Raw genomic sequence first — 144,179 nt, forward strand, 5'->3', positions numbered from 1 at the left:
TTAATCACATTATTTAAAAAATTTAATTAGATTTTATTTTTCTTAACTTTACAAGTTCAATTTATACGAAAACTTTATTAAAGATGTTGCTATTAACTCACTTATTTTTTGTGGTAACTTTTGTGATAAAAAAAATTAAAACAATTAAACGTGATGTTTCTTGTGATCATCTAATGACATAAAACACATTATGACTACTTAAGAATTTTTCAAAAAACATTTAAGGTCTTATAATAATCATAACTAGCTGTATCAATTTACATAAAAACGAACGAAGCCTAAATGTGTTTCGTCTTCAAACTTTTAACATTTTTTTTTTTTATGGTACATTGCAAATCTGTTTTATATTGGAACAGTGATTAAGATAAAAAAAAGAACATAAAAAATTAGCAAAATTTTGCAAAACTAATGATATAAATATTTATTGGCATGTAAACGATTTTAAAATGCTTTATTCAAGGTGATACATATTTATTAGAAAAATAACGAAAGTTATAGATTGCACGTTATTAGTTAAATTGAAAAAGAACATGTAAGCGTAGAAAATAAAAAAATGTTTTATAGCAAGTAATATTTTATTTTTCAAGAAAGAGAATTTTTTAAAGTATTAAAATTAGTTCAAAAATCTTAATAAAAATATAGCAGAGTTTTCAAACTACAATACCATTGTATTACACAATATATCAGAAAAATTTATGATGACTGTGTTACTCATTAATAGTTTTACAAATTAAAAACTTTTATTACTTTAAACATATACTTAATATATATAAAATATTTGAATCATTTAGCATACCACTACTAAGAAATTTAGAATCAAGGATACAAAATCTAAACTTCTCGAAGCAAACTAATTGATAACGTTACACTATAGACAAAACACACATTTTTTTTAAATTATAAAAATATTTTTGACTCAATGGGGATTAATACCAACCATGTAAGGCCTCAACAAAAATAAACGAAAAATATTCTCGCAGCACTTATTAAAAAATTCTGCTTATTTTTAAAATGTGTAAACCTGTTAATCTTTATCATAAATTAACTTTTATTGTGCAATTAGTCGGTAGCATTTTTTATACATTCTACTTAAAATTAATTGTTAACTCTGCATTGCTAAAACACATGGTCATTATCAAAATTTACATCATATTTTTTAAATATGTCATAACTTTTTAAACACTAAAACGTAATCATAGAAAATGAAGTACTGCAATAGGAAAATCAAGCAAGTATACAAATGCTAAGAAAAAAATGATCAAATAAGTTAGATAGTATACAAAGCTGACAAATATTTTAAACGAAGGAAAAGTAGCTTCATAGCTACAAAATAATTTTTAGTAAATACATGAGTGGAAAATGTTCAGATGTTTTATTGGATCTTTTCAAAGTTGTTCCAAATTTGCAATGCAAGTTTTTAAAGTGTTTACCATCGCCTGCAAAAATAAAACTAATTAGTGTTACAATTCTATACAAGTAAAAAACGAAAACAACTACGCAATTTTTGTTTGAATTCCTTACACTTATCTAAAATAGTTAAAACAACTTCAGCCGCAATACATCTTGTGAAAACAAAACTTTTAAAAATCAAAATTTTACCAATCAAATTTTTTTTTTAACTACTTATAGTAGCTATCTTTTATAATATAAAAAACTTGGAACGATTTTGTTTGTTTCACTTAAGTATACTTAGTTAAAAAACGTATGCAGAAGTCAAACTTAGTAAAATTGTAAGTGCTATTATAATTGTTTTACAAAAACTACGAAGTTCCTTGCTGTATCAATACAAAAATATTGTTTTACAAAGACAAGCTTTAAGTTGACAAAATAACTAAAACTAGTTTAGGCTAGGTTGATCAACTTACTCAATAATAAAACATTAAATTAGCTTTACATTTCCCACCATTGGAGATAAACACAAACCTTTGAATGCTTGATCTGTAGTTCTCCAAATTCCAGCAGATTTTTCCTGAAAGCTTGAACTCTCCTGGATTTAAACTGTATCAGTTCCTCCTTACCAACTTCGCTCAGCTTCTCAAACTTGCTCCTTGCAGCTTTCTGTGCGTCCACAGCCTTAAAAAATATTAAATATATTGAAATAAGGTAGCTTTAGCACAACTTCATACAGTAGGATGTTGAAAATTATTCACTAGTATAAGTGTAATAGATTTGCTTGAGAACAAATGAGTTTTACCATCAATTTTCAGACATAATTTATCATTAATAAAGTAGATTAAACGTTTTATCTAATTTTATCTAGTGAATAACAACTAGATGCACTTAATATTATGTAAATATTTCGAAAAATTAAAGTGAAACTTATTTTTGGCAAACTTAAACTTTTTTGCTGAATTTCTTTGTGCTAGTGAACTGGGAAGTTATTAAGAATTCAACAAAATTTTAACTTACTTGCTGCACGTTCTTCCCTTTAGCTCTCGCGTTGTCCAAATCCTTGTTTGATTTCTCGTACTGCGCCAACACCTTGCTCCTCCGGTACAGCAGGTCCTTGCAAGCTTGCGAGTCACGCGAGTAGTACCTCAGCAAGTCGCTCAGCTTCAAATCAGCGTCGCAACACATCCTGCCCTCAGTTTTCTGCAAGTCAACAATTAGATTCTCAAATGCAATTTCATTAAATACTTCTGGAAACTTTCGCACGTCGTGGTATATATGATTTATAACAACAAACAGTTACACGTTTTGTAAAAGTAAACAACTTTAATTTAGTTGTTCTAATAGTACTTATTTTTAGCACGAAAAATTTATATGGTTTTGATACAAGGTCTTTTAATTAACTATCTAGATTATTTGCTTAGACTTTTATTAAATATAAACTATTAATGAAGGTAGCCTAAAAATAAATAAGAAATACTTTTTATTACTATAGGTCAATTGTGTAAAAATAAATGTTTTTATAACACTCTTATCTAAAATTAATAAATTAGTACAATTTATCGTTAACTTGGTTCTAAATATGTTTAAACAATTTAATATTCTATCAACTTTGTATTACTGAAAATGAAAAAAAATCTAAAAATTATTTCCTAAACAACTATTTTTTTGTAATAAAAATCTTGACAGCATATAATTCAAAAACTTACTCTTGCTTTTTCTAATGTATCATGAACTTGCAGCAAAGTCCTGTTTGTAATAAAAATTTTGTGAAAAAAAGAGAAACGAAATTTTTAAAAAATATCGAAAATAAATATTTTAACTAAATATCTATCAATTAAATATACTTGTCGATTTTTACTTTTTAATATTTTTAAATAATTCATTTTATGAAATTTATATATCTTTTTACATAAAAAGTAACGACAAAATAATTAGATGTAGTATGGCTAAAAATATTATTATACTAAAACTTTCCACATCTGAATTATGATTATTAGCATTTTATGGTTTTTCTCTAACAACTAATAGATACACAAAACAACAAACTTATCGAATCCGACTTCTTTGCAAGCAGGTACAGATGTCTCAATAGTGGATAATCCTTGCAAACAACTCGTTATTTTCAGAAGATCAGACAAGCACTCTGTAACATTTTCACTTGATAAACAAAACAAACTTGAACTTTAGTTTATTAACTACTGGAAAACTTATATTCAAAGTGACAAAAAAACACAATCACCTTTTTATTAAAGTATAGTTCAGGGTTCGTGCGCGAATTTTTTTTTATTTAGCCTGACTGAGACCTATTTAGCCTGACATTTTTTCAACATAAGGAAAATCCCCTTTAGAAGTTTTTTTAGGTATTGGGGGGTCTTGATTAGTACTATTGTAGTCTCCGACTTCAACCAGCTTTATCTTAAAAATATTTTGAGCTTTAAAAATATTCAAAAAGCAACTCATAGCTTAATTACAACTCAATAAATTAAGACTAAATTTTAAAAAGGGTGAAAATCCCCCTATGCCCTTAACATAACAAATTCATTGATAAGTTTAAAAATAAGTGTTATATCTAATCTAATACTAGTGTAAAAATTTATATTATATATTACTAAACACAATTATTCAATTTAATTAAGCACTAAGTAAAAACACTATAACCAGAAGATTTATAATAAAACAATGTGCACTGTCGTGTTTTATTAAAATTTAAAATGAAATGCTTACACGCGTATTAAAACAAGTAAAAAATGTTTGTTATAGTATTTTGCTAATACTTAAAATTGATACATAATTATTAATCCTAAACTCTAAATAAATACAGTGATTGTTGATGTCATATCAGATTTAAAAAGCTTCACTTAAATTTAAATAAAAAACCTTGAATATTTTGTTCTTGTAAAGAAAAATTAATTGTACCTAAAATTTGTACTCCGACAAAACTTAGTACTTATATCTTATAGCTAAGTTTTAGTGTTGGGAATATCTCTAATAACTTTAAACAAACAGTAAAATATCTGAATAAACTGCTAAGATACTTAATCTAAAAATTATTTGGTATAAAGCCTTTAAATTGGAAATTAAAACAGTTCAACCAAGTAAACTCTGAGAAAAATAGCTGATGTAAACAAATTCAAACAAACAGCTAAGTTGTTGAACTACACTGTAATGTTTAAAGTGTATTTTTTTATGAAATTTCATAATTATGACGTATATAACCTACTCAAAACAAAATAATGAAGATTCTTAAAAATTTTTATAGATTCAACAAAATGTTTCAAGCATTTATTTTTACAAATACTGACTGAATTTGTCTTTAATAACTATATCTTTATTTAGAATTAATTCACATCTCAATTTCATCTTAAAAAGATTTCTCAATTCTTTAAATCAAAAATTTTCAAACATTTGAACAGAGAAAAACTGTGTTCTCAAGTTTTTAAATACAAAAACTGATTTAGCCTGACGTTTTTCAACTTTTTTCAAAAAAACTGATTTGGCCTGACTTAGCCTGATTTAGCCTGACGCGCACGAACCCTGATAGTTACTTTAAGTATCTAAACAGGAGACTTACGTTTGTGAGTTTTCGTTATTCTGTCACTCTTAGAAGTTGCATCTTTAATTTTACTATTGTAGTCATTCATGAAAAGCTTTTCATGTTCAAAAAACTCATCGCTGTCCTAAGAATTTTACATTTAAAACTTTTAACAATTGTAATAAATTTAACAGACAAACCACAGCTAAATAAATTTTTATAAACAAAAAAACGTAAAATTGATATAAAATAAGCACTTTAGAATTTTTTAATATACAAAAATTGAGACTAAGTAGTAAGGGCAAAGGGTATAATTTAATGAAGAAACATCAATTATTTGTTATTTTGTTCTAAAATTGAAAAAACCTAAAATAAGGTCACTTAAATGAAAACAAAAGTATTTTAAGTAGTTTATGTAGCATGACTTAATCTTATGTGCCTGCATATTAAACAGTAGAATGAAACAACATTTAAAAAGCTAAACTATTGGGTACACATAATTTCTTATTCTAACAGTTCAAATTAGACTTTTTCAATTTTGACGCTTAAAAATTCAAAAACTTTAGAATTTTAGTTGTCGACATTGAATTGTTGTAATTTGAATTGGCATAAAACCAGTAGTTTAATGTCAATGTACAACTACTAAATTTTGAAATACTTCTGTCAAAAACATGTTTGAGTAATGTAATGAACTTCAACAATCATAGAATTAATTTTAAAAAACAAAATTTCAGAATACCTTGTTAAACTTTAATTTGAAATTATCTTGAAAGTAAAATAGTATACTTAATAAATAAAACACATTAACAAACTACAGAAAATATTTTTTTAATTAATATTTGCATTCTTCTTATCTTTAGTTGTTTTTAGAGTTAAAATATTTTGGTGCTACAATTGAAAAATTTAGTACTTATAGAAAGAAATAAGAGCTAAAAAAAACGATTAAGAAAAATATTGATGTACGATAGATAATATCTAAAATCCATACAAAAATTAAGTATACAACTATAAGATGTAACGTTAAAAGGCGTTAAATCCTGGAGATCCTGATAAGCTAAGCTTATCGGAACATATACCACATATGTTTTTATGTCAAAACTTTATTCCGACTAACGGCGTTTCACTGCTCTCAAATAAATTTAAGAACAGATCTACGGAGTCTATAAAATATTAACACGAAAAAAAGCATGTATAATTATGTATAGTGTTTATGTGAGTAGTAACTATAAACGAATTTTATGGTTTAAAAACAAAGTTTGTAATAAAAACATCTGTGGTATACAACTATATATATATGAACTAGTATGTACTCATTTAATTTTTGCTTTCTTATTAAAAGCAAAAAGCAGTGTATGCAAAAAAAAGATAATTGAACTGTATAGATATAAAAAAACCTAGACTTACTTAATCAAAGTTTATTGTAATTCAATTATTTTGCTTGTTTAAAAAATAGATATAGTTGTATAGAAACTTTTTGCATCTTAACTATTAAAAAAACTATTTTATGGCTAAAATTGTGTTTAAATATAGTTTTTAGCTTCACAATTTGTTCGAACTAACTTAAATTAAGAGTTACTTACATATATATATTTGCTACTAAAATCTGAATTTACATTAAAGCATTTAATTTAACATTTTATTAAAGCTACTTATATACTTTGTTAAATATAATAATAAAAATTAGCTTGCAACAACTAACTTTCTGATTGCTTAGCAGCAAGGCTTCATCGGCTGTTTTAGTCACTTTTCTAAACAATCCAGTCAATTTCTCTTTTTTGTTTTTACCACGCACGCCCAACTATATTGATATAATTAAATTAACTTGGTTTGAATAAGAAAACAGCTATAGTTTAGAACTTATAATTTAGAAAAAAACAAACAACTTAATTGGTTATTGGACTCAAGCTTGCTTAAAAAAATTTAAATGTAAGATTTAGGTTAAATAAATTTGAAATCTACTTTATTGATAAGTTTAAGCAATTACATACAAAAAAAAATTCAAATTTCTAAATTTTTAAATCATGGATGGTATGCACCTTACTATCGTAACAGTTAACTAAAATGAAATATTTAACAATATATTAACCTAAAGAAACCATTTAAAAAAAATTAATAAAAATAATGTTTTTTGCATAAATCTAAGCAAACAATGACAATAGAGTATACAGAAAGTAAATATAAAACTTTATACCAAGTTGGAAATTCAGAATAATTATAGTTATTAGACACAAATCAAAAAAGTCCAAAAGTATAAAGTATTATTTATATTTAATACATTTTTAAATTTCTAAGAATAATATGAGAGACAAATCATTTTATTGCATTTCATTTATATTCAAAACCTTGTTCAATTGTCTTAAAACAACACTCACAATTTTACACAGTAAAATTTATATGGTTTTAATTAAATTCTTCTTTTCTTTTGGTTTGTGTAATCTAGTATTTAAAATAGATAAAAATTATTACATTTTATTTTACTATAAGCTATGAAATAACACAATTATGTATTATATTATGAAAAATAAAGTTGTCTAAACTAGAATATTTTTTAGATACATAAAAGTACTTAAATTTGCACAACAAGCTAAAAAAAATAACTGGTTTAATTATTTTCAATAAGCAGAAATCCTACAAGCAATGAGATCTAAAAAATTTCGAAACACTATTTAATCATCTATTATTAATGTTGAGCAAAAATTAAGTACTTTTAGTTTATATCAGTATAACAGCGTAATTTAAGAAAAATTTCTTGTAACTATTTTTTAGTTTGTGAGAACTACTTATTATAGCACGCATTCACAAGTAAAACTAAATAACATCAGAAAGTTTACTATTTGCGACTAAATTTAAACAAGCCTTTACTCTTAAGTACCAAATATATGTTTGAAAAAATATCCTAATTATTTTTAAAGCAAATAAAGTATAAAATAAACAACCTCTTTCTCAAATTCAAGGAAAACTCTGAAGTTGTGATTAGTTTTTAACTGGGTGTGTTGTGTCAATCTTTGAAGAAATATTTCATGCATAGCAACAGTTTTTTTGAAAATAGCCAAGTATTCACTGGAAAAAAAAATTAAATTAGTAGCTGTATAATACACCTTAACAACATAACTAAATTCAATATAATTGCTTAATTAATGTTTGGTATGTACAAATTATATATTAGTTTATTATTACAATAATAAACATGCAACAAATTTATATCTTAGTTATAATTTAAAAGATACAAAAGTATGCTAAACGATAACATATGCAAAAACGAGAAATACAAAACCAAACTCAAAAGTAAACTGATTAGATAAGACATTCTAGAGATATTTCAATAATGATTTTTTGTATTTAATTATTTTTTGAAATAAAAAAAAATCACAACAAAAAATTATTCATATACTTAGAAATAATTTTTATAAATTGACGAAACTATTTAGTTATTTAAGTCATATTTGTAGATTTGTCCTCAAATAAAAGCATTAATATTGTTTGTTTGTTAAACACCTTTACTACAGAGTATTTAAATAAATATTATTTTATAGGATCCAAACATTTAAATTAAGAAGATTTTAAAATTTGTAAACTGAATAAAAGCTTATATTCAATTAACATGTAGAAGATTATTGAAATCATATTGTTAACTATAAAATCAATGATTATCAAATTATTTTTCTTTTATTTGTTTAATTACCAATTACAGTATAAGTTTTGAAATATCGTCGTATTTAAGTCAAACATCAATACAATTTTAAAACTTAATGCAATCTCAAATCATACTTTTCTATATAAATGTACCTTTAACAAATTTTACAATTATATTTCCATAATTGATACTCAAAATAAACTCTTTCTTAAACTAACGCTTCTAGTTCAGCCTTCATTCTGGTGAATTCTTCTTTTGTCATTGATCCTTCGCCCTCACTCAACTTTGCAAGCTTTTCCCGCGAAGCGTCAAAGTCGGGTTTCAAAGGGGGTGGTGGTATCTGTTTGGTGGTATATTGTTTATTTTTTAAAAGTTTATTTAGTGTTTATTTATATACCTAATAATATTTAAGAAAAATCTCTAATAAGTTAGTAAAAAGTTGTTAGTAAAAATACCTTTCTAGCTGCAAATTTTTTTAACTGTTTACCGAGTGAAACTTAAAATAGAGACTTTTTCACTTATAATAATTAAATTAATACTATCTGCAATTGGTTTACTTTTTCCTAACTTTTTTATTTATATTCAGATATCAATTCTAGCTCTGTTTTTCTATTGTTCTATAAGGAAATAAACAGCCAAAATACTTAAGGAGACTATCCAAAGATGTCAGTAATTAAAATAATTATATTTTATGTAAAATTCAATGTCATACAAAATTTTCTATATATAGTTTCAGATATAAAAATTACATTAAAATAAAAAACGTCCAGATATTTTGCTAAAAAAAAAGGTTTATACTTTTAAATTAGTTTCAAAATAACTGTTCAAAATATAGGTTTAATCGTTTGCTAACAAAAGATCCTAGTGAAATAACTTTACTGGAATATAATTAAAAACAAATTATACAGTAACCTTCCTTTATTGTACCAACATATATTTCTGTGTGTTAACGAATCAGCACACTTCAACTGGGTTCTGTAAGAAAAATAATTTTTGTAATGAAAGAATAGAAGCATAGAATAAAGTGGGTGTATACATGTTTTTCATTAAAATAAAATAATTTCTACAGATAATAGTTAATAATAAAAATACTTAATATGAAATCCGACTGTTATAAAACTATATAATATTGGTAATTATTAAGTCTAAAACAAGTAAAGTAAACTAAAATACACAACAAAACAACAAATCATAATATAAACAAAGCACTCACGTTAAATGGGAAGAATAACTGATTCAAATTTACTGTTGTTAATCAATGAACGAAATACATTCATTACATCTAATAATTACGTCACATTATAAATGAGGTTATTTCAACAGTTTAATTTGTATTGCAAAGTTTGTTAATTTAGTTTTTATGTTTGTAATCTATTTTGAACAAAAATAATACATCAACCATTAGTTAGTGAACTTTTGATTTAATCTTTACAAGCTTTTGATATATAATAAACATGTTACATTGAGTTTCTGTGACTTTTATTGTCTTTGCCGTTGTTAAGTTTTATTAAATTTTATTGATTCACTAACTAATGGTTGATGTATTATTTTTGTTCAAAATAGATTACAAACATAAAAACTAAATTAATAAACTTTGCAATACAAATTAAACAGTTGAAATAACCTCATTTATATTGTGACGTAATTATTAGATGTAATGAATGTATTTCGTTCATTGATTAACAACAGTAAATTTGAATCAGTTATTCTTCCCATTTAACGTGAGTTCTTTGTTTATATTATGATTTGTTGTTTTGTTGTGTATTTTAGTTTACTTTACTTGTTTTAGACTTGATAATTACAAATATTATATAGTTTTATAACAGTCGGATTTAATACTAAGTATTTTACCTATTATTAACTATTATCTGTAGAAATTATTTTATTTTAATGAAAAACATGTATACACCCACTTTATTCTATGCTTCTATTCTTTCATTACAAAAATTATTTTTCTTACAGAACCCAGTTGAAGTGTGCTGATTCGTTAACACACAGAAACATATGTTGGTACAATAAAGGAAGATTACTGTACAACTTGTTTTTATTTAAAACAAAATATTTATCAAAAGTACTTACTAAAAGTTTACCTAGTAATAACAAATAAAATTTAACTTTTCTAAAGTAGACTAATATCTGTCTTAATACAAAAAGTCTAAAGATCAAGTTCATTCTAAAGTTTTTATAGAGAAACAGATTTTAAAGATTTTTTAAAGAAAAAAATGTGAAGAAAAATGTTGTTATTAATAATACTATAAGCAACTAAAAAATTGAATATAACTTTTTATAACTTTTTTTTTTCAATAAAAATTATAATATTTTGAAACCTACCTAGTTAATATTACTCTTTAAGTAATAAAAATTGGAGCTTTTAATCTTTATCTTGGTAGATATTATAAGATCTAGGTGTTAGTTAATTAAAAATTATGATAAAAATAGCTGTTAATATTTAACTTAAGCTAATTCTAAATAATTATACTAAAATTGTTTAAATACATGTTAAGACATTTTTTAATTCAATTATCAGATATATTTTTTTATTACTTATTACTAATTCTTAAAAAACTAATAAACAAAAAATTACCAATAATCCAGCATATCTTTCATCTTCAACAAGTGAGTTATGTAACCAAATAAACTCTTCATGTTGGCGAACTACCGAAAATTCATTTCCTTTAAACTCCTTCATTGTTGTCTATAATAATAAAATAATTCATAGCTATTCTGTACCACTTTAATCACAACAAATTGCTATTACAAATAAATCTTATATTCAGTAATTGTTATTCACTTTTTTAAAATTGGAAGTTTAAAAAAAAAGTACATATCACTTGAAAGTACAATTTACTGCTATTTTTATCAAAAACTTAACATAATTTACTTAAAACTTTATGAAACAAAAGATAACATAGATTATAATAATATTTAAACTTAAAATACCATATTAAAAAACATGATGAAAACTTTATTAGTTGTTTTAACTTTTAGTAACTTTTTATAAATAAATATTTGCAGTACCACATAAGAGTTTAAAAAATACTAAAATAGTGTACAAAAACTTAAAGCTTATTATCTTTTTTTAAATATTTAACAAAACTTACTTTAGTATGTACTGTAAATTTGACTTTGTCTTTTTCACTTAAAGCATCAGATATGTCAACTTTTAAAGAATTATCTGTGAGATCAACAGAAACTGATCTCAGGTTACGCTGCATAATTGCAGGATCATTATCCATACCATCCTATAAATTATTTCAATAAAAACCACAACATAAACATTAAACTTCTATCTAAATGTTTTATTACAGTACAGTTACTATTTAAATCAGGGTTTCCAAAACTTTTTTTTCAGAAGTCCCCCTTTGAAGAAATTAAAAAAGCTATGACCCCCTCTAACAAGATTACTCAAAAAACTATCATTAAAAAAACACCTAAATCCTCTTACTTTTTTGATGTTTATCTGCAACTCCAGAATATCTAGTGTAAATTAAAATTATGACCTTATGGCCCCCTTGTGGAACCTTTACTGCTGATGGCCCCATGAATATATGTCATGGCCCCCAAGGGGGCATTTAGCCCACTTTGGGGAACCCTGACTAAAATTTTGTTAGTTTAAGTTTTTAAACATTATTTTGTTTTAAAAGGTATGATTTTACTGTGGTAGAAATTAAACAAAAAAAAACTAAACTTATTCAAACAAAGAGACTATAACATAGTTTAACAACATAATTTTAGTATTTAAAAATAATTATATTTTCAATATTAAAACACTAAGTTTAATTACTTAACTATTTAAAGTTTAAACTTTCCATATATTTAAATTTTAATTTGTAAGGTTGATTTAACAAAAATTTAAAAATGTAGTATGAGGAAGACAGTTGGTAAATTTTAGAAGACCACTAATCAAAAAACAAAAAACTACCCTAATTTATAAAAAGGTTCAGTTGATATTTATATTTAGAGATGAAAACAGATAAGTTTATACAAAACATACTTATAATTATATTAATTATTTCTAATACTTACTAATTATATATAATTTGTTTATTCTTAAACATTGTTTGTAGAAAAATAAAAGCTTTAATCAAATCTAAGCATTACATTAGAAAAAGAGCATAAAAACAGTTAATAACTTACCATCATTTTAATGCTTAAGTTTATTTTTTAGCTGAAAAATATATACAACTTTTTAAATGATAATAACATTAAAAAAAGACAAACTTATTTTTTAAAAATTAGGTATTGAATTTATATGTTAAAAGAACATATATGATTAAAGAACAGCCAGAGGAAGATTCCTCCAAAAACAGGCCAAAAACAACAAATAATTTTGTACAAGTTTATCATAGATTCAAGTCTATAGTTAAACTTAGTACTTTTCACAGCAAAAAAAAAGAAATAAAGAGGTTCTTTAGAAACTTTATTGGGATATACAAACAAATTATTATAAACAACAAGAATTGATTTTTTTTTTGAAGTTTTTTTAGTGTATTTAGTATGTGATAAAACAAGTTATTTTAAAATATTTTCTCAAAAGTTTAATTTAAGGAAATTTCCTCTAAAATATTTGCATTTCCAAGCCTTATACTTTCATTTATACTTAAGAAATAATTCTGTTTTAATATTATTTACTTATAATAATGATGTTTTTAGGAAAATATAAATTAAATTTTTGAAAAAAATAAACCATCCAAACTTGCTATCATTGATTTATTTTGACTATTAAAGTATAAAATTTGTTTGAATGTGCTCAAAATAATAACTGTTTTGAATTTCTACAACAAAAATGCATTAAGGGCATAGGGGGTCCAACATTTTTTTTTACTAAAAATAAAATTGGATCTTATAAGAAAGCTAAAAGTACAAACTAAAAGCCAGTTTTTATAGAACTAAAAAATATTTATTAACTTTTGAGATATTTTAATTTTCATAAAAAGTTTCTGATACTAACGTATGGACCGCAAGTTTTTCGAGGTCAATTTTCTCTGAAATTTAAAAAATCACTAAAAACCTATCTTCTCCTTCATTTTTTGAGATAGAGACCTCAAATTTTCAGGAAATGGTCCTTTTATAGTTTAAAAGACTTTGAGTGTTGGAATTTTAAAAATATTTTAAAAAAAAATTTAGATAAAAAAAACAGAAAAAAGTAGGTGGTTTTTTTTTTTTTTTTTTCAAAATTAAAAAATTCCTGCATTCAATCTTTTTAAAATTTAATAATACACTTTTTGTGAAAATTTGAGGAAGATTGCTTAAAAAATGAAGAAGGAGATAGATTTTTAGTGAAATGGTCTTTTTTTTGCGTTTTTAGTTTGCGCCTTCCATTAGGAACCTATTGAGGTCACCGACTTTGAATGCTCATATCTCAATAAATTACTTTGAATTTTTTTAAGCGGTTAAAAATGTCTGATAGCTCAGGTAAAACTCTATTAAATAAAATAAACTTGTAAAAACCAAGGTGGACCCCCCCTATGCCCTTAAATTTAGTTTTTTGAATTTAAATACTTATTTAGTGCTTAAGCACTTATCTTTTGATGATACTTTCAGATATTAAAATAAATAACATGTAATACATAATTCTTCTCCTAAACTTAAATGTAAATTTGTAAAAATATGAGAGCCTGCAAAGTTGTCAAAGAGCAAAATTCTGTTATTTTACTACTTTTAATTAGATAAACAAACTCAAAGTTTTATTTCAGGGTTGCCACTCTTGAACTACTCTGAGTTTATAAAAAATTGCAAAAAAAATAGTATGCACCAAAAGCTGGATGAAAAAACACTATCAAGATTTAATATACTGAAAATTTTATAATTATTAGAAAAAAATCTTAACAATAATAACAAAACATAATTTAAAAGAAAATAAAAATATTTAAAGTGATAAAAACTAGACTTAGATTTAAGATTTCAAATAAAAATCAAACAAGTCTGAGTTATTCTTATCACTTTAAACTATATAGTACAAGTCTGATTCATCAGGAGTAGTCTGAGAAGGTGGAAAGCCTGCCTGAGTTTATGCAAAAATTGTAAAAAAAATTTAGCATGAGAAAAAATAACGTTACTGTAGATTGAAATCCTTTAAATATCAAAAAATATATAAAATGCTTAGATACCTCAAGAAAAACACAACTTCTTATAAGAAAAAAAAAATATAAATAACAATAAAACCTAGATTTAAGAAAAGTATCTAATACAGCAAGAGTTTTAAACTTAAAAGAAATTAAACAAACCTAGTTCAGGCTAAATTTAAAAAGAAGCTTAAACTATCCTGATTTAGTTTGAGTTTTCCAAATATTTTAAACTAGTCTGAGTTTTTTTATGGCAGATAAGTATTAGATTGACAAGAGTCAGCTAAAGTGTCTGGTCATTCTTTAAAACAAAATAACTAGATTTAGTGACTAAAAACTAGCCCTAAATTGATATGAAAACTGAAAAATGGTAAGATTCAAAGCATTTTAATGTTATACTTGAAATAAAGAGTTAATACTTTAAAAATTTATAATAATAAACAAAGACTCAAAGAAGTTATGAAGAAAAAAAATTTAAAAAAAAGTTTATTTAAATGCCAAAATACTTATTCTGAAATTTAAGGAAAGAATCCGAACTAATTTGAATTCTGCAGCACAAATTTAAGATTTGCCAGAGTTTTTAGATCATTTGAAAATTTTCAAACTTACAGAAGTTTGTCAGAAACTTTAAACTTAAGTGTGCAGCAAATCTGTAAACATCAATAAAACTGTTGTTGAATAACAGAAAAAATTGCTCAAAATAATTGGTCCTATGACCTGGTGCACAAAGAACCTTTCGGTTATTGAGTTGCACAACACAGATACCTTTTAAAGTCTTGTCTAGGACAGATTTTCTATGATGTTATATTTAATATGTAAATTAAGTTTAAAGTCAGTAAGATTGCTTAACAGACATAGAATACAATTACATATAAAAATTAAAAAAACTAAATGTTTTACAGGTTAAAAACTGGGTAGGTTTTGTTTTTATAAAATAATTTCACAATGTTTGATCAAATAATTATTAATTCTTTAATTTTGACACTGGTTGAACTGTGAGCATTAAAACACTTTAATCAATTTGGACAGTGATATTATTGAAAGTATTAAAATCTTTCTACCTTAGTTTACATAAAACTTTAAGTTATGTAAGTATTTCTTTATTTCATCTTATTTCTAATGGTTTGAAAAAAAAGAATAATTATAAAATTTTGAAGTTAAACTTTTCTAAAAGTTTTTAATAATTTTTTTTAAATAAATTAATTTTTTTTTATTATATACTATTAGTTCTAAAAGTTTAAGGTATAAAAAAAAGTTTTAGAAAAAAGCATTCTATAAATAAGATTCTTAAACAAAAAAAAGAATTATACTTAAAGTTTTATTCAGTTTTTTAAGCTTATTCTTAACACAAATTGAATAATTAATATTTTACTGTTTTTTTAAGTAACAACTAATTACACAAACCTTTGTGTTATAAATTAATTAGATAGTTCAAATGCTATCTACAAGTTAACACAAATAAATTATAACTACTTTTAACGCATCCTTATTCTTCGGAACAACTAGAGATTTGTAAATATTGTAGACGTAAAATAAAATATTTAATAAATATATAATTTTAATGTGTCAATTTAAAGTGCGAAAAGTTAATATATATGCTTTTTACTGTACTAACAGGAAATTTTTGTTAAATATACATTGTTGTTTATTGAACGACAAAAAAAGTGCTCAAAATATTTAGTCCTAGGACCTAATATACAAAAAACTTTTTGGTTATCGAGTCGCACAGAACTTAGATACCTTTTAACGCCTTGTCCAGCACAAAACTTTTTTTTTTGATAAATAGACTTTGTTATAAAATATATAAATGTTATTAAAATCATAAACTAGTAGTACTTAATTTTAGAACTTTTCTCTAATAGTATTTTTCATTTATATTAAGAATATAGTTTAAGCCTTTGTTTTTGTGTGAAGCTTTAGTTTTTAGTACTTAGTTTTAGGTATTTTTCAAAAGTTAATACTACATTTGGTATAACTTTAGCTTTTTTAAACTTATATAATTTATTGAAGGACATAAAAGAAGCTCAAAATGTTTGATCCTAGTCCTAGGTCCTGTTCTTGCTTACGAAAAACCTTTCGTTTGTCGTTATCGTTAAACTCAACGGTCATAAATGCTTTTGTATCTTACACTTAGATTATCATGTTCCTTACCTAGTCTGACAAACTAAGCAGAAAAATAATTTAGACAGGCTAAATATATAGAATTTTGAAAACAAGTTAAACTGTGAATTGTGATAAACATTGTGTGTCAAAAATGGCAAGTTTAAAGTTCTAAATATTAGAAATCTTACTTCAATCTATTGTTGCCAGATTATTATTAAAAAATCTCAACAAAATTATACAAGCATTACACTTTAAATAAAAAACAAACAAACGTTTGTGCAGTATTTAGAACTATTTATTTATGTAAATTTGGTGACCCTGCTTTAGTCACTAATTCTACTAACTGGTACTTTTATTTACAGCATAATTGAATTTTGATAGATTTGTAGGTGAGCTTATTATTAAATTAAAATTGTAATGAATGAATCTTAAGTAGTCTAACAGTCGTATCGTAAAATTAAAAGCATTTTTATTTCATTTGACAAGACTAGACATATATCTTTTTTGTCGTCAATCATCACCATTAAAGTGTTAGAAACTACAGCTTTTTCTGCATCTAGTAAATATTACCGTGTACAACAGTTAGGGTAGACCAGAGGTCTGCAAACTGCGGACTATGAAAGGTAAAGTCTGCATCCCGCAAAAAGAAAAAATTGAAACTCACACTAGATATTCTAAAGCAAGCAAAGTGAAAACCCCAAAAAAAAGTCTACTTAGGTACATTTAGCATATATTTTAAACATGATTATTCGGGTTTTTATAGAGAGTTTTAAAAAACTACAACTGCGGCCAGCGAATGTTTGTATTTTTTAGTTTTGGCCCGCGAACACAGAATACCTGCTGACCCCTAAATAGCATGTTTTCTTTGAATATAGCAGATTATCAAATATCTTGCGGCTAGATATTATTTTGCTATTTCAACAAGTTTGTTCAAATAGTATGCAAAAATTAGACCAACAGCATGCTGAAAAATACTTTCACTGTTTAGCATACACTACACTGTTGTTCAAGCTCCACATACTTTTAAATAATCTTCCACTTATATCAGTTAATTAATAAAAAAGTAAAGGTTGGCAAGCTTGTAAAAACTTTCCACATTACGTCATTACTGCCATTTGATTATAATATTAAACGTGTTAATACTTAAAGAAAAAATCAAATTTAAGTTGTCTCAATTGATATAGTTTCTTAAATGGTATATAAAAAAAAAGAAAATGAAAAATAGAGTAAAAATAAATTTTCACACTTTATACTAACTAAAGAATTATGTGCATAGCATTAAAATTTCTATTATCTATGCTGAAGAAGGTAAACACTAGATTCTAGACCAGAATTTCCCAAACTTTTTTCATAAGGCATAAATCAAAAAAGCTATGGCCTACAAAAACTACAAAAATTTCTCTTAAGTACACCTAAAACCTTTTTTTGGCTCTTCATCATTAATTCCAGAATACTTGTTGTATTCTATTTTTATTTACTATAGTGTTTAATCATTGAGTTTGGAAGTTACATTAGGAATACTTCGTTACTTTAAGAAAATGTAAGGGTGTTGTATAATGACAGAATAACTTGATGTAGTATAAAATTTATAAGTTTAGCTGAAAAGTACTTAATGAAAATTTAAACTAAGATAAACAGTAAGTGTGTTACTATTTACAGTACAGCTTAATCAAACAAATGTAATTTCAGTGCAGTATCAGCAAGTAAGATTCGTAATTTTAGTTAATGTTTTAAGAAAATAATACTATTTTTTACATGCATATTTCATATGTTTTATTATTATAAACTTAACTACCAGTATTAATTATTGCATATCTTATATCATTACTTTTAAATACTTATAGTTTAAAATATATGTCGATATGTTAGGTAAACGTGGATATCTAACATTAAAGTAATTATTTTAAGTAAAAATTTTACCACAAGCGGTATAAGGGGGAACCACAAGGCTATAGTTTGAAACTTACACTAGATATTCTGGAGTTGATGATGAAAAAAAAGGTTCTAGGCAATTTTAATGATAATTTTTTTAAGAAATTTTGCTGGAGGGGGCCACAGCTTTTTTAATTTCTTTTAAGGGAGCCTTTTGAAAAAAAAAATAGGAAAACCCTGCTCTAGTCTCTACTCTACTACAGAAGTAACATTAATTAATTCAATTGATGTTAAACGCTCATATTTAACATATTTAAAAACAAGTTTAAATTAGTTTTATGTTTTTATTATATGTTAACGTCTATCTATAGTAAATCAATAAAACATGAAGAAAACAAAGTAAGTTAGTTTAAGATATCTAACCAGTAGAAAAAACTAACAATATTTTTGAATTTTAATTTTGAAGCTTAAAATAGCTAAAAAATTAAACTATATTGATTAATATTTTTAATAATTATTATTAAACAAGTAAGTGAACTAGTTTTAAAAGTAACAACATACTATGTTAGCTGTACTTTTTGTCATTATTGTAGGTTAAAACAATCATATGAATACTAAAAAACTTTAACGACTAGAATTGTTGCCTCTTGTTGATTCTGCTAGACTCGGTAAAAAGCACTGTGTTAATTGTTAAAAGTTTCATAGCAGTAGTATTTAAATCATTACTTTAGTTAGTTTAAAACCTACTGCCGGGGATTCATTAGCACTAAACACAATGCTTTTTACCAAGTCTTCTTTGCGCAGCATAAACCCCAGATTTCTATAAAAAAATCGCCACAAAATTAGTATAATTTTTTTTAAACGTTTATTCAGTATTGTAAATTCTTTATTTTTCGAATTCTGTAAACTCTGATATGCAGCACAGCATATATGAATTATGAGATGTAATTTAAAATTAAAAGCCTATTTTCCGATGTACTTTACAGAACAAACGAGTTTTTATATGTTTCAGAAGTTTTTTCTAACTTCTTTGAAAAGAATAATGAACCTTATACTTTTAGATATAAATAAAACAAAAATTTACTACGCTTGACCAAATAGCTACAATTAGTGAAAACTTATTTATAGCAAGTGTGGAAGTTACTAAGCTTAACCTGAGTAGTAATTTAAATTTACATTCCACATATTGATCTAAAAACACCTTTTCTGAAAAAAATTTTAAAAGTTTATATTTGAAGTTATGATGTACAAACACTTTTTATAAACTAAAAACTAGAAAGTTAAATGATAATATGATTATTTGATCAATTGTTTATCAGTTATATAACTTTACAAGTTATGTATAAAATATTTTTAAATAAAACATTACTTAAATAATTTCGGATAAGATAAATTGTGCTGGTGCCACTAAAAATAGAAGCTGGCTTTTTTTTTTCCAAAATATCATTAATATTTATTTTGTTCATTTATTATTTTGCCAATTGTTTTGTTTAAATTCTATAACTTACTAATTATTGTTATATTTTATTTTTATGTCTAACATATTGTGTTTTAATTATGTTTTAGACTTATGAATTAAATTGTTTTATAAAAAAAAGTTAGATACCCTGAGTGTTGAATTGCTTCTTTACTGGGCTAGTTGGAAACTTACCAGAAGCTTTTCTTAATTATTTTTGTTTTAGTGACAGTTGATAAAATAATAAGGATTTTGAATAATTAATATTTAAAAAAATACTTTCAATACAGTGTTTAAATTAAAGTGACATGTCACAAATGAATTTGTTTTTAGTTAAATAAATAGTTAATTCTTTTATTTTAAGTTTTTCGGTTAGTCTAGTTTTAATTCTATAAGGGGAGGTAGAATTGCAGGTCATGACAAATTGCTTGCTTGACCTTCAAAAAATGTTTATTGTTGTAGAGGGAAGAGTAAGTCTGATGTTTTTATACCATAAAAAAATTGAAAGATATAATTTTGAATCACAAGGAGTATGAAATTATGAATGCATTTAAATCTAAGTTTTTGATCTCAATTAATTAGTCAGTTTTGAGTTCTTGTACTTGTAATAATACATTTGCAGTAAATACAAATTAATAAAGCTTAAAATTTGTATAAAACATAGTTTTTATCAGAAAAATTATAAATTACTTGGGTGTACTTTTAAAAACACAGCATTATGACTCATTTATACGATTCTGATGAAGAATTAGAAAAATTTGAAGTCACAAGTGATGACTTAATGAATGAACTTAACCCAGACAGACTTCAGTTTAAGCAAACTAAAGATGATGCTGTTTATGGTATATGGGCAGATCCAGAAAAGAGTGGCTACAGGTTAGTTTTTATTGCTTTCAATTTTCAAAAAATATTTTAACCGGTTTTGCATAATCTTAAATCTAAATCACTCCCATAGTCAAATGTAATTTTATTTGATTATTTTTAATGTAATTATTTCTTATGCCGTTTTGTTGTTATAGATGTTGGGTTTAAATTTGTATTGAAGTACAGGGTTTTAAAACATAAGTCAATGTAAGAGAATTTTAACTACTTGAAAACCTTTTAAATCTACTAAGGAAATCCAAAAGAAAAATTTAAAAAAGTTAGGAATATAAAATAGATCTGTATAATTTAAGTATTTTTTTAAAATTATGTATAACTAGGAATAAAAGGCATAGGGGTAGAATACCTTTCTCAAGTCTTGTTTTTTACATAAATACATAAATTACCAGTTATTATTTACTGTTTGTTGAAATTTAAATATTTTTTTTAGATAAAAGTGTCATAGTTTAAAATTTTCATTAGTTTTCAATAGAAGGGCAAGTACAAAGGTTAAAAAGACATCCTAGAGTTTTTAAGCCCTCTTAAAAAACCCCCTTAGTTTTATCTTTGAAATGTTTAAAAAAGTTTGTCTTTCTTTTCTTATTAATTTTTTTTTTTAATGTTTTTCAGTTTAGTTATTGATCTTCTGAATAAGTTCTCTAAATGTTTTAAGAAAAACTTTCTTAAAGTGTCAGGTCTCTAGCTTTAAAAAAAAAAGTTTTTTTTGTTAAATTTTAAGTTTACTAGAAAATTTGAAGGTAAAAAAGTTGCACTCTATACTTTTTACAAAGATAAATATATCCACAAGTTAATTAAAGCATTTATTTTTATAAAATCTTACCTATAGTTTATACTAGCTTTTGTTAGTACTCATGTTAACTTTTGTAAAAAAAAAATCCGTATGCCTATAATGCTTTTGTTATAAGCTTTTTTAAATATCTAAATCTGAAGAATTGTTTGAGGGTGTACACACAAGGTACACTAGCATCTATTAATTTTAAGTTATGTTACTAAATGTAGAATAAACTGTAGATTATTACCTACTACTACACTTTATATTATAAATTAAATGATTACGAACTATTTTTACAATTTTTTTGTAAATATTGAGTTTAAGTTTTGTATGTTAGTTGATTAGTTAGATGTTGTCAAAAATTAGTTGTTTCATTATTTAGATGGTAGATCGATTTTTGTACTGAATACTAGTAATGTACAATATTACGTCATACTGTTTTTTGTTTTTTTGCATAACTTTTGTATCTTTGTTTAGTACAGTGCTTTTTATTTTGAATTTAACTGGCTAATGATTAAAGCTTTATGAAAAATTAAAGCTTTATGAAACATATGTACCAGAATTTTTAAAATCGCCATTTCAATAAATTATTTAAAAGCCCTTCAAGTGGGCTCAGTAGAAGGTGTTTAAGTTTGAACATTAACCTTATTTTATGATATTATAATATATATATAATATTATTAATTTATGTAAATATTATAATAATATAAATATTTATGTAAATGTTATCCAACCAGGGTTTAAAAACACAGAGTGGAACTACTTTAAAGCATTTAGTTTAGAATATTTTTTTTTCATATAAACAAGTATTAAGTTAAAAGAACTTATATAATTATAAATAAATAAATGTATATACCCATTAAAGAGTGTAGGAATTAAAAAAGTAAACACTCTTTTTTATCAAATTACTAGAAATATTGTTATTACAACATTATACATTTTTTATAAATAAGCCTTATTTGTAAGTACTATTTAAAAATTAAGGCTGTACTTTACAAATATTTGTAAGTTTACCTTACTAAAGTAATGAAACATTACTATGTAAACATGTCTTATAGCAAGCTGAAAGCAAAAAAACATGGAAAGTATCAGTCTAATGTCAACTTTGTTGGTGGAGAAAAAATAAACATATCTGATGATAAAGAGGAAAAACAAGAAGCGTTAGTTGAAACATTAAGCTAATGTTTTGAGCTTAAGTTTTAAATATTACTTTTTAGAATTATAGTTTTTTTTTAAGCTTAAGTAAACTGTTTCTAATTATTATCAAAATTTTTAATTGTTGTTTAAGGCTGTAGGGGGGAGGGGCAAAGTTGGTCCAAAACTGGAAATAGTAACAAAAAAATTTGGACTTTTCAAATCTTCATAAAACTTTATTTAAATTTTCTTGAATTATGCTCAGTGTTTTTATGTGATAATTGGCCACATGTAAAAAAAAAAACTCAGCTAAAAACTCTAAGGTCAAATTTTTTGGGTCCCCTACAGTTTGCATTGGGGTGGGTTTTACAAAATCTAAAATAGCTTCTATAATCTTTTTTTAAATCAGCTAAAATTTTTCAAAGGGTGGTTTTTTTTGTATATACCAAGAGTAAAAAAAAGTTATCTGAAAACTCCAAGGTTGCTGTATAAAGGGTTATAGTTCGAATTATAAAAATATGTAAAAATGACTTATAGCTTAGAACTCTATCAAATAAGTGATGTACCCCTTGTAATCTTAACATATAAAGATAAAAGTTTACTAAATTAATTTATGGTATAACTTTTACAAAAATTTTTGTACAATCGTTTTTTTAACTAGTTAAATCGCTTGTTAGTAAAGTTAAGATATATTTTTTCATAATAAAACAACTAATTGAATTCTTTTTAAATGTATTAAAAAAAAATTCTAACTACTTATGTACATTTATTTAAAAATTTAAAAATAGTTAAATTTACTTGGGTCTCTAAATTAGTATTTAAAATAAGCTGTTTATGTAAAAATAAACTTTAACTTTTATGTAACTCAACTGAACTGTATTACTACAGCACTATTACCACGGTTGGACAAATGAGAGGTTACAGTATATCTACCAAAAAAGAAAAAGTTGATGGCAACTTTGCCAGTTTTGAAAGGTACACCAAAGGAGTTGGTTAGTTTGACTATATTACTGGGATTTATAGCTGTTAAGCTTAGTTATCAATCTAGTATATCTATTATAGTTTTTATTAGAGTGGTATAAATGTTTAGAATAAATCAATAAGTAGTTTATTTTATGTCTGTTTTTAAAACTTCAAGTACTAATTATTAAGTTTAAAAACTAAATTTGTAGTTAGATATGTAAGTTAAAATTAGTTAAATTAAATTAATTACTTGAAAATTTTCATTTACAAAAATTAACATATTATAAAGCTTAGAGTATGTACCATAAAATATTTTTTCTTCAACTAACTTTTGTGATACAACAAGTTTTGTAAAAAATTCCAATACAACAGTATGGAATTGAAAATTTTTAAGGGGAATTTTATTGGAATTTAAAAAAAAAACACTAAAAGTTTATCTCCTTTATTTTTAAAGCAATTTTATTCAAATTTTCAAGAAATGTACTTATAAAAATTACAAACAATTTGTAGGAGGTGGGTTTTTGAAATCATTAAAACAAATTTACCAAAATTTTTTTTAAATAATATTTTTTTTTTGTTCATTTTTTATTATTTTTTTTACAAGAATTAAAAAATCTGTTTTCTACAAGTTTGAAATTTATTTAAGATTACTCTGAAAAAGTTTTAAACAATTGTTCAAAAACTGAAGAAGAGATAGATTTTTAGTGAAATAGTCTATTTTTGCTCTCTTAGTTTGCACCTCTTATAAGGAGCCTATTGAATGGTATAACTTTGATCGCTTGTATCTCAAAAGTTACTTTGAATTTTAACAAGCGGTAAAAAATAGGAAGTAGCTTATCTAATTATGTAAAAATAAGACAAAGTTTTATTAAAAAAGTGTTTTACCCTTCAAAGAAAGTAAAGAATACTTTTTTACTTTATAATTTTGTTTCTCTACAAAAAATATAACGTAATTAAGTTTATAACACTTTTTTTTACAGGCTTTAATAAATATAAAATACATTAATACTTCAATTGACATTGGACAAGTATGGTCTATAGCAATTGTTGTATAATGTCTAAAATTACTAAGAAAAAAGAGCATTTAATTTTTTACGACCTACTGCTTCTAAGCATTGTATTTTTTATTTAAAGTTTGTAGTTAAGTTTAATTACATAGGTAAAGAAGTACTATACAAAAGCATATACTTTAATCTTTATTTATTGATTATGTTTTTTATATACTTAGATGACCTTTTATCCATAGATTTATTGATAGTTTGAAAACGTTTTAACAGCTAATAACTATTTGAAACTAATTTTCATATTATTTCTATCTATTTTTATACCTACTAAATTTGAAAATATTCCACGTAGAGATATTACATTCAAAAAAATTTTTGAAATATTTTTTTTATTTGCACTCTAAAGACCACCAATGAAATTAAACATCTTAAACTGTTTTTTTTTAATTTACATTTTTAACAAACAGGTTCATCAATCATGAGAAAAATGGGGTTCAAGTTTGGCGAGGGTCTCGGAAAGAACAGGCAGGGTATAGTGAACCCAATAGAAGCACACAAAAGAGTTCGGAAAGTTGGGCTGGGCGCTGCTGGCACTGAAAGAACTAAACAGTCCCGAATTCATTTTCCTACTGAAAATGATAAGAAAGAAGTGGAAGATGACCAAACTGTTAGTTTTTTCAGTTTTATTTTTAAAATTTATGTTTTGTTAAGAGATATCAAACAAGGAGACATCATATTATTAATTTTTATGAGTTTTCTATAGAATTTTTTTGTTAATATTAATTAATCTAATATAAAAAACTAGCTAATAACACAAAAAATGCTTGGTATAAAATAAGGTTACAGAAAAAAACTCAAGTTTTGTAGTCTTAACTATAACTAGTAATAAATTTAAACATTTATCTATTTAAATAGTAATTATTTTAGAAGGTTAGTAATTGAAAGTTGATAAAATACTAATGGTAGAAGCAAAAAAAAAACTGACAATTATTATATTGGAATACTATGCAGTGTCTTGTAAACAAAATAATTTATTAGGAATTGACATTCTATTTTCATTTGTTACGTTTTATTTTGTAGACATAATGTTTATAACTTTAATATCAAAGAAAAAATAAACTGTATACTTAAATAGCAAATAATATTTAAATCAACAATTATCTGGTTTATTTTATCTTATAGTTTAGGTTACAAAGTTAATGAAAATTATTACTAATTCAACTAGTTTTTGAAAAATACTGTTTTCATTTTAAATGTTTTAATTTTTTATTACCACATTAGTTTGTCACTAGTTCTTATTTATTGAAAGTTTTTAGTAGTTATTAATTCAAGAAGAATTACTACAAATTTATGTTCAAAACTTTACTATAAAAAAAGTTGGTGTGTTTATTGTTGTAAATAAATGTCCATATGTGAAAACTATTCTAGAATAATAACGTTTAAGTCATAACTATTTTATCCTTGTATTCCAATTAGTTAAAAATTTTACAGTAATATTTATGAACTATTTATTTTGTTCTGTTTTTTGAATTTATTGTTCTTGTTATTTTCATTGTTTTTTAAAGCTGAATACTTATTTACTAGAACAAAATTAGCTTTCTTAAAAACAAAACTTTATTTTATAATTTTTTTTTTTCGTTTTACCCAGCATGGGAGTTTTATAAAAAGTACTTATTTTTCAGGAGAAAGCAGGAAAACAGTGGAGAAGAGACGAGGCGTCGAGCGGTAAGAAGAAGCTGAAATATAAGTTCCGCACCATTGACGATCTCAAAAAAACTGGAAAGACTTCCAATCGAAGTTACAGTAGAGCCGGAAGTAAAATTGAAAATTTAGCTACTCAGAGCGATTTAAATTATAATAAAGTTAAAGTAATCGACATGACAAGTAAACAGACAAAAGTTTTTTCGGGGTTGGTTCTCACGATAAGTCAGATTGATTAGTAAAAATAAACTTTTTTTAAGTGATAACGTCTAATTTTTTCATTCTATAAGTAAAAACTTCGATAAAAAAATCCATTATTTTTTCATGTTGATTTTAAACAAGTTTATTTTTAAATAAAAAATTCCTTTAATTTGAAAATAATATTGAAAACTCTACAGGTATCACGCGATTGCTGGTAGAGGTTTAAAATATGACGATGCAGAGTTTGAATCTGATGACGAAAATATGAACGACGACAATCCTGAAGCTTTTCATTGTCACCAATTGTTATACAACATACAAGAACTCATTGATGATACTGAAAAGAACATTATTTCTGTAAGATCTTGACTGATTTTTCATTGAATAATAATCTAGCTAGTTAATAGCAATGTTATACAGTCAAAATAATAATTAATTTAAGGTATATTCATTAATATCACTGAGAAAATGCAAAACACATTGGAAAATAGATAATGATATATTTAACAAAAATATATAGAAAATCATTAGCCTTTCCAAGAATTAAGCTGAAAAACTAAAATATGTACATTCATGAGTTGATAATTTCTTTTAGAATAATTTTAGGCTGAACTAATTGAAAATAAGCTTAATTTTATCTTAAATAAATGTAATACTATTTCTACTATTTTTTCATTTAAAGACTGATAGTTTTTATTAAATATTTAAATATGAGTAAAAAAGATAGTAGTAGAATCTTATGTAAACTAGAACTGTTATAAAAATAGAACTGTCAATTTAAATAATATAACTTATCTCTTTTTATAAAGTTACTTCCTTTTGAAATACACATTACAAATAAAAATGGAATACGAATAGTTTTTGCTATGTATTCTATAATTTTGTGTATATACATAATATTTTAAAGAAACACTTATACAAATTACCGCTGTTTTAGTATTTAACAGTAATAATTTCTATACTTCACTTAACAGGTTGACAAGCAAAAAAGGTATGAAAGTGATCGACTAGTTTCTATTAATCATGAAGAAGCTACTTTACAAAATGAACTTAAAAGACAAGAAGATGAAATTTCACGAATTAAAGTAATTCAAGCAAATAAATAAACTTAGAAATTGTTATATGGCAACATGTATTCAAAATTATAAAGTATAGCTAATAAAAAAATAGTTAAAAATAAAGTAATAATTATTTTACATTTTTTGTTACAGAGTAATAATATAAACAAAATCAACAAAACTTTTATTAAAAATATTTTTTCAGGTTGTTTTTAGTGCAATAAACCAATGTGATGATTTTGTCAATTCTGAAGCAAGCTGTCAAGATAAGTTGGATGGTATAGCCGAAATGCTAGCTTTGTTTCAAGTAAGTAAAGCTTCAATAAGCGATTTTTATAAATTTTTAAATGTTGAGGAATATGTCTTTTGTTTATTACGATATCCAATGAGTTTAAACTATTTGCTTAGAAATGAAGTGTTCTATCGATGACAATGTAACTGTTTTTATACAAACATTTTTTAATCTATAACTTTGTTTTATAAAAACTTAAGTTGACAGACTTTTATTATTTGTAGAATAAATAAGATAACTAATTTTTAAGTCTTTAGTTTGTTGAGCCAACACGTTTTTAATGCTCAAATATAATATTATTCCAATAATTTATAATACTTGTTCGTTAGCACCTAGATTAATGATTAAAAAAAACTCTAACAAATTTTAAGCACTGTACTGTAATTTTTTACTTCTTTGTAGTGTAATTAGTTGCTCATTAGTTTGTATTTTCATTACCATTAACTTCCAAAATTTCTTTATTTTTTGCTTAATTTAAAACAAAGATCTATTTATAAACTCTCTAACTGTAAATAGAAAGACTACTTTGCTGAATACAAATTGTTCGAATTGCAAGACATTGGCACATCGGCCGTTCAGAAACAGCTTCAAACTTATTTTGCCAGGTAAGTTGTCGTTTTTTATAGCATTGTTATTTGTTAAACAACTAAATTATCTACTAACAAATATGTGTATATTAATTTTTTTTGTCATGAAATTAAATGAAATTAATAATTTTTTTTTGTAGTTGGAAGCCATTGAGCGATGACCCTCAATTTGGTGTTAATGAAATGCAACGGTGGAAAAAGTTATTAGAGTTAGATGTTTCTGCTTTGTCATTGCAACAAGTTTGTGTTTACAGATTTATTGCATTTTTTGTTTTTAAATACCTGCTTTTCATGAAAAGCTTCTGTAGCTTAGTGTTTTTATTTTAACAAAAATTTCTTCTAATGAAAAAAAAAACAGTATACAAAAGTTAAAATATAAAATATCTTGTAATAGGATTCTGTCAACAACCTGTTTACTAGCCATAATTTAGCTATTTTATGTAAGCTTTTAACCTATGTTTTTAAACAACAAACACTTTATTTTTTTGAAATAAAATTATAAATTAAACTGCTCTCAATTTCAAGAGTCAGTTGACATATCCTGTTAACTATACAAAAATGTTGTGTTTCAAACATTTTTTACCCACCAACAGAACAATGAAACCGACCAAACCGACGTGTACCAGCACCTGGTGTGGAACGTGTGCATGCCTAAGATCCGCGCATCAGTCATGACGTGGCAGCCCCGCCATTGTGACGTCATGCTCACCCTGATCGAGGCGTGGCTGCCCATCCTGCCCGGGTGGATATTGCAAAATATACTCGCGCAATTGGTCGGTTTGTCGAGTTCGATTTATTTATTTAGTGCAAAGGGCATTCTGGTGTTTTGTTGAAACTTTTTTTTAGCAAAGCGTAAAATTGTCATGTACATTGTACAGGGTTAACAAAAAACCTGTAATCCTAGAAAAAACCTGGAATTTTACAATTTATGCAAAAAAAACTGGAATTTTGAACAAAATTGCTAAAAAAAACTCATATACCTGGAATTTTAAGCTATTTTTACATGCAATGTAATAAAATTTCATAAAATACGAAAAGTTTATCATAAAGATAATTTTTTTTTGTATCATTTAAATATTTGTTGATTAAAAAAAACATTTAAAGTAGATTTACAGTATCTTTTCAATGTTGTTATACTAATGAACCTAGATTTTTTAACTTAAGTTTAATTTTATAGTAAAAATGAACAAAAAAACTTGTTTAAAAAAAAATTAAGGTCTGATCATACCAATTCGATCATCAGTCGCTAAACCATTTTTAGAAATTTTAGAATTGAAAATTGAAACAAATTTTAAATGAACTTTGCCTTTTTGTAAAAGTTTTTAATACAAGAAAGTTTTTATTAAATTGGTAAATATTAAATGAAAATTAGATTTTTTAATTATTTATAGTATGTTTTAAATAATTTTAATCTATCATTAAAGATTTTAAAATATAACAATTGAAAATAAGTTAGCAATTTTGAACTTTTTATACTCGAGGAAAATTTTTAATACCATTTTTTCAAATTCTACTCTATTTTATTGAAAATTTTTATTATTAGAAACATTAAATTTAAAAAATGTTGCTATTTAAAAAGAGTTTTATTTTACTTAAATTAAATTCACAGGTCAAACCTCGCATACAAACAGAGGTAGAAAAATGGGATCCACTAAGAGATTCTGTTCCTCTTCACTCGTGGATTCATCCTTGGTTGAGTCTTCAATCAATGTCAGAGCTGCTTGAACCATTGTAAGTACATGCTTTAAAGGAGTGTTTAAAGTCTTGTTTTCCTATTGTTTTAAAGTTATACAAGATCATAGGTCTATTTAAAAACTATAATATTTTATGTCTCTCTTAGTAAATGTTCGAAAAGTACAATTAAAGTTAGCTTCACCACCTGTTTCAGTAAAAGTTTACACTTAAGAGTTTTGACTAATATTTTATAGTTTTTATTATGACTTCATAGACGATGGAGTTTTTTTTTATTATGTAGTTATTTTTTATTATACTTACGTCGAAACTATAAATTAGAAGACTATAGTAACTTGATAACTAGGTACACACTTTGAACACAACACAAAAGTGCGTACTTAGGAAACTTTTGTCTTTAATTACTTACATTAAACCTAATACAAACATGTTTAAAACCACATTATTAATGCTTTTAATTATTTGTGTTTATTCTAAAACGCTAGTTTAGGATTTTGAAATAAAAAATAGCAACATAAAATGTCTGCTAAATCCAAACAACACGCAACACTAACAGAAATATTTTCAAAAGCATCTATTTCTAAATAAATCTCAGTTGCAATGTTCTTTTATTTCATTAATATCGCTTTTTTTATACGATTTCTACGTTTATTTTTCAATCGTTGGGTATGTCAATTGCAATGTTTTGTATTATGGCTTATAAACTTTTTAAGTTTATGATACAATCATTGGGTATGTAAACCTTTATTTCACTGTTTATTATTTTCGTTTATATAAATTTAGAGTAACTTTTTAAGTATTTTTATTTATATGTTATAATCATGGGATACTAAAATTTAAATTATACTGTTCGTTATTTTCTTTAAATTAATAAACTGTAACATGTTTGCTTTAAATATTGGATTTGATATACATTTTGTATATTCACAACTTATTTTTTAGGTCTTTTAGTTTGAAATTATTTTAATTTAATGCAGTACAACTTAATCTTAAATACAATGCGTTTGTATCACTACTTAAAGGTTTAAAATAGTTAAAAGTTGCGTTTTAAACACAGCGTTTTTCGGCTAAAAAGTGCGTACTATACCGGCAGTTCGTACATAGCAAGTGCGTACCTAGTTGGCAAGTTACTGTACTTTGTAATTTGAAATGTCAAATGTTTTATGGATCTGAATAAAACTGTAAAAATACTTAAAAAATCTTTATGAAGCACTTGATTAAAAACCTCAAGTTAATTTTCAAATCCAGTAATTGTATTATTTTAAAACTATTGTTTTGAAAAATTTGCAGACATATTTAGGTTGCAAAAGTGTGAGTTAACTAGCAGTAAGTTGAAAGTAGTTAAGCCTACCTTATTATCAAACTCGTTGTCAAAACAACAAATTTTTAAGCCAATGTAAAACAATCAAATTTTACCCATAGGTACGCCACTATACAGATGAAGCTGGCGAAGGCGCTGCAGCAGTGGCACGCTCGTGATAGTTCGGCCAGGGTCATACTGAAGCCGTGGTTCAATGTTTGGAACAGGGGTAGCTGGAACGCCTTCATGATAAACACCATCATCCCTAAATTAGGTACGTTTGATTGTATTAGCTTGACATGATGTTTAAATTGAAAGTGAAAAAAGAGCTTTAAACCATTTAATGCTGAAAAAATTAAAGTTTTTATGATTTTAGAAGCAGTATTTGTTATAATATTAATTTCGCTATTGATTATTTTAAAAATGTTTGAAGAAAACTTAGTTTTTAAGTGTACCTCAATTTAAATGCTTTAAAATTATTAATGTCTAAACTCTATAATTAATAAAAGTAAAAATTTTATTTTTAAATTAAACCAAGTATAAACAAAACATAAACTTAGTGCAAAACTATTTTTATGTAAAGTAAGTTATTCTATAGATTAATCTATTCTATAGAATAATTAATTTTATAGATCACTTAAATCCGAAAATCTACGTTGAACTTAATTAAGCCTTCAATAAAATCAAATTGTAAAACAACAAATATTACCTCCCATATGATCTAAATGTGTTATTGATAATAGTTTGTTTGATAGTTTTATATTCTTCTTTATATTTTCTAAAACAAAGAATTTGGAAACAAAACCACTTAATACTTGTACTTAAATAAGCTTCGTAAGAAGTTATTACTAAAAAATTTAATAAGTAATACTGATAGTTAGTTTTTTATTAAAAGTAAACAAGAAAAGATTTTTTTAAGACTACTGTCTGAACAGCATGCTTTGTCAGTCAGTCCAAACTACCATGGTCTTTATTAAATATTTCAAATGTTTGTTTTTCTATGACTAGATACCTATGTTACTGGTGATGTCTAAGGTTAATGGTTCGATTTATTAAGGTTACAAGTTCTTGTTTATGCTTTAAAGTGCTTTATTTTCATGTAAATATTTTTTTTTTTCTGATTCTACCATAGGAAATTTAATCGCTATATATATCATAAATTTTATTTATGTTGTAAAATTGTTTACTCATATGTTTTTTTTTTATTTGTCAGAATACTGTCTGTATAATATCTTGAGAGTAGTGCATCTTTTTAACAAGCCTACTTAGCGACAAGTTCGTTTGTTTTTTGAATTGTTAAAGCTATTCAAAATCAACACAATCTTTTCTTGTTTTTTATTTAAGCTAAGTATTTATTTTAAATTTAAAAAGCTTTATATTTTAAATCTTAGCTCTACGACATTGTCATTAGAACGGTACATAAAGTATAAGAGTTTCTACAGGCACAAGTAAAAATCCTACATGGTGCTACTGGTCACAGTGAGTTACACATCTATCACTAGTAAAGACGCCAAATTTTGTTTGTTCTTATAACAACTCCCTAATACTATCAACTCAAAGCATGAATAACACTGACCTACGAGTCAACGTTAACAAAATTCGCTTGTAATCTTGTTGATATTAGTAATTATAACAAGATGAAAATGTAAGATGCATTTGCTTTAGGAATTATCGATGTTAGTGAAGTCTAGTGAAGTAAATTTTATTCTGTCATCGCACAGTGCATAACTAAAACTTAAAAAATAGTTTGTTAGATGTAAGATTTTTTAACTAGTGCAACAAAGGCCAACATTAAGCCTTTGGCAGTTTCTTATAAGCTTTTCCATTAAAATTTTTGAAGAAAACAGTTAAATTGAAGCAGGTTTTGAGATAATTTTTAAGTGTTGTAAAAATTAAAAGCACCAATTGTAACTAACTCAAACATACAATTAAAGCATTTTATAACATTTTTTTCCCTAGCCTGTTTGAAAAAATTTACTTAACTAGTATGTAGTATTATTGCAATTCATAGTTGAGTTTAATATTGTAATTGTCAAGCTGATAGGAGATTATACGGATGTTGTCTAAGCTTTTTTTTGACGAATTCTTGACTATTTTTAAGTTGTCACTTACAAAAAAAACAATTCAAGTAATGTAAAAAAGAAGGTTAGAAAGGGCATACAACAAATATTTATCAGCTAACTGTGAATCACGAAATGTTTAAGTTTTTTTTTAACTATTTTAATATTTTTTAAATCTGTTTGTTAGTTTTTTTTTTATTACAGAAACTTTGATGCAAGAATTCATAGTTGATCCTTCTAATCAAAAAACACTTGATTTCGAAACAATACTTTCTTGGCAGGTTAATTATTATATTTTTACTAGGTCAAAAATTTTTTTTTCTATTTTCAGGCAAATATTTTACGCTTAAATAACATTTTAAATTTTAATTTTTTACCGTAGGCAATATAACATAGCTTTTTATTGTAGATAGTTTTCATTAAACTTGTTTATGTATAATAACATGTCAATTGGTATTTTTAACTATCTAAATAAGTGTTTTTATTGTTTTTTTTTTCCAAAATTTATGTGACATTTATTATAAAATATTTAACACTTAATTTAAATTCCTGATGTTTAAAGTTTAATAACTACAGGAGCTTATTCCGCTACAGAGTTTAGTAACTATATTGGACAATTATTTTTTCCCTAAATGGTTGTCTGCTCTGAGTAATTGGCTTAACCAATCTCCAAACCTTAAGGAAGTAATGCGATGGTATAATAATTGGAAATCTTTATTTCCCCCTAAATTTCAAGATGATGCATTTATAAAGGTTTGTTTATTTAAAAAAATTTAAAAGTTTAACATATTTATGTCATATAAATGTAAAAATTGTTTAAAATCAGAAGTATCTAGCAAACGATATATATATATATATATATATATATATATATATATATATATGAAAGGTTTTATATAAAAGTTCTGGTCGATAGTGCTCGACAAATTAAATTTGAGCTAAGTATTTATCTATTTATATAAAAACTATAATTCAACAACTGTTTCACACATGAAATGTAAAATTTCATGTGATCGTCAGTAAGTTACAGTTTATTATAATAGTGAACAGAAATTTCGATTTTCAAATTTTTATAATAATTGTGACGTAGTAATGGTATAGTTTATTGTACGAATAGCTGAATTTGAAATAATACGCTGTTAATGTTAATCTATGCTTTTAAGGAAAGTTTAAAAAGGTTATTTTGGAAAAATGTTTTAAGCTACAAAAAAAAAACTTTTAGACTGTTGGGAAATATGTTCTAAAATACTCGTGTTTGCCGCTTCGATTTTGTTTTGTTTTAATATTTAGTTGGTTTTAATTTTGTTAAAAAAGTATTTTTGATAATGGATGCATATGTTTTGTCTTTCGCTTTTCTTGTTTAGTGTTACGTTCTTATCTGATTTTTCGATTTCTATTTTTTCTAAGTTACAAAGTTTACTGCCGAATTTAGTATTGAATTTTGATTTTGTCCTGTTTAATATTTCCCATTTAATTTTGTAGTCTGTATTGTTATCTTTTAAGTTCCATATGTAGTTCGCTAGTTCTGTTGTGTGTCTTTTGTTAATATTGTTGAATGATGATTTGTGGTTTCTGTATCTTTGTTTGAAGGTATTTCCTGTGGATCCTTTATACTGCTTTGGTGTTTTATTTGATGTTACTGTTGCTTTATAATATTATCTGTATATATTTATAATATTTCTTTATAATATCTTTATAATAATATCTGTGTCAAATATAATTTATAAAGCAACAGTAACATCAAATAAAACACCAAAGCAGTATATAGGATCCACAGGACATACCTTCAAACAAAGATACAGAAACCACAAATCATCATTCAACAATATTAACAAAAGTCACACAACAGAACTAGCGAACTACATATGGAACTTAAAAGATAACAATACCAGGGTTGCCACTCGGTCAGGAAATCAGGAAAAGTCAGGAAAAATTTAAAAAAATATTGCAGACAAAAGTCAGGAAAAAATGGGGGGTTTTGAAAAAAAGTCAGGAAAAGTCAGGAAATTTGATAAAATTAAAAAAAAAAGTCAGATTGTGTGGCAGTTTGGTCGAAACATTTACCAGAAATTAAAGTTTTTAAAGATTTAGGAATTTATATTTCCAAAGATTTGAAATGGAATGAACATATCAACTATTTATATAAGATTGCAAAAACTACATGTTATCAAATATTGAAAAGTTTTAAAACTAATTCTGCTTCAATTCTGACAAAACTATTTAAAACATACGTTCGCCCTAAACTTGAGTTTAGTACCCAAATTTGGTCACCCCATTTAAAAAAGGATATTAACAAAATTGAATCTGTGCAAAGGAGTTTTACCCGTCATATTTGTAATCGTTGCAACATATCTTACACGTCATATAATGATAGAATGATTAAATTTGGATTGAAATCACTGGAATATAGAAGATGGGAATTTGATTTATTAATTCTTTACAAAATTATCAATGGCAAATATAAAAGTTTTTTTGACCAGTTTTTTAATTTTTCCCAAAATAAATATCAACTAAGAGGAAATAATTTGAAAATAAAATGTAAACATGATTTTCAAAACAGTCAGTGGCAAGGCGCATTTTTTCACAGAGCAAAAGCTATGTGGAACAGACTACCTCAGGATATAGTATCTTGTGAGAGGGTAGAACAATTTCGTTTAAAGCTAAAAAGATTTGACTTAAATACGATAAATACCAGTAAAATTAACTAATTTTCCACTGTAACAAAAGGAAAAATATTCGTTTCCCTACGCCTCCCCCCTACAAACTATTAGTTTACTTATATATTTTGTAGTTATGAATATTGTTTTATAAGCCATGATTTTAGACAAACTTTTTTACTGTGTGTACTAAGTAATATATAAATTTGAATTTTTTGAACTGAATTTTCAATTTAGTTCATTTGTTTATCATATTGTGTTTAACTTTGTGTTTCCTTTTAAATTATGTTTGTATATATATATATGTATAATTTATCTTAAAGTTTTGAATATAAGTTTATTTTCTTTTTCTCTTTTTGTGTGTCCTGTTTAAGTGGCTCAGGTTTTGATGCCTGAGTCCAACATTGCACAATAAACAATATAATAACAATATAATAATAAGATTTTGTCAGTTAAAATTTACAAAGTTCCTTGTTTTACAAAGCCTTCAAATGGTAAAAATTAGTTAAAAGTCATTTAAAGTCAGAAAAAAATTCCAAAATTTTCCTATAAATTACAACAATGTTTAATTTTATTTCCAATGCCTTTATCTGGTATAGATTAGTAAAATATCCTTTATAAAACTGCAAAAATTTTCTATTAACATATTGAACAAGTACCCTACTTGAACAAGCAGATTTTGTAAGCTTTTTAGTATTGATGATCTGTAGCAAGGACTTTTCCATAGTGAAACTGTGGTATATACACAAAAGTTTATCTAGCATAATTTTAGAATCAAAGTGTTTTATCAAAGTACATACATTAAAAAAAAACAGTATTTGATTAAGTTCTTTATTGTTTTAAGGTTATAATTGTAAAAAACCGTTATTGTTTTAAGGTTTTAGTTGTGAAAGTTCATTATTGATTTAAGGTTTTAAATGTAAAAGTTCCTTATATGTCGTTTTGTTATCTAGATAAATTTATGCTAGGAAATTCTAAAAAATTGTGTTCTTTATTATTGTTTTAAGGTTTCAAATGTAAAAATTTGTTATTGTTTTAAGATTTTAGTAGTGAAAATTCGTTATTAATTCAAGGTTTAATTGTAAAAGTTTCTTATATGTCCTTTGTTTATCTAGATACATTTATGCTAGGAAATGCTAAAAAGTTGTGTCCTTTTTCAGACAAGCATTGTTTATAAAGTAATAATACAAGTATTTTGCTGATAGAGCTGTTTATTACAAACATCAATCATACACAGATGGTTTAAGTGATGTACTGGAAGTTTGATGACAGAATTCAGCAAAAAATGCCTTGTACTAAAATTAGAGTGAAAGCTTTATATAGTTTTAAGTGTTAGATTATGTATTTTAAAATAAGTTTATTTTAAGAGTTTGTTTTCGAAAAGTCATGAAAATTTTGTTATAAAGTCAGGAAAAAGTCAGGAAATTTTTCTCAGCTTGATCAGTGGCAACCATGCAATACAGACTAAAAAATTAAATGGGAAATATTAAACAGGACAAAATCAAAATTCATTACTAAATTCGGCTGCAAACTTTGTAATTTAGAAAAAATAGAAATCGAAAAATCAGATAAGAACGTAACACTAAACAAGAAAAGCAAAAGACAAAACATATGCATCCATTATCAAAAATACTTTTTTAACAAAATTAAAACCAACTAAATATTAAAACAAAATAAAATCGAAGCGGCAAACACGAGTATTTTAGAACATTTTTCGCAACAGTCTAAAAGATTTTTTTTTGTAGCTTAAAACATTTTTCCAAAATAACCTTTCTAAACTTTCCTTAAAAGCATAGATTAACATTCACAGCGTATTATTTCAAATTCAGCTAATCGTACAATAAACTGTACCATAACTACGTCACTATTATTATAAAAATTTGAAAATCGAAATTTTTGTTCACTATTATAATAAACTGTAACTTACTGACGATCACATGAAATTTTACATTTCATGCGTGAAACAGCTGTTGAATTATAGTTTTTATATAACTAGATAAATATATATATATATATATATTTATGCAAAAAATTTTTTACCTTCATTAGTGATTTTGTTTTGTGCTTTATTTTAAACTTGTTTTGAAGCTGATGAGTGAGTAATCACGAAACTTGAGTTCTTCGAGTTTTGCATCTTTGAATAAACCTTTTTATTAACAAAGCCCTCAAGGTGGGCTCAGTGTGAAAAATTTAATTTATTAAGTTAAATAACTTAATTCTATATATATATATATATATATATATATAACCAACTATAAACTTGAGTACTTAAAATCATGTAAATGTTTACAAGAAAAAAGTTTAAAAAGTAACCAGGTTTAAACATTAAGAATAATGTTTAAATGCATTATTAACACTAAATATAAAAACTATAATTTATAAAGGATTAAGTCTGTGCAATTAAAAAAATAATCTTAATGTAGTGCCACCATATGAATGCATCTGAAATAAAGTAAAAATATTATTGATGATAAAATTAAGTCTATTATTTAAAATAAATTTATTTGTTCCACCTTTTTATCCTTTTGAACTAAAGTTTTATAACTGTATACCTTAATTAGTAAATTTTCTTTGTTTGTTTAATATTGTTTACTTAATTAATTTAGCTTTAAAAGTTTTGGTTAAATTCAATATGAAATTGATAAACACCACTTCTGTATTATTAAAAATTTAATCGAGCTTGTTTGTTTTGTAAAAAATATTTTATATATTATGTGGGTAACTACTTAAAATAAATACACCATTATTTTAATATTAACTTACAAACTTTTGCTTGATAGGATCGTTTCAATTGCGCGACGACGGAAATAAGAAGAGCAATGAACCGCCCGGTAGGTGGGGCTAACAAGCAGCAACAGTCTTTACCTCGCGACTACCAGAGAGGTGGCAGATACCAGCCCCCTCTGCCGCCGCCACCCCCCACTACAAGACCTCCTTCACCCCCAAAAGTAAATTATTTTATATTCCTGTTTTATACATCTAATAATTCTGTTTTAGGCTCTTCATAGAGCGCATAGAAAATAGTATTTTAACTTAACACAATTTTGTTTTAATCTACTGTTCAAATTAGTTCAAATTAAAAAAATTTAAGAATAACAAATTAATTTTTATTATTTTTTAGTATTTAATTGCTGATCTGAATAATTATAACAAACATCTCACATAATAACAGATGTATCCGGCCACTGCGCCCAGATGCCAACTCATCAGCTTGTTGAAGTTGCAGGCGGATAAGCGAGGAATCATTTTCATGCCGATAACCGCCAACAACCATCAGAACAACAAGCTTTACAAAGTCGGCGAAGACATCATAGTAAAAATCGACAACGATGTCTTGTACCGCAAAATCGGCAACAATTATATTCCTATTTCTATGCACGAACTGTTTGGTTGATATTTTAATTTTGAATGTGGTTGAATTGTCTAAAAAATGTCTTTTAGTTGTAAAGTTTTTATTATGTAAATAAAACTGAGTTTTGTCTTTTGTTCAATTTTTATGTTTCTAGCTAAATTTTATTATAAATAATAGTCCAGTGATTCCGTATTTCTGATATTTTTATTATTTTTAAATTTCTTTTAGTAAATTTTATTTGTATAAAATAAATTTCATCAATAAAACTTTATCAAAAACAAGAGGTTTTTATATAATGAAAAACAGATAACAATCAGCAAGTTTTTTATGTAATAAACTAAAAAAGAAGGATTCAGTGTAAAATATATCTTTTTATTTTTTTTTAACTAAATTGTTTCCAGCAATGTTATTTAAAAATAAGAATTAAGTATCTTCTAGATCAGTGTTCTTTACGGAGTGCACATTAGTGTGCACGAAGTTGATTTTGGAATGCATGAGAATTTGAGCTTGCAAGAAATTCATTTAGAAACCTACATTAGATGATCCGAAGTTTATGATAAAGAGCAAAAAAAAGTCTCAAGCAAATTTTAGATAAGTTTGAAAACTTACCCTAGATATTCTGGCAAATTTTACACTAGATATTACGGGTTTATGATGAATAGCAAAAAAAACTCCGGTATATTTAACAGGAGTTTTAAAGCTTACACACTAAATTACAAAGGGAATATTTTGAAAAAATCTACATTTTTAGAAAGATTTGACCTTAGGGTGCAGATAATTCTTTTACTCTACTTGAGTTTGTAGTGATTTCAATTACTTCGGGTTCATACGCGTTAAGCTAAATATATTTTATGCAAAATGTTAGTTTAAATGCTTAAAATTTCAATTCAAATCCTTGAAAACTTGAGAGTTTATTTTTGAGTAAACAATTAAGTTATGAATTATTTTTTAGTGCGCATTTAGTTTTTGTATTCTTAAAAATTTAAATTTACAACAACTTAAGTAACATTAAGGCAATATTAGAAATTGTCAGTTTTTTTTATTTAAAATTTTTTGAATTTCTAGAGAAAAATTGAGACAATGTTTTTTACAGTACATTATTGATTTTATTTATAACTAAACAATTGGATTTTTTAAGCAATACGTCAGTATAGAATATAGATGCTTGAAAGTTTCTGAACTTCATTAAAAAAATTAAGATTTTTTTGTTGTGAGTATTACTAGGCTACGCAGTCCAAATTAATCTAATAGATTACTTCGTTTCATCTGGTTATAAACCCAACTAGGTGCATACTAAGAAAGGTTAGGAAAAATATCAGTCTGAATATGTAAAATGTCAGTCTAAAGTGCAACAATTTGCATACGAACCGTGAAAATAACTGTTCCAGATTGAGTACAATACAAAAGTTTTAGGTAGATTATTTTCAAAGTAGTTTAAATTGCATTCAGTTTACTTCATAAAGGTTAACAATAAAGTTTTAGACTAAGCATTATTTTGTATTTAAGTTATGTTTAGTTTATAAATAAATTCCAATGATTAAATATTAGTTTTTAGTTTATTTTAGAAAATAAATAAGGATAAAACTTCAAATTGTAACTTGTTATGAAATTATCTACGATTAATAAAGCATAACTTCTTTATACATTGTTTATTGAACGACAAAAAAAAAACGCTCAAAATATTTGGTCTTGGACCTAGTGCAGTTAAAATAAATATTTCAAACAATAAAGAATAAGCTTTAACTTGTTTAACTGTACAACTATATCAAGACTCTAGTTGGAATACACATACTTAACTGTAATGGAAGCAAACAATATATAATGTTTGCACGTATAAGAAAAGTTTTCAGGGTAGCCACTTTACGTGAAAAAAACTCGAAAACCTGGAATTTGACAATTTAGGCAAAAAAAACCTGGAATTTGAGAAATTTTGAAACAAAAACCTGGAGTTTTGAACAAAAATCACTAAAAAAACTGGAAAAATCTTGAATTTTTAACAATTTCAACATGTTCAGCAGTAAAATTTCGATTTGACATAAAATTCCATCATAGAGACAAGCATTTTTTTATTAAAAACAAATTTAAAGTAGGTTTACAGTACCTTTCCAATGTTTTTATACTACTTAACACAGTTTTTTATCTTAAACTTAACTTTAACTAAAAATAGACTTTAAATGTGAACTTTTAAAAATCTGGAGGAAATTTTGAAGACCTGGAGAAAATTTCGAAAAACCGAGCGGCAATCCTGAGTTTTTGTGTACGTTTTGTTTACAGTTTTCAAAGTAAATATACTACTTAGAACTTTGATTTATTTTTTGTTTTCTTTTTTTTTGATTAAAGACTAAGTTTTGAAAATCTTTTTTTATTAGGTCGTATTATATTTTAAAAGCATGTGGTGTACGACTTAATAACAAAAAGAATTTTTCGTTCACAAGGTGTTTAGACCAAATTTTTCAACTTTTTTTATTGTTTGATAAGCAACAATATAAAGCAAGGTTTGTATTTACTCAAGGCTTGCATCAAAATATTTATGCGTGCAACAATTTCTAAATGTAATAAAAGAAGTTTACCAAATTTTTATTGCTGAGTAAAGAACAAAAAACATTGTGCAGCTACTTATAACAAAAAGAAAAAGGTATCTAAGTTTTATTGTTTTGAAAAGCACATATACAGTAAGTGCAACAATTTTTAAATGTAATAAAACAACTTAATCGAATTAAAAAAAAAACGTTATGTGTGCATAAACTTGTAGAGATAGTAAAACAAGTTAATCAAAGTTAATAGCTTCCTATTTAGTTATATTTTGTGGTCCTTTTTTAAGTACTTTTTTTCAATATTATCTAAACTTTTTAAAATTATATTTTTTTTTTAATTATATAAAAAACTAAAAGAGCATATCAGTCCAAATTGTTGTTAAACAATCTTATATAGCTAAGCTTCAACTTAACAATCATATTTAAGGAAATTGTTTCGAATTTTTTAGGTTTAGTTTTTGACAAAATATTTAAATATTTTAGAAATGATCAGACTTGAAAATTCTTTAACATTTTAAAAATCTTAATTTTTTGAAAACAAAAAAAATTTAATTAAACTCATTTATTAAAAACCATTTTGTGTTAATTTAAAATTTACTTTTCTTAATTAAACTTGTGTTTAATATTTGATTAGTTTTAGTAACATAGTTGTTTCGTTACATCTTGTACCGCTTCAATTAGATTTTTTCCTGACAAAAATTAATAAAATATATTTATAAAATAAATTTAAGTTGTTCATTTATTTAGTAAAAACAAAAAGGTCTGAAGTTTAAACTTATGATTAATTTTATACAATTTCGTTTTTTAGAGTTTCATTTCTTTAAAATATTTGCATTCTTTTTTTTTTTACTGATTGTAAAAGTTTTATTTAATAGAGTTCTATTACAGGTTTGATTAAAATTCAATTAAATAAAACTTATTTATTTTTTGTTATTATTTAGTTTTGATCTATTACACGATTTTTTAATTTATTTGACGATAAAGTTTTAATTTATTTAAAATATCAAACGTAGTTAAAATGTCACAAGAACTTACAGTTTTTTATCGTTGCTTAAGGAGCTTGTGTTTGTCTCTGATAACACCTGTAAAATTTTAAAAATATTTAGCATTAAATAGGTTTCCTAAAAACAATATTAGATATAAAAGATAAATGTTTGTGCTCTTGGTAGTAAAAAAATAAATACTGCGTACCTTAGGCGGGTGCGTACATCTTAAAGTTTGTATGTTTTTGATGTTTCTACTGTATTTAGTAGCACACTGTTGAATTTTAGGCTATACACATGAACAACATTCTAAAGTGTTCTATAATATTTTTCAATTCCTAAACTTAAAACTTAAGACATTCCTAAACTTAAAACATTACATTTAGTCTTTAATTCTTTGTTTATGAGCAATGTTAGATATGGTTTGTTGTTGTGCTAAGGAAGAGCAAATAAAAAATGTATAAATGATATCAATGTTCGTATAAACTGAGCACTTAGGTGCATACATTATAAGAAATATGATGATAGTGTTAGAAAATTAAAAACAGAAGAAAAAAATGGCTAAATGTATGTGTCTTTACGAATTAGGTCTTTTTATTTTTAAATTTAACAAAAATTTTTACCAGCTAGCTTTAATGATTACTTTGAAAGTGTCAAAAATATCCTTAATTATCATACGAGGTATTCAAAAACAAATTTTTTCCTACCTAGTTTCAACAACAAGAGTGGTCTCAAATTGCTAGCTTACCAAGGTAGTGAATTATGGGCTGAGCTACCATGATGTTTAAAAAATCCAAGTCATTTAGGAAATTTCCAGATGGACTTAAAAGCTATTTATTAAATAGTAATTATTGAGGTCATAAGTGATCATTGCTCCTTATTTATTTACTTTTGTTTAGAAGTTAATAGCAATTGTCATCTAATACCCAAAAACTTTAGTTCAAAAGTTGGTATGTTTGGTTACAATAACAGTGGCTCAGTCTAAATTGCAGCATTTTCTATCTGACTAAGATTATTTATTAAGATTGTTATTTTGAGCTTACTTCAGAATTTTTGCAAACTTCTTTGTATATATTTATTTCTCTAGTACGGCCATATAAAATTATAGTTATAGGTGTACTTTTTAACAGAAAGTTAAGCTTATAAATAAATGGTAAGCTGAGATTACTGTCTCACGTTAATTTATGATAAATTATTCTTATTTTCAGAGGAAACCTAAAATGATTATTTTATTTTTTATGTTTGCAAATATTGTTTGCTTCTTTGTAGTGACATTTTTGGGGTTAGAAAACAATTTAAAAAAAAAATAATTAAAAAAGAAAGTTTTTTGTTACAACTATTCATTGTTTTTTCTCTCATTAAGTGCATAGTGTGTAAATGTTACAGTTCTTATTTTTATAGTATTATTTTTTAAAGTTAGTTTGAGTTTATGATTAAATTCATTTTTTAAAAAGTAATGAAGTTTATATATATGTTTTTTTATTCAAATACAATTTGTTTAAGTAGTTCAATTAGTTATTAAAAAAAAAGTCAAACTTTTAACATAAAATACTGATAAAGTTCAACGTAAAAATATTTTAGCTGATTACAATTTTACCTTTTTAAAAAAAGTTGTGACCTATATTTCAAGTAGTTTTATGTCTGCTATGAGTATTGCTTATCTCATTTTATAAACTAACTTAAATTTAGAGTCTAAAAATGTTTTTTACTTCTATTTTTATTTTTTAAGTTTTAGACTTAGGATTGTACTTTTATTTTTATCTTATTAGACAAATTTTTGAATACATTATGAACAAAAAATTTTTATGTAAACATATAACTTAGTTTGTTTTCGTTCAGTTTTCCTTTCTTTAATTTATTGTTTTATTTCTTAAAGTTTAAAAGTTTAGATTAAAAAATATATTTTTTTAGCTTGTAAGAAATTGTAAAAACATGTGGTGTACATCTCGATAACAGAAAGGTTTTTCGTACACCATGTCCTTAGACCAAACTTTTTAAGCACTTTTTTATCGTTTAAACAAGAATATATACTACTTCTAGTTCAGAGTTTAATAGGAATTTGGTTGTCAAGAACTAATTTTTCAAATCAAAATAAATTGTGTGCCTTTGTTGTAGTTTTCAATTTTCATAATAAATCAGAAATGTCTAGTGTAATTTTCAATTTTTCGTAAACTGTATTTAAGACCTTTTTTTCTTTTGATGTTCATTTCAGCCCCCATAATACGTAGTAAAAATTTAGAAACGCAGTTTTACCTTTATGGCAAGCATCGCATATAAAATAAAAAATTTCTTGCGGGCTGCAGTTTGCCGGTTCCTCTTTTAGATTTTAGAAATCCAGTGTATATAAAGTGAAAAAGTAAAATAATAGATGATTGGACCGTGTAGTTGGTAGAAATATAAGAAGATATTTTTAACAAACCAGCTTATTTTTAAGACTTTTCTTGTTTATGTGCTTTTTTTCTGTTGTTATTTTCAGTATTTTAGTCAAGTGTTATCTTTAAAAGTTTTCTAGTTTTTTATGCTCATATATATATATATTTGTAATAAAAAACATTTAACTAAATAGTATTAATACACAAAAAATTAAAACAAAATAGTGCTCTAATGACTTAGTAATTAGTTAAAAATACCATAAATATTTACACTTTTAAACTTTAGGTTTCAAATTTAAATTAAAAAATGAACAAAAGGAGTTCAAAAAGTACTAAAATTTCATCAGACGTAACTTTGTATGGTAGCTGTGATACAAAGAAAATAAAAACTAGAGACGTCCAAAGTTGTCTACGCAGTAGTATTTTTTTTTCGCACAGCTAATAAAGTAAATGATTTTTTCTTAACAACAATAGAAAACATTGTCGAAAAATTTACTCTCTCAAGACGAGGTAAAATATATCTTAATCAATTGGCTTTGATATTATTATTTCGTTTTTTACTAAATTAGCTAAAATTAATAAAAAAATATATTACTATATTAAAACCAATTAGTACTTTAAATAAAATACAAAGTTTGTTAATTTTTTGATCAAAAAATCGTTTTTTTTCCAATGATAGCTGGATCTCCTAACTTTTTACAGTTAGACTTCACCACTCTTGTTAAAATATAAGCAAGTTCAGAGTTGTTTGTTGATTCAGAACTGCAGGTGTTTAATTCAGCAGACAAATGGTTGAATCATAATATAATTAAACGTATCAAATACGCAAAAAAATGTCTGCTTAAGATTTGTCAGACATTGTTGTCATTGCCTACTTTAAACTACATTTTGAATAAAGAAACGTTGTTTAACAAAAGTGATAAGTGTTCTGATCTTAAAAAAAAAGTTTTAAGAAGTGAAAAAGTATCATTTCAAGCAACTCAAGAATTTTTAGTAGGTACTGCAATGAAAACTTTTGTAACATATACTTTTTTAATTAATTTTTCAGAACAGATAAAATTGTTAGTAATGTATTCAACAGTAGAGCTAAGAAATTAAAAACTGTCAGTTTGTTGGCAAAGCTTAAAGGAAAAAGATGTTTTTCACGTTACAACGTATTCCGCATAAAAGGTAAATATTACGTAGTTGGTGGTAGTGATCACAACAAAAATCCGATAATGTCTGTTGATAAGTATTCAACCTTAACTAAAACTTGGAAAACTAACTGAAATGTTAGATGGTCGTAAAGGATATTGTGCGTGTTCGTTCATTGATAATATATTTGTTATAGGGGGAGTTTGCGTTTAGGAGTCTTTCTGGGTTCATGTGTTGAGTTTAGAACAAAAAATAAAGTGTGGAGTGTTAAAGCTAGATTGAACGCAGCAAGATATCGCCCTTCATGCAGCGTATTTGAGGGAAGAATTGTTGTTTCTGGAGGTTTTTACGACAACATGGATTTAAAAGCTGTCGAGGCTTATGATCATGTAGATGATTCATGGTCAAACATGCCCGGTATGATTGAAAGTAGAAAGCTTGGAATTTACTTGCATTAAATTGAACAACATTTAAAAGATGAAGAATTATATTTGAAGTAAACTATAAACTATTTTTTGAAATTTTTATGCTTGTTATATATAAGCTGTTAATAATAAATTGTTTATTGAAAGACAAAAAAGCGCTCAAAAAGTTTTGACCAAGGATCTGGTGTATAAAAAAACCTTTATGTTACCAAGTCATATACCACTGACACAGTATAATTTTTTATGCATGATAAAGGTTAATGTCTTTTCCTTGGAATAAATATACATACTATTTAAAACATTATTTTTGTTTATAAAAAACTAAAACGAACTTAAATAAAAACTAGTTGAAAAAATTCAAGTTATAAAACAGAAAATAACATCAGCTCTGCACTATAAAATCGTTAAGCATCAGTCAATAAAAATAAATGAAAGCAAAATTAAGGTTTAAATACTAGTTAAACTCTAGATATCATAGACAAAAAATATTTTAAGTAAAACACTTATTATAAACAGAATTTAAAAAAAAAACAGTTTGTAAATGCAAAATTGTAGACTTTTAAAGGCTGAGGAAAAATATTTTAAAGTTTACCTCAAAGATCTGAACTTTATGATAAAAATTTTGTAAACATTCAATAATCTAATAAATTACATTTTGAATTATTTTAAGTTTTACTTTAAACTTTTTTATGAGTTTTGTTTATAAAATAATCAAAAACTAAAAAGTGATTTAATAAGATTTAAAATGATATAAAAAGAAAATAAAAATTATTGTTTTCTAAAAATTAGTAGAAAGACAATTATTTTGAAATATTATTTTGGTTTCTTAACTAAGAGTATTTGTTATAAAAAACAAAAAAAATTTTTACAAAAGCCAAAATAACTAAGTTAAGACTATATTGGGGGCAGAATTTTCTACAAAAAAAAATATTTTAATATCCTTTAAAAGCTTTAACGATATAAAACTATCAGGGATGCTACAAACCTAATGTTGTTATGTTAAACACTGAATAAACCGGTAGCTGTCAAACTTGCACGAGCGTACAAAATTGCACAAGAGGACAACATTGCACGAAGGCACAAAATTGGACAAGGGGACAAAATTGCACGAAACACTCTTCCATGAAGACATTTTTCACGGAATACATATTTTTTTTAACATTTTAATTAATTTTAAATGAATTTTTTTTTAGGTTAGTTTTTTTTTTATTATTATTGTTACCCCTAATCCCTCCCTCGGTCGGTAAATTATTATTTTTTTTTTTATTAATTCATGTTTATTTGTTCTTTTTTTTTTATTAGTTTTTTTTTACTATCACTGTTACCCCTAACCCTTACCCTCGGTCGGTAACTTATTTTTTTTTTTTATCAATTTATCTTTTTTTTTTCCTTTTTTTTTTACTCTTGTGCAAAAATGAACTTCCGCGCAAAGTTGTAAATCGTGCAAAATTTACCCTTGGTGCAAAATTGTCTTCGTGCAATTTTGTCCCCTCATGCAAGTTTGTTCCCTCGTGCAATTTTATGTTCGTGCATGTTAGTCCCCTCGTGCAGTTTAGTAGCCTCGTGCGATTTTGTCTTCGTTCAATTTTGACCCGTTCCCTAATAAACATAAGCTGGTTATGACTAAAGTTGTTATGCTCGAGTTATTGTGTAGCGATTCGTTCATAGAAATTTGACAACTATGTTCTATCTACTATCTATCTACTATATGAAATAATAATGTACATGAGCTATGGGTTTAATTGTAAAAAACAAATAGTTTAAGCGACTTAAACAAAAGACTGTTTAGTAAAAATTTATTATTTTCAAGTCGTTTTTTTTAATGCCAATTAAATTTAAAACTTATGAAAACGTTTTTCGATAGTATTTTTTCTTAATTCTCTACATTTTCTTTTAGGTGTTATATAAGCTAGGATTCTAAATTTTTTAGTAACTTTTACTAAAATGATTTTACAATTTTTGACACGATTTGCGGGGTTTTTACTTGTGTTTAAAATAACACACTTTTATTCAAAAATTGTTCCTAGATTGTCTATCAGTACATTTTTTATGTATTTTTCATGTTAAAGACACACAAATCTAATTTTGTTTTTATATAAAATCTTTGATAGTAATGAAAAGAACTAGTCTTCGTTAAAGTTAAATATAGTTACAACAGTTTTTTATAAATGCCTATTAATTCAAAGCATGTAAACTACAGTTTATTTTTAAGAATAGCTCTTTTAATTTATCTTAAATTTAGTTACAATAGTTTTTTATAACTGCCTATTAAATCAAAAGAGCGGTTCTTAAAAATAAACTGCAGTTTACGTGCTTCAAATAGTTTATTGAACGATAAAAAGCGCTCAAAAAGTTTGATCTAAGGACCTGGTGTACAAAATAACCTTTCAGTTATCGAGATAAAAGCTTAATTAATATGAAAATTAAGCAGCTCGACTTAGTTAAAATTGCTTTTTATTTTAGCTCCAATTTCAAATGCTTAATTACTTTTTTGAAATGTTATTATTTTAAAGTCAAACTTTTTTCTATTTTCCTATGTTATAGGAGATATTTTGCATACTGTTTTCAGCTTATAAATAGTGTTTAATAAAACGAAGTTAGCCAAAACCTTTTTTTTCATTTTGAAAGATCTAAAATATATTAACTAATTCAACGATTTTTTGTTAAAAAATAAATATGTAAAATAAGTTATTTGCATTTTTTAATTTTTATAGTAAAAACTGAATTATGTTATTCATCTTTTTTTTAAAGCATTGCTAAAAATATAAGGTATTGTTTAAATTTTTTTTTTAGTTATAAGCTGTTTTATAATTGTAATGAAAAATTGTTTACTTGTTAATTTTTTTAGTTTTAAAACATACAATAATTACGATGTTGTTTAACAATTAAATTGAGATTAAGTAATCGATCAATGGCTCACAAACCACTATTAATCAGATCACCTATTTGGACTGAATACAAGAGCTACAAAAACAGAATATTAAATTTTATATAAATGAGTCATAAATCATACATTTATAAAATCTAAAATACGTGACAAAAGTTAGCTAAGGAAAAATTTATTTCAAAAGTAAACATACAGTTTTTAAAACATTACAGGCTTAAACAAAATCAACCAAATGAATAATGAAAGTATATGGAACAGGAATTAAGGTACGATCATGTAGAAAGAAAATTAATTGAAAAAACCTAAGTCAAGTTCAAACGAAAAGTAATCGTATGGTCTACAGAAAATTTACCACATCAAAGATGTTACCAAAAATAAAATTTTTTCAAACCTGAAATTGGCACGCATTATGTATTACCTATTTATCTGCATGACTTAAGCGTTAATAAAGTTAAATTAAACAAAATATATAAGGAAAAGTTGTTTTTAAAATATCATTATTTCAATATGAAGCTTAAAAACAAATATGGTATTTATTTTACGAAATCAATGAGCATTTGTATGATTGTATAAAAAAACTTTTTGTTTAGTCTTTAATTTTTAAGAATCTAAGTTTGTTAAGATTGTTCACTTAATAATTTAATTTTTTTCTTTTAGCTATAGTTTTATTGTTTTTTTTAGTCGCTTATTTATCTCTGTTGTTTTATAAGCTAATTTAATTGCTTTGTTTAAATTACTTATTTAAGTATTTACGGTCACTTTAGGCACTATACTACGTCATATTTATGTATAAGTTTTTTATGAACTTTACTTAGTCTCTTGAAAAAGTAGCTAACTTTTTTTTCTAGAACTTTTATGATAAAATCTTTTATTTTTTCTAAATTTCTGTTATAAGTACAAGAGCTTACACAAGTGGCAAGTTTATAACAAAAATTATCAGCTTTTTAAATTAACAATGCTCACAAGGTTCCCATCGGATCACCTTGCAATTGTGAGCTCACGGGTTTTTCCCCTGAAAAAGTCGGAGTTCTGGCGAAACTCAACTCGTTGGACTCCAAAAAAAAGTTACTCGACTTTTTAAGGTGGCTCGGTTGGGAGGAGTTAAAATTTAGGTTCAATGGGGGCGAAGTTGTCCTGCCAAACCTGGGCGGCGAGGTCGTGGACCTGGTCGAGCTCAGCGACGCCATGTGGTCACCGAAATCGTGGTCGCTAGTGGGCGACGGAGACTTGTTGTACAAGTTGTTTTTGGGCGCTTTGAACTGGTGGTAGCTGCTCATGCCAGTGAGTGCGGCTGAAGGTTTTGAAGAAATCTCAGGAATTTCGTTATCCATTGAAGCTGTAAAAACATGTGTAATGAAGTCAAAGAAAATACTTCTTAGATTATTTTTTTTATAGAGGTGTAAATAGTCAAAGAGTAAATGAAAATTATCTGTCTTATTTAAACGGTGTTTTTCGCTTTCTAATTAGTTTGAAATCAATACTTTAAGTCTATCATTTCGATTTTACAACTTAAAAACTTGGTTTATACATTAAAATTTAGTTTTTTTTTGCTAGAATTAGCAACTAGAAACTTACTTTGATAAGTTACGTATCTATATGTAAAAATGTACAAAAAACATTGTTCAAATATTTTAAAACATAGTTCAAAATTATTATTGTCGAAAATGTTATTGTATGAAAATTTTTAACTTAAATTCTTTAAGTAAATTAAACTCTACTGCATCGATAAAATATAATTAAAAAAACACAACTGAAAACTTTCTAAAAGCACCTAAAAATGTTTTACCAACTTTATTTTTGGTGACTTATTTTATTGATTTGAAGTTCAATAACTTTTAAGTAATTTCGATATAAGCTAAATTCATAAACATTTAACAAAAAGTTAATGCAAAAGTATTGTGAGGTAAAACATGCTAAAGTAAAAGGTTACTTAAAAATTATAATGCTTTATAAAGTTACTATTAAAATCGCTAAAGTAATACAAAATTGTGTATACTTTTACCGTATATAACTTACAACTGTTAGTCGTGTTTGACGAGTTAATGTTTGCTGAGTTGAGCCACCAAGAAACTTTTTCATTGAGAATACTTGAAAGATCCAGTCTTCCGGTGTCTTGAGAAGTAGAACGCGTGGCTGAGTGTTCTAGAGATTTGTGTGACGAACTCATAATGTCGTTAAAAGTGTCTTCTCTTGACTCTAAAACAACAAATATTCATAAGATACTTCACTATAACGTTGTTATCAACTTGTAATATAAACTAGTAAATTAACAAAGAAAACAAAATAAAAGCAACGATAAAAAACAATTTTTAAACTATACATTCAATAAAAACTTGTCAAGTACAAAACCACAAAATATATATTTGTTACTCTTTGTGTATAATATAATTTAAATTTTTACCTAAAGTAAAAAGATAGTTACCTGTACTAATCGGTAAAATATTGAAGATCTTTATTGACCAACTGTAATCTTCAGACAAAACCAACTTATTATTTCTTGCTGCAGCTATTGCCCATGGAAAGTGTAAATTATCATATTCTGTAAAAATTGTTTCACTATAGTATTATCTCATAAATATATTACTTCAACTGCTTTTACAATTGTAAAAAAAAAATTACCAATTTTCTAAAATACTTATAAAAAGTAGACATTTTTAAACTGATATTTAAATCATAATTATCTAAACTGACTCGTTGCAATGTGCCGGATAAAGCAACCATCCGGTGTAAAAACATCAACTCTGTGGTTCCAACAATCAGACACGAGTATGTTGTCGAACTTGTCCGTACAAAGTCCTCTTGGCCCCGCAAACTGTCCCTTTTCCGGTCCTTCAGATCCAAAACTTAACAGGAACTCACCCTATTAATGTTTCAAGTTATATGCTGTAATTATTTTGTAAGTGAAATGTAAAATAAAATTTAACAGTCTATTTTACCTAGTTCTTCAAATGCTTTAATCTAAGTTGTGTTTTGTTAAAATTGTTTTTAAATCAAACTGCAATTTAATAAATGTATAGATATAAGTATTTCAAAAAAATTATAAAGCTCAACCTTTTTTACCGATTAACTTTAACTTTTTTAACTCTTAGGCTTTAAAATATCTAAGGTGAATTTTAAAACCGAAATATTTCTATAAGCTAATATAAAACTACTCTTTAATTTATCGTGATTTGTCTTGCATTATATCTAAAAACTTTTAAAACAGTTAGTTGAAGTTTAAATTATAACTTTTTACATAAAGTTTTATAAAAGCTATTGGAATTTTTGTAAACTTGTACATAAACCTAAACCAAAAGCTTAAGATCTTTCAGAAAGCAACAAAAAATAACAATGAAAAGAAAACAAACTTGCTTGTAAGAAATACAGCCAAAATTAGACCTATGCTAACTTAAATTACAAAACTATACATGTGATCATTAGTAAAAGTTTAAAAAAAACAAGTTTTAATTAAATATTTTCTTATTAAGAGTCGTTTATTAAATAAAAATAAAGCAAACTATAACTGACCCGATGATCGAACTTCTTTATACTGCAGTCTCCACTATCCGATACTATAATGTTGTTTTGTGAATCGCATGTAATGTATCTCGGCTCTATCAGTTTGCTTTCTGCCTTTCCTTGCGAACCGAACTTGTACAGGACTGTACCGTTTTCACTGTATTAAACAAAGTATTTTTTTGAAAATAACAAAAGTATGCGCATAAAAAACTTTTTATCAAAAAGCTAACGTACGCTAGCCGGCAAACTAAAGTGAAATTTCTTTGTTTTTATACTTTCTTAATTTACACCGAATTTTAACGAACGTGTGCACGTAGATGCAGTGCTTCGCCTGATCCGCCACCAGGATGTGGTTCATGAGGTCCACGCATACGCAAGTGCAGTTGACGAGGTAGGAGCTGCCGAACATGGTCACGTTCTTCCCCTCGTGGGTCCAAACGCACACTGACGTCTCGCAACACACAACGATGTCATCGTTTCTCAGCAACGCCACTCCCGTCGGCTTGTATATCTTCTGGTCCATCTGTTTTGTTTTAATGTTTAAATAGGCATTTTGCTCAAAAATGTTTAAAACGCTTCAAGTTGTGGAATTGAAATATCTTGGAAGCTAGTTTGTAGATGTTGCTTACTCAAGTAAGTAAAATGGTTGATTTATTAATTTTATTTGTATGTTTAGTACTGTACATAAACTCTATATAGCATCATTATACATCATTGTTTAAATCTAATTAAGTTGTTAGGATTAAAATAACAACAAAATTATCAAAATCGATTATTTTGTTTTGAAGTAAAATGCAGAATTTTATTTACCCAAGAATAAAATAGTGATTTATATAAACTAAACTTTAAAATAATGTAAACTAAATAAAAGTGTGTGATAGCAAATTAAAACTGTAAAGTTACTTCTGTTATGAAGGAGTCTTTAAATGTTGCATCCGGATGGAATATTTGTATCTTGGTTCCTTCGTAATCAGAGGTGATTATTTCATTTGCAGAATTGATCACAATATTAGGAGTCGATTCAAATTCTCCATCTCCCATTCCTTGCTTGCCTACTTGCTGCTTAAAATTGTTTTTAACATTCAAAAAATATATTTAGATAGATTTAGAACAATTATTATGTAAACATTCACTATAAAACAAAGTGATGAGAAAAAAAAATGTAAGCCCTTTAACCTGATAGAAAGGAATACTTTAAAAATGTTGATTTTCACTTTAAAACAAACTTTTTTAATAGTTTTTCAGTATGTGTCAAATAAATCTGTTTAAAATTTATTTTTTACTTTTTCTTTTTTAATTTTAAAACTATAATGATTTTAAACAAGATTAATAAATAAAATATCAAGTAATCGATTTTGTTTCAAAGTATAAAGTAATTACGTTTTTTAAACTTTATTATTTTTATTTTTTGTATTTTTTAGACATTTTTATGTAGACAACGTTAAAGCTAATTCTTATAACATTTTTTTTATTCGATTTTAGAATATATAGAAGTATTTGTGTTTAAAAAATTTTATGTTAGTACTGATGAGTTCATTGAGCGGAATTTTGTTTCCTGATAAAAAAATTATACTTAGAATACTATATTTTATGAGTTTTAATTAAAATTATAGTAAATAAGTTCCCTTAACAAATTCATTTTCTGTCTATGTTTTGCTTTTTTGAAAGTTTAATAACATAAGTAATGAGTTGTAAAATAACTTTTTTTTGGTTATATACACTTAATAGATATTTTTTTAATTATATGTTTTTTTTAACTTTTATATTAAACTAAAAAACTGTAACAATTTTCAAAGTATTTTTTTTAATTCTATAAATTATTATTTGATGCGGAGTTTATCAGTCAAATATTCTTACAAACCTGATGAAAAATTCTCATTTCGACTGTTTCTTTACGCTTTTTGTTTTCAGTATTTTCAATTCTACTTGGTTCTTCCTTAATATTTTCTTGATTGTTTTGCACACAAAATTTATTAAGTTCGAGAAGAACCTGTTTGGAGAACATTTTTTTTTGAATGAAGGATAATAGGTACTGTTTAATTTCAAATATTTTTTTATAAACTACATTGTTTTACTCATGCTATAAACATAATTATTTTATATAGTAAGTTTTTAGTAATAACAAGTAATTTAGAGTTTTCTCAAGAGTTAATATGATAAAGTGTATATTTTCTAAGTTGGTGCAGAGTAGTACTAAAGTGCTTATACGCATAAAAATTAAAAATTTTCTATAGAAATCACATGTTTTTAACTAAGGAACTAAATATTGAAGTTAAAAAGTAAGCCAACATGTTTCTTAAAACATGCACCTGTATTGTATAGCTGTTTGTAAAAATAAAATGTTAATTTTGTTATTTAACATGTTTTCTTTGTGTTTTTTATCACGTTTTAGTATAGTACATAAATAAAGTATTTTCTAGTATGTATAGTGAAAGCTTTTCTACATTTACCAGTTTTATATTATTTTATCTTTAAAACTTAATAATATACTAGCAGACTTATTCAGTTCTGTTTTAACTTTTGTTATCGTTTTTAAAATGATTATAAAACTACTAAAATAAAATTATACAACATTAATAATAAATAAGGTAAATTTAATTATATATTTTAATTAAAACTACTTAACAACAAACTCATCTTAAAACTACTAAACTGATCACTAGGTTTGGATTTTTTTTATTTAGTGTAAAAGATATTTATTTGAGTTGAAAAAAAACTGTAAAAACGAAGTACACAAGTAAAAACATAAATTAAAAAAATATTTTGTATACTGTTACCCATTGGCGTGGAAGATTAGTAGTTTAATTATTTTTAAACAGCTGATTTTGAATTATTCTTTTAACATAAAGTATAGCAAGTTAAGTTTAGTGAAAGGTTATTATAAATACTAAGAGTTTCAGTAAAACTGAGTTTAAATCTACATTCAATAAACAGCTTTGATTTTTTTTTTCTGTGTACAATTTTGTTCTTTAATTAAATAACATGATATTATTATATTGATATAACTTTTTTTTCTTAAATAATGATTGATGATAGGGTCCTACTTTTGAAGAACAAGAAAACTACCTACTACGCATAATACTATAATAAACTTAGATTAAGTTTTCACACTGCAAAGCGTTTATAGTAGTACTATACTTTAATGTATAAAAAAAGCAAACTTACTGTCTTAAGTGATTCATCTACTAAACTAGGCTTTTTTGTTATTCTACCAAGTGAACCTTGAACAACATTCGAATAAGAACTTTTTTCAGACTCGAAGTGCAAGTTTTCTGTATAATTTAAATTATTTTGGTATGAACTTGCTGGATGAGTATCAATCAGTTGTTTTAACATTTGGAGCATTCTCTTGTTCAATTCTAAAACTTCTTTAGGAGTTCCAAACTCAAGAACCTGTTTTATGTCAGTATATTTATTTTATAAAAAAAAGTCTTTTAAATTAGATATTCCTACAGTTAATGTTAAGTGCTTCTTTAGATCGCGAGACTAAGCTTATACATTATACATGACAGGGTAAAAAAAACATATTTAACAAATTTACTTTCTTTTACAAATACCTAACTCCAACTATAATAGATCTTAATTAAGTGTAAATCTTAAGATTATTTTTTATAATTGAAGTATGTAATAGGCTTCAAATACAATATTTATACAACAACTTTATATATTCTAATAGTTAGTTAACAATTAATTTGCTTTTGTTTTGTTTTTTAGTTGTATAAACTTACTGAGATGTTATTCAAATAAATATTTTAGTATAAGTTAAGTATTATTAATTTTTTTTTTTTTCAATATTATTTTTTTAATTATTATCAGAAAAAACTATAAATTTTTAGCTCGGCCAATAAGAAGTATTCGGTAAAAAATTATTTAAAAATTTTAGTCTCAGTTTTTCTATGTTTCTTAAGTAGTTAAAAAAAATTGTTTATTTTGATTAATCAACATTTTTATTTTTAAAAATATTTATTCATTTAATTTGCTTATACAAAACTGTTAGGTCATATAAAGTCAGCAAGGAAAACAAAACCCAAAAATAACTAAAAATTAGAAAGTTTGAAGTATAATAATAAGTTTTGTTTGTTATATCAAAGCCATGCACCTAAATACTTTAAACTAACTTTAAATATATAAAGTACAAATTAATTAATTTCTAATGAATCTAGTGTTGTCGATAGCAAACTTTAATGTATGATTTACATACTAGACAAAAATACAAGTATGACTTCAGCCGGCTTATTCATACGTTTTTTACACAGATATGTTTAAACAAATATTTTCAAATACGATTATACTTAAATTATTTTAAGAAATTTGTTTTAAAAATTTTGTATAAGAATAAAAACAAAAACATTCTTTGATATGTATTCGCAAAAGAACTGTTTTAATTACAGTTTGTAAAGGTATCAATAAATACTAAATTAAACGTAAAAACATTATAAAATGTTCTATAACTTATATCATAACTTTTCCTCTGTTTTTTTAGATTATCTTAGTTTACGTTATGGGTATCCTTGAAAGCGGAAAGATAGTAGACAATAACTTTAGTAATTATGTACAACACGGCTTTGTTATGTTCTCGGTCTACAAGATGCGAAAAGAATAAATAAAATTATCAATGTTCTGTTGAATTTCGCATCAGTAGACAAATTAATAGCTTTTTTATTTTGATTTTTTGAAAAATAAATGGAGCACATATCTAATTTTAAAATTCTATAAAAGAAAGTAATGAGTGAAGTTTCTTAAAAATTTTCAAGCTACTACTGTTATTTTTAAAAATATTTAGTTTCTCATAACAACTCATAAAAAATACAGAAATTGACCTTAACTAACCCAATATACTCAAAACAAAATACAAACCATTAACTCGTTTTAAAGAAATTTGAGCCCATTAGAAAACGATTTAATCGTAATAAAATACATATTTTATACCTTTGTAGTACTAGAATTTTCATCGCATTTTCAAGGTTACTTTTAGTTTATTACTCTTATTATGTTGTTAAACTAAAAACGAAAAAAAAGACTTTATATTTGCACATAGACTGTTTAAACTTTTGGACTTTCAAAGTTATGTATAACTTAACTGATTTTTTTTAATTTACTAAAACCTTCTTTCACCTAGTATTACTGAAAACAGTATAAAAAACTACAAACCAAAACTAATTAAAAAATATGATTGATTATTTTTACAACATTAACTTCTTCGGTTTCGATTTATTTAGGTTTTCAAAAACTACGATTTTATTTAAATTCAAAAATTCATTTAGTTTTATTAATGCATTTTACTTAACATTTAAATATTTTTTTAAATGCTTTAAGTAGAGTTATGTAAAATTTTAAGTGAAATATCCCGTATAAAATACTTATAATTTTTTTATTTTTCCGTTTTATTTTTAGTTTATAACGATTATTTGTTTTGTTAGTTAAACTATCAAAAATATATTTGTAAAATATTATATAAAAGATTACAAATAAAAATTGTAAAAAAAAGTAAAAAAAAACTCAAAAAAACTCATACAGTATACTTACAATATGTAAACATATTAAGCTAAACAAACATACGTAAAATTTAGTTTTATCAACCTTGATTTTTTTATTACAGTGTAATGGTATTAAAGAAGCAATATGTATAACAAATATGAAACATTTACCTTCTGTGTGAACTCACTGCAACTGACGAGTGAGCTGAGCTGCATCGAAACGCTGTCTTCATCTGCGTTTATCTTCTTTATTTCCGACTCATAAATGTTATCCAGTTCTTCTATAAGCTGCTGTTTCCTCTGTTTATCAAGTTTTTGTACATTTTTAAATGTTGTATAAACAGTCGTCTTAAAAAAAATATTAAAAATATGTTTTATTTATAAAATCAATTATTACAAAAATAAAAAATATAAAGAGCTATAAATCTTTTAGTAATTTTAAAGTGTTGAATATATTTTCATTTACGGAAATATTTATTGATAAGGCTTTAAACAAATTTTTAAAACAACCAGACTATTTTATATTTATTAAGTTTTTAAAGCTTGTACCATTTACAGAAGTCCAAAAATTTCGTTTTCAAATTTATTACATTTATTGCTTAAAAACTTTTTTTCATTAATAATCAAACAAACTTTAAGAATTGATCGAATGAAATTTTCACTCGACTTTTCTAACATTTCCTCTACATTTTTCTTGTTTTTTCTTTTACTTTCTATAAGATTTTTCATTCCCGCTTGAAAATTACGAAGTATTGTTGCTTTATTAGATGACTTATCCAAAAGGTTTTCGACCTGTCAAGAGTATAAAGGTTTTTATAAAAGTTAACTTTTTTTTATAAAACATGTTTTTCATTAATTTTTTCATAATTTTTCTAGTATCAATTCGTTGTTTAGACTGTTTTATCAAAAGTTTTCAATAAGATTTTTTGTATTCACCTCTTTTACTTGATTGCTGACTTCTTCTTTTAATGGAATAACCTTGCATTTTATGTGTTCTGAGTTTTGACATTCGTTGCAAATAGCTTTTTTGCAGTTTAAGCAGAACAGTTTAGCAACTTCTCCGTCATGAATCTAACAAAATATTTTTTTATTTTTTTAAGAAAACTTAGATATTACTTACTCGTTGTTTTGTTTCAATTAAATATTTTTTATAGTGATATCACCAAACTTTACCAACATTTTTTTCTAAATTCAAATTTAAATAGCCTTTAAATTTGCATCAATTTTCTCACCGTAGTGCATAAAAAAACTTTAGTTGTGCGTAGACTTTTTGAATTTTTTTAATGACAATAAAACTAGCTTTTAATTTGTTTATACAATTATGTTCTATTATTTTGAAACGTTTAGCATAACTAATAATGTAAACGTAGCAATTTTTTTAGCTTTAGTTTAATAAAAACCATTACTGGTGTTTTTGTTTATAAAGATTTAAAATTTTACCTCAGAAATTTCTAAAATGATTCAATATAAATACGTTTTAAACAAGTTTAAAGAGCTTGTTATTTTACTTATTTTGTGGAAAGTTTGTATTTCAAAAGAAAAAAATTTGAATTTTTACATTTTGATTTATAAATATATAGCAAAAACATATTTTTTGAAACTTACAAAACACTTAATGTTTAAATTATGAATAACTCATTGTTTTAGAAAATTATAGCATAATAATATTTTATACTAATCTTATAGGTTAAAGTTATGTTTCTTGTATATATTGTTTAAAATTATAGATAAAATTTTAAAGACCAACAAAATTAAGTTAAACAAAAAAAAGTTGTAATTTAAACTTTTATAAGTTCAAAACTGATCTACATCTTACTTATGAAAAATTACTGTATAATGAAAACTACTGTCTATTAAGAAAAGGTAGTAGTTACTTGCTTCATAATAAAAAACTTTAGCAAAAACTTCTCTAACTTCAAAGTTAAAATCAAAACGTCACCAACCGGACAATAAATTTTAGCGCGGTGCTTCAATTCAGCGTTATGGAGTCCCTTTTCCAGCTCGCTCAGCGGCACCACCTTGTGGTTCTTGGTCAGCTTGGTCCGCACGTGCCAGGTGGCGCACTCCTGACACAAGAAGTCTGTGCAGTCCAGGCACCTGGCGCGCGCCTTTCTCCTGCTGCCCGGGTCGCAAGTTTCGCAATGCATCGACGTCGTGACGTCATCATTACGTATCTCCTTCACGGTCTTAAGCATGTCGGCCATGGAGGATATGAAGAAGTTGTCTTTCAAGCCGTGCACGCGATCGCTCGTCAGCGGGTGCACACATCTGGAAGGGATAAAAGGTTACTTTTGCAACAATTTTTTTTTTTAAGTAAAAAATGTTTATGATCCAAAAGTAAACCGTTAATGTCTTGTATTTTAAATCTATTATCTAAAGTATTATTTTACAAAATAAAAAATCAAAAGCTAACTAATAACTTATAACTTTTCTTTTTAGATTAATTAGCGTTTTAGCTAAATTTTAAACTTTATATTTTTGAATAACTTTTATTTGTTTACTTCTAAAGTTTTTCTTAAGACAGACTGTTTTTTTATCTGTATATTTTTACATAAAGTATGCAAGCTATTTTAATTAAGTTTACATTACGCTTAAATTATAGCTTTATAAAAATAACTTTATGCTTTTTTTAATTTTAGCTCTAGCTTTTTGTGTTCAAAGTTTGTTTTTTTATATATATTTAATATTAACTTTAAATTAAAAAAAATTTTTGAACAATAACGTAAATATTTTAGTAGCAATATTTTTTTATGTTAAGTAATTCTTATTCAAACTTCTTATAATCAGCTCTTATAGTACTAAAAACTCTTAATAAAAAGTTCTAAACACTGTTTAGCATGATTACAATTTTTTTTACTTTATTACAAATTACCTTTAAAAACATATGTTACTATTTTTCAAAGAACCTTACGATTTTAAAAGCATAATAACAAACAACCACAATCGTTTTACTTTTCAAGGTATTCTTGAATTTGTTTTATAAAACAAATTGGATGAATGTAATATAGCTAGCATGCCTTTTTTGGATAAAAAATCGGACAGCTTTCAATTTAATAAATAAAAATTCATTAAAAGACCGTTGAAAATAACTTTCTCGATTCTTTAAAATAAAAACACTAAGCAAAACATCGTCGTTTATTAAGAAGTATTTTAAATTTTTATTCAAATAGAGCCTATAGAATTAAATACTAAACTTTTTTGACTAACCGGCAGGTGGGGCAAGTGATGGAGGCGCTGTTGGCGGGCAAGTATTCTTCCAAGCACTTCTCACAGAAGGTGTGCTGGCAGTTCAGACTCTTAGGCCTCGTATAGTTTTCGAAGCAAATCTGACAGGTCAGAAATTCTTCGTTTATTTTTGTTAACAAGTCAGCTGAGCTGGTAGTCGCCATTTTGACTCGTGTTTTAAACGCAAGTATGCTTTTTAACTTCTTTTTTAAAGTTTTACAAAGTTTTTATTTTACCGTATAATGCAATATGTTGTTTAAAAATTGTCTTTTTTTATGGTATTGAGATAAAAGTTTGCGTTATAGTTTTATAATATTAATTTCTTAAAAAAAAAACGTGTTTTTTATTTTGTTTAAACGTATTTTATTAATAATTTTAAGAATTTTATAAAAACTAAAATGGATAATGTCGTTCAATTGGTTCTTAAAGAAACTACGACAATTATAAATACTACTGTGCACTACGTCTAATATTCCTTACTGTATACCTGTTACGTTTTTAAAACAGATTTCTTTTTTCACACAGCAAAATATTTCAAAAATTCTTATACAACTAATTGTAAGTTTTTGAAAATAACATCAACAATACATTTAATTACGCAGTCGTCAGCATACCTTAAATTTCTTCACTAAGATTAAGTTAGAGCTATATTGCACCGCACGGTTATAACCACCAATTTTTACACCGAACTACGACCCTGGTTTCGATCTTTCAAAACAAGGGTCGTAGTTTGTTGCGGCAACTGATGTTGGTGGTCGTGCGATAACATCTAGCGCTATAATCATCATTAAAGTTTAAAAATATGTCTTTACAAGATATAACTTATTTCTAAAAAAAAATTGTTTTATGTTACGCATATTAAATAGTTAATAGTAAGTTGCACAACACTGATTTTTTTTGTATAAAACCTACTTAACTCATTTAATTTGATTGGAACAAACCAAATTTAGGTCTTCACTTTTACAGTGCAAAAGTGGCAAAAGTGCATAAACTAGCATACGGTAGCCTGATGAGTCATTTTAAACGAAACACAGTCTCAAGTTTAGCTCTAACAAAGTTTTTCTAATTAATCTTTTCAACTTAATTGGCTAATACTGGTTTTTAATTTTAAGTTAAGACAAAAAAAGAACTTAGATATACCATTACTCAATCATATGTAATACAATAAAAGGTAAAGAAATAAAAAGCTTTATTGAAAATTTTTATTACGTAATTTTTTTAGGTATAGTTTTTTTTATTTTTATGCTATTAATAACTAATAATTAAATTATTAAAAAAATTACATTAAAAGATTAAATTTGTTGTAAATTTTTCATTGCCTGTTGCTTTTATTTCGATCAAACTTTTTTTTAATGAATAAATTCTAACGTTTTAGTTTGCTTGCTAAACTTCAGTATTAAAGCTATTTGTAAACTATGAACTAATTATAGTCCTTATTTTTTATATAAACATGCTAAAAACTGAAAGTATACTTCTGAAGTATTTGCACACCTAAAACATCCTAAAATGAATTTTCTGCATATTTGAGAACAATAAAATTGTTGTTTTAAAACTCTGATGTAGTAACTTCCTTTTACGCCTAAATATATAGCCTTAAGGGCTCTGATGATAACTTCACACAACGCTACCAATACAGTGTATTATTTAATGGTAGATTTAAATGAAGTTGAACAAAAACATGACGCAAATAAAACTATATACGTATAAATTATTTAAATAACCAACATCGTGTCTTAAAAACTTTTACTATTTATAAATTGTACGGACTATAAAAAAGAGAACGTGAAAAAAATATTGCAATGAATTGTTTAAGTCGTTTTTTTATTCTTTTAGATTATCTTCACAGAGTCGACATTTGTCGGAAAACAATTTTCAACACAATTAAAACAATATTTTTTTGTGTTTATGTTTTTTTTTCAACACAAAATTCTTAACAATATCTCATTAAATTTAAACACAACAAATGAGTAAATTACTAAAAATTCGGTCTGATAGCTTAAAGTTTTTTATTTTGTTACACTTTGATTTTGGATAAGTTAAAAAAAAGACTAAAAACTATTTTATACACTATATTGAGTTCACAGAGTTTATTGCAATAAAAAGTTTGTCTAAGGGAGTTTGTTACAACAAAATTATAATCAAAAAGAAGTTCTATAAAAAATATCGTTTGTAACTGCCAAATCATTTGAGTCAAACACTTTATGTCATTGAAATATCCTTACAAAAATTGGTGTACTTATACTTATTTTATTTTATAATGTTTAAATACATTACTTCGAAAAACAATATTCTTTTAAAATTGCTAAAAACGTTTTGTTATTAGTCTATTTTTAAGTTGGTAAAACTTTATAAATTTATTGCATTTAAACTGTTTCAAAATACTTTTAACTACATTCCCAAGCTAAAATCTTATACGTATCGATATTTTTATCCTCAGCAATTATGTTTTATGAACAGTTATAGTTGTAAATAAATAATTTAACTATAATTTAATAAAAAAACTATAAAGTACAACAATATTAGTTTAAAACATTATAAAGCAAGACAGCTATATCTATCAAAACAGAAAATAAGAGTATTTAAAAAAAAAACATTAACATCTCAACTCTTTTAACTAATAACGATTTATTTACAAACATTGCTACATATCAGCTACCATCTTAAAGTACTTTTTATTTAATGAACTAATGTTTACTAAGTTAAGAAATACCAGTTTACTTATAACTTACATATAGATTAAACAATAATTAGTCTTTTTTTATTGAATATCTAATTTAAAACTTTTTATTCAAACATCTAAAGTGGTTTTAGAAATGAACAATATCGTTTTATATGCAGACTTTACCTTAAGTTTATATACATTAGTTACTTATTACTGAAAGTTGAAATGAAAACCGATAAACAAAATATATACTAACTTACTAAAAAACATTTACTTTTTTATAATTAATACCTCAAAGCAATAAGTATTTAATGCTGTTTGTTGTATAATAAATGTTGATAAACTATTCTTTAGTTTAGAATATTATTTTTTCTAATAACTGAAAAAATTAAAGTTTTCTGAATACAAACTTTTTTTAAAGAAAAAAATAACCTTCGAAAACAAACTATAACAAATAATAAATACAAAAGAGTCTTTGAACATCTAAAGCTCCGCCCACCTACTTTCTAACTATCAATGCTGCTACAAATATTTTACAGCTCAGTAAGAAACGCATTTTAAATTTTCTTCTTAAATCATCTAAGTTATGGCTGAGTGAACAAGCGTCACGTGACGATTTTTATTTACTGCAAAACACTTAAGCAGGTTTTTAGTTTTTATCTTTTTGTAGTTATCAAAAAATATGCTTTGTTTACACTTGGAATAAAATTTGCTTACCCTAAAACAACCTACAACTTGACTTTCTTAATTTTTATTTTTTCAAGTATGCAGCAGACGCTTTACGATTAATAATTTTTTTATAAATTCTAGGTAATAATAAATACATCTTGGTTAGTATTTTTTAACACAAAAAAATAGATTCAAAGTAGTAAGTTCATATAGACAATTTGTTTAGTATTTTAAAAAGTTTTAACTAATATAGTCTATCGAATATTAAAACGCGCTTATGTAGAAATATTAATCTGTCTATTATCAGTAAAGTTTGTACAATCTACAAACAAACCTTTTTCAAGCCTTCAGGTGCGATTCGTTGCTTCAAAAGTTTTACTCAAAAACAACAGCTCAGTTTTTTTCAAGATGTATTCTCTTGCTGTGTCTATCCTAAAGTCGCTGTTTAGTTTAAATTTCATGCAAATACTAGACTAAGAAGTGATGTTTCCTTACCATGTGCTTTACGTAAAACCATTGAAGCATGTTTTACAGTAGAAACAATACTCAATTGTAAATATATTGCTTGTTTTCGAGCGCACAGTCAGGTGAAAAATATTTTAGTATGCAGACACCTTCTATTTCGTCACCAGCTAATCAAAAGGATACTTTATTGAATTAAACAATGCGCAAAGTGTTTGTTTGTAACTTACGTTGAAGGCTTTAACGATAAACTATCTAAAATATTTTATATTAAATTTTTTTTACAAAGGATAAAAGTTTTAAGTTTTTGGTTTAACTACTATAACTAGTAGTTTTAAAAACATAAATGATACCTTTCTTTAAATATAAAGCATTCTTAAATACAAAAACTTGTTTAATTTTTCTAAAGATTTTATATTAGATTTTTTTGCATTACAATCGAAAATAAACACTTGTAAATACTATTTGAAAATAGTTATTTTATTATTAAAAAATTTTATAAATTTTGACACAAAAAGTTAAGATGGCTTATATATTCTAAAAATATAAAAATGCATTTAAGTTAACAATAAATTAAATGAGTTCAACTTTTGAATAAACTTATTAAAAATTGTTTAAAATTACATATCAAAAGTAATAACTTGAACAATTTTAAACTTTTTTGTGAAATTTTTTATGCAAAATTTATTGTTTTTGGTATGATATTTTTATATCTTGCTACTTTAGTATATATATTTTTTACACAGTTAATAAAAATGTTTGGTGCTTTTAGAGTCACGTATTTTGTTGCTAAGAGCGAGATAAAAAAAAATAGTTTTTGTATTACTGTCATTATAGAGTTTACAGCTTGATATACTTATTAAAAAAAATATTGTTTTAAAGTTTTTGTAATACTTTTAGAAAAACACCAAAATGAAGTGTCTTAAAAAAAAGTTACTTCATTAATTGTTGAAAAAATCAATCTAATAACGTAGAAATGTAGTTGAGAAAGTTAAACATTCCGCTTAAATAGCGTAAAATAGTTTTTTCACGTTTAACTTGTACGTTATGTTTTACGTAAATATTTATACTAGATATTCTATTTTATTTACATCTACGTTTGTGTTGAATGAATTTTTACATTAAGTTAAAAATAGCAGCATTCGTTTTGATTATTTTTTAACGAATTATAAACATAACGATTAACTTGTAAATTTATGTGAAGCATTGTTGAAAGCGTTTTGATCTACACAGCGTGGCTAATGAAAACTATACTTACGTTTTTAGTATCATTATAAAACATTTAATGTACTTAACAATAAATAATACGTAGATATTATATTTTACATAAGATAATAGTGTTGTATTAGTTTTTTGTTAGTCAATTCAAAACTATACTTCAAAACATAAAATAAAAACCTTTAAAGTTTTAGCATAATTTAACGAATAAAAGTTTTTTATTTCAACTATTGTTTTTAGTAATAATGAAGTCGTACAACAAAAAGGTAAAATTAAAAAATAAGAATTTAGTTTTATATTACTTTTCTTTTAGTAAAAATATCTTTATTATCAAGTGTAATACTCAAAAAGAAGGTGAGCAGAATTTTGAGCTTTTACATGTAAATTTATAACTTTTTAAAGTAAATTTTTTTTAAATGTATTCAAAATTTGCTTTAGCGTCAATATTTTAAAAGATAAAAGTTAAGACTTAGTAAATTATTCAAATACTTTTAAAAGCTAGCTTAGTTTAACTTGTTTATAGACTATATTTAAATATTCTTATCTAATACATTGAAGTCTAGGGAACGAGTCAAAAATGCACATAGAGACTTTTTTATGGCGTCATTTTGGACGCTTTTGTCATCTAAAACAAATTTCAGTTAAACTTTATTTTACTTATAAACAATATAAGTTTTATTCAACAAGCTGTAAACTTTCTTTTTAAAACTTAGTTTTAGGTTAATTTTTGTCTTTTTTAGTTTAGGTTGTATGTAAATATATTTAATTTTTTTATAATCTAAGTTTTAATCTAGTTTTAAATCAACTTTTTATTATCAGCTTAAAAGCTACAAAAAAAGTTTGAAAAAAATACTAAGCTAAAAAAATATTAAATTTACACTTTAAAAATAATATACCTCAATATCTAATGATCTAAACAATTTTTTTTTAATGAAAATATTATTAGTTTTGTTCGAACATTTTTTAATGGTGTAATTACTACGATAAAGAAATTGACACTTGATTTATAGAAAACATCACTGTTTCGAGTTTAATTTGACTATGTGTTCAATGTAAAATAACGGCATTTAAACTTAAAAAAATTGCTTACAATAATAACTTTGAGCGTATTAGGTTGTTAAAATTATAAAAAAATTGTATTATCTATTTTAGGCTAGTGTAATTTTTAAACTGTAGATTTATTCTACATCTTTAGATTTAATCATGATGAAATAAAAAATGTAAATAGACAAAAAAGCAATTTTTAACGTGTAATTAATAAACAACTTTGTAAGAAGAAAATAAATTTTAAAGTTAGTTAAAATACTACCAATTTTACAATTTAAAACTAACTTGAAACGTTTAACTTTTAAATTTTTCTAATAACAGTTATATCAAAAACTTGGTAAGTTTCCTTATCTAAAAGAAATGTTAACTAAACTACTATATTTATTATAAAGTCTAACTAAAGTATAGAAGAAATTGCTACACTGTAGACTAGGTGATAGTCATTAGTTAACTAATGTTAAAATACAGGTAAGAACTATCCTTAGAATTAGATATAAATTAGCCAAACTAAAGCTAATACTTCTAAACTAACACATATTAAAATTATAACGTCGTTTATACTTCGTTGACTATTTAAAGTTGTAGCTTGTAATACTTCTTTTTTTGAAAATCATGAATTTTTAGGACATTATTATTATTTTTTAATTATATTATTATGTAAAAACATATTAATCTTTAATTAAATATATATATAACAACAATTATAAAAATAAAAGAACTGTTTTTCATTTAAAAATACTTACTAGTGGAAACTAAAAGTCTTGTTTTTTGTGATTGTGAAGAACAAGAATTCTTTAAAACACCATTATAGAAAACACTGTATTTTTTATTGTAGTAAAAGTTATACTATTTTGGTACAATTTTACAAATACAAAACTTTGTGGTGTAACATTTCTAAAATTTACTTGCAACTACATTAAGTAACTAAAACTTTAAACAGTATTTTAAGTTAGACTTTTTTAAACTGTAGTCTTTAACGACATATCAACTGAATCATATTATGTTTAGAAGTTTTAACTCTAAATTCTAAAACATCAAAAAAAAATTGTGCAGTTTGAGACATTGAATTTACTCAAACTAAAAAAGTATTTAAACTAGTGTGCAGCGGAAAGTAGAAACTTATAAAAATGTATTTAATTTTTTTTTATACTACGTCGTAGTAAACAAGCTAAAACTGCTATAAATGTTTATAAAATAATACATAGCTCTAATATAGTTCTTATAATAATGAAGTAGTCCTGGACAAGACATTAAAAGGTATCCATGGTGTGCGACTCAATAACCAAAAGGTTCTTTGTACATCAGGTCCTGGGACCAAATATTTTGAGCGTCTTATTTTTGTCGTTCAATAAACTATAACAATTAAAACTAATTTAAATGATCACGTTTTTAGACTAATGACTACAAAGAATAAGAAATAAACTAAAAATGGCTGACACACAATTATAGTCAAAAATTTCTTTTATTAACATACCGATCACAAAAGTTTAAAAAAACATTCATTTAAGTATAACTTTCTAACAATTTAAAATAACAAAACTTGTATACACAAATAGTTGTTAAACAGACACATTTTATAAGCTAAAGATAATTATACTAACTAAGTATAAGTGAAAAAATAAGCTATATTCGTTAGTAAAAACTATTGAAAAACAAAACTAAAATCTAAAATTTATTATTAAGGAATTAAGTATGATTATAAAATTATTATTTTTGCTAAGTTGACATTACTTAGATATTATTAACAATGTATAGCACTTTAAGAAATTAGTTTAATAATTTTCTTAAAGTATATTCGAAATCATTGTGAACATAAATTAATTTTCAAAGAAGATGATACTAATAAAAAAAATATCATTAACAAAAACTAAAGTAAAATATCAATTAAAAGTTAATATTGAATAGTAATTGAAATGATCTTGAAAAACCATTACAAGATTTATTAAATAAATTAACAACTTCTTAGTTTAAGAAAAGTTTTATAAAACAAAAATTAAACTTCAATGATAAAAGTTTTAAAGTTTTACTAAAAGTGTTTTAGTTTAAGTCAAAAAGTTTCTCAAAGTAAACAATATTACCAGTGTCGGAAAAAAATTAAAGCATAACTAAATTCTTAATCAAAATCAATAGTTTTATAAAATTTGCAATAGAAATTATCATTATGTTTAAAAATAACTTAGTATGACTAATTTATATTTTTATTAATACATGTAAAGGTTGCCAGAAAAAAAAAACCACATACTAAAAAATACTTGTTTGACTTAACTTAAACTGTCATGATTTAGGATTTTTGTTGTTCAGATGGATTTAAATTGGCAACTATAGTTTATTTTACAGTGTATCTTTGGTGACTATCTGTTAAAAATTAAGTATTATGTGAACATTTTAAATTTCATAAGAAATTCAGGAATAAATAAAAAAATTAACCCACTACAGTAATAAAATAGAGTAAGTTGATAATTTGTCAAATATTAGATTGATTTTGGTAAAAAAATGTCTTAAACTCTTTCCTTTGTAATGGTAAACGTATTTTAAAAATAGTTTAAAACCTTTTTCAGAGATGTTTCACGTGTATAAATATTAAATTACTGTTAAATTTATTGTACTTTAAAAAATTAAGAAACAATGTAGTTTAACATTACATTTTTACTTACATGCATTTTTTGATATCATTATTTATTGAACGACAAAAACAAAGCGCTCAAAGTATTTAGTCCTAGATCTTGGTGTACAATAAACCTTCTGGTTATCGAGTCGCACACCACTTAGATACCTTTTAATGTCTTGTCCTGGTTAAATATACTTTTGATAAACATAGGTTCCGGATTTCTATCAGCCAGGGGTCAGCAGGTCGAAAAAAGAAACAACTTTAATATACTTAAAAAAAATATTAATATTTTTTTTTTTCAAACAAAAACAATTAGGCGATAGGATTATCTTTTAATTTTCCTGGACAAGACATTAAACTATGATGGTGTATGATTCGATAACCAAAAGGTTTTTTCGTTAACCAGGGCCTTGGACAAAATTTTTGAGCGCTTTTTTTTCGTTCAATACACAATATATAATGATAAAACTTAAGTTTTAAATGTTTTTTTTTTAAAACAAAATATTACTAATTAGTTGCAGATTTTATAAAGTTTTTAAATATTGATTTTTTTTATAACATTTAGTTTTTTTGTCATTTTATTGATACTAAAACTTTGTACAAATCTATGAATTAAAATTTTATACCTCTTATATTTTGGAGACAAAATGGATTTTTTGTTAAATTCATTTTGAAAATAAGTAATTATTAGTTGAGCTTATTTCAGAAAATATTCTACCACCATAAAAAAGTGAGAATTCCTGTTTCACATCAGTAAGTTTATAGTTATTCAATTAATTTTGTATTTTGCTCCAATATACTTCATTGTTGATAATTAAAATTTATTTTTTATCTTGAATTCTTATTAAAATATTTTTCCTATCTAAATAAGGTATATATAAAAGTCAACTGCAGATGCTTTATATAATTTTTACTTTTGAGCATATGTTTGGGATATAATGTCTACAGTTTTAAATATCAAAAGTTGAAGTTTACTTTATTTAGTTTTATTAAATTAGATACCACATTTGCTTGTTAATGAAATTTTTTAGCACTTGTTGGCTTTCATTCTTATTGTTCTTAATAAATTAATCATTGTTTTTTTACTATTAACATTGCACTATACAAAGCATTATATAAGTGACATTTAATCACTTTTTAGAAGATAAAATAGACTAAAAAAAAATGGTTGCTGTAACTTGAAGCTGCAGCAATTCTTAACTAAAATTAGTTTTCACATGATTTTTTAGTTTTGTACTATTTTCTACTATACCAGCGCTAAAAAAGAAAGTTCTTTTTGTAACTAATTATGTCTATTTAACTGTGATTCTTGTTGTCATTTCAACTTTTGCACAGTTTTAATATTTTTAATTTATGGTATTTTTTTTTTAAAATCTGTTACAAAATTTTAATTTTCAAATTTTGTTATATCAGATTTACCCCCAATGCCCTTAATTGTAAATAAAACTTATTTGTAGTGTTACACAATCTTAACAAATTTAACTATAAACAAGTGCAAAGTCTAATGTTTAAGTTTGAAATGTCAATTAAATATTATTTAATTTTTAAAAGTTTTTTTGGTAATTTCCTAGGATGATGTTGCACCAATATCAAAGTGAAAATATTTTACACTTTCAATTTTACACTTTGATAAGATAATATAAAGTTCAAATATAAGGTAATGATTACTCAAAATTCGGACATAAACTTTTCTTTTTCAAAATTTATTATTATTTTTTTTTATATTATCACTGTTACCCCTTACCCTTGATCGGTAGCTTTGTTTTTGTCTACTAATTAATTTATCTTACAGTTTTCTTTTTTATCCTGGATATAGTCCTGGTTATGATGATAAACTGTTCTGGTGTATGACTCGATAACCGAAAGGTTTTTTTGTGCACCAGGTCCTTGGACCAAACTTTTTGAGGGTTTTTTTGTTGATTTTAATAATTTTTATTAGTTGTTTTATTATTATTACTAGCACTGTTATCCCTAACCCTTTCCTTCAAACAGTAGCTTTTTTTTTAATCAAAATTTGTTTTATTTACCTTGTGGTCTCTATGATTTAGATTTAGTTTATTTTTAGAGCTTTTCAACTCTATACTTATCTTATCAGAATGTAAAATTGAAAGTGTAAACTATTTTCACTTTGATATTGTTGCGACAACATCCTAGGAAATTACTTTTTTTTGTCAAACCAAGTTTCCCTCAAAGAGCTCATCATTGCTTAAAATAAACTAGTTTTTTTTTTGATCAATTATAATAGTTAATAACAAAAAGATTTGACTAGTAAACCTAATTGTATTAGTTACATGTTGAACATTACACTACTAGAAATGACCAGATCCGTGTATTTTAATTAAAACACTTTATGTTAAACTCATGGTTGCCAAAAAAACCTGGAATAACCTAAAATTTGACAATTTCAGCACAAAAAACCTGGAATTTGAGAATTTCTGTGGAATAACTTAGAAAAACTTAAAACAAAATTCACTAATAAATCTGAAATTTTATACATTTTTTGATTAAAAAAATATATTATTTGTAAAGATAGATGTTGTATTAATAATAATTTTATGTTTTATATTATAACACACGTTTAAAGTATTTTACACTATCTATTCTAATTTATTATCTTATGTAACAAACCACTTAAGTTTAAATTTAACTTGATACAAAAAGCTATAACTTTCGAAAATCTGGAAGAAATTAAAAAATATATTTGGCAACCCTGATAAAAGTTTCATAGCAATTTTTATACTTCTCAGTACCACAAACTCTGCTAATTCAGACTATTTTTTTAATCTTAAAATCTATTCAAAGTCTAACAAAAAACCTTGGAATACTCAGAAAAGTTGATAATTAAAAAACAAGCGTATTTATCAAAATTAAGTTGGAATAATGTGAAATATAGATAAGATAAGAACAAACTATACTATATAGTGAAAATAGATATTCAGGATTAAGTTTAAAATAAACATTACTTAAAGTGACATCCTAGTAATTTTTACTAATTTATACCATTAAGTTCAATTACCTTCAATTTAATTTTCTACCAAAAAACATGTTTTTTTTAATTAAAAATGTTTTTTTGGCTACACTGGTTTTAAATTTTTGCAAACTTGAATTATTTTTACTTTTTATTTTTTTCAAAACAAGTCTTTTAAATTTTATTTAGGTGTTTATTTAGGTTATTTAGTATTAATAATTTAATACTTTTTTTCTTCAAAATATGTATCATTTAATTAAAGACTACAAGATAAATATTTTATTTAATTCCCTTACCCAGTAAGTTTAGCAATTTTTTATTGTCAACACAAATAATTAAAGAAAACACAATAAAAAACTGCTAAACTTAAATTTTCTATATTATTCTTGCAAACACTCAAAAATTCTAGATAAAAGTTTTTAAATTTTCAGAAGTTACAATTAAGCTCTCTATTTTTATCAACAAAGTTTGTTAAACTACATTGTTTATCTACTTATTAAAAAAGTGGTTATTATTATTTTGTTGTCTATCTATTCATATAATCATTAGAATATTTCCAACAAATTTTAAGTTACTATCTGGTTCTAAAAATTGTGGATCGGTAAAAGTTTTAGTTGCTGCATTACTTGATAAAATTCATCACTTTTTATTTTTGATGTTGTTTTTATAAAGTGGAATGTGACTGCACAATAATTCAAATCTGACACTTAAAGTTCTAATAGTTTCAAAGTTATTGTGAGTTGTAATTTAGTATTAAAAAGAAAGAATTAACACTAAGTAATCTTAAAACACTTTTTTCACAATTTGATCTTATTATTTTATATAGTTTTTACCAAGCTACAAGATGCATTTTACAGATTTGTAAAATTCAAAATATTTTTGAGATGTAGCCAGTCAAAGGCAACAATAGGTTCCTTATGGGAGGCGCATACTAAAACGGAAAATAACTAGAAATCACTAAAAATCTGTCTCCTAGTTTTTTGAGAGAACTACCTCAAGTTTTCAGGAAATGCTCCTTGCAATATTTAGAAAATTCTGTTCAAACAAAATTAAAAAAAAATTAAAAAATAAAAATTTTATAAAAACAAAACAAAAAAAAACTTTATTGTTTATTTTTTATATAAAAAAGATATTTTTCAATTTTTTCTAAATTTTTTCCAACAACATTAAGAAATTAACTAGTAAAAGTATTTTTTGGTACATTTTATATTAGCTGTATGTATATTCGTAATGAAAATTATTAATTATAATGAAAGTTGAATAATTTTTAATGTATTAGTAAACAATTTGATCTAGAATTTAAAAGTGTTAACCACAAAACAGGCTTTGATATATTTAATTCATAATAGTTTCAAAATGGACTCAAAAGGAGATAGTGCAAGGTTTAAGCATTGGAAACACAAAGGCAGAGATGCTGAGGTAAATCGAATTAAATAATTTTTAATCTTAGATCTTGAGCTAGTATTTAATTTTAGTGATATATATGTATTGGATTAAATAGTTTATTATAAAATGGTTTATTATTTTTTTTCTCTAATCTGAAAAGAATTTCTAAAAAAACTTGTAATTACTGATATAAATAGTAAGTTATAGAGAAAAACTTATGACTTATTAAAAAAATGTTGAAGAATTTAATATCAAAAAATAATAATAACTTAACTATTTGAAAAAAATGTTGATTAAAATTTTCTGGTAATTCTGATACTGAAGTAATAAAACAATTTTATTATAAGTAAATTATTAATATTTGATAATGTCAAATCAGATTGATAAATTTTTTAAATAGTAAATAGTTGAGTTTTTAAAACAAAAAGAATAAATATTTTTTTGAAATGCAAGCAGACCCAAATCTAAGTACTCTTTGCTTTATAAGTAACAAGTTTAGAAAAGTCTATTAATTTCTTAAAATTATTTAATGTTAAACTACTAAGAAGCTTCCTAAACAATAGCAAGTTAACCAAGAACTATATAGTTTTTTGTAACAATTTTTATATGTAAATTTGGATAAAAATTAATAGGAAAATTGAAATCAGTAATGTAATTTTAAAATTAAAGCTAGAATTAAAGATAAGTAAATCAAGCTCTAATAACTTTTTATAGTTTCAACAATCTTTTATAAGCTTTTTTTAATGTTTTAAGTATTAAAGTTAATGTTGATGTTTAACCCAGCACTAACTAAAGTTAAATCACCCAACTAAATTTTATAACAATGATTTTTCTAAACCTGGAAAAACCTTGAATTTGACACTCTAGGCTAAAAAACCTGGAAAAATCTGGAATTTTAAATATTTTTCACATGTTAAGTAGTTAAATTTCAATTTGACACAAAAAATCTTTTGTATAGATAAACATTTTTGTCATCAAAATTTTTTATTTATTACAAAACACATTTAAAGAAGGTTTACAGTATCTTTTATTTTTTTATACTATTTGACACAGTTTTTTACCTTGAACTTAATTTTAAACTTGAAATAGAACAAAAAAAGTCTATTTTCAAGAACCCGGAAAAAAATTCTCAAAACAAATGGCCACCCTGAATAAATGCTATTTATGAAAAAAAATCTTCATTTACAATTTATACAGACACTACTTGAAAGTTCACAAACTTAAAAACAAATTTAAACTGGGTTTAATTTTTAAAATTTATTTGAATAGTTTTTGAGCATATTTAAAAGTTATTGAAGAAAAAAGTTAAGATATATAACTCAAGTTTATAGCAGTAGTCAGCAGCCTTTTATTATATTGAGTCTGATATTAAATAACTAACTGTCTTAAGGTCTGCTTTGTTTTTCTAAAATTTAACTTGAAACACATAAACAGATAAGTTTTCTACCTTTTCTAACTTAAATAAAATCATGAAAAATAGGTATGTACCATCATTTAATAATGTTAATATAGCAAAAGTTGTTAATTCTAAATGATAAGCTGCCAGCCAGAGCTTATTGACATTCTAAATGTTATGATATAATAGAGTAAACTTGTAAAATTTTACCATTACTTATAATGTTTATTTTGGTAGGTGTTGTCAGAGATGCTTGTTTGTTAATATTGTGTAATGTTAACTAAAATTTTAAAGTAAGTTTCTTATTTAATATGCTAATTAATAAGTTGTTAATTTTCATAACCAGACCATGCGAAGAGCAAGAAATGATATGTCTGTAGAAATTAGGAAACAAAAGCGTGATGATAAAATGTTAAAAAGGAGAAATGTTCCTCAGTTGGATGCCAATGAGGATTCTGATGGAGAAGGAAAAAATGTTAGTTTAAAATTTGTTTACACAACTAAATTAATTTTGAAACTTTTAAATCCTATGCTAAAACTTAGATTTTTGATTTTTTTTTATGAAATGAAAAAGCTTAAACTTTAATTCAATTATTTGGTTAAGTCTTGAATATTATTTGAAAATTTTTTAAAGTTTTTTGTAAAGAATATCAGTAAAAGCTTAAAAAACTGACTTGTTATATTTGTAGGAAATTAAAAGTTTTATAAAAAGATTTGAGTTCAGTACAGTGTATGTATTTAAAATAAAGTTACGTAGAAATAAAAGTTTCTACTAGAAATATAAAACATAAATGTACATTAAACGTAAAATTTTATACAATTAAAAAAATATTTTTTTAAATACACAGGCACCATTGACCTTGTCATTGAGTGAAATTGTGGAGCAGTCTCAGAATGCGGACGATGCTCAAAAATTGATTGCGGTGCAACAAGCTCGCAAACTGCTGTCCAGCGACCGCAATCCCCCCATTGATGACTTGATCAGATCTGGTTAGTTAGCTTTGAAGAAATATTAATCATAACTTAAATATCAGTCATATATTTGAATCAAATTAGTGTGATTTTGTCTAAACAACAAACAAAGAAGTAGTTAGACTTCATCATTATAAAAAAGGATCTAATAGTTTTAAGTAAGGTTGTAGTTTAAAATTTATTTTAAACATCACTTAAGAAGAAAAAAAGTTCGACAATAACAAAAATAGCTGAGTGATTATAATAAAACGAGTTAATTCAGGCATTTTTTAAGATGTTGGGTTATTTAGATTTTCCAAGCACTAATATTTACTCCTTGGAAAAAAAAATCCTAAAATAACTTGCTAGGCTTAAATTTATTTTTAACTTTTATTTAAAAATAAATAGCAGATGAACATTTAGTTACCAATAAACTATCATAAAGAAATTTTTATTGTATTTAAGTTCTGAAAAAGTATAATTTTTAATCAAAAATCCTCAGCTAAGAATATAATGTTTTAGATTAAAAGAGTTTGAATTAAATTATTTCAATTAAATAAAAATTGATTTATTTCAAAAATATATTCATCCTTTAAAAGCTGGAACTTAATTATAAAAGAAAAAAAATTCTAGGGGTAAGAATGAGCTTTCAGTTAATGTAAAAACAAATAAGAGAGAAATTATTGTAATTTTTAAAAATATTTTCCTTCACACTCTAATGTCAACAATAACTGTTGTATTGACTGTTTGTAACTCAAACTTGCAACAATAACTAAGATCATTTACCCTGAAAAACAGCTTTAAAATACAAAGTTTTGATGAGTACAATTTAATTATTTTTGAGGATTTTGTTAAACATTTTTGATTATGTTTGTCTGAGTTAAATTGTAAAGACAAAAACAACATTAAAAAAAAAAAAAACAATAGTCTAAATAATTTAAGTAATATAAAAAAATCTTTGAAATTTATTAATCTAATGAGGGTCTATAAGTGATAAGTAACTAAAAAATTCTATGATCAGTTCAACCAGAGAAATTAATAGATATTGCATTATCTGGACGCGTTAACTAGAAATTAATGCTTGATGAAGTCAGTCCTAAATTTTAGATATTAAACACTGTAGATATCAGTAAATTTCTGTTTCCTAAAGATAATAAAATATTATGATAATATATTGTACACTGTTAATTTTATTTAATAAAGCTTTGGTTTTTTGTTTAAATAAATGACAACTTATTAATTTGGTTGTTTAATGGGTTTTAATGATATGTAATTTTAATAAATCTCGTTTTAAACATTAGTTTTAAAATAAAATTTTAATAGGCATCATGCCAATCCTGGTCGAATGTTTGAAGCGCGAAGATTACTCATCTTTGCAATTTGAGGCTGCTTGGGCTCTCACCAACATCGCATCCGGAACTTCTCAACAGACCCAAGCGGTTGTTGATGCAGGTAATTTTAGTTAACACCCATTGTTAAGTTGAATAGTAACAATTACGAAAAAATAGTTTTGTTAGATCAGGTTTTTAAAAATCTGATTTGGTAAAACAATTTAGTTTCAAATATATATTACAGCCACCACCCGCGATTCTTCGCACTCGTTTGGTTATGCACTATCGTTTATTTACGAATTGTAAAATTCTCAAAAAAAAATCTTGGATATTAATTATTGTTTGTATTGAGTTAACAATATATATATTTATTTAATTATATATATGATAAACAACAGTTTTATACAGCTGCTGCTTCACATATCTTATATAATCCTCAGCAAAGATTTGGTTTTATTAGATATGTTTTGCAGAAAATTAAAATTAAAATTTTTTATAACTATTATGACGTCGTAATAATGAATATTTTTGTGCAGTAAGTTAAGTTTGAATAATACGCTGCTTATAGTTTTGTTATTGGTTTTAGAAATTGTGAAATTATTTGTCATATATGAATCAGCTGTTGAAATTGTTGTTTATTATATGATTAAATAAATATTTAGCTCTAGTTTAAATTATTCTGCACTATTGACCGAAACTTAAGAAAATGCTTTAAATATATAAATATATAGTTTAATTTTAAAATGAGATAGATTTAAAAAAAATTGACATTTTTGAATTTTTAGTTTGTGCCTTCCATAAGGAACCTAATGAATTCTATGACTTAGGTCTTAATGTTTTAGGTGTCTTAACCCCCCCTCTTAATACATTTATTTCATAAAATGCGAAATACTTTATTCTTCACAGTAAGGCAAGGCATAAAGTCCCATTTTAGCTCATTAAATCTCTTTTATTTCCGTTTTCATTTAAGATTAAACTTGTCTTGCACTATATTATAATAAGATCTTTTTCTTATACCATACAAGAAAAGTTTTATCAAGTAAATAGATACTTAGTATAGACATAAACAAATTTAATAAAATACTTTCCTTAACAAAAAAGTTGGAAAGTAACCATGCTGTATTTAATCAAGTACATTATAGGAAAATAATCTATATGATAGATACTTTTTCTGGGTACGAGTAAAATATGCACGAAGGGTCACTTTTGTATAAAGGACAATTTTGCGAGAAGAGTCACTGATGCACAAAGACAATTTTTTACGAAAGGTCAGTTTTGCACAAATGAGAATTTTGCAAGAGAAAAAAGTCATACAAATTAAAAAAAAAATTAAAAAAAATGGCTCAAAGGTAAAGTTAAGGAGTAACAGTGATAGTAAAAATAGTAAAAAAACAAAGAAAATTAAAAGAATAAGAAAAATTAAAAATCGACCAAGGGTAAGGGTTACAGGTGGCAGTGACAGTAAAAGAAAAAAAAAAAAAAAATAGTTCATCCTGTGCAAAAGTGTACACTCGTGCATTTTTGACACCTACCCATGTTTTCTACTTCTCATTTAGTTACGCACTTTTCTTAAGATTCACGAGAGGTGACTGTACTATGAAACTACTTGTAACATAACTTATGTTATAGTATCTTTCAAAAAGCCTAGACAGACTAAAACCTAAATAAGATTTTGATCAAAATAAAATCTAATCCAGAACACTGGTTTATTGAACAGTCAAACAAAAAGACAAATAGTTTTAGATTCCCAAGTGTCTAGGGTTTAAACAGCTGTGTATTCTTACATAATTGACAAATTGTATTTACTAAATATTAAATTTTTAGTTTTCCGAGTCAAAACTTTTTAGTAATCGTTATCTTTAAAAACCAAAAAAAGTCTTATTATCATTCAATCACTTCTAAAAAACAGTAAAAAGGAAAAAGAAACATACAAGCTGATAATTTTTATTTAAATGAATTGTTCAAACTTTAAGTATCTGGAAGCTATGATAAAAGTATAAGAATAAGAATAAATTCATAAAAAAAAACATTTTTAATACCTCTATTTGTACTTGTCTTTGTGTTTAAAACAAACCCAAGTTTTATTATCAAACTAGCTATACTTTTATAAGATTGTAGACACACAAAGTTTTTATACTTAATGTTTTTGAAACCTTTGTAATCTTTCTTACCTAAAACACTGTGTGCATAAGTTTTATATGTCATTTATGTTTGTTTATAAATAATGAGACTTCTTTCGGTCCCTTCATTTACTCATGCTTTTTTTTCAGTTTTTTTACTAAATATAATTAAAAAAAATCCTTAAAGAATAACACAGGTGTAAAAATTTATGTGTTAACTTTTATTAATTGATCTTTTATGTATTTTTATCTTAAAGCTAAGGATTTTATTTACAGCATACAACAATCTATGTAGTTTTCGAAGTGTAAAAAAAAGTTTAATTGATTCGTTCTGTTAGGCTTCATTTAATTAGTGTAAAAACTACTAATAATTTATTAATTATTTTTTCGAACAGTTAAAAAGTTAATATCTTCCAATTTTTCAGTCTTTTTAAAAAGTTAATCAGTGTGGAAGTACATTTTATTATTGAAACGGTTTTTGTTAATCATACTAATTATATTAATATAATTACACTAGTGATGATAATTCATTTTAATTATTATAGAAAAAAAAAATTAATCTAAATTTTATACAATATTTAGACTTCTAATTTAATTAAAATACCAATAAGGTTTTGAGAAAAGTCAATTCTGTGTATACATAAATAAAAAGAATGTCAGTTTTAGCAAGAAACTGAAATATAACAAAAATAGTTAAAAATAAATGTTGACAAATAAACAATTATTATTACTCACACCCACATATTTGCAAATGTTTGTAAGTAATACAACTTTAAGAAGTAATTTTTTTTTGCTCAGTCAAATTGTTGTCTCTAAACATACATAATTGCGAATTCTTAACTAATAAAAAATGTGTAAACTAGGAAATTTTAAATAGTTAAACCCATAATTCAAGATAGCTTTTGATGAGTCTAAACATAAATACATTTTTTAAGTTAAACAATGGTAATTACTTGTAGAAAAAACAAGATTTTATATATTATTTGTTCAGTCCTAGAAATTAAATAATTATATTTGTTAAAGGTGCTGTGCCACTGTTTTTGCAACTTTTGGCTTCCGATCATCAAAATGTGTGCGAGCAAGCAGTTTGGGCTCTTGGTAACATCATTGGTGAGTTTTAAAAGTATAAATGGCTTTGATATGTAATTGATGGTTAAATAAACTGATAAGTTGTAAGTTTCAAAAATAAATTTATTAAATATCCTTAAAAAATCAAGTAAAAAAATATGTTGGTTTTAAATTACAGCCCATAAGTTTATATTTTATTTAAATAAAAAATAGTTTTAATAAAGTTGAAATACGGAGTTGAACTAATTCAAGCTTTAAAAATGTTTTCACTTTTTTATTTGTTGTAAGAAGTTCATAAATTTTAAACTATTTGGTTAAAAAAAAACCTGTTAATATTAAGTATGTTAAATCAGGCGACGGACCCCAGCTTCGTGATTACGTGATTTCCTTGAACGTGGTTCAGCCCCTTCTCCGCTTCATCAACCCCGAGATTCCGATCAGCTTCCTCAGGTAAAACGAGCAGATTGTTTTAACTTAAAATTTGTTGAATTAAGTTGATTGAAATTCAGACTTGAAACTACAACCTTTTTGTATGAACAGGAACGTGACATGGGTCATCGTGAACTTGTGCCGCAACAAGGACCCACCCCCGCCCATTCAGACCATCCAGCAGCTGTTGCCGGCCCTCTGCGAGCTCGTTCACCACCCCGACGTTAACGTAAGCTTTTTGTATTTTATTTACTGAAATTCATGTACCTGTAACTTTTAAGATTACAACAAAAGTTCTTAACTTAAGAAATAATAAGAATAATTTCACTTTTAATATTTTAAATTTGTTACCAAAAATTTACTCACTCTTTTTAAACTATTTAAACAAGATCTTCAGTTGATAAGTATAGTTTTATTCGAAAAGAACTCCTTTATTATCTCCATTTTGCACGCAGATTCTGGTTGACACTGTGTGGGCGCTGAGCTACCTGACCGACGGAGGAAACGAACTGATCCAGATGGTCATCGACGCCAACGTCGTTCCCTTCCTCGTGCCCCTTCTCGTGCACAACGAAGTTAAAGTTCAGGTTTGTGAAATTAAACAATGAGTGAACAAAACCATTTTTAATGTGATTTCAAGTGGTCACCAAATGCTAGTTGCCCATGAAATAATTAGTAAAATGCTAGACGAAGCTGCTTTGGTGTTTTGAAAAGCAGTAATCGATATCTTAAACTAAAATGTTTTAGAATGCATTAACACTAAACTGTTGTGTTAATTAAAAGTTAGTTCTTACAATTTTACACAAAAAAGCAGTGGTAAGTTATTACTAACATAACATAATTGTTACAGCCAAGTATATGAATTCATAATGCAAACGTGTTCAGTTACTTTCAAAACTCTATTTAACAAATGAATATAAAAACTATAACTTTGTAATTAATTTGCACTACGTGGTGAGCACTTAAGTTTTTCTAATAGATCTTCTTCCCTTAAGTGTTTATGCCCAAACTTCAAAGTTTTGCGCGTTACTTAGAAATACAGCTTAGATTTCTAACTAATACTTAAAGTTTTTAAGATAATTATTGTTTAAGCTGTATCCTTGAAAGTTTGACATACTTGAAAATCTTTAAATTAAAACTATAAAAGTTATAAAATAAGCCTGACTTATAGCTTGAAAAAAACTATATCAGTTAAGATAAAGTCAATTAAAGCTGTAATTAATAGTAGTTGTTATAGTTCTCCGGCATTAGATTAAGAATCTGAGTTATTTTTTGTTTTAATTGCAACATTTTGTTTTTGGACTTCATAATAAAATGAAACAAACTGGTTGTACAGACTGCAGCGGTGCGCGCAGTAGGAAACATCGTGACTGGAACCGACGAGCAAACTCAAGTCGTTCTCAACTGCGGAGTCCTCAAGCACTTCCCCGCCCTGCTCGCCCATCCCAAGGAGAAGATCAACAAGGTATGAGTTGTAATAACAAAATAACTACGATTAACTGAGCCACAAAACAGTTGTTTTTATCACTTTAAATTGTAAGTTTTTTAATTTTTTTTACTAGAATACTTTTGTAAAAAGTGAAGATAAATTTTTAAGAAACTCTCAATTTGTTAGTGATAAAAAAACTCAAATTAAAGGAAGCCGTGTGGTTCTTGTCGAACATCACCGCTGGAAACCAGAACCAGGTGCAGGCAGTTATTGATGCTGGACTCATCCCACAAGTCATATTCCATCTCGCTCAGGTAATTATAAACCATTATATAATTACAATTTTCCAATAAATCCTTTTTTTCTAAACAAACTTATCTACAGAAATTAAAATAAAATAAATCGCTGTTTAAATTAACTTTGTTTAAAAGCGGAGTTGCAAATGTTGTATATTTCTTTTAAATGTACTTGGCATATAAATTTTAACTCGAAAAATTTTAAAGAAAAAAATATTTCAATGCGTTTTTAACAGGCCGATTTCCAAACGCAAAAAGAGGCGGCGTGGGCCATCAGCAACCTGACGATTTCAGGAAACAAGGAGCAGGTGGAATACGCCGTTGAAAAGGGAGTCATCCCGCCCTTCTGCAACCTTCTCACCGCCAAAGACAACCAGGTTTGCAAATCAAACAGTTTTTGTTTACTTATGTTTTGTCTAAGTGCGTTTTTTAAACAGAAATGTCAAAATAAAACTTGCTAAAACCTAAAAGAGTAATTTTGGTCTGTTTAATAGTCTTCATTTATTCATAATTTATTTTATACTAGAAATGTATCTGTTCACATCTTGATAAAGAAAGTTTTAAAAACTGTTAAAAAAAATACTATTTTTCTTGTTATAACAAACGTGTTTAAAAGGTGGTGCAAGTCGTTTTGGACGGAATCAACAATATTTTGAAGATGGCCGGAGAAAATGAAACAGTTGCCACTTTAATTGAAGAATGTGGAGGTATTTTTTGTTCATAGTTTTATTTGTATGATTCTTGCCACTTTCAAATAAATAATAAGTAAGCTATTTCTTATTTTACCTTTAGGTTGTGTTTCTTTTAAAACAAATGCGACTTGATTGTTTTATAATTTTTTCTTAGCATTCATTTTTAATAAAGCTTGTTAACATAAGTAAAAAATTGTTAGTCCTCTTTAAGACCGAGCTAGATTGTGTAAACTAGGTTAGGCATTAATTAAAAGAAATGAAAGTTTTGTATTATAAATATTAGTTTTGTCGAATAAAGTTAATAACTAGATATATAATTTATAAAACTTTAGGCCTTGATCATATTGAGGCGCTTCAGAACCACGAAAATGAAGATATCTACAAGCTTGCATACGAAATTATCGACCAATTCTTTTCTGAAAACGTAAGTTGAATTCTACTAAACATCATCTTAAATTAAATTGGTGAAATATGTTTTAGCCCATTAGATAACTGAGTTATATAAATACACTTGAATTTAAAATTATTTCAAAATAGTTAAATGAACAAGTATGCTAAGCTGAGTTACTACTGCAATAAAAAATCATCAACTATCAGTATGAGCTACTGCTCTTGACATTAAAATTTTCTAATTATCAACCAGGAGTTCTCTAAAATAAACCATTTTTTTAAGATTAGTATGAGCTGGGTTTTATAACAATTTAGTTGAAAACTTTTTTCGCTTCAAACAGGCTGACGACGCAGTCCAGGGAGATGGCAACCAGCAGGGATTCCAGTTCGACCCCTCCGCCTCTCTCCCCAACGAGTTCAGGTTCTGATGTCGCCATGGCAACCCAACACACCACTCTCACCAACAACACCACAAGACCAGATGGATACAAATGCAGACATTCATGTGACACACACATTGATCATACAACACCTTATCTCTTGCTCTTATTGAACTGCGTTTTGCGGACCTGTTTCGCCAGTGTATTATTTACTCTGGCACACATTTTGCGTTGACAATATTAATTGCGTTATAGTATTTAAATTTCCAGTTTAAGTATAGAACCACTTTGTTTGATTTTCGAGCTAGAGTTTTTGTTCACTACCATAATTTAAATAAGGGTTTCAAATTTGTATTTTCGCTGACAACTAACAAATTCCTAGGTATATTGAATTAGTGAAATCGTGTAAATACATATACTTATATTGAGACGCTTTCTTAAAGTAATCGTTTTTCAGTATTGTGAATTAATAAAATGCGAAAAAGTTTGAATTGTGTTGTAGAATTATTATTTCTTTATAAAATAAGTTTGATTTGTAAATGAGTCACTTTATACTCATAAAAAAAAATTGGTATGGTTTTTTTTCACCTAAGAAATGAAATCTGATAAAAGTTGCTAAAAAAAGAAAAGTAAAAGTTTTCTTATAGTTTTTAACAACTAAACTGAAGCTAAGTTGATTCGAGAATTAAAAATGATATTAAGCTAACGGGTGTCTATGAAATATTTTCCCATTATGACCCCTACACATTGTAGTGTTAGAATTTTATAGTAGTAAAAAATTCCTAATATACTGATAAACGTTTATTACTAAGTAATATTAAGCTTACAAACTAATCAGCCATCAAACCTTATAGGAAGTTTTTTTGATTCATGATAGGAACCTGTCAAAATAATAAGTTAGATTAAATTGTCTTAGTTGTAAGTCTAAATAATAATACATGAACTAAATATGAATGCCTGCTTAAGTATAAAATTAACTACGTTCGGTATAAACTATTAATGCAAAAGTTTTAATGTATACATCAACAAATACCGTGAGTTTTGTTTAAAAGAAAATTCCAAACTAGTGATCAATTATATTATATCCTGTTATATTAAAAAATGTTAAACATCTGTGTATGTAAAGTTAATTTTAATTAGTATTTAAGTATTTCAAACATAATTTACTGTAACTCATCATAAAATTTAAATTCAAACTTAAAAAGACATTTCATTATGCCAAGGATTAAACTGATTTGCTGTTTAATTTAAGTAAAAAAATTCAATTGATTTTGCTATTTTATTAACTGTATATTTTCTAGAATGTTCGAATTTACTGAATTAATAAAAGAATGTTAAGCTAATATAAATTCAATTCCAGAGGTAGAAAAATGCTTACAGTAACCTCTCGCATCTTTACGAACTCGTGACGTTACGCACCCTCGTTTAGTTACTTATTTTAGAATCGTTAAAATTCAAAAACAAAACTTAATTTATTTAGTTTTTCTCAAATTAGGTTTATTGTATATTTTTTATTTTAAGTAAGTTTTTTCAAATGCTAACTCACCTCTCTTTATCTAAAGACTTCGTTGACTTATGTTCCTTGACTAGTTAATGAACATTTAGTTATACCTCAGTATATCAAAAATTTTGTTAACAATAAGACCTTAAATTTAAGTTTATCCTTATATGGGGAAAGGTCAAATTAAAAAAAGTTTTAGTAACATTAACAATTTTTATTAAATATTTTTTTTATATCTTATATATTTTTCTTTAAAAGAAGAAATCCATTACAGCACCAAATGCATATATTTGTAAAAGGCTAGAAACAGATTTTAATATAGACATTACACCATTTCTTAATTGTAAACAAATGCTGAATTATAAATTGAATTTGCTAAGTACAATAGAATATAAATGCTAAATATCAAATAAGTCTATCAATAAATAAAAATTAAGATAAAATCTACTTGTAGAAATTTTTTTTGATTTTAATAACAAGTAACATTATTTTATGTAGATTTAAATCCTTTTTTTTTCATAGATTTGTAGTTTTATCTTTTGATTTCATATTTAAAAATAAATTAAACAAATTGTTAAAAGTGGTAAAGTCCCCAGTCTGCTTTTAACTAAAAGCGATATCAAAAAACAGCCATTATAGTTGTATATTTGGTACCTCTCGTATCTTTACGCACTTTTTCTGTGGACACAATTTGCGTGAATAAGCGAGAAGTTACTGTACTTATATACTACATTTTCAATATAAAAGGTAAAAAAGGCACCTATATAGTAGGGTGCTTGTTTTTACAACTATTTTTAATTTTCATGCTGGAAAAATTTTATGTTTCGGAAGTAGCATGAAAACACTGTACAAAACTTTAGATGATTTGAAGAAACTTTCACTTTGGAACTAACCAATTTTCTAAAAACTACCCCATTGCAAAATGCAAGGGATCTGAAAATTGCGACCTTGGGAGTTTTAAACTCAACTTCTTTTACATGTGGCTAATTGTCACACAAATACACTGAACAATTTAAAACGATTTAAAGAAAGTTTTATGGTGGAATTAATTGTTTTTAGGAAATAACTGGAAATTCATTAAAAGTTACAAAAAGTGATAAAAATTTTATAAGATCAATAGATCCACAATTCCACAATAAAACTTTCTTTAAATCGTTTTAAATTGTTCACAGTGTGTTTGTGTGACATTTAGCCACATGTAAAAATATTAAGCTTTAAACTCCCAAAGTCGCAATTTGCGGATTCCGTATTGTTAAATAGTTTGTAAAAATTTAAGTTATTTAAGTTAAGTATGATATTAGAACTTGTGAGAGGTAACAAACTGAATAATGAATTCATAATTTTGAAATAAGATATCAAATGTCTTCACAACAAACTTTAAAAAAAGTTAATTTAAAGCTAACACTTGGTACTTTTGTTGAGCAAAAACTAAGACAAAAAATCTCTAATTTAAATCTGAAATACACTATACTTGAAAAAATAATATTTGTTTATGTGGAGTAACGAACTAAAATGACCAATTAAGCATTTTAAAACAAATTAAATCAAAGTTAGTTATTTTAACTATATAGAAAATAAAGTCGGTGAAATAGTGTGCAAAAGTATTGAGACGCTTCATACAAAGTAAGATGGATAAAGTATATACAGGCCACAGGGTTACAAAAAAAACTGAAAATTGAGAATTTTGTAAAAAAAAACAGGAGTTTTGAACAAAAAACACTAAAAAATTAGATTAAACAATATTTCTTAAAAAATTACTTTTTATAATTTAATAATATTTTGATAAGAAACAAAAAGTCTGTAATATAAAAGGAAATCAATTTTTTAAATAAGATACTATGTTTTAAATGTTGTTACGCTATTTAAGACATATTTTTTCACCTTAAATTTAATTTGATACTAAAAACGGACCAAAAAACTTATTATCTAATAAACATGAAACAAGTTTAGAAAACCGGGATTTTTTAACCTTTAGCTATCCTGTAAGTAAACATAACATTTTTTAAAACTTTTATGTAATAAAATAATTCAATTAAAAGAAATTAAGGTACTTAAATTTTTTTTGATAAATAGTGTAATCGTCTGGAAGTATGAAAATTCTCTAACTAAAGATTTATGACACTAAGAAAAGTATGTAAAGTGTTATTTACTTTATATAATAACCTAAAGCTAAAGTGCTTTTTAGAATGTAGTACTATAATGAACCAAATAAAGTTTTTGCAAGTATGTATAAACTGTTGTACTAGCTTAGTTTGAAAAATTAAAAATTCATTTTAAAATATACCATAATTAATTTGTTTAAAATGCACAGAATAACGTGCGTCAGGCAACATTTAGTTTTTTAAATTATTGATAAAATTTCAGTTTTGTTAGTTCAAGCTCTTGAATATAACTATGTTTCTTAAACAAACTTGATTTTTTTTTTCAATTAAACTATCAATTTGTTAATTTATTTCTAAAAAAACATTGTTTATGTAGTGAAAACTAATTTCAGTAAAATTTAAGCAATATTGACAAAATGTTTGGGTTTGTCAGTGAATTTGCTTCAAAGTTTTTAAACTTTTAAAAAGTGTTTAGAAATTAGTACTTTTTTAAGTTGTAAATTTGTTTCTAAATAAGCATTTTGTTTGTTAGTGAAAATGTTTGTAAATTAAAAAAAAAAATTGAAAGTCTGTTTTTGTGGCAAATTTGGAAAAACATTTCTTTTGTCTGTACAAACCCTTGACAATAACTTATTTTATAAATTAAATTTGAGAATCTGTTTTTTTTATTGTATATTATTGAATTGTGTTTTTTTTTAATACAAAAAAATAGTTTTTGTAGCTTTTTGTGAGATATAAAGATACAATAAAATAAATAATACTTAGCTTCAGCTGAACATGTTTCAATATAAGTTAGGTAGTTTAATGATTTCATTAAAAAAAAATATTGTTTAGGCGATTATAAACAGTAAAGCGAAGCAAACGTTTAGTTTTTTATTAAAAAACACAGTATTTATATTTTGTAAAGAAATGAGTATACTTGTTGGTGAGAAGGGAGTATCATAAAGTAAGTGGATCAGTGTTGCTGTAATTAAAGTTACTTTAAAAAGTTTAAGATTGAGTGAGCTACCATTCTGAAAATGCAGCGTTAGATTTGTCTGTAACATCTACATAATATTCAAGCTCTATTTTTTTAATTTGATATTAAAGTAAGGGTAAGTATTAAACAGAAAATTAACGAAATAGGTCAGCATATAAAATTACATGACTTCTATAACACTTGAAGCAAAAAAAGAAACAAAGCCAGTTTTGAAAAGAAGAAACTCAGTTATATTCAACTATTTTTTAGTTAACTATTTTAGTCACCAAAAAGTTAATTCCACCTTGCCAGCCCACTGTGCAGAAAACTTAATAATTTTTTAAGTGAAGTACAATTTTAAAAAGTCGAAATTTTCTCAGTTGTTAAACTATTTTTATACGTATATCGATTTCAATTTAAAACATAAACCTAACATCTACAAAAGACTTTATACTTTGTATTTTGGTAAAAAAGAACTTGTATTTATTATAAAGCAATATTTTAATCAACGTGATAAATTTTTTAATTGTTCTACAATTAAACGTACATCAAAGAGAAATACTTATGAATGTCTTTATTTTTATTTTGTTTTTAGTATGTATGCACGTTGGTTTTATTGATAATTTAGTATTAGTGTGTTTTAGTTAAAAAAAGGATTGTTAAACTTATTGCAAGTTAAATAAATTTAAAAATTATTTATATTGGCAGTTTTTTAAGTAACGGCGTTAATTGGAAAGTATTACAGATTGAGAGTTAAAGTTTTTTTTCACAATGTTAATGTCATGAACATAAGCAAACAGAAACTGCTCACTAAATATCGTTGTATTTTCAAAACATACTGGAAGACCTGTACACAGACCACCTTTCACAAGTTGTTGAGATGAATTTTGAAACCAGCAAAAAAGATTTCAAGCAAGTTATGCAGCATATAAAAACTGAACACATCAATCTCAGCAAAAAGACTTTATTCAAAGTATGTGATCTTGCAACTCATTGGGAATCAATGACTTACAACAGCTTTGTTTGGATTATTTCGCTTTTAGTTTGAAACGTGAAAATGTGGAGTATAAGTTGAAATTATTGCAGGGTTTTGTTGTTTGGTATATTGGGTTGGCACAAATCGTCATTTGAAAATGTTTTCTACAAAAACGAAGTCTGTTGTTGAAATGAAAACAATCATACCTAAAGATCACAATGTGACAATCGAGTTGGAAAGCTTCAGCAATAAAGCTGTGATTTATAATTCTGAAAAAGAGCTATAAGGTAGTTTTATGCTGCTGTACGATGTAATACCAACAAATGTATATTGATTTAAAACCCACTCATGCAAGCAAAAAGTAGTTTGTTCTAGCAACAACAAGTTGTTCTATGTTAGCAATGATGAAGAGGGTACTCAAGTGTGTTTGTCGTTTTCTGTTTACGAAGTTGATCTTAGTAATGTTAAGCTAGGTGCAAGAAAAATAGTTGAAGGTCTACAGAAAACATTTTTCAACAACATTCATTTATTGTTTTCTCTATGTGTGGGAAATAAACTTTATGTATTTTACTATGGAGAAACGAATGAAACTAATTCATTGGAACTAGATATTACAGATGATTTTTACCTGTTGAAATTTTGCGTTAAAACACTGTCAATCGTACAAAGCGAAAAAATTGTGATTAAGAACATTAATTATGACAACGCATTAGTATCAAGGAAAGAAAAAAAAATATTTATACACTGAAAATAAACAAAAAACTGCTAATTAAAGTCGCCTGTTTACCAATGATAGTTTTCGATGTTATAAATCAAAGTTTTTCTCGTTCATAAACACGTTTGTGTCGGTCTTTGTCGTATTATTTTGGCCTTTCTTCCAGTAAAACACCGTATAGACTGTTGGCTAAAGGTAATGTTTTGTATGCAGTTTTTCCAAGAAGGACTCTTTCCGATGAATATTCACTTGAAATAGCCGCGTTTAATTATGATGATTACGGCATTACTGATGGTAAAACTATTTGTAAAAGCTCTCGAAATGATTGCTCTCGACGTTACTGTGCTTACTCTTTAGAATCCGCTTGCTTTGTTTAATAAAGGATTACTTTCTGGTAAAATTTCTTTTTGTCTTTTTCTCACCAAAAAAATAAGAGTTAATGTTGAACTTTTAAATTTTTTTGCTTTTGTTTGTTAGTTTTTCAATTTAATTAGTTTTTACAAAAGTGTTTTTTTGATATAGAAAGACAAGCAAGGACTGTTGTATACTATATAGTGATATCTGTTGCTAAAAAGGTTTCTAGTTTAAAAAACATACATCTTAAAAAAATTTGAAAGTTTGTTGTGTTTATTTATACCTCCAAATAACTTTTGTAAACAATTTAAATCTATTTGCAACATTTATTTGATGCTTTTATAACCTTTATCAATAATTTATTTAGTGTTTTTCATTAATCAATCGAATAACTCTAAAATTAATGTTTACACTTTTACTTTGTAAAGGTTTTTTTGTTTTTTTTTTTAACTTTTATAATTAGTTAAAAAAACTAACAGTCCTTACTTAATAATTGCAAATTATATTATAGTTTGTGTATTAAAATCCTTACACAAAGTTTCCTGTTAATTTTGATAGTTCTTTATTAATAACTAGTTAAAAAATATAAACAATGTCAAAAAACAGATATATATTTTTGACATTGTACTTCTATTAATTTCTCTGCAGATTAAACAAATTTTAAATAATCAAATATCATTTAATGAAAAAAAAAACAATTAAGTTAGAGTTTTTTTTATTAGTCATCAGCTATAGTAAAAAAAATAAGTGAGTACATTTATGAAATATATAAAACATTAGTTCTGTCAAGATTGCTACAAACCTGAAGACTTTAAACAACTTTGAATTTGACAATTTAGGCGCAAAAAAATTTAAATTTTGAACAAAAAAAAAAAAAACTAAAACAGTCTGAAGTTTTTTACAACTTCTTTATGAAAAATAATAACATATTTATATGAGATAGTTTTTTTTGTATTTAATATAGTTTTGATTATGATAAAACCATTTTAAGATAACATTATAGTGTCTTTGCTATTTTTTATCCTATTTCACACAGTTTTTTAGTTTTAGTTTAGTTTTATATTGTGAATGGACAAAAATATTTGTATTTTCAAAAACCTGCAAAAATTTTTTGATAAATTTTGGCAAACCTGTATGTATGAAATTGGCATACTTATAAATTTTAAACAGCTGAACACAAAAAATTATGGGTAGTTGATTAGTTCTTTGATTTCAATGAAGAAATATTGGAAGAATATCATCACTTAGTTATTGACATATTTGGCTTGTTTGAAAAACAAGAATAGGGATCATTTGATTATGCACAGAAAAAAAAGTTATGAAAATGTTTAGCTAAATAAACTAATTCAAAATTTATATGCTCGTATTTGTACGTCGTTTATTTACCTATAAAGTTAAAAAGTCAATATTATATAAAATATTTAAAAGTGTTTGTTGCATCACTCTTTGAATTCAATGCTAAAATTTTAATGAACATTTTGCTAGAATGAATTAAGTTACTTTTTAAAGATTTTGCTTTTGTTATACACACACAACTTTCAAAACTTATGCACAATTAGTACATTTATCTGTTTTTTTTTCTTAATAAAATTTTAATGAACATTTTGCTAGAATGAATTAAGTTACTTTTTAAAGATTTTGCTTTTGTTATACACACACAACTTTCAAAACTTATGCACAATTAGTACATTTATCTGTTTTTTTTTCTTAATACACTGTCTTATATATTTTGTCTTACACTTTCTACTCATATTAAAAAAAATTTATTCTATGTAGATGTTAAACGTAAAAAAAAACACATGCTCAAAATTTATTAATCAATAAAAACAAGTTTCCAGGAGACGTAGTTATTTTCAAACTAAAAGCGAACTTTTAAGTCTAAACACAATTTAGTTTTTTCTTCAGATTGTTCGTTGTGTAGACATATAAGTCCAGCTTGAGGATTTAAAAACGTAGTATTTTGAAGCTTTAGGTGATCTAAAAATAAAATTGGTTTATCATAACCTTTATCACTATATATATTTGATAACTTTTATAATTTATTTTTTTGTAAATAGACATTACTTTACAAAATTTACTGCAACATTTAAAAGTAAAAAATGATATATAAACAAGATATATAATTTTTTATTTTGAAAGTTTTCTAGAAATTTTGTTGATACTCTTCTTAGGAAACTGTTTAGAATATAAAAAACAAGTCACTTAAAAATAAATTAAAACTTTAAATGATATTTTTTTGAACTTTATATCTTTTAAAACTGATGTTTTACAACTCTTAATAAAGCTTGCTTTTAAATTTTAATTGGCTTTTGATATTAAAAATAAATTTTAAACATGACGAGAAACACCAAAAAGACCTGTTGAAATATTTTAAGTATAATAAACTAAAGAAAATTATGACGAGTTCTTATCTAGTATAAAACTGATTTTGGGGCATAAACTAAAATTTCTAACTTCTCTAAAAAAGTTTGCTGATTAAAAAGTTAAACAAAAACTATTATATGTTCTAATTTAAGTTCAGTATAAGTTTACAATAACATAAAGATTTAGCTTCTTTTAGCTTTTACTGCTAGTTTAAAAATAGTTTGTGATTTTATTATAAATACAGACTATATTAATTAAAGTGCTATAATTTTAATATTTTATACGTTTTCTTGTCATTTTTTTTCTATGTGGTTAATGTTTATGTACTAATAAGGAATGTCAAGTTCAATCTTATGATACAAAGTTGTGATCTGAAAATTTTTTGCTTATAAAATTAACAAAAAAATTATCGAGTATAGTTTTAATTCGGCAGTTTCCTGTACAGACTAAAAAAAAAGGAAAAAAAAAAACTACCATTGGTTTAAAAAACTTGAAACTATTTTTTAATTTATTAAAATTTAAATACTCACTTTAAAAGTTTAGAACCTTATAACATACACATATGCATATTTTTAAACTTTTACGTTTTGTACTTAAATGCGATCTGATTAAAGAGCTCTCTTTAGAAAAATAAACTCACAAATATTGCGATTAAAATAGTCTGCTTGTTTTTGCATAAATAACTTTGAAATGATTGTAAATTTTTTTAGAGAGTTCCATATACTATGTAATAACGGTACCTGATTCGAGTTTCAAAAAAAAAAAAGACTTAAGTGATACGTTTTTAATGCTATAAAATTAACTTTATTTGATTTTTGCAGTTATGTATAATATTTGTATCAAAAAAATAACTTTTTTATAAAATATTCAAAGGCTGTTTTTAGTAGATTAAAATAAATTAACGTATAATTTGCGTTTTTAAACATAATTTATAATATTATTGATAAAAAAACTAACACATGTTTTGCTGTAAAATAATTTACTATGAGCAAAAAAAATAAAGGAAAAATTTTTTAATAGTTTTTATAGTGTATTTTAGTAATTACAATATTTATCCATTTTTAAAATTCCTTGCATATATTTTTTAGTTATACAACTGATTTTCAAAATAAAAATTGTTTTACTGAATTTTTTAGCTTTTAAACGTTTTCTAGTCCAAAACTATATGACTTTAAACTAGTTTTTAAAAAAACGTTATATAAAAACTATTTGTCAACCCTAGCCTAAAGTTACTTATATAAAATTAGCAGTTTTTAACTTTGCATCTATTGTTTTTAACACAAAAAAAGTATTGGTAATTTTATATATTGTCAAAATACAAAAATATTTTTGATTTTGGTTACCGGTAGTACATTTGTGATAGTTTATGTTTGCTCGTATGCACATCTGTTGATCCGAACATGAAGGCTGATGGCTTGACAAACACTTAGAGAAGTCGCTATCTTTACACTCGATCACAAATCCATCACCTCAAAAATTTATCTTTCAGTGAAAATATACTTAATGAAAAAAACTTTTTACGAAAAAGTTTTAGGCTTTGCCGTTTTTATAAAAAATGTCAATAACTTTGATTTAAAAATAAAATATTTTACCAAGAAATGTGGTACCTTCTTAAGTAGGAACATAATTTGAAAAAAAATTAGAATATAGTTTACTATAAAATAGTTAATCAGTACATTTACAGAGTTTTTAGATGATTAATAAATTCAATAATCTTGTTTTTTGCTTACATATCTCTTCATTTAAAAACAACTAAAGAAACAGCTGAAAATTGCTAGAGGCTGATCATAAGTTTGACTATTATAGTTTTTACAAAAGTTAAAACTTAAATTAAGTATATAAAACGTTTATTGTTTGGTTATAAAAAAACAAAACGTTATATTAGTTTTAATAAAAAAGTAATTTATAACCATTTAAAAACACGTAAGTATCTAAAATTAAACTAATAGTTTATTTACTATATATTTTGTACTTAAAAAGTAATGTTAAAACAGAGTTACAAATCTTTACTATAGAACTAATTATTTTTTTCTAAAAAGTACAGTCTTATGAAGACTTAATATGAGTGCTCATAAATATGTTAAATGTACCTAGTGTTGAGCTATACACAAATTACTCAGAACAAATGATTTTAGTTGTATATATATGTATATACATTTATGTATAAGGTTAACTATAAAAAATTTAATTATAAATTAGCTTAAAAGTACAAACCCGCACAAACGTATTGACAGATTAGAACTTATTAAAATTGTAAAAATACTAAAACCACGTGTTTTTAAATTTTTCAACTTTTATTGTTTAGAAGACTAAAAAGTCTCATAGATAACATAAAACGATGGTGTCCTCCTATATATATTTGAAATACGTAAAATTTTATTAAGCAAAAGTTTTTGGAATTATTACACACATCTTATTAAATATATAATTTTTTTTTAATATATATATAGAAAATATTAATGTATTTTGTATATTAAAGACCGTAGCTTTTATTGAACTATAAAAAAAAGTTATTTAAAAAATTTTATGTACTTAAAAAAATTAAAACAAATGCTTTTTTATGCAAAAATTTTGTTTATTGATTAAGTTTCGCTGCCTATAAAACATGAACTGCTAAAGAAAATTATAAAGCTTGTTTTCAAAATCTATATAACATACATAACATTATAAAGATTTTTCGAAGAATGCCAGCCTTTCAAATACGTTTTTATAGTTTTAAATTTAATAATGACTAAAAAAATATTTAAATTGAGACCAGTACTCTTATAAGTTATAATTTTTGATTCAAAAAAGTTATATTTCACTTTGTTTGCTTAAGTCTAAGTATCTTCTTACTTGCATTTTTGGAGTCATGATACATGCAGTCTTCTAAATCAGAGCTAGCTACAGTAGTTGTTTTACAATAATCCTTTATACAAGATTCGTAAGCATGATAAACACTTTGTAATTCTATACAAAAGTTTAAAACTTTTATATTTTCTGTATTGAAAATATTTTCACAGTGGTTCACTATATTGCAATTTTCAAGACTACAGTTCAAACGATCTTCTTTAATTCTTGTTATAAATCTAGCGAAAAAAGTAAACTACAAAATTTTCACAGTGATTAAAATACTACGCGTTTCAATATATAAAAGTCTGGCTTGACTTATGATATAATTCAAATAAGTTTATACTTATTCATACATAAAATTCTAGAATAAAAACCTTTACATTACATTTAAGTAGTATAATTCTATAATGCTTTATGTTTAAGTAAAATTAAAATAAAAACTATGTGAAAAAAATTAGTGGTTATTTGGATTGCAAGGTTAAATGTTTTCATTATTCAAACTTAATTTGAAAAATAATCCAACGAAGAGTACTATACAGTACATAACACCAATATTATTCTTTTTTCTACATTAATCTAATATTAAAAAAAAATTAGATATTACGCTGTAAATACTGACTAAATTACTCACATATTTTCATTTGACGTCCAAGAACTTATAAACTTTTCCAAAGAATCCGACACAGATCCGTCTAAAGACATTAAGTCATCAGAACTATCGTCATTAAAGTTTCCACAAAGTCCTTCAACTTTATTTTTCAGTTTCTTTCTTACTATTATTTTTATTCTGAAAATATTGTTTTTACGTTAAGAATTTTTAGTAAGAAATCATATCACACTAAACACATTAATATCTTATTTCAGTTCAAAAAAAAAGATTACTTTTTCATTGAAATGTTATGAAATTATAAAAGAAATAAAAATTCATTAAAATTATAAACTAAGTTTTTTGATTTTTTAACTTTTTGTACGACTACACAAAAAAGATATTAAAAAAACTATTTCGAGTGTAAATCGTACCTATTAGCTTTATTCCATTGCACAGTCAAATCTAACTCAGTTAAGTATATTGATACAAGCTTTCCTGACTGAGTAATTTTTATTTTAGAATTTTGGTAACTAGGTTGTACAATTTCACCATTTAGCTGAAGTTTATATATTTAATAATATTATTCAAACACTTTAAAAGAAGCAATAAACTCTGCTCAGTTTAGTTTTTTTAAAGAGCTTAAGATAAACGATTTAGTGATTCTAAGTTGATTTCAAAACTAGAGTTTCGCTGTAGTATTACTACCAGTGCTCTATAGCCAAAATAAACTTGAAAACCAACTATATATATTTATATTGTATTGAAAATTAAATTATATAACAGAGGCCCTAACAATTTTAGAGGAGAAAATGAACTGTATAAAAAGAACAAACGAACTCATGAACACCTGTAGACAAACTGCTCAATATAAGTTGTTTACGTAATCTACTAATTAACCAAAAGCAAAATAAATAACTTTGCTTAAAAACAATTAACACGCCAAATTAGTTTTTGATTTTAGCACAAATATAGCCATATGTAGTGATTTTGCAACTTAATTTTTACTGAAGAGAACTGCAAAAATCTAGTTTTGAAATAAAATTGGAATAAATGAATCGTTTATGTTTAATATTAGAACAAAATAAAATATCAAAAATTTTATCATCTTTTTTAGTTGAAAAAGTATTAGAAACTTAAGAATTTTTTAAATTATAACTATTTAAATAGATAAAGTAAGTATATACTAATTTAGTACACTACTTTGAATATAAAGCTTGACCAACTCCAAGCTTCTTAGCTTAGATTTTACTTAGTATACAAAAACACTATGTACTTTAATATTCTTTCCAACTTGAATGGTATTTGTATCCGCAAAAAGTATTATGATTTCAATTACTGGCTGTTTTTTTAAACTTGTTTCATTTAAATTTCGTACTATTACTCTAAAAGAAACTTTAGATTGGTTTTCTTTTCCCCTGAAATTATTAATCTCTGTTTTATGTATTTTTATTCAATTTTATGTAGTTTTTCGTAAAAATGCAAGGATGCTAAATACTAAGTAAAAATGCTACGTTTACGTGACAGTAGATTTTTTTCAGAACTACAAAACTTATATCAGTTTCTTACCGTAATAAAATGAATGGACAGTTCCCATCATTCTTAAATTTCACTCCGTCAAATGTTTTATACTGATCGTTAAATTTTGTGCAGACCGCATGATTCTGAATTATTTTAAGCTTAAAGTTATATTTTTAAAGTTAATAAAATTTCAACTTTACTTGCCTTTTTCTTTTTTACACACTCATACAGTCCATTTTTGTTTTTCATGCACTTTTCCGTTGTCGAACACCCGTCAGTGTTGATGCAAGTGTATTTATTTTCTGTGCACATGCACTCTTTTGAGCAGTTTTTATTGAAAAACTTTGAACCTATTTAAAAAGTTAAAAAAAAAATTATTAGTAATTACTTATGTTTAATGTAAAACGTTATAAAAATATTTTACAAATAAGTGTAAAAGCCAAAATTACTATTTTCAACTTAAAAAAAGAAGAAGTTTTTCAATATATTTTTTATATTTATTAAATTAACCCAGAAGATAAGTTTAATTGTTTATGTTGAATGTAAAACGTTATAAAAGTATTTATCAAATAAGGGTAAAGGTCAAAATTACTATTTTCAACTTAAAAACAAAAAAAAGAATTAAAAAATATCAATTTAACGTAAATTTTTCAAAACAAAAACCAAGGCTATAAGTAATTTTTAATCAACTTGATAAAGTAGTTTGAGTTTCTTGAGAATCACATCCACACTGGTCTAGTGGTATGCACAGGCCATTCCTAGATGAATAATATCCATCGTTACACACACAACCTGTAATATGTGTGTATAATTTTGTCGTTTATGTATAAATCAAATGGATTTCCATGGTGTCATAAACACTTAGGATTCAGTTAGGTTCTATTTGAATATCTTTTTGAACAAAACAAAAATAAATTATGTTATTTACAACTAAAACACTTGGCTATTTTAGTAGTTTTAATTGTATATGTATATATATATTATAATTCAGTGTTTACACTTACATAAACAATTAACAAAAAAAAAAACAATTAAGAGTAGAAAATAGTTACTTTGAATTATTAAAACTAGGAATAACAATAACTATTTTTTTTTAATCCCTTTAGTTAAGTACTATATTCATAAGTTTAACTAGGTTCATGTTTTTTATGTATGTTACTATTTACTGAAATTAAAAAAAGTCTGATTTTTTTATTTATTATTTGTTATATAAAGAAAAACTGTTAACAAACAAAAGTAACGTAGAACCTTTTTTTAAGTTATATTATTAGCTTTAGGACTTTGCAAAACGCACTATAAATTTAGTTTATAAGTTTTAAATAAAAAAGTTTTTTTTTATTTAACAAAAAAATCTACAAATTTATTAGTATTCGTTTTATTGCCTAAAGTACTTTCAAATTCTTCTTCAGTAGGCAATTAGAACTGATTATTTAAAACGATCGATAAAGACAAAAAAATCACAAAGAAAATCACACAACCAAGGAAAGATTTGAGACACTTAAAACTAAAATATTCTTACTGTTTATAAGTTTTGTCATAATAAATACTTTAAAGAAAACTATTTGTAATCTAGCTAGAAAGTAAATTATAAATATAACATAAGTCGACTAAAATTTATTTTAAACTACAAAATTTCAATTATAAAGTTAAAAAAAATATTTTATTACAATAAAAAAAATTAATCACTGTGATATAAGTAAATCTTAAATATAACACTGTTTTATAACGTAAGATATTAATTTAAACCCAATACTTATAAACCTTTTTTTATGCATTAAATACTTATAAAAACTACAATAAGAAACCACTAACCACGTGTATAATTATAACAAGCTGTAGGACTCTCACAAGCTAGACTACAGCCTTCGTTTTCGAAGTGCTCATTTACTCTACATGCCTCATTAGCTGTTTGTATCAAAAAAATTAGTATTTTAACGATTGGTTCTAACTATTTCAAAAACTAAACAACTTTTAAGCATACTTAAATCAGCCAAGCAATCAGTTACTATTGTTTAAAGTTTTTCTAAATTAGAACAACAACTAGTATTCTTTGTTTTACCTATTCAAAGACAAAATACTTTTTACTTAGCAACTTTACAAAAAAGAATCTAAAATTCTAGATGGAATTTTATTCTATTTTAGGAACTAAATAAATGACAACTAAATTAGAAGTTAATTTAAGAATGTTTTAAATAGTTCTGCTAAACTAGATTAATGTTGATAATCTTGTAAAAAAACTTTTTATTAGTATAGTAAATAATATCTTACACATTGGTATGTAACTAAATACAGTTAAAACCAATGCTTGTTTAGTCATATAAAAAAGTTAATTGATACTGTAAAGTAATCTTCTTAGTTTTTGATACAGGCTTGTTAAGTGAATTACTTTAAAATTATTACAATTAATCAAATTTAATCTACAGGAGCTTTCTTAAATCTACTTCTTTTATCAAGTATCATTGTAAAGTATTAAACTTTTCACTATTAAAAAAAACCTCATGAAGATCTTAAAAATTAGAATACCATTAAATTTTAAGCTAAGGCACAATATTAAAGTGATGTAAATAAATGAAATGTTAAAACTTATAGGTTTTTTTATAAAATTCATTTTTACAGATACAACAAAAATTAAAAAAAATATTTTCAATTACTAGTTAAGTTTTAGTTCAGTTTTATAGGCTTTACTTTGTCTACATGATAGTTTGAAAAGTACACAAGTATTATTGAACTTAACTTTATACGTTTAAAAGCTGGTATAAAACTGACTAACTATCATCGAAACTGATAAAGTCCTCCATGTTAAAATTAAACAGGTTTTCGTCAAATTCAGCACAATCCTCAGCGTACGAGTTTACAGCTTGCAGCAGCACTTCTTCACTGTTGTTAGTAACACACATGTCGTACACGCAGCTCTCAAATGCGTTGAACGGGGCCACAAACTTGTGGCAGTTGGCAAAAAATCCATTTTTTTCTATTAGTATGTTGCAAAAGCTTCCATGCATTATGATGGCGTGCTCACTTTTGCAAGGTTCAGGTTTGCTTGGGTCTTGAGAGACAGTGCAAGAGCTAATAAGTATTACAACTTAAAAATGCTATCAATAAATTTTTCTACATCTTAAAGTTATTTAGTTGGTTTCTGTAATAATTTTAATATTTTTTTATTGCTTAAAATAAAGAAAATACTTGATTATACTATCAAATGAACATAATCAAACTGTTATAATCAACGTAACTTAAGAGTCAGACTTGAGTTAGCAAATTAAGCATTGAAAATCTATCAAAAACAGTATTTAAACTACATATGCTTCAGATAAAGCAAAATACAATTCAAATTAGTCTTTAAGCTAAAATTTCAAACTCGTTGAATATGCATAACACAGTAATAAATAAAGTTTTACAAGACCAAAACAATCTTATAATTTTTATGTTAATTCAAACTTAGTACAACTTTTAGTATAGTTTCTAAAAAGCTTTGAATAAAACAAAAGATAAAAAAAAGTTTGCAAATATATAAAAGTTTATCGCGGTTTACTAAAAAGTTCTAAAAATACTATTTCGTTTATTATTTTTACGTGTATACTAACCCAGGAGCGCCGTATCCATCAACTCTCCAACTTTTTATAAACTCTGCCACGTCATTTGTGGGAATTCCCCTTTTCGTAACCAAATCGTTTACGTCATAATCATCGTATTCTCCACAGAGACCTTGAACACTCCCTTTCAGCTCGTCGGTTGCCGTTGCACGAAGACTAGAAAATAATTAACTCGTGATTTTCTAACAAACATTGCACGAAATGAACGATAAAGATTCATTTTTTGTCTATTTAAACAAATTTAATTGGTTTTCATTTTGGTTAATTCAAAACTGTGCTCTTTTAAAATTATTTCTTTTGAGTTGGGTCTGTGCCGCTTACGCGGTAATTGTCTCTTTTTTACTTTCTTCTTTTTTCTCAAGCGAGTATAAATTCAACAATCGCGAGTAATTTAGACTTCTTTTTAGTTTCTACTTGAGCAAACTGAAGTCAGTGCAGCTTTTCGCTGCACTTAAGTTTTAATGGTTTCAATCTTGTTGTCGAGTTAATTTCGATTTTAGAACACTGTTTGAGTTTGATTTAAACGTCTAGTTTTTTGTTTCTTTGATTCGAGTATTGTCGTCTTTTAAAAGAATTGATAATTTGATTTATTAGTGTAATGTTGTGCAGTATTTTTATCATCTTTTCGTTTCGCAAATTCATTGTAAATATAATCATTATCACAAATTTGAACTACGTTTAATGTATAAGTATAATTATAAGTATTAAATCAGGCCCATATAGTGTATAAGTAGAAACCCTTGATAGCGACAGGTCCAAAAGACATACACGAAAGGTTTTTTCGTGCACCATGTCCTTAGATCAAATATTTTGAGCGCTTTTTTTGTGGCTCAATAAACTACATACAAATATTTCGTTAATGTAACATATATAAAACCTTAGTTGTGTTTTTTTACTTTTGGTTGTTTTATGCTTATGTTAATTTTAAATTAGCTTTTAGTTAAATTTTGCAGTTTGAATTTTTGACATTTAAGAATTTTAAAAGCATTAAAAATCATTAAGAATGAAGCTTGTCAAGAATTAAATGTTATCAGCAATTGTAATGTACAAAGTAATCTTTGTTTTAGATAAGCAGCTACTTGTACTTCCTAGACCTAGAATAGTATTAGAAAAGTTCTTGTAATTAATTGTTTTTGTTGTGATTTATTTCATTTAAACAATTTTTTAACTAAAGTGTTAATATAAAACCTGCTTTTTTAAAATATTGGTCGTTGTACTATTATTTTTTAGCAAATATTTATCATGCTCATAAGGTATGCTCTGTGCTTTGTCAAAACTTTTGAATAAACTTTAATATTTTCTTAAAAGCTATTAATCTTTTGAAAATGCTATTTACTGTTCTACTATACTTTCCATACAGACTTAATAACTTATAGTTCGACTAAAGTTGATTTAACATTATCAAAAAAATGTTTTAGTCGATTATCTGTTAATGTTTAGTTGATATTAAAAAAGTAGTGATGTTTACTAAACTATGGAAAAATCGTAGATAAATAAATTTTGTGATACATAAAGGTTTAAATTATCTGTAGTATTACAAAGTTTTTTTTATAAAAATTATATCCTGTTAAAAATAAATACAATATTTTTAGTTTGTGAAAAATTATTTTGTGTACATTTGATAATGCTTTAAAATTAAATAGTGTACGTAAAGAAATAAAAAAAAGAAAGAAATTTGATAGATACCTGTTAACACCATTCCACTTGACTATAAATGAAAAGTTAGTTCGCAAAATCACATTGTCTGTGTTTGACTCGAAAATAAAGTTTAAACCAGTATACCCCGGATTTATTTGTTTTTTCCCCTCATCAATCTGTCAAAACATGAGTTTATGAATTTGAACTTGTTTATACAAATTGTTTTAGTTACCTTTACAACTTTTCCCGGTAAAAGGCTTATTGATTCATTTTCTAGCTGAAGAAAAGCTTTTTCTACTTGTGAAACATTAAGCTTGTTGTTGAATGGGTTGTTGTTGACAACCACTAAGCTGAATTTTCTTTTTGCGTTATCTTTATTTCTGTTGATTTTAACTATAAATATGAACAATGTAGATATAAAACGTAACATCTTATTAAGCTTTGTTTTTTCTAAACGACTGCAAGGTTTAAAATAATAAAATATTAAGTATTTAAAAACTGTTTTACTTAAGACAAAAAGTATAGATCGAAAAAGTATCAAGTCTAATAACTCAGAAAAACTAATAAAAAAAGCTATATTAACATATTTAGATAAGGTTATTTAAGAAAAACATAAAGCTATAAAAAGACAAAGTTGTAGAAAAGACTAATTACGACAGTGATTATAAATCTTTGAATAGTTTCACAAGCTTTCACAATAGTTTATGTACAGCTTCGTGTTTTTCTCTGATAAGTTTAAATAGAAACAGATCAAAAATACTAACTTCATCATTATGTATGCACAGGTTCCCATGTTATCGAAATTGACGCGGTCAAATGTTTTATGATGTGGGTCTCCATATGCCTTACAGGTTGCTCTTTTCTGTATATATGTAAAAATACTTTTGTCATTTACGAAAGCATACCTTCAATATACAAATTATGCTTACATAGTTCTAAGTATTAAACACAACTACTACCCTTAGTCTTCCAGTACATTTTTGTATTGTATTGGATATAGCTGAACACCTAAGATTGACTTTGCATCTTGACTCTTCGCATATAGTCAAGTTCTGACTGATACAAGCGCATTTTTTTGTACAGTTGTCGACAAAAAATGTTTCACCTTAAAAAAAAGTTCTTTTTGCTAACAATTATACTACTTTAAAGGAAGTGTTGTTTTATTTTATGTACCTGGAATAAAGTATAAGTCATTGTAAGTGCACCCACATTCTTCTGGTAAGACACAGCTACCTTTGGAAAGTAGCAACCCGTTCAGACATTCACAGCCTTAATTTTACAAATTGCTGACGTATTTGTTTTAAAAACTTTAGTAGTTTAAGTTTTTACAACTATCGTATTAATCAAACATAAAGTATTTTAAAATGCAAATAGTTTAGCTGAACAGCAATTTTAATTAGTAATTTTTTCTCATTTAAATTTTTGTTTAGTAAATATAACACACATTTTTTTTGTAAAGTTTATATAAAAATTTTTAGTTTATGTAAAAAACAAAAGTTTGTAATTTTAGGTTTAAATTTATGTTAATTTTTGTTTTTACACAGCTGATTTTATTTAAACCTGAAATACAGCCAGGTTGTTTTTTACAACTCAAAAGATTGGGATCTTGACAGCTAGGTTGGCAGTTGCTCATGCATTCATCAAATGAGCTTGTTGAAGAGCAGTTGTCTGCATATTTAAAAAATCTAAAAAATAAAGAGGCAAATTAAACAAAAAGCTTTAGTATTAAAAATTTTACCAGACTCTAATCCACCGTCCCCAAAATCTTTCATTGGCATGAGTAATGTTGCTATTTCAATACACCTTTGAGTATAATTAGTAACCGATTGCTCCTAACGAGTGTTTTGAATATTTTAGGTTTTGAATATATAAATATAATAAAACATTACAAAAAATAAGTATAAAAATTATTCTAATAAAAGTTATAAAACAGAAATAAGTAAAGTTAAATTAACAGAAAAAATAAATAGTTGCTAAGAAAATTGAACATAATATACCACAATTTCATTGTGTAATTCATCATTATCCTTAAAATAGCACAGCTTTTGAACGCAGTTTCTATAATATTTGTCTGGGTCTAGGTTGGTGTGACAATTTGACAATGGGCCATTTTTTTCATGAATAACACTACACAAAGTTTCATATACTTTTGTTGTATTTTTTGGAATCAGATAACAGTTATCATTACTTGAATCCATCAAACTGCATCTAAGTTTAGAGTTTATCTTATTATACCTACAACACAGTTAATATTTTACAATAACTAAATTTAAAACTAATTTAAACTTGGAAATTATTCCCTGAGCGGAAACATAAAGAAAAATAAAACAAAACAAGAAGTAGTTTTAAATTAAATCTACCTTTTATTCTTAAATTTTCTTTTTTAAATAGTTTATAACGTTAAAAACTTTTTTTTTATATAAACATGTTTATATTAGATATCTTAAAATGCTTCTTCTTAAACAACTTAATTTACAGTACTTAAACTTATTAAGCCAGCTTATGTTTTAATTATGAGTAACATCTATAAATAATAAAAATAGAAACTACCTGTTAACACCGAAATCGTCAGCTACCATGCTGTTTACAAAGCTATCAATGTCATTAACAATATCATTCTTTTTATATCCGTCAAAGTTTCCACATAAACCCTTAATTCGACCATTTAGTGAAGACAATCCGTAGAAATTTAGGCTGAAGATAGAAAAAACTTTACTATGTCAGATGGTAGCTTTATGTATTGATAAAAGGACTACATGGAATATTACACTAATAAAAAAAAAAACATTTTAAAATTAAAAACCTTTTGTAAGTCGAAAACCGAAGCCCTTTGGTAAAACTTCAAAAACGTTTTGTAAATATCAGTTTTTCAATTAAGAAAGCAATTTTACATTCTTACCAATTTGTTTATTTTTAAATTTCAAATGACTTATTTTCATAAACTTTTTTATAACCTAGTTTTGTGGGTGTCAACTACTAAACCAAAGTTAAAAGAAGCTATAGCTCTTCTTTCCATTATACGAAAATTAAAACCGTTGAAATTTTGATTTTCGTAATATGAAGTTTCAATTACCTGAAATTCAGATTCGTAAGTAGTTTTTTAAATAAAAAGTGGTTTATACTCAAGCAAAACCAGTTTAAATATAATACACAAATTAACTTATATTGTAAAGAAATTTAATCAAAAACATTCTTTTAAAAATTAGTTCAGTTAAAACAGTATCAAAAACATTTTAAAGGCATATTCATCTGTTAAGTAAACATTTAGGTTTTGTTGTAACATATAATTAATGAAACTAAAAAAATATTTTATTTTGCATTTATAAAATATTACACAAATTGTTATCAAAATTTCAACTACGCTAGTATTCTCTTACAAGCAAAACTTATTTTCATCTTATGTTAGCTATTTCGTATTATTAAGTTATAGATTATATTGTAAACTATGAATAATAATAAATACTCAAGGTTTTGTAAGTTCTAGTTTTTATTTTACCATATTTGTTTTATATAAGATAAATATAATTATTTATTCATGCTAAAAAGTGTAATAAAATAAACGTATAAAATAATGTTAAGGCTTAAAAAAGTTATGTCTCTTTAAAAAGTTATTCTTTGATGTTGTTTTTAAAGGTCTAGTTTTAAAAATCCGTTAATCACACTTGAACTAGTGTAGAAAAGTTAAGCATCAAGAATAAGTTTGTTTAAAACAGAAAACTATCTTTATAAAAGTTATAAAAAAGTTGTTACTATAACTACAAAAATAAAAGATTATTAAGAAGGTTTTAAATCCGAAATTTTTATGATAGGATAAAATAGTAATTAGTTTAAAATCTTTGGAAAAACAGTTAAACTGAAACTTTTAACCATTCAAAAAATAGATACTTTATCTAAGAAAAAATTTCTATTAACAGATCTACATGTAAATATTAGTGATAATTTTCTTTTAATTACTTTAAACTAATAAAAATAACATAGATAAGAAATGGTTGTAGATATGGTTGTAGATATATGTAAAATAGAACATAGAAATAAGTTAAAAAATTTTAAACCGGTAATTATAAACCTGTTATAATTTCCTAAAAAAGATTAGATCTTAGTCAATAAACAAAAGATGTTTATCAAGATTTAATTACTCGAAAAACACTTAATTCAAAAAAAAAATTATAGTATAAGGATGCAACAAAAAGTTATTTTTTTTACCTTAATTGTATGGTTTTTTATTGATATTCGAAAGTCTTTGAAGAATATTTGAATTTCGTCAGTAAGTTCGTTATTCCTTTTTGGTATAAGAACAACCTTAATACTCGGAAGGTAAAATATTTCATCATTGCTTCTTTGAAAAACTTAACAGTAAATTTTATGTACTTATAGCGCATTTAAAAATAACATACTTTAATAGAACCACTGAACAGTCAGTTTCAAATCGAAATATTTCCTTGTCAAAAGTAGTTACCATTTCATTTTCAACGGTACATTTTTGGTTAATCTGTATTTTAAGCAAATTTACTTTATTTATTCTATATAGCAAAAACTTATAACTCTTTTTTTCAATTATCAACCATGTAAATTGACTTTTGCTATACATAATAAAACTTTTTCTTAGTAATGGTACTTGAAAGCTTACTTCATATGTAGTTTTAATAAATTTCATAAAACAGTGAATTTTGTTTAATAAACAACTTTTATACTCCATGTATTTAATTTATACTTTATAGAACACAAAAAAAAACAATGTTGATAACTTAAGTCTGTTTATTGTTTACTCTTTACTTGCAGTTTGTTAATCATGTAGTGGTTACAAAGATAAAACTAAAAGTTGAAAATAATTAATATAAAAATTAGCTGAGATCGTTTTCTAAGTCTGATTTATTTTTAAGTATTTTACAAATTCAATTCTATTACTTACTGTGAAGGAAACATAAGTGAACTAAGTATTCTAATGAGTTATACTAAAATTTTTAATTCGGCAATAATATGTCCCTGTTACTTCTATAAGGATTCTTAGAACTAATTATGAAATGTTTTTTAATAAAACTTATTAAATTATTAAACACAGTGTAGATTTAAGAAGGCTGTTTAAACTTGATATTGAAATGAAGCGAAAAAACATAATTTTATTGTTTGTAAAATGTAGCAAAAACTAAAACTGTGTATTAAAATACATTTTGTTATAAATTTAAATATACTAAACGACTAAATAATAGTTAAACATACAAAACTAGAACAACTTCTAAGTAAATGCTACTCATATGTTTTTTTTACAAGTTAGCTATCTATCAAACTAAAGCTTTTATAGTTTTTTAATATTGCATAATTTTATTAGCTCAACTTTATAGATTAGAACTAGTATTTTACATTCTGCAGGCAACTAGTGAAATTTTTGTTAGTTGATGTGCAGATATTCTTGTGATAACAGCTTCCCCCTTCTAGTTTGCACAAATCTTCATATGAATTTTTGTGGTAAGCAACATTTGAAAAAAGCGAGTTTTCACATAAAGATTCAACGCAGTTCTGAAAAAAGACGTTTTCTTTGACTTTTTTTATTATAAAATATTTCATATAATACATTTAAATAACATTCAAATACATTTAAATAACAATTTATTAGAAATATCATAGTATAATCAATATTTACATAAACAAAACTCTTCCTATCAACTTTACAATTTGAATAGCATTCATCTCTACCGATTATAAAACATTCTTTGTAAGACTTTGACAAATTACAGCCGTCTGTTCTATAAATTGGCAAAACTTTACACCTGCAAAATTTACAAACATTAGAGCTGGCTTTCAATTGATTAGATATTTAAAGTTTAAACTTACTGCATACCAGCTTCTTTTGAATGTGAACTTTGAATTATATTTTTAGTTACTGCTCTACTTTTCTCAACAAGAACGACTTCATCATCAACTCTACCGTCCATATTTCCACATAAACCTTATAAATATATATTTTTAAATTTATTAAATAACTTTTGATAGTAAAACTTGCACTATAACTTTTTTATGCGTTTTTCAATATTCTAATTATAAAAAATCAATTAAAACTATCATCTGATGCATTTAAGAAATAAACAGCTTTTAAATAACAAATCACCTTCAACTTTTTCACTGTAAGTATCTGCTAACTCTACTATAAACGATGTTGCATCTTTAAAATGTATAGTCAAGCCAATGTTAGAGTGAAGAAGTATAAATCCTCCAATTTTATCTGCTATGGCTCCTGGTAAACTAACTGGTAAGGACATTTCAACTTCGTTTACCTATTATATAATTTTTATTTTTTTTAATGTTTTTATGTACAATTGAAGTAATAGTTTTTACAGTTATAGAAATACATATTCGTTTATAGGGACTATGTTTTTAAGAAAAATATGATTTAGTCGAGTAAGTTTATAAAAAACAACATTTAGTTTGTGAATAGTTTTGATTTCGTAAAAAGCAAACATTCAGTTTGATTTTAGTTTGTTCGATGAGTTTAGTTCAAACGAACACTCTTAGTGTTCAGCTTCTTTGATTCATGTATTTTAGTCTCTTAAAAGAATTGATGATTCGATTAATTGATATTTTATGTTGTATAGTAATTTATCATGATTTCTTTTCGCATTTCATTATTGTAAATACAAGTTTTATAACCACATACTGGTATTACGTTTAACAGCATTATAAGTAATTTATGTATTAAAACTTTAGCAAATAGTAAGTAAGTTATATTAGATTATTAAAAAAAATATAGTTTAAACACTACCTTGGGGACGTCTCTTATATAAATTAAAGCGCACATTGAGTTATGAACCAGGCCCATGTCATTATATAAGTAGCACAGACCCTCGTTAGCGACAACTATATTAAAAAATTAAAATAAACTGAAATTTGTCTAAAATAAAGCTGATAGTACTTTCAGTGGTATTTGTTTTACTTACAAGTGTCCATAGACTTTCCTTGTAAATTTTTTAGATTGAGATGTAGAGCATAGTTGCAACAAATGTAGTTTCTGTTAACCTAGCTTTTGTATATTATATGTTTTCTTATACTCTTAGTATATCATGCGTCTAGTCATGATGATTTAGTTAAACTCAAGCTTTTTGAATCAATAGATCATGACAAGTTTCATTTAAACAACTCTACTTCTGCTTTTAACAAAAAGTCAGAATGAAAACGAAATTCGATGCCTGTTGGCAATTAGATATATATAATAAATGTTCGAAAAGTTATTTGTGTTAAACTAATCAAAACTAGTCAAATTATTGTTTGATAAAATTTCTATAAAGTTGCATTTTATACATTCTATTGATAGTAAAACTCATGTACATAGTTTCATTATTATATGTATATGTGGCGACCAGTAAGCTTAAGTTATCCGAATTTAACTATTACAGTCTCTAATGCCGTCGTTGGGACCACTATCTATACCACAACTGCAGAAAAATTAATAATTTAATAAAGTAATAAACTTAGTTTATACTAATTTATATTTTAAATGTTTTATTTTGATAAAATCTTCTAAACTTAAGTTGAATTAGTTGCGAAAATTGTTTAATTTGAGAAGTTTTGTTAATTTTTATCGTTATTTTATTAGTAATATCTTAATACTACGCTTTTAATCAGCTTTGTATTACTCAAGTTTTTTAATTGCTTAAGATAAACAAACATGAAAGTGTCTTAATCAACAAAGCTTTGCAGTTTGTTTTATAGCTTAAACAATAATTTAAAATAAATTTATGAATTTTTTTTTACTAAATAAAGTAAAAATGATAATTTAATAATTTTTGTTATTAAAAGTAAAATTTTAGAATGAATAACTTACGAATATTTTCTTTCCTGCTACAATTGATATATTGTTTCCTGCTAAACGAAGAATAACTCTTCTCAAAAAATGAGCACCACCATTTTTAGTTTCGAAAACTCCCTGTTTAGTAAAAAAAATATGTTTCAAAAAAAAAAAAGTTTGACACTTTAATGCAAAAAAAAGTAAATGTGAAGAACAAAAAACTTTAATTAATAACAATTGTTAGAGAACCTAGAGAAAAACATTGTTTTATTTTGAAAATCTCTTAAATAAAATGTTGATAACTTATTTTCTTATATATAAAAAGCTTTGAACTCTTTATTGTTAAATTTATGAAACATTATAGAGTTAAGATTTATGTTGAAAAAATTCAAAAGGTTATAGTTATTAAGGTTGTAATTTGAAAAGTTTCTTCATTTTTAAAACCACTTACCGACAAAATAAAGTTCTGCAACTTAAACGTTTCTATTTTTATTTTAGATTTTATTAAATCATGTTCGCAACCTCCAAGAAATGAAACAGAAACTCCATCAAAAGTAACAAATTGAGTTGCAGAATTAAATATACAAAACTTTGTACCTATTTAAAAATGATTTCTTTAACTTTGGCTTTTTAATAAAAAAAAAGATTTTTGTAACTATCAAGTCAAACATAACATTATCTTAAATGCTAGAGAAAAATTTACTGTAATTATATTTACTTGCGGTATAAAGAAAAATAGAAAAGTAATCGGTATTAAATGTACTTAAGTATTGCCTTTTTTATTATTGTAAGTAAATTTGCTTTACATTTAAAAGTTTTTATTTAAATACAATTTTAAAATGAGGTATCAAAAGTTCATTAAGTATACATATAACATTTTAAATGCTTTTTTAAGTTTTTTAAGTTTAACTAAGCTAGTTAAATAAGTATAGGTGTTAACCTCTTTTTTAAGTACTATTGCAAAGCAAGGCGTTAAGCTGTATCTTTAATTTAACAGAAAAATCTAAAATGCATTAGTTTAAAGAAAAACCTGTTTTAACATCAATTTCCACGCACAGTTCAGTTGAAGTTTCACTGTTAATAGAAATAAACAAGTATTTAGATTTTTATACTGGAAATTAAATGAAAATAAAATGTCACTAACAATTCTACATCTTCTATATTGAAACAAGTTTTTTGTGTCCCGAGGAAAGAAGCAGTGGGTTTCCAATTGACGTCAAACACAGTCAAGTGATTTGTTTGCATGTTGGCATCTTTGCTAAGCAACAGTTGAGAGGGTCCAGAGATTGATTTCATGTGTATATCACTGCTTAATTAAATACAAAAGTTTCCATAAATTTCTTGACAAATTAAACAGTTTACAACGAAGAATAACTAAAAACTTAAGAAAAAAAAAGTGACTAATTTTCTGAGATCGTTTGAAAACTTTATAAACTTTTTGTTACTTTAAATGTAACTATAGCTGTACTACGTAAAAAAGCGAAAGCTTGTCTCTGAAAGTTTAAGAAATGTTTATTATTGTCCAAGTGGGATATAAAGTAAAAGTACAAAACTTAGTTGTTTTGATTTCGTACTTATACTTTTTGGCTATGTAGTACAAATGTAAAAAAATATTTAGATAATGATTCATAACAAATTCTTTTATGTTGATTTGGTAGGCTAATTTATATAAAATTTATTTCAATTGTGTAAACAGCATACTGTAATCAAAAACTAAATAAATTTGAAATTCGGTTTTTAAATTACCTAAAGTAAAAATAACACGTATTTTTAACATCTATAAGGTATTTTGCTTGTTGTTTTATTTTTTAAGTATATCTCTCCACTTTATCTTTAATCCTGATTGGGACGATTTAAACTAAAATTTTTGGTTATTTCTCAAAATTACTTTAAAAATAAATTCTTTCAGATATTTAAAAGGGTGAGGTTCTGTTTACAATTCTACAAGTAACAAAAAAGTTTCTATGCGCGTTAACATAACACCTTCCACATGATTCAATTGAGACAGAGAAGAAAACATTTTCTCCTACTTTACCGCTTATTATTCCTTCAGGGTCGACGTGAGCTCGAATATTTTCAGGTAAACAAGCAGGTGTGGAAGGATGTACTAGAAATAATAAAATGCTTATTGTTATTACATTAGCTTTTTAAGATAAAAATATTTCATCAAAGTCTAAACTATTTATAATGAAACGTAACTATATGCTTGCTTACAAAAATATTTAATTTATGGTTATGTAGTTGAATCACAGTTTTTTATATTAATTTTTATTAATCGTTTTGAGTAAATAGATAGAATAAACTACCATGTACTAAATGTAAAAAAAAGATTCAAAAACTAATAAATTTTTGCAATGAAAGAAGCTAATGTAGTACACTTAACCTAGTTTATGTCATGTTAGTTTGGATCTAAAACTACAGATTTTATAAATACTACTTTAACAGATAGTTTAGATACAGACTTACTAAACAAAAAATAAAGTTTTAATACTGAAAATTCTTTCTAGAATGTTTAAAATCCATTAACTTTAAATGTGGTAGAAATCATCTTCTTTTTTAAATTTCTTATATAATACGTAAACTGGAGTGAGATTAAAGCTTTAAAAGGAAATCAAACTATTTACTGTCATTGTTAAACAATTTTATAAAAGTTTTTAAGTGTACAACAGCCATTATTTTTTCTTAAGTTTTTTGGAAATTCTATGAAGTTAAAATCAAATCAAAGATATAATATTAGTATATTAACAATTTTTTGTTCAGTTTTTGTACAAGAATAGGATTTAAAACATCTATGAACTCATAAAATATTCTTAAGTACTTACACAAAAATATACATCTTAAAAATTTACGTTATATTAGTCAAAATAAAACAAAACGTAAAATTAAAACTTTAACATTAGTCAACTGAAACTTTTTAATGTTTGTTGTAGTAAAAAAGAAATATACAGTCTTAAAAGTTTTATTTTTTTAGTAGACCTAGCTACAAGTATTTTGTATATTAATTTGAAAAATCATTATAAATATTTAATTTTTTTAAGACTTTTTGAAAGATATAAAGTAAACCTTAGACATCATCTAAAACTAATTATCCTGTTTCTTGATATAGGAAGAATCTAATAATAGTTTTAGTAGGTAATAGTTAATCAAAACTAGTATGATGTTAATTTCGTTTAAATCATAAACCATACATGATTTCAATAAGCTTAAGTTACATTTTATTCGAATTTTCTTTAAATTACTATAATATCAAAACTTTAATTTAGTTTATAAAATCTTTATAGTTAGAGTTCCAAAATACCCTTTACTAGAAACTGGAAAGGAGTTTTGCTGAGAGGTGTTCCTATGTTGACCATGTTGTCGCCAACTTTGATACTTCGCCTTCCTCTGTGGTAATCACTTACAACAATTGCCAGTGGAAACAGAAGTTTTCGACTCTTTTCATTTGGTTGATATTTAAGTAAACAGGACTTCTGTTAGTGTGCACAAAAAGTTACTTTGACTTATTCTAAAATTAACATGCCTTACCTAGTAAAGGCGTAATTTAAATAGAGACCTCTTTCTTTGCTAAAAAACAAACTTTGTGCTTTTGTGCTTCATGTTTAAATTTTATTTACATTATCAGTGGACATACCTCGTCTAAATGAAATTCTTCCGGAAGATTGCAGGCATTACCACACTCGCCATAGTTTCCCATGTAACATTTAACTTTGTCATAATCGTCGTCCGTTATATTAAAAATGATTGCTGACGAAGCGTTTATGTTAAATCTGTCAAATGTTTATTTTACGTTTACTTTGTCAGTAGTTGGAAAAGTTCTTCGTTTATAAACACTTTTTTGACAAGTCTGTTTTTTAATTAGGAAAGTTGTTAACTTTAAATTTAATAATTAAAATACTTGAACTAAAACTGCGAAATAGCACTAAGTTTATTTTAATTAAGATGATAAAGCTTAGCTAATTAACAAGACATAATTTCGTTTCTAAAAATTTTAATAGAAATTAAATTTAGTTTCTTTAAGACTATATTTTAAAGGTAATTATTTTATGAAAATTTTTTTAAATTATTTTTGAAAAGTTTGAAGTATTAAAAATTATATTACAAAAAAACTGCTTAAGAATACTGTAGAAAATAAAATATTAAGTTACTTTTAAGTTCGCTAATCTTTTGAGTTTGTTGTGCATACATAAGTGAAATTTTTCAAACAAAACAAAGCAATTACATGTACTTACTCATAAAAATATTCTCGATTATTTATTTGTGGAGCTGTGTTGTAGTTTCCAGTATCGCTTCTTTTACCAAGAATGAACCTTATTGACATTACATAGTTTAGTGCCTTAAAGCTTGAACTTCCGTACCAACAGCATGACTGGTGTCTAAAAGTTTTATTAAAAATTTAAACTCAAAATATTCTAATACTTCTATATACCTAAAAACTTTGTTTTAAAATATCATCTATAAAACAAATATTGTTTTCATTAATGAGTTGTAAGTTTTGAATAAATTATTTTACAACTTTATATACCATTACTACATTTTATTATAATCCTAAAAACTAATAAACATAAAATATTTTCAACAACGTAAAACACAAACTTAGATGAAAAATTTTTTTTTTTACTTTTCATTAAAAAAGGTGATAGGCTTTTAACTTGAAAAGTAACATTCAGAAAGTCAATCTAAAATCAAAATTTAAAGATTAAAATGACACAAAACTAGTTTTGTCAAGTTTAATTTTTTACAAAATTAGTTTAACGACATTACTAATATTATTATACTTAAGACATCAAAGTAATTATTTTATTTTTTATAAGCCTTTAATTTTTTAAATATCTAAAAATATTTTTGTGCATAGTTTAATTTACAAGAAAAAAAAACTTTAAAACTAAATTTGTATTAATATGCCGAAACTACTTTATGTGTTTAAGATTACAAAAATCTAATCAAACTCTACCGCATAATTGTGCACACTAAAAAATTTGTAGATGTCTTTAAATTTTAAGTACATCAACAAACAATTAACCATTAAGCACGAAACTAAACTAAGTTTTATTCACTTTGCTTAGTTGCGTAGAATTTTGTTCTTTAAATAAATTAATCATAACTATCTAACTGTATTTCATAAGTCCTTTCGTATGGAAACCATGTTTGGAAGCGATTTTCGGTTTCTGCAACGTCTTCATTGAACCATAAGCAGTAAGATCCTTTATTTTTAGCAATATAAAATTGTTTACAGAGGCTTTTTATACACTATATTTATAAACTAATATTTTTACTGTGTGTTAGATAAGCTTAAACCTAATTTTGTATGATATGACTTTATATGATAACAGGGAAAAAAGTAAACAAACCCAAATGTTTTAATGTTTTGAAAGTATAAAAGACACAGTTTTGTCAAATAAAGGTCTTAAATACTATGTTTAAAATGAGATATATATACGTTTACATACTCCTAACTAGGGTTAATATTGTTAAAGAGTTGAAGAGCAGAGTAAAAGTTTGTTTATTTTTACATAAAATAATTACGCATAAACAGTTTTGTTAATTAACTAGATTAACTATGGAAACCCTACTTTAATCTTCTTTAATGTCGATTTTTCCATAATACTTCAGATCTAAATAAAACCTCAACACTTACATAAAAGTGATCATAAACATTTGGGATACTTTAACAAACTATATGATGGGAGAAAATAAAGTAATTGGCTTATATCACACTATAGAATATACTTATTTTTTTCTATTTTAAATTAAATTTTTTAGCTGCAAGTTTTTATACTTGTAAACTGATGTTATTTTAAATTTAAATAACATCAGTTAAAACTTACAAAGTGACTCTAGAAATATTAAGCTTGTAAACTACTTATTGTAACAAGTAATAGATAAATAAATAAAATAAATAAAATAGATAAAACAGTACAACTCTATAAAAAGTAATACTTAACCGATATATGTTACTATACACCAAACTTCAACGCTTTAATTTAATTATCAAAGTAATTCTAAAAACTTGACCTAGAAAAACTCTCCGCACATTTAACTATCAAGTAAAACGATATTTACACCTTCCATCACAATTTCTATGCACACTTTTTAAGTTCACACTTATTTATTTATTGTTTTGATTAAATGTAAGTATCGAGTAACAATGAAACATACTGGTTTCAGCAAGTTGCTGGTGGCAACCGTAAGTGCAGCTCCATTTGTCTTCTTCCTTTCCTTTCAGTGTTTTGAAATAAACGTGTTCCTTTTTACAGTTTATTTCTTTCTGAGACCAAAGAAATCGTGTAACGAACTCGACCTAAAATATTCTTTTTTAATAGTTAGTTCATAAAAAACAATAAAAAAACACTCAATAAATTGTGTTCAAGGACTTTGAGTACGAAAAAACCTTCTGGTTATCGAGTCATACACCAAGGATACAGTTTAATGTCATGTCCAGGACATATTATAAGTTTTGTTAAAATTTTCTAACAATATAAAACTTTGTATTTTAACTATTAGTTTTGACTTTAAATAATATACAAATTACAATAATAAATGTTTTTTACCCTTTTGAAATCAATAGTTTTGTGAAAAAATGTTACAAAACTTTGAACAATTTTTAATATAGTAATACCTGACTTAGTTAAACAAAAAAAAATAAAATGGAAAGTTTATGACACTCAGGAGTATAGTCAAAAAACTTAACGAAAAGTTAAAACTATAACAAAACAAACAGAAAGCAAAAACTGTTAAAGTTAATATTTATAAAAAACCTATGATTATACAAATAAAAATCTCGAAAATTTCATTGATTATATACGTACTATAATTGTCAACAACCTTCAAAAATAAAAAAAATAAAAAATAAACAGTTTTAATTAGTGTTACATTTCTTTTTACTTGCTTAAAAAACTGTTTTGTTAGTAAAAAAAAAACAATTTACTAAAAGTTTAAGACAATTTAAGAGAGTTAGACAAGAAATAACAAGACCGTTAAATAGTACATTCCTAAAAATAAACTTTATATTAATTCATTATCTAATTAATTTTTTAAAATAAAAATGCAAACTTATAAAAAAGTTTTTTTAAATTTAAAAACTAAATAAATCATGTGTATGTGTTTATAATTTTCTTTATAAAGAAGTAATACTAATTAATATTGTATACTACTTTGTGTACTATCAAAATAGTTATAATAAGTTTAAGAAAAAAAAGATTTTTTTTTTCACTAAACTAAAATCTAACTGACTCTTAAACTTTATAGTTTCTTAAACAAGTTTTTACGTACTTTTAAAGTATTTGACTCTGTAGAGCTGTCAAGGTGATGAGCAGCGAAACGTCGTAAGTCAATTAAATATTTGTGTACAAAAAAGTTTCTTGTTTTAAACTTTTAAGTATTAAAAAGTTAAGAAAATAAGTATTTAATACGCAAGCCTTTAAGGCTGATATGATTCAATTAGCGGATTGCTAAACACAAATACAGTTTTAAAAAACTTAAAAGCTTCAGTCATAGAAAATTGTCCGTAACATATTTAAGAAATTAGTAATTCAGTCAGCATTTTGATTACGTTCATTTTAATTTGTTTTACTTGATTAATTCCAATATAAAAAACAATTTTTATTTTTCAAAAAAATTTTAACGGTTTGATTTTTTTCAGCTGAAATAAGTTTGATTTCTCAAAGTAAAATAAGTTACTTAGTGTTTTTTCATAAACGTTTACATTTGTAAATTTTATAGGCCTGTACCGTACATATTATTTGATTAGTTGTTTATTGATATGTTTGCTATAATTTTGCTTATACCGTGATGACGGTCTAGCGGTTTTGTGAAAACGAAAAGAACTATGTGAAAACGAAAAAACTACAAAAAGAATTAGGAAAATATTCAAAAACAACGGGTTTAAGATATCTGTGGAATGTAACTTGATCCAGACTGATTTTTTAGATATTACCATGAGTTTGAGTAACAACATATTCAAACCATTTAAAAAGGGCAATTCAAATATAAAATATATAAATAATGAATTAAACTATCTAAAAACTACAAAAAAGGAATAAACTCAATGATCAATAATAGACTGAATAAACTTTCTAGCAATAAGAAGATAATATCAAAAATATTACAATGAGCAGATACAACAAATTTGAAGGTTATAGTTAAACGCCTTAAATTCTAATGAAAGATCAATAGACTCAGAGAAACTATTAAATAATCTATCCTTTTGTAATTCTGTCAAAGCCAACATCAGAAAGAAGTTTTTGGAATTTGTTTGCTTGCGCTATCCTAAAGACAATAAACTGCATAGTGCTCCTAACAGGAATACGATCAAAATTTCATATAGCTGCTTTCAAAACAAGAAAAATATCATTAATTTTCACAATAAAAACACTTTAGAAGGAACAAGTAAAATAGACAAAATAGGTAAGTGTAGAACTAAACTCAACTGCTAATTCAATAGCGAATGCCTTTCAAAGGGTGTTTATAAAGCCACAGTCAAGAATAAAGAATATATTGGTTCAACTGGAGTTTCATTCAAAGCAATATAGCAACAGCATAAGCAAAATGTTCTCAGGAAATCTCAAACAACAATCCTGTCTAAACTCGCTATATCAAATAAAATTGAATTTTATGAATTTAAATGGCAAGTGCTACATAAAATCAACAGCTCAGTACCAAGACAGCAGAAAATTGGTCTATTTGTAACCTTGAAAGAATGGTCATAGCCAAAGAAGATATAGTTAAATCATAATACATAAGAAAATAATTAACTGTCATGTGCCTCCATCTTAGGTCTTGTTATTTCTAATTTATTAATTATTTAAATATATTGTACTTTGTTTTTTGATTAATTATGTTCTCTTAGATTAATTCAAATATCATTAAAATGACTAATTCGTTGCTAATTACTTTCTCACTGTTTAATTATTTGTTTATCTGCTCTTAGTATATATTTGTGTGCTTCATATTATTTATTGTTACTTTTAAGCTCTGATGATTCTTATAGGTGAGACATTGCTAGTTTAATAATAATTTGATGAATAAACTTATGTTAATTAAGCTATCTAGCTTTTTTTAAATATAGATTGAGCACCTTCATTCATATACTTTTTAACTTATGCACTCAAAAAACAGCAACATTTTTTTTAATAGTATCAATAGTATATAACACTAATTTTTAAGCTTTATAAAGTTATACACCTAAGCAAGATTTTTTATTTAAGATGGATTTTTTATACTAAGAAAGCAATGATTTTTATTATTAGAGAAAACAAAATTTAAATAAACTAATTATTTTTTGACAAATTAAAGTAGTATTTTTAAAATTGTAAGAAAATAAAACTTAATTTCGTTTTTTATCGTCAAACAGCTGAAACAAATGATAAGTTTAATAAGAAATTTTAAATAATAGTTTATTGACTGTTTTTAATTTTTTATACTTATACTATACCTATTCATATTTACAAATAAAAAGTCGAAAGTAGTTTTTAAATACAAAAACAACTTACTTTAACACCGTTTTTACTTTTACCTATTACATTTATTTTAGATTTTACACCTCTAAAATGGTAGCAACTTATAAAGCAAATACAATTTACAATGATTAGACAACTTAAAATAAATTTAAGTTGAACTATAGCCATTTTAACTATTTTGTTTAATAACTTTTTGCTAAGCTTGTAATTCTCCAAATTCACAGTATTTATAATATCAGTTAATATTATCATTTCACGATCTAATATTCTTCGTGCACTTAAACTATTAAAGTTTCAATAATCTATCTAGTTACTGTAAAGTCAATATGGTAATAAGCTAGTTCATTATACTACTTATAATCACTTAACTTAAACAAATTATTTCTTAATTGTTTGCTTTTAGTAAAAGCCTTGTTTAAAATTGCACAAAATATAATGAAGTTTCTATTTTCAATTAAAAAGTCAAAAGTATTAACACTAGTGTTCGTAAAATTAAACTCAAATTAAAACTAATCTGAACACAAAAGTTACAGATAAATATATACAAATAATATACAGAATATTAGCTTTAATTTAGCCAGTAGATATCTAACGTTTATAGTGTGTATTTAATCAAAAGTTTTAAAACTAAGTAGTTTAAAATTATTAAAAGTTAAACTTTGATTGAAGACTGTTAATTTTATCTATGTTTTATTATACAAAATAGCGTTTTATTAAGTTTGTAGTATTAAACAGTTTAAAAACTAATTTCCACTCATTTAATAAAATTATATATCTATTAAAAAAACACTAAGTAAACTAATGAAGCTTTTATAAAGTTACCAAAACAGTTGTAACTGATAATTCAATGATGTAGTTTTGCAATGAAAACCTAAATAATTAAGCCATATGAAAAAAATAAATCAATAACAAATACATTCTAAATAAAATAAATCGTGTCAACTAAAAAAAAAAGGCTATTTGCATAAGTTAAAAGGGGAAAAGTGAACTACTTCATCAGTTTTCTGTTTTTAAAAGAGTTAAAATTCATTTAAAATGAAACTTGTTTGTTAAAACTTGAAAATATTTATTAAATAATATTTTTAACTAAATTCTTCGAAACTTTAACAATTTCTTTAAAGGAAATTTATGAAAAATTTTTAATCTATAAGGTCTATAGTCATGAATTTTTTAATTTTTTTCTAAATGTTTAGGTTTGTTTACTAAATCTCTACGATCATTCTATGTGAGATAGTTGCTTAGATATTTGAAGTAATATATTTGCAAGTAACTAACTACTACCTTTTTTAAGTTGTATAGGAGAGCGTTAACAAAGAAAAAATAGGGCAAATAATATTTGGGGAAATTCATTAGGCAGTAACTAGTGAACAAGCAAAAGATGGGTAGACTTGAAGTCAACTAAGATTACTTTTGTGTTAGTATATCTTAAATGCATAGCTTATCAATTAATACTTTTTTCCGAGGTAAAGTTTTAAAAACAAGTATTATAGAAGTATAAACTAATTAAAAATTTCAATTTTTCAGCATCAACTTGTAAACAATTTAATAAAAATTATATATATATATTAAAAAAATTATAAAGTAAAAAAAGTTTTAAAAATGTTATTATCTTTGGATATTTGTATTTAGTATAATGTATGTATCAGCTAGTTTAAAACTTTAAGGGACTGTAAGGTTATTTAATTATTTTAGAAACTAAATATAAATACTAAACTAATAGCTCACAATTTTTAATTTGTTTAATACGTTTTGACTAATTAGAAACATTTTAAAAATTATTTTGTTGTTAATAAATATTTTTTCTTTACTTTATGTTTCATCCACTAGCTGCCAAATTTTTATAACCAGTTATGATACATTACTGTGTTATAAAATTGTTAGGAGTCATAATTTTTTTCTTAAAAGTTGTATTTTTCTTATCTATGTTTAAAAAAAAGATTAAATACTATTAAAGATGACATAAAAATGTAATGTAACATTTTATTTTAATTGTCAACTTTACTTGATAAATATAGTTTATAAACACTATTTTAAAAAATGTGTATTAAATTTAGTAAAAAAACAAAGTTTTAAGTTAATAAATATAACTAGCTCATTAAATACAAAAAAGTTAAAAAAACACTTTTGGACAACCAAGTAAGTAAGTTTAACCTTTACAAAAGTTGTAAACAATAAAAGACTACACAAAAGTATTTTATTTTTATTTTATGAATACTTAACACATTTTTATTTTACCTTTTTTACAAATTTATAAAGTTTTTTTTTTTGAGTTAAAATGTATAAATATTGCCTGTATCGAAGTTAGTAAAACAGAAAAAAAGTTTAAAATATCGCTTGTTTCTTCTGCAACTTATAAGAAAATAAATACTACCGATAAATATATATAGCCTTTGTAGCAATGCTCGTAGAATATTAAACTAATAGTTATATTCACTATGATGTATTAGTAAACTTACTTTAATTTAAAAATCCGTGAATAAAATAATCAAAAAAAAACAATACAATTTTATTTTCATCAGTTAATAAAGCATGATAAAGTTAAGTAAGCTTAAGTGTAAACTTAGTGTTTTCATTCTTACTAATATTGTATACATTAAAGTAGTTTTGATCAGATGTTAAATACAAAATTAAACATATGACATGTACTGTTCTGTGTGTTTTAATATTGTTAGTTCGATTTTTATGATTAGATATGTTTAACGTATAAAATTTTGCTAAGCTAATGTACTCGCTGACTCTAGTAAAAATACTGTTAGAAGATAATTTCGTAAATCTTCAATGTTTTAAAAATCTTGTTTTACAAAAATTAAAAACTTAACAAGGCATAAAAGTATATATTCTCAACCATTTAGACTATGCTTGAGTTAAACCTCCGTAGTTTTTAAATAAGTTAATCAGCAGTGAAGAAGCAGGACAATATGTTTTCTTTAAGTTTGAACTTTATAAATCCGGGTATTGTAACTAAAGATTAAAGTTGTAAAATGTATGAAGTAAGTTTTTGTACTGACCAAAAAGTTTTTAAAGTCTCTAAAAGAGTAGCAAGACTAAGGTTATACTTAAAAGGTTATAACATTTTTTGTATACCCTTTTAAGTAAATGAAAGTTAAACTAAATACAGTTAAGTAAAAAATAGCTTTGAATTTAAAGTAAATTGTCTTGTAAATCAAGCAGTTATTTATTTATTTAAAAAGATTGAATGTCACTAAAAAGCAGGATTTTTACTAAAAAAACAAAACTTTTATTCAAAACATTTGAGAGTTATTAAATTAACTAAAAAAGAAAAGTGCAAAGAAATTAACTGAAAACATAACGAGTACTGCTAAAACGTTTGAAGTTATATAAAGTAGATATAAACTAAAACACTTTTATACTAGAATAAAACAACTTAGTCTAATTTTGAAATTTGTTTCTATTAACTTTTTAACAAAAAAAAACTTTTAGACCAAAAATGTAACAAATACAAAACTAAAATGTTTAAGAGTTGATAATAACTTTTTAATTGTATCATAAAGCTAAAAATCAAAAACTGTAAAAAAATATTTCAAACCAGTTTAGTAATAAAAAACTATGTATTAACATAAAAAATTGAAACAGTTATAAGAAATTTAGAACAATTATTTATAAAAAAAGTTGTCTTTACAAATATTAAGAATGTATTTCTTACAGTCAAAAAGTAATCAATAATTATAATCGAAATCGAAAAAGTTATAGAATGTAAAAAAAAATCATGTAATTTTATAATAGGTGACTGACTTATTTAAGCTAATGTTGTTTACCATGAACAACCATTTTATTTTTCTTCTAAATACCAACATTCTACTACTTGTCGCGCCAAGTTGGAATATTGAAAAGTAAGACGCCTTGCATTACAAACTGTCGCAATTTCTTACTAACACGTCAGTCTCTTCAAAAAAAAAACTTCTACCAAGTAAATTAAAAAGTTTGTTTAGTTGAAGACAAGCCGTATGTTTTTTAACATTTCTTAGGAAATATTTATTAACTTTATCTATCGTTTACTAGAAAATGATTTGTAACTTGCCATTATTTTTACTAAATTCAAAAAAAAATTTCATCTTTAGCGGGATAATTTTTAATCGTTTAGGCACTGTTGTATCTATCACAAGTGGTAAGAAGAGAATCTGCCTCTGGTTGCATAACAGCGGGGGATCCAAGAGTGTCAAAAGGAGGTTTCAAACTCATTTCTCCAGTTCTCAAATCCTTGCTACCCTAAATAAAGCATAGTATGTTTTTAATAAAAACTAACAAAGTTTTTTATTATTATTCGCATTATTGAAATTGTGAAATTTTCATAATAACAAACTATATTGTCATATTAACTAAATGCGTCGGCAAACTGCGGCCCACAAAACAAACGTCGTGTTGTATTTTTCAGCTAAAAACGTAAACTGAAAAATAATGACAAAAGCTGTTGCAGTAAAAATTTAAAATTAAGCTCTTATTTTAATAATTAGTAACTAATAGTGCTTTATTATTCCATATATGATAAAGTTTTTGGTATAATACTATTTTTTAATTATTGCTAAAAATATTTTGAACAACTGCCGCCCGCGGAAGTTGACCACTAAGTTTGAGTTAAAAACTCCGTAAATAATCGTGTTTTTCACTATTTTTCGCTCCTATAAAACAAACTTATATTAATACAAAAAATTTCAACTCAAATTAGTAATGAATACTTATCAATTTTTCGTAAAAAAGCACACAATCTAAAGTAAAAAAAGACTTAAAAATAAATTACCCTTTTAAAATTTCTCGAAGCTAGTTCCGGCTTGGTGTAATGAATAGACTTGGACCTGATTGTTCCGTCGTCGTTTGTACAATGGGAAGAGCTGTAATCTCCGACGGAAGAATTGTATACCGATCGGTTATGATCTCTGCTTGAAAGGTGAGGATAGGGAAAAGGGCTACGGTTGCGTTTCAACAGAATGTTAGCAAATGAATACCTGAAGTTTAAAAAAATAAAACCGTTTCTTCAAGAACTTATTAAACTACAGCTTGTTAAAAAATATTTAAAACAAATGGTAGTCAAAATTTATCGACAGTTTAAAATTATTACCTAATACGTATAACTATTGAAAATATGATTTTTATAGTTCTAGTATAACAAACGTTACTTTTTATGGTAGACAAGAAATGCAAGAAGACAAGCAATTACAACAACAGCTGCAACAATAGTGACTGCTATCAATGTGTAGTTTTGTGAATCAATTCTTTGAATGCTAACCTAATTTATAAATATATATATATATTTACTGTATAGTATATCAAACTTTCTACCTATAATTTTTACTACTTGAAACAAAAAATATGTTTTTTTTCACATAGCTTAAAGTTTAAGTAAGCATTTTTATCTTAATTTTACAACAATTTTTTTACTTAATTGTAATTTTTAAAGCTTATTTAATGAAATTTATACTTACTTTGAAGTAAAAAGAAATATATTTAAATATATTTCATAAAATATACATACCTCATTTTTAGTTAAAACATCTAAAATTTTCGAAGTAAACGATTTTTTTCTTTGAACTGCAATTTCTGTAACAGTAGTAGTACTGACTAAGGTTGTAGTTAGAGTAGTTGTTTCTAAAAAATATATTAAAAGTATAAACTTTAGTTTGAAAACTATTCAATATAAAATAGTGCAGAATTTTTTTTTATTACAACGGCATATAAAAAAGTTTTCTGCTCTTAGAAAAAAAATCAGAATTAAAACTTTTTAATAAAGTGTAATAACTACAAAAAATAAAGTAAATATGTTTTTGACTTATAAGAAAATTTACAGAATTTATTTATTTTAGGTTTATATTTTAGACTTTTAACACAGTAACCAAAACTTTAATCAAGTTATCTAAAAAATACAATGTAAGATTAACTAACTAAGTTTATATAAATAAAAACTATAACTACTTGATTTGTAAAAACTAAATTTACGAGTTTAAATATACAAGAGTTGGATTGAAATTCATATATTACTAAAAACGTTTTTAGTAATTATAATAATGATTATTCTTCAAAAGTAATATTTTAATTTTAATAAATTTTTACCATAAACAGGTTTTCCAGGTTTTAAAGATTAATCAAAATAAAACTAGTTGTGTTTTACTAATGATTGAAAGACTAAAATATTTAGTCAAGACAGAGTTAGTTAATTTACAAAACAAAAGTGAAATTGACAATGTATTTAAGAGACACGATTTTTCTTAGCTTATTACCATTAAGTATTGTTTATTATTAACTAGAAGTGATAAAAATACTAGTTAACTAATAATATGGAACACAATTTATTTTAGTTATTTAACTAGGTATGCCAAAACGCTTTATACATTTAACTAAGGCTATTTTTATGTTAATTCTCTAACATGTTTTTTGAAATTTACAATTTAAGTCTTTTTTGTCAATAATCAATATGACAGTTTATAAGTTAATTAAGTAATAGTTTAATTAAAATAGAAGACAAAAATCTATGTTAAAATACAAAATCACCAAATTAATTTATAAAATATTAATTTAAATCATTTCAAAACTATTTAACGAAAAAAATAACTTGATGAAAATACAATATTTGAGTAAACTAGAATTAAAAAAAAAAACAAAAAAAATTGTTCCAATTCTTCCATATCTAACATTTCTATATTTAACATTTAATTAATAAATACAGTAGTCTTATATTGTATGTAAATGTAAACATTTCTGTATAAAACAGTGGTCGTTAAACTGGGTCCTGCTAATTAAAATTCTCTAGCTCGCGATTTACTTTTCAGCTAAGACACATTTGAAAAAAAACCTAAGAAAAGTAGTTGTTTATAAACTTTATTTTTCTTCTGCATATTTAATTAAGTTTTTGGTTAAAATTAATACTAATTTTATGGTTAGAAATGTTTAAGAAAAATTTTAATCATAATTAATACTATTTATAGTGTTGTTTGCATAATTAGTATACACAAGCTTTCCGATCCTTTAAAAAAATCAGACTGACAATTAACCTTTAATTTCAACTTTTTGTTTAAAATGTATAGATTATTAAAATTTTTGCTAAATAAGTGCGATCTGCGGAATAATCTTTTTTGTACAGTGTGATACGTAGCAATTTTATTAAGTAAAGTTGGCCAGTAAATTATAAAAACCTGCCGAACCCTGTTTAAACTGTTAAAAACTGGTAAAAAAATAAACAAAGATTTTTTGAAAGTCATTTATAATCTATTTAAATGTGACGTATTATCGCTGCAGGAGTCAAAAAAAAATCCTTCCAGCTTCCTTTATAACTTTATCTTATGCTAAGTGTAGTACTTTTTTCGATTAAGTTATCAAAATTTCAGTATAAACACTAATTTAATAATTTGATTCCAGATTTTATCATTCAATTTAAAAGCAATTTAAAAAATATATTGAAGCTAATTAAATACAATAAAAGTAAACTAAAAATTATTTGAAATTTAATCATGTTGTGCAATATTTAGATACCAATTTATTTAGTTGTACTTACTAGGAGCTGTACCGATACATCTGTATAATGGGATCCAGAAATCTGTATCAGGTACCAGTCCGTCGTATTTAATGCAAACTTGGTAATTAGCACAGCTTCCGCAATAACTATCTAAAAATGTTTGCCTATTTATTTATACGATCTAAAAAAATCATAAATATACAATAAATAAAAGTAAAAAAAAAGAACTTACATAAGCTGTTTTTTAAAATATTACTGACTAGTAGTTTACATTTTAAAAGCTTGCAAGATACAGAAAGCTTAACACTATGTAAATGATTTAATAATAAAAATAAATTACATAACAAATATTCTTAAAGAATATTAAAAAGAGTGTTCAAAGAAATATAAGAACATGTACCTAAGTATTTAAAAGTTTTTTGTAATAAAATCTACATACGCTATTATACTAAAATTCCGGTAAAGCAGTAGCTTTGAGTTAAATCTCTACACTAAATCATTTTGATTAAAAATGGCGTCTTAGTATCAATCGCCTTAAAATTAAACGTCGCATTGAATTTATAGCAGTACTGAAACTCTTATTTGTTTTATATTATGATTGTATTTAACACTAGTGTGTATTGAGCTTAAAATGTAATAGTTTTTAGTTTTATAAGTTTTTATCTTTAGCACATGAGTCGTAAATCATAAAATATATTTTGCTTACCATAAACTGTTTATTTAAGCATTTTCTTGTTAGTTCTTTGGAAATTTAATTTTATTAGATTTTAAAGTAAAGTATAAGTTAAAATAAAAGACTAGAGTTATACTTTATGATTTTTATATTTTTTTGGAACAAAAAATTAAACCTATTTAAACTAAAATATTGTGGTTTTTATTTTAAATTGTTTTTTTTTAACTACCTATTTTTAAAAATTTCCTTTAAAATTAAAATTAATTATCGATTCAAGTAAAAGTAAACTTCAGTAGGAAATTTAATTTTAAATGTTTACCTGTTATACTTTGTATAACTTATTAAATAAAGTAAAGTTTAATTAGCATACTTTAAATAACAATTATTTTGAAAATAAAATCTTCAAAAATAGATACAGCTTGATTATTTATTCCAAAAAACATTTTACTAAACAGTCTAGATAATATTACACATATTTGAACAAAAAAAAATATACAAAGCTAAATAAAAATATCAAGACTAAAACTTAAAACTTATGAAAAATTTGTTAGTGAGAGTTTAATTATACAGAGTCCAATAATTTGTCTAATGTTCTCTGGGGAATATGAAATTTAGTTGTAGTCTTCTTTTAGCTTTAACTATCTAGCCTAGGTTTTAGTAAAATTTTCCAAGCAAGTGTGGTGAATTAAATACTAAAAAAGAATTATTAAGTCATTAACTATCTTAAATATCATTTTTATTGTGTAATTTACATGTAGTTTACAATTACTAAACAACTTTTTTACGGAATAATAGCCACAGCATTGACCTTTAAAAAATTACTAACCAAAAAAAATTCAAAACCCTTTTTCAAACTCCTTTAAGTTTCTATCAATAAAGTAACTGTAAACATAACTAACCATACATTTTTTGCCTGTATTCTGCTGAAATAAGAAAGTGGCTGCGATGCTGAAATCTGCCGTTTGACAAAACTTTAGCAACACAAAACTTGTTGTCTTGAACACCAGTTTTTCTATCACACTTTTCTGTCGTAGATGTCAGTATAAGATTACTATTTTTTAAAACATTGTTATTGTCCTTTTAAATAAAATAGCTATGCGGGTTTTTTAAAATTTATTTTGTAATAATTAATAAGGTAAAACTTAACAGAAATTTGGAATAAGCTTGATAAATGGTAAAACAAAACATCATTATTAAAACAAGTTTAGAGAAAAACTGTTGTTATTAAAACTTTATTGTATATAATTATAAACAATTTTTAATCTAAAAAATATCTAGCAGTTTGAAAAAAACTATTAGTGGAAATTGATTTTTTAGAATAATCAATATTTTTTCTAAACGTAGAAAAAAACCGTAATCTAAAAAAAAACTTAGTTATAAATTAGTTTTAAATGTTAGTTTTAAGTAAGAGTAAAGTAAAAGGGAACATAAATTAACTCAAAGAAAAAAACAGTCACCGTCATTTAGTAGTATTTCAAAAAGTATGTAGTAGATAATTTTAGCTTGAAAGGATATTTATTTCTAATTAAACTTTGTGAAGTTAGTACTCAAAATATGAACTATGATTTTAATTTATTTAATACTAAAATAAGTAAAAAATATACAATCATTATAAACAATTAGTATGCATTACAACTAAAAAATGTTTTTTGTTGAGTGTACTTAATACATAGATACAACCATTCTACTTAGATAAATAAAAGTTCAAGCTACCTTCTTCAACATTATTGAAAGATGCACACTTGTATCCACCGTCATCCCTAACACAAATTTCAGATGTCTTGCAGTTCAACTTTTTGCACCACGTGTTTGGATCATGAACTTAAAATTAAATCGTAAAAAGAATATTATCTAGACATATAAATCTATATGTTTATTAAAAAATTGTTATCTATAAACTTACAGTTAAACTTTTATCCTTAATTATCTCCTTATATCAAACAAAAAAGTTCGCTTTACTAAGAAAACGACCAAAATAACTAAACTAAAAGTTTAATTAATTTAAACGTTTAGATTGCGGGTACACTAACATAAACTACAAGTTTTAGTGTAAAAGCTGTTTGGACACACGCACTGTTGTAGTCCCTTGCTGTCTTCAAAACATTCACCAACATGACATGGGTTGTCTAAACTCTTGCATTTGTCTGCAATCCAAAAAAAAAATTACAGTAAAAATTCTTACTGCAAATAAGCAAATACCGAAAGTTTGTGCTCTACAGAACGGTTTGCGAGAAGAAAGACCAAAATTAAAAGTTGAAAAAAGATTTTTAAGCAGGTGTTTTATTGTTTTATCAAAAAAACTTAAAAGCAGTTTATAAAAATGATTAAATGTAGCATACTTTTTATTAGTATTTCTCTATAAAAAAAAAAACTTAAAAAAAAAAGGCAAATTTAGTTTATATAAAGTTTAATTTTAGAAACCAAACATTTATGTTATATTCAAATTACAACTTTTTTAAACTGAGGTTAACTCACTTAGAATATACTTAGATGAAAAGGGTTTTTCAGGACATTCATCGACTTCTAAGTTTCTTGTATAAAATGCAGTTCCGTTCTTACTTACACAAAACCCTAAAAAGCATTTATTTTTATGAAACTTATCAATTTTTTTTTAACCAAACGCGGTACATACTTAAGAATGTTGATGAAAAAAAATTATAAAAAGTTTTGAAAATATTTTATAATCTTTTTTTTTATACTTTAATTAAGACAACTTTTCAATACTCTAGATTTTGAAGTGCTTATATCTAGTAAACAACAAGACTTAAAATAAAAGTTTGTATAGTCTTATTTAAAACTTTAAGTTTTTATATCACATTAGTCGAAATACTTAAAAAAAGTTACATAATAAAAACTTGATTTGCGTTTTTTCTTAAAATAGAGTCTTAATGCTACTAAAAATATGGAAATGTTAAGTTGCAATGTTGTTCTTAAAGATTGTTAAATTATAAGTTTTTTAGAATTTATGTAATGTTTAATAAACAAAATCGTTTAATTATTCTACTTAAATAACTTCTACTTTGATGACTTATACGGCTTAGCACACATATGTAACTAATTATTCTAGTTTTTTTAGGAGTTTTGACTAATTTACTACTCCATGAACGGCTTAAAACATTTGTTTTTTGTTTTATTGCTTACTTAAGCTTAAATATCTTTTATAAATTTGATTACAAATTTTAGTTTTTATACTTCATATGATACACAAAATTTTAGTTAAGTTTTTAAAGTTTGTTTCAAACTATTTTTTGAGCTATTATTCTAAGTAGATTACCAAAAGTTTAAAAAACTATCGACATGATCAAATTAGACTTTAAAATGAAACCTAAGAGTTTTTTAATTAGAGTGGAAGAAAATATTAGTTGAAGGAAATAGAACGCTAAAGCGTTGTTATAAAGGATTTTTAAAAGAACAAATTGACTACAAAGTACTTTAAGAAACCGGAAAACAGCGAGTTTTTTGAGTAATATTTAGGTTTATCAGATTTAACAAAAAAAGGTTATTTAAAACACAAGTGTAATGTATATCAATCGAATAATGTAAAAATATTATAAAGACTGCTTTGGAAAAAATATAAACTATTTATTTAAAGAAAAAAGTTTCAGACTTAAATAAAATAAGTCATTTAAAATCTAAGATAAAATTTATGGATAAAATAAAAAACTAATAATTGTATTAAACTCAAAGAATTTAACGTTAATTTCTAAAATCGTGTTACATAGAATTTTTATATATTTATAAAATTCTTAATGCTACATTAGGTGTTAGAATGTTTGTTCAAGTTATAACTTAGATTCGTATCTAAACGTTTTAAAACATCTAAGTTCTTCATACAAAAATTAAAAAACAACTATCTTTATAAAATATAACAAAGTTTCACTTGAAATTATTTCATTATTTTTTCACGTAAAGTTTCTGTAAATAATAAACCTCCTAAATTTTAGTTAATAAAACACTTTCATGATTTAAAAGCTGAAAAATACAAAACAAGAGTTTTTAAATAAAATGCTTTACGATGTTAATGGTTTTATTTTTGATGGCTATTCTGACAAAAAAACTATTTATAGCTAATTCTATATTTATAAAAACCGTCTAGGTACAAAATCGAGATGCTGATAACAACTTGATGTTTTAATTTTATATGTTATATTTTGCCATAAATAAAGATTTGAAAAATGTTTAAAATATTTTATGTAAACGTAATCGAAAGCAGCACTGCTGCCATTTTCTAACTCTCAATCTACTTTCAAAGGTAAAATTATCAATACATGGTGAAGTATAAAATTTTGTTAAACCACACTAATAGCCAAACAAACTTTTTCCGCAGTTTTCCGTATAGAATCCTTTTTGGCAGCTGCAAACGCCAGAAAGCGATGTACAAACTCCACGGTCAGCACAATCCACATCAGAGCACGTAGCTAAGAAATATTGCAACAAACAAATTAAAGAAGTTTAAAATTAATGACTTCAAAGTTTTTAATTTGCCTCATTTTCGTTAACTAATTGAAGTTTTTAGACAGTTTTAAAGCTTAACAAGGTTTCTAAATTAAAACTAAAATTCATATTTTTAATCTGCAAAAGTTTATAATGCTGTGTAACTTTATTACATTTTATTGGAAAAGTTATATTTTTTGGTGACACTAAAAATGCAAGGTATTTACTTTTTTATTATCTTTAATTACATATTTTTGACAAGCACGATAACTTAAAATGCACTTACTATTTTAAACTTGATTGTTACAACTTTAAGAGCTTATTTTCTCTAAAGATATAAAAAAGCTTAAAAAGTTAAACATTTTTAAAATATTATTAGTATTAATAGTATGTATTATAGTATTAAAATACAGCGTAAAATTGTTTTAATTAAATACTTTTTTAGTAAACATATCAAAAAAAAAACTTACTTGAACTAAAAGAGTGTCCACAAAGAGATAAGAAGACAAAACTTATAATAATATTAACACTTATCATGTTAATTGAATCTGTTTGTTATAGTAAGTCTAATAGTAGTTAACTTGTCCGAAACTGCTTATTTGTTTAAATTTATAAATTACGATACAATATGTATTTAAGTAAAAAAAAATGATATTTACTTGTAAAATATGTTTTATAAATATTAAAATCTGAAACTGATAAAAAACGGTCAACTTAGCAATTACTTGTTTTTTAAACATATTTCTTTAAGATAAAACATTTCTCATTACTCCTTTAAGTATTTTTGCAAAAACAATACCTTAAGTTGAAACTATTCAACTTAGTTATAGCTGTTTAGTATTAACTATTGAGAAAAGAACTGTATTTTCAATCGATAAAGAACTTTGTTTAAAACGTCTTTGGTTTTTTTCTAAAACTAAAGTTTAACAAACTATACAGTTTTAATCAAATAGCTCTTAACATATTTATACTTTACCGTTTATAAATGAATACTTAAACTGCAATTAGTAATTTCAAAGCTGTACCCTATTTCCAAGAAGTTTGTTATCAAAAAGAATAAAACTAGAAAAAAACTTGAAGTTGCTGTCGCTGTTTTCTTAAATATCATTTTATTAGACTTAAGGCCTAAAATATCAGGAGAAAATGTTTGAATCTATAAAATAGAAAACAATAAAACATTCTACATAATTTATTAAGCATTTTCTTTAGTTTAATAAACTTTCTTATTTTGAAACGGAAAGTAGTATAGAGCTTTATTGTCACAACTTTTAATTTGTTTTCCCATGCTAATCCAAACTACCTTAAATTATTTTAATAAACTGAAATGCAAAGTTATAATCTTTAGTTTCTATACTTTTAAATAAAAAATGTTTTAAATCAAAATTAATATTATCTGAATTTGAGTTAATTCAAGAAATTGAACACTAAATAACGAAAATAGAGTTGAAATTGTTACTTTAAGAAATTCTACTAAAATCGATGTTAATTTTTATTCATATATAAACCTTAAACTGAGGCTTGCTTTAAACTTAGATTTGTTTTAAAGATTGCTATTTATTACAACTAAAGTTGAATATAGAAAAGTATTAAGTGGTTTTTTTTTTAAATCGTGTATAACAGCAATAAAACTCAGGTTTCAAAAGATAGCGGACTGTTTCATGAAACAAATCTATCACTACCAGTTTAAACCATTGTTATACAAACTCCCTACGGTAAACACTTTGAAACATTTTTTCCTTTTTAAATGAGATTTTTCTCTTTTTAACCGTTCACAAAGACTCAATAAAGATTTAGTAATTCATAAGAGACTATGAAAAGATTTTTTTTTCTCTTGCTATCTCTTTTTTCCTAAATAACGTTGAACTTTCTGAAGTGAAAATTTTTAAGAGAACAAGATACTTAAGTTTGTATGTCCCTTTACTGTGAACTTTAGATATGTTTTTGAGACTTGTCTCCTTTATTACTAAAAACTAGAATAAAACTATAATTACACCATACACAAATTTGATCGAGCATAAAGTTTTATATGTTTTCTATATTTGTATAAAATATTTACTTTATTTAAATTTTTCACTAATTATAAAAGGCAAAATAAACTTTTATAAGCGAATATTTAAATTCTACCTTAATTCTAAATAGACGTTGTGTAGTATTAACCCAGTTGTAATTAACTACACTAGAAAGTTTCTCTATCGTAATTTAGTCGATGTCTTTCAAGTATTTGTGTTAAACCTAGTAAAGTTAAGTATAAAGGTTTCACTTATAGCTAAAACATTCCAAACGAAATTCTCATAAGAATACCATACTACCTATAAAATTTTGGACAAAAAACTTAATCAATTAATTGATGAGTCTATAAGTTAAATAATTCGTATTAACCTATTATTATCGATCAGTACTACAAAAACTTGTTATAAAGTTAAAAATCAGATTAAGTGTTTGGTTGCCAAACTTTGAATGGAATAAACCCTCTTTCTTTTATATACAAAATCACTTTCTCTTACTTAAATTTAACTCTTACTTAAATGTAAAAGCATCTACTTAAAAATTAATTGTCACTTTAAAATTAAACTAAGGTTTATCTTTATCGAAAAGTCGTAGTAAAGTGGTTGTTATGAATGTGTTTTTAAATATTTGTTTCTTTGTTACAGTGCAGCCTTTAAAAGGTTAGCACAATCAAAATTTTTTTAGATATCAAGGTTTTTAAAAGGTTGTAACAATTAGTGACTAAATTTGATAGTAGTACTAGTAACTATAAAAATGACATGAGACTGTTTGTTTTAAAAACATGTTTTGATTTTGGTCTTAAACGAGCTAAAAATTTAAAATTGACTGCACTTTACTATTGGTTTATAAAAAACTTATGATTTTGAATTGCTAATGGTAAACAACAAAACTTCTTTTAAAAATTAAAAAATTTTGTGTTTCTTATTATACTAACCTCTTAAATGAAAAAAAAAATTACTGTTGTCTAAAAATATTTCAAAGTCAATGAAAAATTATAAAAAAAGCTTATGTCTTAAAAACAAACTTAGTCTTAAAACTTTATTATGATATACTTATTTTTAAAGTATTTAAGTATACTTTTATAATACAATATTTTTTAATCAAATATTTTTTGATACTCTTTAAAATCTCATTTCTATAAATTCTAAAACTAGTAGGTAGTTGACAGTAACAGCAAAATATAGTTTTGCAATTCAGTGGAATTAACATGTTTCAGATTTTATATATTATATGAGATAGTGTCATAAAAATGGGTAGCTTGATTTAAAAAAAGCATTTGTACAGATTAATAAACTAATTTTATTTCTTTGTTTTCTCATAAAACGTGTTGTTGATTTTATAGTTTTTTGATATAATTTAGCATGCTACATAGCATTTACCAAATGTATTTTTTTTTTTTTGCATTTAATCACATCTGAATTTATTAAACCAAGCAGTAAGTAAATTATTAAGTTTAAAAAACTAAAAACACAAACACTTATAAATTTACCTGTGAAAAATCCTCAAGTATGAACAAATACGTTAAGTAAATAAGTTTAATATTTTTTAATACGAATAAAGTTTAGTTTGTTGTCACAGTATATTACCTTAAAACTTCAAATAAGTATTTTAAACAAAAGCCTTGTTTCTAATGTTTTCTACTCTTTGTTTAGGGTCATATTTAAGCAGAATACAGCACAAACTATAGTGTTTTATTTTAACTACAATATGTTTTTTTAAGTTTTGTCATTACTAAAGCTATTTTTCTCCGAACATATAGTTAAATGTTCAATAAAATTTTTATAAATACTTATTAATTACCTGTATTAGTACAGTCCAAGCAAACAAAAGATACAGTTTAGAAGTTTGTGCAATGAAAAATTAGTTTGAATTAAGGTCTTGAGATTAAATATTTTTGCTTTTTTTTGCTTGAGAATTGATTTTCAGTTACACTAATGTAACAGTTTATTAAAAGTTTACATTTACGCTTAGTTATCTATATTATTGTTTATTAAACGAAAAAAAGACGCTCAAAATGATTGGTTCTAGTGCACGAAAAATCCTTTTGGTTATCGAGTCGTACACCACTTGGATAAATTTTAACGTCTCGTCCAGGACATATAGGAGTAGTATTTAAAAAAGTATTTTGAAGTCAAGAACAATATTTAATTATCAGTTTTAAATAATTTAAAATACTTTTAGCTAGTTTCATAATTGTAAATATAGAGGTAAAATCTAAAACTAGCTTTCTTGATTTAATGAGACGTACGAAGAAGAGACGTTAAAATGTATATTAGTTTCATATCAAGTACAAAACTTAATTAAGAAATACTGTAAGAGACATTTAAACAAAAGTTATATTGATTTTAAATTTTTTTAATATTGTCTTTCAAACAAGTTAATTAAAAAAAAATCTACACTTTTATAGCAAAACCTAATGATTAAATTTTTAATTCTATATTGTTGATACAGTATTAATGTATCAATTATTATGTAAAAATTATTATCTGCTAGAAGGCGCTATAAAAAATCGGAAGCCTTTTGTAGTAAAAAATTAAATCTTAGTGATAAAGTTTTACTAATTCATATGTTAAATGTCAATTTAAGAATAGTTAGTTAGAAAAAAAATTAAGTTAGTTTATGCTAAAAATGTTTAAAACAAACTTATGCTTGTTTAGTATTTTTACTTATTATGCTAGATATTATATTTAGTATAACTACAAAACACTTTGAATTCATTATATCAAATTACTTCTGATATAAATAAATTTATTAATATTTTTAACTAAAAATTATTAATTTGTTTTAAATTTATTTTCAATAATAACTTCAAAAGCTGAAGCTTTACATTTTAACATTTTTTCCATTTATATTTAAAATTTTCTTCTTTGAGTTTAACGTATTAAATACAGAAAGCTTTCATTTCAGATTAATTGAAAGTAATATTTACAAAATAAAAACAAGAAACAACAAATTCATCAGATAAAAAGTATATACATAAAAACATACGTATGGAAAATTTGTGTAGAAAAATCGCATAGATTCAAATTAGTCGACAATAATTTAATAATTAAGTGTTTTCTGTTAAAAATAACAGCTTATTCTTGATTAGTAGATACTTTCATCTGATGGACAATGCAGCGAAGAAATTCATCCCACCCTCCTTTGGCATGCTGACCCTAGTAAGTTTATTTGAATAATTTTTACACTTAGGATAGTTATTATATATGTTTAAAAAAATTGTATACAAAGCGTAGATTTGTCTGGAAGTATTATTTAACATTGTTGACATTAAAAAAAAATCAAAATATTAAATTTTAATTGATACTTAGTTGTTTTGTTATAAGTAGAGGTTAAACTTAAAAAAAAAAATTTTTTTTAAACTCAATAGTCTTTGAAACACAACTTTAAAAGTCAGATATAAATATAAACATTTCTTATGTTTTAAAATAATAAAATTAAAAAAAAACTTTTTTAAAGTGAAGTATGCGTATGACTCATCCTATGTTAACCATTGAATATACATAAAAGCTACGTTGAACTACAACTGCATAACTGCACAAAATTTTAGTTTTTCTTGATTTTTTACAAGCTTGTGAAATAAATCAAAGTAGTTAAATAACTCATAACATGTAAATGCAATTCATTTGTTTACAAACCATTTTTTCAAAACAAAATATGTATATTTTATAAACTCTGAACATTAAAAATCAATTATAAGTCCTAAAAGGACATTAATTTATAGTAACAATCAAACAGACTAAGAACAGAGGTCTGTTATAAATTTGCTTATAACTTTCAAATTTAATCAAAATAATGCATTATGAACGATTATAATCATATTAAATCTATTTAGCACTCAATAAACACAACAAAGTATTCAATACACTTTGGATAAGTTCTTTATAAATAACCAGAACAGTTTATATTATAGAGATAAAAAAAACCAAAAAATATGTTTTTAAAATTAGTAATAATAAGCTTTATTACCTTAAAAAATAAGTTTAAAGTCTAATAAAAAAGCATTTTTTATTAAAACTGATCTTTATGTTTAACTTTCATATTTTGACTAGGTTATTATACTTAAGCAAAGAGAAGTAATGTATACTACGATGAGTAAAAATGTTGCACACTAATACAAAATAACAGTGTTGCTAAATGTTTTTGGCAAATTTTTTCCAGGTATTCAATTTTTTTTTTCATATATTTAAAACTACACGTTTTAGGGTCTATTTTTAGTTCAAAATTAAGTTTAAGGTAAAAAAAATGTTAAGTAGTATAACAACATTAAAAAGATACTGTAAAGCTACTTTAAATGTGATTTTTAATAAACTTTTTTTTTGATGATGACAAAACTTTTTTATCTAAAGAATAGATTTTTTGTGACAAATCGAAATTTTACTTCTAAACATGCAAAAGTTGTTTAAATTCCAGCAGTAATTTTTGTTCAGAACTCCAGATTTTTTAGTGTTTTTTTTTTTAATTCAAGGTTTTTTCAAAATTTCTCAAACTCCAGACTTTTTAACTTAAGTTGTCAAATTTCAGGTTTTTCCAGGGTTTTTGGCAACCCTGCTTGTAGATATTAATAAGGCCTACATATGTGTTTTTTAATTCTTTCAAATATATTTAACTTTTTGAGATATGGTCTCTTAGAGTTTTTAAAACAATTTGTCGGATATCGAATTTTCAAAATTTAAATTGTCATGTAACTTTTAAATTAGTAGCAACACTAAACTTGAGGTATATGAAATTTGAATAACAAGCTAAAATATTTGCTATTTGACTAATGTGAGCTAAAGAATGAACTACGAGTGTTATTTTTGACAAAAACAATGAATAATGGTTTTTACTACTTAGTTGATATGATTTAAACAATAAACTATAACTTATATTATTTAACTAATGTGACCTAAGGAAAGCAAATAATACATATTTTGATACTTACAAATAAATCAAAGTAAAAGTCAAGAAGAAAAAATATAGAATTCAAACAATGTACATAATTATAGCTCAAAAAAAAATTGAAAAAGAGGCTGAAAGCGTAAAAGAAAAAAATTAATAAAATGAATAAAAAAAAGATAAACAAACAGAGCAGAGAAGATTTAAAAATTAGCCCCGCTTGAATGAGTTCTCGTGGCGAGATTGTGCAAGAATATTTTCACTTGTTTGCTTACACACTGCTTGAAACCCGCCATACCAACGTTTGTTGATCGGCCGGCTTGGTGGCGCTATAACGTTGTAAAATATTTAATTTTTAAATATTAAGATATGTCTGAAAATACTATAAAAATAGTAAACAAAGCAAAGACTAATTGAAAATAAAAAGTAAGAATAAAAGGTAAAGAACAAAATGATAGTTACCTTAAAAGAATAAAAAACATTATGTAAAAGAAGTAGAAATAAAATTTTGAATTATAAAACACCTTAAATGAGTCTTGATCATAATGTTTATTTATAAAAGAGTTTAATTCATATTTAAAACTTATAAATATAAGCAAATTATACAGTAATCTTCTTTTATTGTACCAACATATGTTTCTGTGTGTTAACAAATCAACACACTTCAACTGGGTTTTTTAATGGAAAGAAAAACTCATTATATAATAGTTAAGAGTTTTTCTTTGCATTAAAAACCCATTTGAAGTGTGTTGATTCGTTAATACACAGAAACATATGTTGGTACAATAAAGGAAGATTACTAATAATTTGTTTCTATTTATATTCCAGTGAACTTGTTTCACTAGGATCTTTTGTTAGCAAACGATTAAATCTATATTTTGAAAAGTTATTCAAAATTTAACAATTATAAAATAAGTCTACCATTAGAATTAAATAAACTTAAAAGAATATATAATACAAGCATGTTAGAAGTCTATCTTCCATCTTTTTTATAATTAGTCTTATTTTTACTATTAGGTACTGTATTGATCCAATCTTAATTAAAATGTTGGGTTTTTGTGTTTTTCTTAGTAAGTCACAAACTTAGTGACTACTTTAAAATAGCTTGTAAATTAGCAAATCTGTATTTAAATTTGAGCCGTGACAAAAAAAAAAAAAAATAAATAAAACTGCGTGGTATAATAGTTTTACAAAATAAAAATAAGTTTATTTCACATCAGAATATAAATAAAATCCAAGTATAGTGAGATTATTCTAATGAGCAAGTAAGGATTAAAGTTGAGTTTTCAACTTGTACAACAAAGTTTCAATAACTAATGTATGAAATTGATCTTTTAAACTTAAAACTATTGTATCTATTTACAACGAAAAAATAATTCTTTGAAAAAGAGTTTAACACTCTTCAACAAAGTTAAAAAAAGTGAAAACTACGAGTACTAATCTACACGAACACCAGTAAAAAATTATCACGTGACAAATATCAACCAATCAAATGGCGGCATTTTCAGCCCATATTTTCACTTACCTTATCCATTTGCATTCGCTGCTAAATATTCTTTGTAAATATTTTTTTTTACTTTATGTATTAAAAACTGTTGAATACAAATTAATTATTGTGCTAAAGTGTGATCAATAGACATATTGATCACATTTGCTTGTTTAATTATTCTAAAATGTGTATATGTATATATATATATATATATATATATATCTTTCAAATATATATACATTTAAAGCAAACAACATGACTGACACAAAATGTTGAAAGTATTACATTTTTTGTTTTAAATGCAAAATTACTCTAATTTTGTTTTTTTGTTAAATTCTCTTTTACAAATGCTAAAACAGATTATTTAAAGATAAAAAAGGACATTTAAATACAGCCTAATTTTTGTTTATAAATTAAAAAAACAGAGGATTTACTTAAAATATTTCTATTATTTTATTAAAGTTTAGTTAAAGTCAATTTCAGTGTATTAAAAGCTAAAAATTTGGTGTTTAAAATATTATAAACTATAGTTGCTTGTATTAAAAGTCCACTGTTATTCTCTAAAACAAACTAAATCATTTTAAAAGTCTGTCAAAAACATAAATTTTCAAACCTGATATATGACTAACTTACTTTAAATTTCTTAACTATTCTATGCTATTTATCCACGAAAACCTTGAGTGACAAATACTTTAAGTTTAATTATTTGAATGATTATCATCTTGCAGCTTAAAAAGTGAAAACTTCCACAAAAATCTCACACAACTTAACAACACCAACCCTGAACCCGCGCTGCAGCCGGTCCTTCATGACACCGAGGAACTCGACGTGCGACAGCTTGTCGTCTCCGTCCGAGTCGAACAGCTGGTATATGCAGTCGACCACGTTGTCTGTCAGCTGCAAGCCCGTCGACACCATCACCGCCCGCTTGAAGTCGGCTGCGAAATTTGTTACCAGAGTTGTTTAAATTATATCAACAGTTTGCTAGTTAAAAATGGGCAGTGGCGTATACATGCGGAAGTTTAGTTATTTTGAGTGCAGAGGAGTGTGCTGTATCAGTAATTTTTTAAACTTGAAACATGTAATAGTTGAGCAAGTAAGTTATATTTTCTTATAGT

General features: G+C 24.8%; 5 protein-coding genes across 15 annotated transcripts in view; 2 read left to right on the forward strand and 3 right to left on the reverse strand.

The window, feature by feature from the left end:
• Positions 1-445: 445 nt before the first annotated feature.
• LOC145839493 (sorting nexin-6-like) lies at positions 446-13,025 on the reverse strand. The gene is made up of 12 exons (XM_082947082.1): positions 12,696-13,025; positions 11,660-11,800; positions 11,143-11,253; positions 8,777-8,898; positions 7,861-7,984; positions 6,624-6,722; positions 4,964-5,069; positions 3,439-3,535; positions 3,099-3,138; positions 2,410-2,592; positions 1,924-2,073; positions 446-1,436 (listed from the first exon to the last, which is right to left on the reverse strand). Exons 1-12 carry the CDS (start codon positions 12,699-12,701, stop codon positions 1,386-1,388), a joined length of 1,230 nt encoding a protein of 409 aa, XP_082803208.1. The 5' UTR covers positions 12,702-13,025; the 3' UTR covers positions 446-1,385.
• Positions 13,026-20,731: 7,706 nt separating this feature from the next.
• LOC145839485 (tuftelin-interacting protein 11-like) lies at positions 20,732-39,900 on the forward strand. 2 transcript variants are annotated; one of them, XM_082947063.1, is made up of 17 exons: positions 20,732-20,930; positions 22,767-22,868; positions 23,731-23,834; positions 25,277-25,476; positions 26,492-26,718; positions 26,909-27,068; positions 27,686-27,796; positions 27,975-28,076; positions 28,578-28,666; positions 28,789-28,888; positions 29,242-29,421; positions 30,258-30,379; positions 31,763-31,914; positions 33,905-33,981; positions 34,277-34,453; positions 39,138-39,305; positions 39,530-39,900. In XM_082947063.1, exons 1-17 carry the CDS (start codon positions 20,773-20,775, stop codon positions 39,749-39,751), a joined length of 2,451 nt encoding a protein of 816 aa, XP_082803189.1. In that variant the 5' UTR covers positions 20,732-20,772; the 3' UTR covers positions 39,752-39,900. The 2 variants fall into 2 exon arrangements, with proteins under 2 accessions (XP_082803189.1, XP_082803190.1); XM_082947064.1 differs by having other exon boundaries at positions 34,295-34,453.
• Positions 39,901-50,200: 10,300 nt separating this feature from the next.
• LOC145839484 (uncharacterized) lies at positions 50,201-66,066 on the reverse strand. Of its 3 annotated transcripts, XM_082947062.1 has the most exons (15): positions 65,910-66,066; positions 62,227-62,345; positions 60,963-61,287; positions 59,956-60,090; positions 59,653-59,811; positions 59,191-59,319; positions 56,708-56,935; positions 55,404-55,532; positions 54,446-54,604; positions 53,848-54,065; positions 53,552-53,699; positions 52,736-52,904; positions 52,467-52,583; positions 52,061-52,240; positions 50,201-51,380 (listed from the first exon to the last, which is right to left on the reverse strand). In XM_082947062.1, exons 3-15 carry the CDS (start codon positions 61,221-61,223, stop codon positions 51,004-51,006), a joined length of 2,409 nt encoding a protein of 802 aa, XP_082803188.1. In that variant the 5' UTR covers positions 61,224-61,287; positions 62,227-62,345; positions 65,910-66,066; the 3' UTR covers positions 50,201-51,003. The 3 variants fall into 3 exon arrangements, with proteins under 3 accessions (XP_082803188.1, XP_082803186.1, XP_082803187.1); XM_082947060.1 differs by lacking the exon at positions 65,910-66,066 and having other exon boundaries at positions 62,227-65,685; XM_082947061.1 differs by lacking the exon at positions 65,910-66,066 and having other exon boundaries at positions 54,446-54,601; positions 62,227-65,684.
• Positions 66,067-75,205: 9,139 nt separating this feature from the next.
• LOC145839490 (importin subunit alpha-4-like) lies at positions 75,206-86,231 on the forward strand. The gene is made up of 14 exons (XM_082947073.1): positions 75,206-75,297; positions 77,007-77,135; positions 77,509-77,650; positions 78,935-79,063; positions 82,086-82,172; positions 82,484-82,580; positions 82,671-82,788; positions 83,015-83,146; positions 83,896-84,024; positions 84,198-84,302; positions 84,521-84,661; positions 84,901-84,991; positions 85,309-85,400; positions 85,708-86,231. The coding sequence occupies exons 1-14, from the start codon at positions 75,235-75,237 to the stop codon at positions 85,792-85,794; spliced, it is 1,542 nt and encodes a 513-aa protein (XP_082803199.1). The 5' UTR covers positions 75,206-75,234; the 3' UTR covers positions 85,795-86,231.
• A 53,176-nt stretch (positions 86,232-139,407) lies between these two features.
• LOC145839491 (calcium uptake protein 3, mitochondrial-like) overlaps positions 139,408-144,179 on the reverse strand; it is a 15,693-nt gene continuing 10,921 nt past the window's right edge. For 5 of the 8 annotated variants that reach the window (XM_082947075.1, XM_082947080.1, XM_082947079.1 and 2 more), the window contains 3 exons: positions 143,842-143,999; positions 141,762-141,901; positions 139,725-139,852 (listed from right to left, as the gene is read on the reverse strand). In XM_082947075.1, the coding sequence (XP_082803201.1) occupies positions 141,776-141,901; positions 143,842-143,999 (284 nt within the window). In that variant the 3' untranslated portion in view covers positions 139,725-139,852; positions 141,762-141,775. Of the gene's footprint in view, positions 139,853-141,761; positions 141,902-143,097; positions 143,119-143,841; positions 144,000-144,179 lie in introns of all 8 variants that reach the window. The other 3 variants (XM_082947077.1, XM_082947076.1, XM_082947078.1) reach the window with 3 other exon arrangements.

Source organism: Thalia democratica, chromosome 6 (genome assembly GCF_965202585.1).
Source record: "Thalia democratica chromosome 6, ktThaDemo2.hap1.1, whole genome shotgun sequence".
Lineage (NCBI taxonomy): Eukaryota > Metazoa > Chordata > Thaliacea > Salpida > Salpidae > Thalia > Thalia democratica.

Bases quoted from the DNA above. Each gene is read 5' to 3' on its own strand.
- LOC145839493 (XM_082947082.1), bottom strand. The intron at 2,593-3,098 runs GTAAGTTTTTGA...GTTGACTTGCAG, and splicing joins ATACATTAGAAAAAGCAAGA to AAAACTGAGGGCAGGATGTG. The intron at 1,437-1,923 runs GTTTGTGTTTAT...TTATTTTTGCAG, and splicing joins TACAGATCAAGCATTCAAAG to GCGATGGTAAACACTTTAAA.
- LOC145839485 (XM_082947063.1), top strand. From the start codon at position 20,773: ATGACTCATTTATACGATTCTGATGAAGAATTAGAAAAATTTGAAGTC. The intron at 28,889-29,241 runs GTTTGTGTTTAC...ACCCACCAACAG, and splicing joins CTGCTTTGTCATTGCAACAA to AACAATGAAACCGACCAAAC. The intron at 29,422-30,257 runs GTCGGTTTGTCG...TTAAATTCACAG, and splicing joins AAAATATACTCGCGCAATTG to GTCAAACCTCGCATACAAAC.
- LOC145839484 (XM_082947060.1), bottom strand. From the start codon at position 62,408: ATGGCGACTACCAGCTCAGCTGACTTGTTAACAAAAATAAACGAAGAA. The intron at 61,288-62,226 runs GTTAGTCAAAAA...TATCCCTTCCAG, and splicing joins ATCACTTGCCCCACCTGCCG to ATGTGTGCACCCGCTGACGA. The intron at 52,584-52,735 runs GTCAGTTTAGAT...CAATTTTTACAG, and splicing joins TATCCGGCACATTGCAACGA to AATATGATAATTTACACTTT.
- LOC145839490 (XM_082947073.1), top strand. From the start codon at position 75,235: ATGGACTCAAAAGGAGATAGTGCAAGGTTTAAGCATTGGAAACACAAA. The intron at 82,581-82,670 runs GTAAAACGAGCA...TTGTATGAACAG, and splicing joins ATTCCGATCAGCTTCCTCAG to GAACGTGACATGGGTCATCG. The intron at 84,303-84,520 runs GTAATTATAAAC...CGTTTTTAACAG, and splicing joins TCATATTCCATCTCGCTCAG to GCCGATTTCCAAACGCAAAA.